This window comes from Leptosomus discolor, chromosome 3 (genome assembly GCF_034619465.1).
Source record: "Leptosomus discolor isolate bLepDis1 chromosome 3, bLepDis1.hap2, whole genome shotgun sequence".
Lineage (NCBI taxonomy): Eukaryota > Metazoa > Chordata > Aves > Leptosomiformes > Leptosomidae > Leptosomus > Leptosomus discolor.
In genome coordinates this window covers 36447186-36591364 of record NC_141393.1, presented here as the reverse complement: position 1 = coordinate 36591364, position 144179 = coordinate 36447186, and positions in this window count along the sequence as shown.

Here is a 144179-nt window from a genome sequence, read left to right as displayed (position 1 = left end):
AGTGATCCTGGTATTCTGAAGAAGTGTTGGTTGAACTGAAAACTGGTGTTCACACTTAAACTTGAAGCAGATGGTTTTTCTGCAATACTGTGCCCTTACGGACTTCAGAGTTGCAAGAAAAAACCACATCGAACCACTATGCCTTACTTCAAGACTTTCGAGTCATTGGGAGCCTGATTTTGGTTTTAGGAAAGGAAAAATTAAGCCTATTGTGGTTTCTAATATTTCTACTGAAATACCGAGTTAAGTAAGGGGGAATTGAAAAATTTCCAGTAAGATAGGGTAGGCTAATTAACCATCACTCCAAAACCAGGACATGAAAGCAACGCCAGAGAACTGTAGCTCTGAAGTACATACTATTTTCATGACTTGTCTTAGGATTCATGGCAGAAAATTCCTCCATGACAAGCATGACCAGCCATCACGTCTACAAACACGGTCGCTAGGCAATGAGCAACATCTCCTTGCTCAGAGGAAGCATCAGGACCAGAGGAAGTGAGTCATGACTCACTTTCCAAGGATCAGTATGAAACAAACAGGCCAGCAAGTGGGGATGACAGCTGCAGCTTTCAGTGTCAAGGCCCAGAAAAGTCATCTAGTTCCCACGATGTCATATTGCTTGCATTTTTCTTTCCTGATTTGACGTCTCCCATCTTTGTCTTCTGATGCTTACAGAGTATTTAGTAGAGCCTAGCCATGAAACAAATGTTTCAAAGAAGCTGGAAAAACGAAGACATGCCACAGGTTTGATGTTCCTGGTACTTACAATTACTTGGTCAGGAAAGCAGAGTTAGCCAAAGATACACTGAATCATCAGTCACAGAAGAAACTCCTGTCCTCTAGCAAAACTACGGCATACTGAAGAGTAAACAACCCTCCTGATAGCCTGCTTGCTGCACAGTGCCGTATCCTGTTAGACCTGTGACTTCAGTACAATAAGCAGTTGTAATTTTTCAATATTTTCTTTCCTCACAAATAAGTATGAAGGAATGAATTTGAGCTTTTTCTGTGTTAAGCAAATTGTTCCAAAATACTTAGTTTCAGTTCTGTCGAGATGATTTTTTTTTTTACCTTGTCATTTTAGCCTGTACATTTTAATCTTTTGAAGGGAAGAAATTGTAAAGATGACATGTCTGATCCTGTACAAATGAATGTTATACTTTCATCAAAACAATATATTTTCACCTTGGATATAGTTATTACACTAATTTCCCATAAAATGTGAACAAAATTGATCCAGTTCACAGTATGGTTGGATATGCCATCAGTATCAATGTTCAGTGTTGCCATTGGCTTGACACCTAGCAAGCAGAGGACTTCCCTGCCTCCACAGGACAGAAGAGGGAAGAAAAGCCTGTGTTGGAGGGAGGCAAAGTAGCAGAGCCATGGAGACTCTTTCAGTTGAGCTGTTTGATAAGAAAAGATTTGATAATAGGCAAAATGGAGCCTGGGCATGGAGGCTGTGGAGTCTAGGCAGAGATGCAGCTTCTACTGGCAGTACAAAGGGCTGAAGCTGCTTGGTTGTGCTGATAGGGCTGACCCTAGAGACCCTCTCAAAACTCACACCTGTCTTAATTTCTAATCAAGAATCGTCTTAGTAAGAAGCTCTATTATTTGAAGACTGTGGACCCTTCAGGAGCCTCACCAGTGGCTTTGGTGGCAATATCTCTTTCTGTTGAGACCGACAAGCCCAGCCCACTGACAGCCCTCAAAGGGGACTGAGGTCCTGCAGTGTTTGCAGATACACCCCACAGCAGAGCTGGTGAGGTGGGAGAGTGAGTGGAGAGTGCTGCCAGACACTTTTTTTAGAAATTTCCATTGAATTGTTGTTTTTTTTTTTTCACGGATTACTTCTATTAACTTTATCTGACATTAGGTGGTTATTTTAGGAATGAAGGCTTCAGCAAAAAAACAAACAAAAAAACCTCCAACAAAACTCCAGAAAACCCTGATACAGCTTTAAACCCTTACATTTGTAAAGAAAAGCATTAAAGAATATGAAGTGGCTGTAACTTATAACAGCATTGCTATCCCAAGTTTGTCATCTCATGCAGTTCTTGGTATATGTGCCAATGGATATTCTTTCATCCATTTAGTTTTGACCTAATATTCCCATAACTTTGTTAACATTCTTAGAGTTTTTAAGCAGCATTTCCAAATATGGTTATTTGGCAAATGCACACTCTCCACAGCAATATTAAAAACACTGAATCTAGATGATTTCTCTAACTTACTTTTTGCCTCGTCAGATAGGTAGTTTGTCGATGGCAGCAGGCAGTTCTAAGAAACAGGGTTCATTCTGTAAATAAAGTTTTAATTAAAATTTCCAAGTGCTTCCAACAACCATGTATCTCAGGAAATATTCGGGCTTCAAACATCTGGGATGTTTGATTTGGATTTTTTTTCAAATGAATGAATCCATTCATTTGGGATTAATTTTCAAGTCTTCATATTTCCTTTGATTACAATGGCCCAGTAACAACCTATAATGATGGCTTTAGTTACAGACATGCAAAACTAACATCTTGATAACAGTAAAGCACAGAAAAATTTAGGATTTTTTGGAAAGGTTTTCTTTTCTGAATGTGCTGGACATCCCGATTTAGTCCTACAGCTGAGGAGGGCACAAGGTTCCGAGAGAGTTTTAACTGGATTGTCAGTTGTTTTCATGTCTGCTATTGGCTGCTTCAAAAGACACTTCTATCTATCCTGTTGATATTAAGCAATGACAGACGATTTTTTTGGTCCCTACTAATTCTTTTTTCCAGCCTCATTGGAAATGTTAGAATATCCCAGCTGGGCAGGGAAGCAGTGGGGCAGGGCATGTCCCACCATTTCCAGCAAGGGAGCAGGGCAGACCCAGAGGTGGCAGCCAGCTTCAGCCCAGAGCCTAGGTTGTCAGGCAAGCATGTGGTGATGGGGCAGGTCCAAAGCCTGGAAGTCAGGAAGTCAAGCAGCAGGTCAGGGTCAGAATCAGGGCTGGTGATCACCAAGTGGATCCACGGTGATGAGGTGGGTCTGAGGTCAAGCTGCATGTCAGTCTATGGATCAGAGTCCAGATCAGTGGGGCCTGTGGCTGGGCAGGACAGGGCTGTGGGGAGCTGAAGCCCAGCACTGCTGGGGTGTCCCTTGAGCAGGGACTGACAGCCCTAGGGGTCTGAAATGGGGTCCTAGGGAGGGGGCAGCCCCAGGGGTCTGGAGTAAGGCGTATTGATGTCCTCCGGACCCTGAAGTCACATGCCTTAGCAGAATACGTTAGAAAGAGGAATGAGAAGTCTAAAGAGTCAGAAAGCTCTTAAAGTGTTGTATAAATGCAAGAAAGAAAACCTGGGTTTGGACTTAGTGACCAAGCACCTCTTGCTCACCATGCTTGGAAAAGAAGCACAGTTTAGGGATATAGCGGGGTTTTTCAAAACCTTTTCCTTTCCCAGGACGTTTCAGACACGCTTATGTCTTTGCCACCCAAGTTGCCATCAGGTTTTCTCAATGCCCAGTGTTTAATAACAGATCAAGTGAAGTGAGGAGAGACTAGAAAGTCTGTGACTCTTCAGTTTGGAGAAGAGATAGGTGAGAGGATCAGCTGAAAAACTGTCACAGAATTATGAATATGTTGAAGATGTGACAGTGTTGGTCACTGCTATATATGAATGAGAGGACTCTCAAAGGAACCATCAGGACACCGGTTTAAAATAAGTAAAAGGACAAAAATACTTCTTTACACTTTAGGTAGTAAACTGCTGACCGCTGCTGCCAAAGGTAGTTGTAGACACAGAAAGTGTTTGCACAGATTAAATAAATCCGTGGATGACCAAACCATATAGAGAATACAAGGAGGAGTGCCGGAGGGTTCATCCCTGCATTATTCGCTCTGGATGTTGGGAGTGTGCAAGGGAAGTGCAGCTCACGAAATGGCAGGGTTATACCCTTTCCCTGTGTACCTTCTCCTTTGGCCACTGCTGGTGAGAGACTTCTGTGCTTTGCCCAACAGGGCACTTCTTATGGGCTGATTATTTTGACTCCTGTCCTTAACACTTTTCCATTACAATTAACTTGAAAGGTTCAGGTCCATTCTCTGGATTTAAACTCATCAGGGAAGTCAGACAGAGTACGCCCACATCTATCATTGGCAGATTACGTGACCAACTGTCCACACTGAAACACTGGATTGTGACCAACTGTCACTGCTCTTACATCTGCTCTAGCTGCATACCATGCCTGCTAAAGTGTCACTTACAATGACCTGCTGGAGCTCTGTTCTTGGTAGGTACTTCAAATTAACTCTATTCAGATATCTATAATTGTATGAGTCAAATATTCAAGACAGAGTGCAGATAACAGGGGATGGAGGGAGGAAAAGGAAAAAAAAAAAAAAAAGAGACCAAAGGAGGACTTGAAAACTTCAGCAAAAGAGGCAAAAGGACAGAGCTCATGAAAAGCACAGTCAGGCAAAATAAAGAGGATCATGAAGCAGGGAATATTCTCTCCACTTCTACCTGAAGCCATGGAGAGCTTTTCTTCCTAATAAGCATCACTTTCCTACATGTTCTGGCTCTGCATAGTGAGAGCTTTAATCTTTTATGTCTTTTAACCATGAATCTGCGGGATGTAAGATTAGACAGTGGTCATCATGTATGGGCTAAGCAGTCCCGAGACAGGGACAGGACCTATGTCCAATCTTTGTTCTTCTCATTATAACGTGGCAAGTTAAAAAAGTACACCTTCTTACAGTTATTTTACAATAAATTCAGTTAAAGTGGAATGAAACCTGATGAAACAGATATTATCTTCTTAAATAAAGGAGAATTGTTTTTATGAGTTTCAGGTAAGAACAATAACTCAACCTAATAATTTTACACATAGAAAGTGCAGAACCCTTTATTTGGGGGAAAAAAACCCCCCAAACCCAACCCAAAAAACCCCCCCAAAATCCCAAAGAGACAGAAAAAAGGAAAGCCTTTCAAAGAAGTGTTCTATTTAATACGGACATAGCTTTTATCCTATTTAAAACTATTTGACTACCTTGCCTACCTATTGATTAGACAAAGGAAAATTTGATGGGTTTATTTTCTTAACTTACCCAGATGAATGAGTGAATGAGTGAACAAGTAATGTGGCTGCTTGCTCCCTCGATCTGTGTTCAATAATACCAGAATGGGCTTACTTTTGGCTGAGGGAAAATATTTGCACAACAAATGAGCGAGCAGCCACTGTGTCCAGTACCAGGAGTCAGCCATCTGGATTTAGCATCGGGTGCCCAAAGAAAGAACAGAAAAGCTCTTTGTCCTACATAAATCTCCAGAGAAGCTTTTGATCCAGATCTTTAGTTGGATGCTGCTTTGGATACCACTGAAAGCTTACCTTCAGTTGTTTATTAGTGGTGTCTGCTTCTGGATTTGCAATGATCCTGCCACTCTCTTCCTATGGTTGGGGTGTTTATTTTCTCTTCATTTGTCAAATCAATAATGCCAGAGGAAATACCAGCCTTCACTGACCTACAAGTATCTTTTATATCTTCCCTGTCAAGCTATACAGAAACTCAGGGAACAAAGAACCCTCTTTTCAGTCCCATTCCTTTGCCAGAATATTTCTATGTTTTCTGGGAGGGACAAGCAAAATATTCAAGGAGAAACTGCCAGATAAGACAAGCTGTCACTTAACACAGATCTTACTGATTCAATCAGGAGGGAGGATTTCTCTTGTGTAGCAGAGAACTTTCTCCGAACTGCTACTTTCGGACCAAAAGTCTCAGTTTACATATCACCAAGAGCTACTGTCCATGAAGTGTACACCGGGAGATTAAACACCAGATGGGGAGAGTCCACTAAATCATTAAGTCTGCTGGACTGTCTGGCCATCATTTGACAGACACTGCTGGGCCACATGGTGTAATAAAGTTCAAGCATTATAACAGAGATTCCTTTATTGGGACCACAATGTAGAAGTATTTTCTTCTAATACTATATTGCCAGAAATATCTGAGCTGTTATTTTTACCATTTTTTTAAAGCCTCTAAAATTATGCTAAAACCATATGACTTGCAGAGATGTGCCTTAAAGTCTATTTGCTGTCTTTTTCCAAATACAGTTCAGTGAAATTACCAGTATAACGAAGGAACGCATACAGCGCCAGTTCCTCAAGAGGGTGTGAATACATTTTTTAAATTATTAATGTCTTTATTCCTTTTCGGATAGACAATGCAACATAAGGCAGATAAATAGTGATTAGGAGCCAAGTTTTATGCAAGAATTTATATTGCTTAAGCAGAGAACAGACATCCATACGTGCTTTGCATATCTGTGTGCAAATCTAGTTTCAGACTTTAAGATCAAGCTATACCTCAAGATGTTACATGCAAGGCTCAGACTGGAGCTTTTGTATAGATATATGTGCTTACATTTTATTATTCTTGTTTTGCCTTCCAAACTGAGGATTTCCCTTGAATGTTAATTGATGACAGTCTTGGTACTGCAGCCCCAAGATGATCTCGAAATTTAATGGATTTTGTATTGTTCTCATGTATAACCAGCCACAGAATGCAAGAGAGATATGACTGTGCTTTCTAAGCCCTGTAGTAAAAGTATCACATCTTAGAATAATAATAACCATAAAGTTAATGATTTGGATTGTCATGTATAGCTTGAAATCTGGCTACATTTCAGGAGCAGGTATAGAGCTATACAAGAGAAAACATCATTTTTCGAGGATTAGGGTAAAAAATTCTGCTTTGTGTACATGTGATAATTATTTTCACATTATGTAATACATCTAACTCCTTGGCACAGTGCCAACAAATATGCCTCCCTTAAAAAGGCCATCAGTCTGAAGATCTGTTAGAAGTCTCTTTCCTGAACTATTTACATTGCTGAGCAGTTAATTTTCTTCCTTTAGATAGGTAGCTGCATTTTCAGGGTACATAAACATAATTCAGTGCTGGCACGACTTGAGTTTTCCATAACTAGCTACTCAGCAGTAGAGCAAAAAGCATGTAGTTCATGTAATGACAATATTTTGTAAATGAATCTGCCTACGTTTAGCCTGTGACTGGGGCTAAACTATAAGAGTTTCTCTATCACCCAACAACCTCTCACCAGACAGAAAGGGGAATTGGGAAAAGGAGAGGAGACCCGTGGGTTGAAGTGAAAACAGATTTAATAAAACAGCACTAATACCAACAAAGGTATACTCGGGCAAATGAATATGCAGCAGTCACAATCAACAGGAGAGCAGCCTCAGGAACAGGGAGAACCCCTACAGGAACCCCACAGGAGCTCCCCTTCCTCACCCAACCTTCCCCCTTTATAAATGACCATGACATTATGGGATGGGCTACACCTGTAGCTAACTCAGGTCAGCTGCCCTGGCTGACTTGAGACTGCTAATGGCCTGCCTGGCATGGCTGGGCTGTGATTCTGTCCCAGCCAAACCAGGACTGAATCCTGAAATAGAAACTGCAATCAGTCTTTAGAAGGGCATCGTATGCTGCCATTGAAGTAAGATAAAATGGTTTTCATGCCAGCTTTCTACTGTAAATCTATTTTATCTTAGTTAACTGACATTTCTTTACCATTCTGTTTCCATCTATGAATTGCAGATCAATCCAATTTTCATAGGGGAATAACAGAGTTAGATTGATTTAATGATCCAATTCTATATATATAAAATATCATTTGATCCCTCATCAAAATGTTCTGTTTTCAAGAGAGCCCAGTAGCAGGTAGTTAGTGAAAGATACAACATAGATATGTTGTCTAGTGTATTGCTTCATGTGATGATTTATCAGAAAGATCAAACATGCCAGATGTTAAACAAATATCCATTGAACTATTTTCCTTTTGAGAATGCTTAAAAGATTACACTGCAGAAATGTTTTACGTTTCCTGTAATATAATTTGCAATGCATAAAGTAATGTTAGAAACTTAATTCAAGATGAACACCCAGAAGCAAAACTTTATAGCAGTAGGTTTTCAGGTTAACCAAGGGTGAAAGGTTAAGGAAAACATGGTTCTAGAAATACTGTTCAATACTGGGCAGATGCCATCTTGTAGCCTTCTTCCCTCAACCTTACTTAGAAACAGTTGAGGCAAATGAGAGAGCAGATTGCCGGTGTTTGTTCCTTGAAATTACTGCAGTGTGTTTTGCTACTCTGAGACAAAGATGTACAGTCCTTCCTGACCTTCTCCTTTTCTTATAGCTCGGATATTTTGTGGAAGGATGGGCTTTCTGCCTTGAGCATTGAGTTGTGAAAACATGACAACACAACATATGACTCATTAATTTTGGAAATTACTGTCTATAATAAATAAATATAATTTCTTATTCTACGTGCATCATCTTGTTCTGTATGCATGATAGTGAAGTAGACGATGGCAGCCACTGCAGGTGCAGTGCTGCCCTGGAATTACCGATGCCCAGCTACAGACATTTTCTCAGGTATGTATTTCCCTGAACTCTGTCACTATGTGTCTCATTTGGAGGTGGACTGTAGGGTTGCTTGACAATAATTACTATTGAAGACTATAGGCACGGAAACACAGACTTTGCAGGTCAGAATGCCTGGAATTTCTTCTCTGTGACATAGCTATTTCAGAAAAATTGCAGCATGAATTGTAGCATTTATTTTCTGTTTGTTTCTGGCTCCCATTCACTTGCATGCTCACAATGATTAAAATACTTGTTCTGGGAAGATGCTAACACACCCTTCTCCTCCCAAATCCAAAATATACATGAAGAAGCTGAAAAAAAGTCTTCAAAGCCACAGAAAAAGGAATTTCAGGCTGCTGAAAATTAAACAGTTTAAAACGATTACCAAAAAATGCTCACAATGTCTCCAAATACTTGTAAGGAAATATTTGGCCAAGAGAACTCAGAGGATGTCTCTTTTTACGCCTTATGTCTGCTCTCAGTTGGGCACAGACACCATGGAGAAGGAAGATGTGTGTTATAAAAACCAGAGAGGCAGCTAACCTGGGAAGTGAACAAATAAGGGACAAATGGCAAGCAGAGGCTGGTAATGTTTTAGCAGGAAACTTATGCCTGGGTAGTAGCTGGCCAAGGAATCTCAACCTATGAATTACTGGATGAAATGTAGGAATGGACTGATATGGGTCCTGGAACCTGGAACTGCTTGGGCAAATCACCGAGGTAAGGCAAAGGAAGTGGGAGAATAAGAGGACAAAACAAATGAAGCTCAGAACTCAGTCACAGGGGAAGAAATGTCATTGATGGGGTTGACAAACCAGGCACATATTGGTTATAAATCTCCATTTGTTTTATAATCTAATGGTAGACTGTCTTTCTCTCCTGAGAAATTGTTATATGAATTTGAGTTGTGCTATGCTGAGAAAAGCCTCAGAAATATAGCTTCCAGTTTTTGGGTAAGCATCCTAGTCATCATAGCGTCTTAGAGAATATGAGCTCTACCCTGTAGATTAGGTGTCTGTTGAGTGGGAGAAGTCAAGCAGTCAAACAGGGTTCTGGGCTATGAATCCCAGTCTTGGGGAGCTGCCTCATCCAGAAAGGAAAGGAGTGCAGACCGACCCCTCTATTCAGTGCTTCCTAACGATTTATTGCCACTCTGCGTCTCTGGTGTCGTGACAGCTGCTCCCGGCTGCTTCACGCTTCCCGTTTCACAGGGACTGGAGGGAAAATGGGGACTTAACTCAGATTTTCTCTCCTGAAGCCACATGCCTAACTTATAGTCTTTTCAGTGTCAGCAATAACATCTAAATCTCCCTTGAGCCTTTGGCAGAAGCAAGGATAGAAACCCATTCTCCTGGGGAATACATAACTCCCTCAGTCACAGGACCTTCCTTTGCTAATCAAAACCCTTCTGGCTTCATTCCCTGTGCATCTTCTTGTTAATGAAAAATGATGCAGAGGGCTCTGCATATGAGATGCCTTCACCTGTGACACTTTAATTCAACCGCCCCTGCAAAAAGAAAGCAGGATTCTTCTCCAGGCAAAAGATACAGGAGGAAAAAATTGTGTGATCTTGTAAGTGAAATCTGAATCTTAACACATGGGATCAGATTTAAATTGTACAGGCAGATTTTAAATTTTTTATTCTTTTTAAAATACAATTTCATAACATGAATTATGTTATCCTAACCTATTTTATGTGTGTTATGTATAATGCTTGTAAATATTTACATCAGTTTTTATTTTGGACTAACTTTCTACCACCTCCCTTTCTCCCCATTCACTTGTAAACTTTATGACAAACGAGCATATGGTATAAGTGCTTTTGGGGTAATTTCTTTCAAGATAAATTCCACGTGCATTTAAGTAATTCATTCTATACCAAAATGACCAGAGAAAAATCACTCATACAGATTACAGCCCTTTAATTTTTTGTCGTGTCTTCAAAAAGCTGTCAGTGTAACAGCTTCATTTGCTTATTTCATTTGAAAAACACTGAAAATGCTGTCCAATGAAGACAGGAGGTCATGTGATTTTTAGGCATATTTTTTTCTGGTTTTACTTGTAAAATTTTTGTATCACTGGGATTTTAGCAGAAGTAATTAAAAAGTGACTCTAGCTTGGCCAGACTACATGCTGCTTGTGTCACAATTTTATGATGTCAGTGTGTGTTTCACCTACATAGAAGTAAGTGATTTATCAGCCTTGCGAGCTGTGGGTCTGAGAAAAAAATGACCTAAAACTGACACCTTCTCACTGGTACTGATGGAACAATTGGTCTTGTATACTTTTAGAGATGCATTTATCTTGTAAAGGAGCTACACACTAAAGAGAAATAATCCAGCTAGCAGTTGTCAGATTTGCATGCCATGTGTGAGTTTTTCTAAATTATGCTCTTCCTAGGAAGCTCACCGCATTTGCCACAGTTTCCTTGGAATGAGACCGCATGTGCTTGAAATTGATGCAAGGACATTAGTTGAGAAGGTTGATTGTAGATGTCACAGGGAACCAAAAATAAGTTCTTCAAACAGAAAGCCTGTTCCTTTCAAGACATTTTGCTAAGCAGATGTGGCTTTGACCACAGTTTGAATTTATATCTCACCTTCAAAGTTCAGGAATGTTTCAAACCAGTTTTGCCATACACTCCTCTCCAGTTATGTCTCATGGTTGCCGTTCAAAAGATAATCAGTCTCTGTTGGTATTTTAATGGCATTCATCAGAGGAGGGAAGGACTGAGGACCCTGCTAAATCTCACTAATTGCTCTACTGTGAAGGCAAAGCTGTAGGCAGCAGAGCCACCATGACACAGTTGGCAGAGCCCAGGCCTGGAGACTGTTCCTAACTCAGGTCTACCAGTCCTCTGGCTGGTCCTTGGCAGCTGGTTTCCACAGCCCTGGGCTTCTGGTCTTGCACCTGGAAAAAGATAGTAAAAATCCTGACTTCCATTATGCATATTGTTATTTCTAATATTGTTATCTGTTATTGTATGCATGCGTGGCTATTGGTGTCTATTCCTACATGTGGAACCTTTTGTGTGCTCTTAAATGTTGCAACCGAGGTCTTTGGGATGTTATACATATGGTAACAACACCATGCATAAGATAATGAGATCTGGCATGTGTTTGGTGTCCTTGCATGGGTGGATACCTGTTGATCATGTCCTAACTCATAGGGCAGTCTTGCTGTGTAAGAGCTACAGGAGAAGACACTATCACAAGATGCCATTTTCTTTGTTGAGGAGATTATGGGGAAAAGACAATAGAAAACACTAGTGTTTTTAAAAATTTTGTTCTATGCACTCGTGTTTGGTGAAAAGGCTAAGATTTGCAGAGAAGCTACAAAAGGCTGACACAAACCCTACTACAGAGTTAATATTGAATTTAAATACTTGTATCCATTTATAAGAAAACTGTGCCTCTGTTGTTAGAATGAGCATAAAAAACCTCAAAACTGAGCAACAACCTTGACTATGTAAAAGTTACTAGTCACTCAAAATTTTCTTCAGCATTTTACTGTAGACTGTTACATCCCTAATCCTACAAACCAATCCTCCTCTGGTGAAGCTCATCTGGTGTTGAGAGTGAAAAACGGCAAAATGCAAAGTGTTAAAAGATATGGATTGCACCTATCAATGCACAGTTCAGATCTATATGCAAACAAGTAACTGTTCATGGAAAAGTGGCTCATGAACAGTGAATTTTTAATTCTATGATTTTTTTTTTATGGCATCCTTTTGATGTTATTTACATTCATTTAAAAATATTTTTATTATCCAGAATTGTTTCTTTATAATATAGTATCTTTTCCACTAAAAAAACATTAACCAAACTTCATCTCTCGTCATCTAGTTTGTAGTGCAAGTTGGAAAACACAGGAAGGATTGTACTGTTTTCACATGTGCCCCTTTCTCATTTTCCTGCAGCATATTGGAAATCCATGACACAGTCTGTCTGTTTGGCTGACCTTCAGGAAAACTCCATTAATATGTTCTGGTAAGAAAAGATGAAATATATCTGTGAGATGAATGAAACGGTAGTGAGGCGAAAACCTGAATATTTAGAGAGAAGGGAAGTGAAAGAGACTTGTTCTTTCTGAGTCTGTAAGATATTCTCAAAAAGTATTGATGCTTGAATTGTACAAAACCATAATAGAGAGTTGCAGATATTCTGATTACTTTCATTATTTGAATTTAAGTGCTGTACACACCAGTGAGCACCCATGTTCCACAGTGCAGACTATATTAACATCTCAAATGCATCTTCTATTTGCAAAGGTTCTGAATGCATAGTGTGTTCTTAAGAGTTCAATTAAAGAGCTTGCCTGTAAATCAAGAACAAAACCAACACAAAAAGCACAACTCAACTTCTGTGGAGGTATTATGTTGCCAGCAATAAATGTGGAAAAAGCCTTTAAAATGGTTACGGAGCCAAATAAAGGCTCAGGATTATTGGACTGTTTGCCCTGGCTGTACATACAGTTTCAGCAAAATCAACACCTAGATCAAACATACAACAATTAAGGTTCAAAGAGTGTTTGATTACAAAATAGGTGAAAAACCTGTAAATTTCAGTGCACTGCTTTTAGCATGCATTTTCAATTTCTTTGCTTAGAAAGGTGAAGTTTTTGTAGTCTCTGACTGAATTATGGCTGAATTATTTTAATTCTTAAAAATCACATTTTATTTCTCAATCCACTTTTACATGTTCAGAGGCTATTTTCTGTAAGCACTTTTTCAAATAGACTTACACTGCTTGTTTTTCCTGCCAATAAAAAACTTAGTTGTAACACTGTGCAAAGGCAATCATGATTAGGATGCACAGAAAATGAGCACAGTCTGGAATTAAATTCCTAATGAACATTCATGTAAGAGTGTACTAGTGTGACGTGACCTGCGGTACACTCCTAGTGATATACTAGAGTCAGGGAACAGCTGATGTGAAGATTGTGCCTCAATTTTGTTCAAGAAATATACTATCAACGGAAGAGCAGTCGATTAGAGCCACAAACCCCCAGGGCTCTCTCACAACACCTTGCTTGTCTGTGGAAAGGTGAGTATTCCACTTCTTGCCCATGGTTTTCACATCCCAGCCACTACTCATGCTCGTGCTGGAGCACCTGGCTTTAATTAGCAGCCTTCATCGCATCCTTTTTGTGTGCATTATTGTACAGGACTTTTAGTGCTCATGGATCATTGCTGCTGCATTTCATGCCATCCCAAATGTAGAATATTATACTGGTGGATAAAGGCAGGGAAAGCAATACAAGGAAACAAGACAATATAAGAGGGATTCAGTTGCCTAAACAAAGGCGTCCAGCGTCGTTCAGGATGCTTTCCACCACCCAAGAGATCTGCAAAGGGCTGACATAGGACTTAGGAGGGATCTGGATTCCCTCTGGAGCAGCAGCAGAAAGTAGCAGCAATGCCTAAAATGACGCTTTTGGCTAAGCAAATCTCACGCTGTCAGTCCTATCAGTGTGTAGTCCTTAGTGCTGACACCTTAAAACTTGTCATGTTTTTCATAGGCTTCATGCTAGTCAAGAACTGAGGCACTCAAGGACACTAGTAACACAGCTTTGCAGGCTAGTACAGGACAGTCCTCAAAGCAGATTGGAAGAAAACAGGATGCTTGATTCAAATGCTAGACTATAATATAAACGATCATCTGGAATGGCTGCCTCCTTCTTTTCAATACTGAATGAGAGATGGTAGATGGGCCATGGTACTTAATGACTGATGAAATTCAAAGTATGATATGACCGAAAGAGCAGATTAGGGAACTTCTTTGTGTAGGAGCATTCAGCAGAGGCTTAATGAGGAAAAGACTGCATTTACAAAGGACAAAGAATAGGATGCTTTTGTCCTCCAGACCGAAAATTAGGAGAACCTGAATGATGAAAATGTCAAAGGCTTTGAGAAGTTGTGCAAGATCAAGTGTAATATTTAGACACTGACTGAACGTAGGGTCTTGACTGAGATCCGAGTCAAAGGCGCTGCCCAGAGCTCTGGGCCGGCATAGGCAGACTGGCAGCTTTCCCCTCCAGGAATGAGGGGATAGGGAAGTATGCCAAACACTGCTTAGCAAATCCCTGAACAGTCCGCTCTGACAAATTCCTGAAGATTAAATGCATTGACATTGCTAGCCCTTTCATTTTGCAACAATTTTATTGGTCTGTTAGACGTTTGTGACTACCTTCAGCAGGGTTTTATGTGGCAGCCATGCCTAAAGTATAATCCTAAGTCTCTACTCAATTCTGTGAGACCTTTTCTAGCTTCAATAGCACAATGAGCTTGGGTTTCTAGCAGACGTAACAAGGGGGGGGGGGGGGGGGGGGGGGAAAGGTTATTTGAGACAAACCCCAGTTGATTTACCTCAAAAGGTTTTCTCTTCTCCAGGAGATAGCACATCTAAGATAGAATGACACGAGTGCTGAGTCAACATGATGGTTTTCTAGTTTGGCACAGGGTCTTATTGATGTTGTAACACTGCTGCTGTGTAGAATGATCTTTTGGATACCTCAAGAATTTGACACTTGTCAGCTGCATTTTGCAGATCCTATTTGTAACACAGGACTCTTCGGATTCAAAAAGCTTTATGCATTAGCTTTTTGGCTTCAGACAGAAGCTCACTATTGCATTCTTTTGCACTGAATAGAGTCTTTTATAGTGTAAATGTGCCCTTATCTAATTCATAGGGTTACTTCCAGCCAGCCAACACAACTGCAAGTAACTGTGCAGTTTTTAAGAAGTTATTCTACTTCATCTTGAATAGACTGGGGTTTTTTTCTTCATTTTTGTCTCCCATCGGGGTAAGATGAAGGAAGGCTGGAGGCATGGGGTATGTACAAACTCACTTTATTTAGGTCTTTCTTTGATATGAACCCCTACATCACTGAAGTTATTGCATTAGATCTTCCCACAACAACTTTGTTGCTGATTCTAGCCTGACTTTTCTGTTGATGATTGATTATACCTTTCCATTATGTTATAACTTTCATTCAGAAAGATTGCAATGCACTATTCAATGCACTATTTTATGTAAAAACTCTCAATTTAAGCACCTAGGTGAATGCAGCCTTTTCCTAAATGCTGTGGTTATACCAAAGCACCAAATTCCCCATTCCCTTTGCTCCACTGCTCCTTCGTCTGCTCCCAGCCACATAAGACACCTTCTGACAGCTCTGCCTTTCTCTGGATACTCAGTGAAAAACTAATTCAGCTTCTGAAGTGACACAAAACTCATCCAGGAAAAGAATGACCCTTTTTCAGTTGGTTTGGTGAGCTGAACTGGCTCACCAATAAGTCAGAGCTAGCACAAGGAATAGGGCAGGACACTGCACCTACAAACAGGTCCTAACCTGATGGAGCCAGAGCAGGGAGATGAAGTTGAACCACCCCTCTGGGAGGTATTTTGACTGCATGGGTGTTTTAGATGAGCTCAGCTGTCTACAGACAGAGGTTAATTGATGGCAATTGGCTGAGCTGGACTGGTCTTGGACCAGAGTTCAAACAGAGAGATGTGCCCTTTAATGCAAGCAGCCACGTGTGCAGCTTCTGTTGTCCTTGAAATTAAGGTGGGTTCGCTAACACTGCTTCTTGTTAAGGTCTCCAGGCTAGTTTAACACCTTGGCTCAAATTAGAAGCTCTCAACAGCATCCCCTCCTGCAGCAGTCTATTAAAAAAATATAAATAATCTTCTTTGTTGTTACTGACAAATCTGTCATTAAGATGTGCTGAGAAAGTAGCTTGATGTGATATAGCTATAAGTAGTATACTATATTGCTTGTTTTTTTCGGACTCCATCTGAACTGAAAGATCCATGAGAATGTCACCTGGACAGGGTAGTGAATCACTCTGATAATGAGCTCTGCCTCTTCTGTTGAGGTTGTGTAGAGAGCAATGTAAACAGAGGGAAAGAAAACACTAAGAGGAGAGTATTTCTGTAGGCTAGTGATTAGGCTACTTGTCTAAGAGAGAGCCCTGGGCTCTGGTTCCTGCTCACTGGTCTGCTGACGCAAATGAATATAGAGTATCAGCTGCAGATGAAGTCTCAGGCACTGAGGCTAGGGCACTGAATTCTCTGGCCTTGTCAGTGGCTGGACTGGATTGTAGATTCTATATTCTTGTCTATCTACAAGCACAAGTTCATTAGAGTCCTCACTTTCCTCAGCCCAGCCTACTGTCTGGTGATGAGCGCACTATCCAGGCAGCGTAGGCTCCGATGCCCTTGGGCAAAATATTCCAACGTTTGCCACCTGGGTTGTTGCAAGTCAGTGAATGGTATTTGGGACAAAGTGGATTCTGTGCAAAGTGTCTCTGACAAGGATGGTGCAGCAATCTGCTTCTTCCTGGTGCCACTGTCTTCTCATCTGTCCATGATTCCCTAGTTGTCCTCTTTTGCTGGTCTGAGACTTTTCTGACAATCATTGTCAGAGTGTATTGCCTAAAACATGTTTACAACAAACATGCTGTTATGATTGTCCTTATATCTATGTGTGCTGTCCATATGATGGTAAATGGTGGGATAAGGATAGTGGAACATCTTGGGGTGAGGGGGATCAGTGTGGGACAACCTCCTCATGGGTAGGGAGGAATTGAAAATGATAGGCCAAGACAGCAAGGAGCCCCCAGAACTTCTAGGAGTGCTGGTAAATTGGCACAGGGGCTCATTTTGGGTCCTGAGCAGTGGGTGTGAGACAGCATGAAACAATTGAGTGCTGCTGGGCCAGATCTGGGCAGAGAAAAGAACAAATCCACACAGGGAGGCCAGCAACACAGCTGAGTCAAATGCCCTTCATCCTACCTAAAACATGGGGTTGTTTCCTTCTCTGGGTGATGAATTTAACAGCACCCCTTCTACCTCATCTTTTTACAGTTGGTATAGCTACACACTGATATACCTACAACCTATATAGCTCAGTGGTTACAGACCTTCTTATGGGAGGTCTAGAGACAGAAATTTAGCGCTCTTAGCTGAGACAGTTTATCTCCAGAGGAGAAAGGGGGAAGAGAAAGGAAGACTCAGAGGCACAATAAAGTCACTGTGGCATAAGCAGTTAGTGCACACTAAATTTGGGTCTGTAGCTGTTGGTATCTGTCTCTGTGAATGCTCTCAGCCAGCCCTCACATGCCAGACCCTACATGACAAAGGCTTAAACTGTGGTGCATTCTGCTACAGCCAAGCTTGGCTAAGTTTTTGAACGTGGATAATTGTTCTGCCTTGCCTCACAGATGGCAACTTGATAATCTACAGTCTAGGCCCTGACCCAGGAACTCTTGCAGCACTCTGCAAGACCTACCTTTTTGATAAATCTCTAGGCTTTGAAAGGCTGTGTGTTCATAACACTTTGTGACCAGCTTGTCTTAGAAGTTAAGGAGCATTTTTCTTCTGAACATAAACATGAATGTAGTGTAATTCAATGAACTTCATTGAAGTACTTCTGGGTTTACTTTGGTATGGTTGACAGCAGAATTTGGCTCTATATGTGTTGGCATGCACTCTATGGGATATTGTGAGAAAAAACAACAAAATTATCCTTTTTAAGCCATGTTTCAGCTTGCCGGTGGATCTGAGCTTTAAATACTACTCTCTAGTCTAATGCCAGAAATTTTACGTACTTTCAGATCACTCCATTGTAAACTGTCTGCCAAGGCTTGAAGACTGTAGGTGTAAAATACAGTTAAGGAGTTTCAGGCTCTGAGACTTGCCAAGCAAAGTAAAGTCCGTGTCTCTCCTGTATTAATGACTTACATTGTAGCAAGTCCGGAAAACTAAGACTGTAATTAGCAAAAAAGTAGAAAATGCTTTAAAACATAGCCAATTTTGGTACATTAGTGCTGCTACTTAGAAAATGAGTTTGAAAAGGTTTTCATTCACTCTTACCAAAGGAAAAAATCATAAATGTAGGATCATACTGAAAGTTTTGATTCCTTCTGGTTAGCCAGAGATCAGGTATATGCACAAGCAAGATTTCACATGATATAACTGTGCACATAAGTACCTTACCTACATTTAGCCTCTGTGAGCAAGAAGTTTGTCCTGTTTATCAGCTGCCCTGTATCAACAGGAGCATAGCCATAAGAATCGATTATACTCCTTTAGTCAATACTCATTAGCTCACATCTGAAACAGCACATCCAGTTATGGGCCTCCAATACAAGAAAGACATTGATAAACTGCAGCAAGTTCAGCAGGGAGGCACCAAGGTGGCTGGAGCATTTAGAAGAAGCTAAGGGAACTAGGCTGGTTCAGCCTGCACATGAGAGAGCTTTTAATAACAGCCTTCCAATACCTACAAGGAGGTTACTGTGAAGACAGAGCAAGGCTGAGCTGCACAGTGAGAGAATGAGAAACAATAAGTTGAAACAGGGAGATTCCAACTAGATATAAGGAAAAATTGTCTCCTTGAGGATAATCTTTCATTGGAACTGGTAAACTGGCTGTGGAGCTGAACAACCTGATTTGAATCCAGTGTTGACCCTGCTTTGAGCAGGAGGCTGCCCTAGAGACCTCTCTGATGTCCCACCAAACCTGAATAAATCTGTGATGATGTGATCTTACAGAGACATTTGCATCAGTGAAAGTGTATGTAGCAAGCTACCAAAACAACATGGAAGTTTAATTTTTCTGGATGAAGATTCTGATACACTGTGCAATTTAAAGCAATAACAAATAACTAGGCATCATCTTGACTTAGCTTTCTCTGCTCTGTACCTATTGAGTTTGTCATGAAGTCATTGATGCCAAGCCAAATTAAACGAGAGTTGACTTAGTCCATTAAGTTACTTCTGATTTACTAAGCAAAGTAAACAGGTGTATGAGCTTAAACTGCAAACTGAAGGAAAAGCATAAAAAAACCACAAATGCACAGGAATGAAGAGAGCAAATAAAACCACCAAAGAATAAAGGACCAAGCTGTCTTTATTATTTTCCATGGTGTTTCAATACATATTTGGACATTTAAATTAATGGTTTACGCCTCTATTCTTTGGGTCAATTTGAACTTCACAATTCACTTGCGTTTACCCTATAACTGAAGTATGAATTTCAGGATGCTTGGTAGACTTATAACCTGGTGTCTGGGACACCAGTCTGCATTTAGCCTCATCTCGGGTTGTCTAAAATTTAGGTAATGCCAGACTTTAGAATGGACTCCCAAGTATCCTGCAGGGCAAAATCATCCTTAGCTCTTCTGCTTGAGCTTATCATTGCAAAGGCTGATGGGATAGCTGGAAGCCTTGATTTGTAGGGCTGCAATTTAGTGTGAGTTTGGGGTTTTCCTACATTCTCTCTGGAATATAAGCGTGGCTTACCTTAAGCAAGGCAAGTATCATACACAGACATTTATCTCAGCCTCTGGTCCACCCCTTAGGACAATTTACAAAGCCATGCAGATGCAGTAGTTTAAATGGCAGTCATCAGTCAATGTTCTTGTGATAAAGTCTTCCATCTTGTGGTTATGTGATGGGCCGGTTTTATATGAAGATGAACATTCGATTCACAGTTGCATTCACATTTAAATGCCAAACCCAGTCTTATATACTTTTAAAGTTTGCTTCTTATGTATTCAGATGACATTATTCTTATTGGCCTGACTGTAAAGCACTACAGAGAAACCTGACCAAGAATTAAAAACTGTCCCTGATATGTCCAGTTATGTGCAAGTGTTGTACATGGATACCATCGCTAATTTTGAGGTGGGAAAATAGCTATGACTCACTGTTGATCTTGTTAAGAACAGCAATGGATAAATGGTTGGGTTAAGATTTCTAAGAGGGAACCTTCATTTTACTTGGCTTACACTGCAATTATTTTAAAAACAGCTAGATAAAAAGACCCATTACTCTACTTTCCTTCAATGTTTTCAAACATGCTGCAACATAAAATGCCTGATAAAATTATTAAGATTATTTATTTCACAGTCTCAGTGCCTTTACATGTCTGAATGGCAACCAGCCAGCAGACTACTCAGAGTAGTGTTTAGTGTGCACAGGCAAAAAAAAACCAGCAAAAAACCCTCGACAAAAAAACCAAAAAGCTATTTTTTAAAGTAACTTGCTAGAGTATTCTGGTTTGTACGTTAAGCATTCTCACAAAAGATAAATTCACTCATGTTTCCAGGAATTAAATGAGCAAGAAGCACAAAATACTTAAAAAAAAATCCAAGACTGTTTTCTAATTCTGTAAAGTCTTGATAGGTAATCTTTCTCTTTAGGTACTCCCTGCTATCGTCTTGTAATCTAAAGATGCAGAAAAGAAGCAGGGGAAACTGACTTGAAAGTGTAGGTATTTTGGTGAAAGGTAGCAGTCCTGGATCAAAACACAAACAAAGTGCTTATGTTGCCCAAAAAACGATCTGCTATACCCTACAACTGACTGACTCACATAGTGTAAAGTTGATTAGCCAAGATTTTACTTCTTTCACTTAGTAGGTGTTTATGAGTCTTATTTTGACACTCTGGCTTAAACTGATCTGTACCTTACTCCTCCTCAAGGCATGCTTTAATTCTAGTTCCTCTATCTAGACTCTACTTAGGATGACTAAAACTTCCAGAATCTGGTTGCCAAGACTTTGTAGCAAGTAAATTCTGTAACCAAAAAAACAAGATAAACCACAGATACAACCATAACAATTTCTTAATTAACAGAAACCACCCTCAAGTCGTGTTTTTAAACTGAAAGGCATTCTCTTTCTTCCCATTTTCACCATTGTGGCTGCTTTAAATCTCCATGCTCTGGTTACCATAGGGTATATGGCCATAAACACAAAGATCAGTCTCAGCATTGGTGCTAGTGATTAAATCATGGTACAGGGTGTGATTCTACAGCCCTTGTGTTGTGAATCCATGTACCCAGGCTATAATACAGTAGGATTGGTTTAATTACTTTGGTTTAGGATACCAGGGGCTATGGTACATTCTATATAATTTCTCAGAGACCTTCAATATTATGAAACTTAGAGGTCTGATTCTAAAGAGGCCTGATAATATAAAACTTAGAGGTCTACATTGCTATGTATTTCTACATATTACGTGAGCTATTTCACATCCTCCAAATAGGAGTCATAGGAACCAGCAAATTGGGTAGGTGTGGCTCATAATAATAGATAGGAGATGCTGAAGAGAAGAATATATCTTAACTCTTTGAATCATATAGTAACTTACATTGGAATTTTCCTCTGAAAGTCAACTAGTCCAACCTGCTTCTCAAAGCAACTAAAATCTTGTTAGGGCAGATTGTCCAGTGCCCTATACAGTTGAACTCTGAATGTGTCCAAGCATGGAGATTCCACAACCTCTCTGAGCAACCTGTTTCGGTAGTTTATCATCTTCATTGTGAAGACTGTTTTCTCTTGTATCTATACAGAATTTCCTGTGCTGCAACTTGTGTTCATTGCATCTCATTTTTCCACTGTATACACCTCTGGGAAAAATATGGCTCAATCTCTTTAACCCTTCCCATTCCCCTGCAAATTGAAGACAGCAATTAGATTGCCCTTTAATCTGCTCTTCAGGCTGAAGAGAAGTTGTCTCTGCATCTCGCTTTACTGCTGTCCTAATTTGGCTGGGACAGAATCACAGCCCAGCCATGCTAGGCAGGCCATTAGCAGTTTCAAGCCAGCCAGGGCAGCTGACTTGGTTTTCATTTTAAAGGGGGAAGGTTTGCTGAGGAGAGAGAGCTCCTGTGGAGTTCCTGCTGAGGTTTCTCCTCTGGCTTCTCCTGAGGATTGCTTGCCTGTTGGTTGTAATGACTGGATATTCATTTGGCTGAGTATAACTCTGTATTATCTCTGTCAGTATCGATGGTGTTTCATTAAATCTGTTTCATTTCTACCCATGGGTCTGCTTTCCTTTCTACTGATTCCCCTCCCTGGCTGGGGAGGGGTTGTTGGGTGACAGAGCGACTGTTATAGTTTAGTCCTGGGTACAGGCTAAATGTAGACAACCTCCCAGATCCTATGACAATCTTGATGGTCTTCCCCTGGACTTTAGTATATACAAGGGCAATCACAACTGGTTGTAGCAATCCAAACACAATTTCACAATGTCCAAATAGAGGGGAATAATCACTTTTCCTGAATGTTACACACTCTTGCTAATTTAGCCCAGGATGGTGTTGGTCTGCTGCTGGCTCCTGTTCAGCTTGTCTAAGAGCATTTTTCTGCTTTGAGTATCCAACTTAAGATCTTTCTTCTGTGAATCAATACTAGTGCTAATGGTGACAAATGTAAGACACTTGAGGTGACTGGTCTGCCATCCTATTGCTTTTAGTAATTGTGCCTTAAACTCAAACATGGACTAACAAGAAAGGAACTCTCATTTAATTCAGTTCTCTGTGTTAACTCTGCAGTGCTAATAGAAACTAAATGTAGTCAGATACTATTTTTGTCTGGGAACTAAGCAGCTCAGATGGTGAATGCAGACAGAGAACTGCTGCTGACTAAGAAGCTGCCTTTTATATACAGTCATAGATGAGATACACGTAAAGCAGTAGTTTTGTATCAATGGCTGACACTGAATTAGCAGAAAATTCAGTATGTCTCAGATCATGTGTGGTGACAAGACAGTCATGCAGCTATTTTTGTCAGTGTTGTGGTCTTGCATTTTTGGACATGACTCACCCACGTAACCCCCTTTTTGGAATGAAGGTGCTAGCTTGCTTTGTAATTTTCATTATAACTGGAGATGCAACATATGATTGTGTGAAATCATGAGTTATTTTTTCATCACAGCAGTGTATTTTTTGTTTGATATGTTGTGTTTAGGAGATCTAACAGTAATTTCCGACAGGTTCTTGTATTTGCACTATTGTATCTACTATAGGCCAAGGATTTGAGGAAGACAAGATTTGTAGGTAGTGATAATATATCTTATTAGAGAAACTGATATAGGTAGAAGGATTAGACACAGAAGCCACACTTCTGGTCTAAACAGAAGTAGCAGTTGTCAAAGCTAAATGTAAGCTGAGCACAAGGTTTAACTAAGTATGTGTCAATGAGACAATTGTGGAGAGAGACAGGCAGTTTTATCCTCCAGATAGTAACTGCCTACCTCTTTTTTTTTTTTTTTTTTTTTTTTTTCCCTCCACATAACCATGACCTTATTCTCCAAGATAACGTTCTGGAGAAAGGAAAATACACATTTTTCTCACTAAAGGTTGATTAATTTTGATTGTTTCATATTACAGACCTAAGTTGAACATCCCTGAGGAGAAAGCCACACTGTAGATAAACATAGTGAACATAGAGCAAGTCAAAGATATTCCAGCAATAGCCAGAAATCAGAAATTCTCTTTCAAAGGACAAAAGATATCAGAGACTTAGAGCACAACATTCTTATACTTTCTTGACAAAATAAACCCATCTAGAGAACATGCTGTATACACTACCTGTCTTCCCTGTTTGTGTATAGCAACCCTGGGGTCAGATGTGCAGGGCACATTTTAGCTAGAAATGTGACTGTCTGAGGCGATCTTTTTACAATGGATACCAAATTGCTATTGCATGGATGAAACTGTCTTCTGTTGACTGGGAGCATTTTGAAGACAGCTTAATAATCTTACTGGTTTTCTTAACTAAAAGAAAGGTTAAGACACACAGATTGTTGATGAAGAAGTCAACATCTCTTCCATTACCTAATGACAGCCATTTGGCAGCCATTTGAAAGAGAAAAATGGGTAAAGAAATGGTGAGTACTACACTTGTCATTAATTTGTCAAGTCAACATACTAACATGATTTGGGTCAAGTTAGTTGTTGCTCTGCCAAGCATTCATGGCTTCACTAAACCCTGGGAGTAGTAGGAAAAATTGGGGAAGCCTGTAAGAAAGTTTAGCTTGGCAAAGAAGTGAAGAGCCAAATAAGGAGAACTCCAAGGGGAGACCTTCTACATCAGCTTATATGACAGGGAGAGCGAGCAGGGGAGTTTGGTTATGGCAAGTCAGGAAATAGGCAAGGGGTGATAGCTGGCCTCAGTAGGAGAGCTCTGAGGCAAGAAACAGGAAAGACTGTGAGCCTGTTGACCTCCTGTTTTCAGAGTTCTTCTTTCATGAGCTCATAGGCCAATATCCTCATAGGTCTGCTAATGGCAAAAGACCAGAAATATTTGTTTCTCAGGTTAGGGGCTCTAGTTTCTTTCATGTGGGTTCAACATTTTTATCAGCCTTAATGAAAATTTCATTCATATGAGATGAAGAGAGCTGGCTCACCCTCAAGTTTCCCGTGTAATCAGAAAGATATAACTCTGTGTTTGTGTTAAGGACAGGGGGACAGAGCGCTACGTGTTGTGTCTTACTGCCTGCTCTGTCTATTACTTTTCCAGTAATTTGAAGGGATTAAACATAAACAAGTAAAGGAATGACTACAAAAGGCAGTGAGTATACTGCAGCACTGATACCAGTCAGTTCAGTAATGACCATTGGTCTTCTCTAGATGCATTTCAGAAGTACGTAAAATTTCAACCCTTCATGAGTAATAGGGATTAGCTGGTGATGGAATAAACATGGGTTCTGCTAGCATGTTGTTGGGTATTTCTACTAATCCTCTTCCTTTTAGGACGTCAGAAAGAGTGTTCTAGGCACTGAGATCCCACATCCTGCCCTCAAACTTCTCTCCTACAACAACAGTGAAAAAGCAAGTCTTCAGCTTGCTGAAAGCAGCATCCTGACATGTGACATAGCTTCAACATTGTTTAATGTTATTTGATCAATTAATTTCATCAGAACAGTGTTATTTACTGTACTTCCACCTTCCTGCTTGCCTTCAGGGACACTGAGGTCATTAAAGAGCTAATTTATATAGGAGCTTCCCAAAACATGATCTACTTGCATAGACATAGGTAGAACTTTCACAGGCGACTGAATGCATGCATATATTTTACAGGTGAAATTTAAAGCTCTCTGTTTAATGTCAACTGTAACATATATATGCAGTAAGCATCTATTCCTAGTTCTTTTCAGCTATGGCAAAACTAAAAACAAAATATATGTGTCCAAAATGTGCAATACGGTGCTGAAGAGCTTGTGCCAGTCGCACTGAGATAGAATAGTAATGTCATGGATTCAACTCTAAACTGAAAAGATTTTTCTCCCCCCCCCCCCCCCCCCCCTTTTTTTTTCTTTTCTTTCAAACTAACATTCAAAGCTTATATAGTGGTGGTGCACCAGGTTTCATTAATGGGTAATTTAGCATGTGTTACTATTTGTCTATATGGAAAATACAGGTCGTAAGCATCTTTTTTGGTTTGGTGTCCCCCCCCCCCCCGCCCCCTCACTTAAAAATTCTTTTTCTCTTATATGTCCTTAGCCACTTGAGCTACTACAAGTGTCTTCCAAGGAATGGGAAAACAGTCAAAGAAACAGGTCTGGTTTATTTTCCAAATATTTTTTTCTTCCTGTTCAACCTGAAGTTGACAGAAGTGAAGCCTTTACTTCAATGGAAAATGTCAACAGTGCAAAACCTTAGACAGTGTAGGCTTTGTGGTTCTGGTTTTGTGCAGAATGCAGAGTGGATGGACAGCTAACCATCTAGACTGAAATCTTTCTCTCTGATGCTCTGTTGCAGCAGTAAGCATCTATTGTCTCACTGTGGCTGACAAGGCACATGTATCTCAAAACTGGAGGGTGTCTTTTTCATAAATATACCTGTAGGCAGTTAGATAAGGGAAAATGCTGTTCTTTTTTCAGAACAACAAAGAAACAAGCTTCAAAAGGCATGCCCAAGCCTGTCCCTTCTAATTAGACATTGGCTCTCAGGATTTCCACAGCAGAAGAAATCTTTGCCTTTATATATGCCAGTCTTTATGGAGCCAGCTATCTATTTTTATTGTGGCTGGTAACAAAGTCATTATGAAGTGTTTTTTCCATAAAAGAGAAATTGTCCATCCATACAGAAGGTGTTTCATTAAGGTGGGGAACTGGAGATTGCGAATTGTGGAGGATATTATTACATGTCTTTGCCTACAAAAGCAGCAAACACCTTGCCAACTGTACTACTGTCTTCTCATTAGCTTTTATGACTTGTATTACACTACTTCCTAGCCACATTGTGCCAGCTGATGCAGAAGCAAAGAAGAAAATCCAGCCCCTTTGTAGCTGAATCCCCTTAATATTTCTTGGAGGGGCAGTCTCAAACTTGTGAGAAACATTTGCACGAACAGCAAGGTTCCTATATTCCTTTGACAACAACCTGAGCTGCAAAGAAAAGTTATTTTAGGATGAGCTAGGAGTGGTTTTGCCTTAGACAACCTCAACATCCAATAGTCTGAGTCAGCAAGAAAACTGCTTCTGAGTTCTCCAGCATATTAGAACAATGAATGCAGATTAGTCTCCAAAGAAATATAGTAATAAGGCAGTTCCTCTGTATGAACCCTCATAGCTTCTGGCAGAAATTCTGTTCCTACTGAAGTCTAGTAGACTTCTTGGAATCAATATTTCACTATCAATTCTCAGAGCTATTCCTGCCCTGCTATTTCCTTCCCTAGAGTGAATGGAGAACACCTGTGCAAATATTGCTGTTTAGAATAGATTTGTTTAATAAAATATGCAAGAGATTTTAATTCTATTCTAGTAACAAGTTTTGATGGCAGCTTTTGTAGTTGTTGGGTTTTTTTTTTTAATGTTGACTGCAGCATAGTAGACATGGCTAGTTTTTCAGTAACTTAGTATTACTGCTACTTTTACTAATTTTTATTTCTTTTATTCTATCTGTTACTATTGCTACTATCATAGCGGATAAGCTAGAGGTGAGGGAAAAGCCAAAGAGCATTCTGATTTTCAAGGTACAGTACCCAGCTATTTTGACTTCAGGTCAGCTAAAATTGCATGCTCAATGCTTGTCAAAATGCCCTGTCAATACTAGAAAGGGTAGATCTGACACTTGAGCTGTTGTAGATAACAGCTTTCCTTGGAGTCACCACCAAAAAAAAAAGTTTTCCTCAAAGGGAGGGAGAAGAATGAGAGAAACGAATGAGAGGCAGAGAGGCAGACAGAGAGAGAGAGAGGGAGCTGGATGACCCCCTTCCTACCTGAGGAAAATGATACCATATCTGTCTTCTTCAGAACCACCAGGTTAACATCAGAGCGAAGAGAACCGAGAAATATCGTTATTACAAGCATACAATTGCCACTCTCTGTAGTTAAAATCTGTAGATTCATTAATATTTCCCAACTTTATTTTGATAGCAACCTTATTGGATATTACACGTCTTCACATTGCTTCAAAAATTCGGTCAACTGTACTAATAATAGATACTCCACAAGAAGTAACAAAATGACATTCAAGAAATACCAGAAAAAAACCCCTCTGTGTGCATGCCTGCACATATACATGCACATGCACACACAAGAGTCACAAATTCAGGCTAATTGTCTCCCTGAGACTGTTTAGGAATAGATAGCCTATTTATGTTGGTGACATGCATGAGTTCTGATTAATGCCAGTACTGGTATTCCAGGCTTTAAAATAAATATGAAAACAGTCCTTTGGGGAAGATGTCAGCTTCTTTTTACTTCCCTTTAATCTCCACTGCCCCAAGAAACTCCAGCTTTTCTCTCCTTAGTGTATAGGAAGTTTTTTATGGCAATGACTGGATTAAGAAAGAAAAGTCAGTTAGGCCTTACAATCATAACTCTTAGGTCTTTTTGAAATGTCAGAAAAAGAACCTGTATATCAACTTGTAACCTGAAACGTTTAAGTAATAACAGAGTATTGCGTAGCTTCAGATCCTGAAGCCCTTCTCCCCTTGAGTCCTCAGAAGTATAGAATGTTTTCAGCTGCCCTGGAAAAAGTGATTCAGTTTTATCCAGGAATAATGTAGCTTGAGAAAAGACTGCATTGAGCAAACATCAGCAACTCAATGTTTATGAGAATTCCACTGTTCAGGAACAAAACCTGGGGATATGGGTTTCTGGTGTTTCTTTGTTAGAAAAATAAAGATGTGGCAGTATACTAATCAGTAGGTAGACAGAGGAAGTGCAATTTCTGGGATACTGACCCTTCTGAGAATTTGTGGTTTTACCCAGCTGAGTGTCTGGCCTAAACTTGGCTACATGTTTTAAAAAAGCAGATCTAATTTTTTGGCCTACAGTATCTAAGAAAATGTTCAGCAGAAACATGAAAGCCTGCATGAGCTGAACTGGAAAGCAAGAGGACATTGTGTAATAAATAGGAGTCAAGAAGGTGATGGGGGAATAACATTTTCCATTACACCAATCCAAAGCAGAAAACTCTACTGCAAGTTTCTTTTTTCCTCCCTGTATTCTCCTTCTCAGTTTCTCAGAAAGGCACTCACTATATTCAGATGTAGATTCATTTTTCATTTCTTATGCAAATATTAGCAAACTGAACCACGAGGCTAAGTTCATCATGTTCAGCACTTTCAAAAGAACATAAAGCTGCCAAGAGTTCATGGTGGTTCAGGGACTTTGCTTTTACAGACTTCTGCAGAGATCAAAAGTTAGCTCCAATACAAACAGCCCTTTCATTAGGCTCTCGCTTATTGTGACAATGATACCAATTTTTCAGAAGGCACGCCATTAGTGAGTAAACTTTCCTTGTTCCTAAGAGGGCTATCTATGTTAAATAGGATGGATGCTAATTTTAGATACTAAAAAAGAGAAATCATTGAGGAATAATCTTTTTAGTAGGCAAGGCGGAAGACAGTTTGCTTTCTTCTACTGATGACTCAGAGGACGTGTTGCTGCATAGCAACCTGTTCTCAGAGAAAAGGAATATTTCTGTTTGATGCTAGTCTTTGGAAACTGCCTCTTTTTTTCTATTTCTATGCCCCTACAGTAATTACACGAGCCAGCCTCTGATATCTGATGTATAGCCCTGGACATAGATTAGCTTTTGAGATCTACACAAAAAAGATTATAACTAGCTATTCTCACGAGCCTCAGAAGTGGACTTCAATACAGAGTGCCTACAAGAATGTTAGTCAGTGGGAATTTTGTGTGCAAGATGTGAATTTAACAGTTAGCAGCAGAACTGAGAGCACAAAGCTATTGATAATAAACTGAAAAAAATATATTCTACTCCCAAAATAACTAAGCTTCCAAGTCACAGGTGCAGCTACTGCTTTTTTGGAAATGCAATTCTACTTACCTCAGGCCAAGACATACTCTTTCAATACAACAGTATTCTTCTCCTTGCATGGAGGAGCCTTTAAAGCTTACTCATTTAGCTCCTGATCCCTTTCTAGCTGGAATTTCCTTGTCTTGCATTGTCTTCATTGTTTTTTTATAAATTATAAATACCTTGTCAAAATCAATTTACCTTAGTTTTTTAATGTAACTTTTGCAAATTCATTCATTATCAAATTAATGGTGAGAGAACAGATTTTTTTTTTTTTTTTTAAAATACAAAAGCAGTTTTACAAGGGCACTAAAAGGCAGATTTCGTTATGACAAGATATACTACTGCTGTGAGAGTCCCTGGCCTAGATAGGATCTTCTAGACCAAGAATCAGAGTCTGTATGACCACAAAGCTGCCATGCTTTGAGGGCAGGATCTAGCAGTGCACAGTGCAGGGTGCTTGTAGATAATCTGGATATCTCAAACATGGCATCGCTTTATGTAGTGCAGACATACCCTAATCCCCACTTTCAATAATCTAGGCACTTGGGGTTTTCAGTCTTCTTGAAAGTGGAGTAAAGCTTTTGTGACAGTGAATCTTAGTGCACCAAATCATCTACAGGATTGCAGAACTGTCATTGTGAAGGTTTGTCTTGGAAAGAGCAGGAAATGTTCAGTCCTGTAACTCTTTTGAGGGTCTAGTTTTGCCCACTCTGCAGGACTAAACCTGTTGATTTACAGACTAAAATACAATGGGAGCTTGACCCAGCTGCAGCTGTCTCCCACACTTACAATGCTCTTTCAGTACATGCCCTGCTCTCTGCTGGAAGATTGTTGTGTGAGTGTGTGATATGAGAGAGTCACTGGTACCTCTCTATCAACATTCAGTACCATTTACTCTTGCTTATGTATTTAGGCCAGCAAACTGAGTCTTGTGAGTGGATGAGAAGTAAGATCATGCATTGTTAATTCTTCTTCACCTACCTCAGGTTCTGGTCCTTTGTCCAGACTCTGTTTCTCATCTGCTGAAACAGATGGCAAAATATCCCCTGGGTGACATTCATAAGACCACTCTTCACTGTTTTGTCCATGAAAAAGTCAGTTTAACTTCAGAGCATACTGCTTTTTTCCTGGTCCTCTTTGACCTCATATGGGTACCTCAGCATTTTCTTTCAAATTAAAAAGGTTATGGCATGTTGTTTCTGTGGAGTAAAGGACCAAACTCTAATCTTTTTAACAAACCCAAGCTCATTCCCAGTGGCACTGCTAGGTTAAAGATCCATTTCTCTTCTAAACAGTAACATTGACTGCCTTTGCAGTGGCAATCTGGGTGAGGTGCTGCCAGTGTGGGTACGCATGCTTCTGCTGGGCATTCGTCAAGTATTGCTCTGTCTCTTGAGGCCATGAGAACGGTTTCCAGCTGGGAGGCATGAGCAGTGAATGGGTTAAAGTTGTTCTACAACAGGAAAGGAGATGTGAGAATGGAAACTGAATTGTTTCAGTTTTTCACAGTTCTGGAAACAGTATAAAACCATGCCCAGGTCTGCTGCCTATTTATCTTATTTAACAACTAATGTTTTGAAACACTTGAAATCCTTCCCTGTAGACTCTTCATAATTTTAGCTATTTTTAAGTGGTTTATTTAAGAAAATAATGTGTTATATTTAAGAAAATAATGCATAAAATAACTTTTTATTTATTACTGGCTGGCTTCAGGAACCACTAGTGAACACACTGAATAAATTCAGCCAAACTGATACTACATGTGCTCAGTAAGTGAAAGCTTTCTATGTCTCAGGGCCACCTGACCTGTGCAAACCAAACTGAGTTTCTCAGTTCAGTCACTGTTGGGGAGGGGACTGTGGCATCAGAGGACCTGATGCCATGGCAGAGGAGACAAGAAGTTTCTGGACAGGGTGAGAAAACTTCTCATCAATATAGCTTGCTCTTTTTGATCAAAGTAGAAGTTCACAAGTGGAATAATCAGTATGTGAACGTTGCCTTTAGTCACAAACTATGGATTTCCTTCTCCAGGAATTAAAAATTATTCAGGTTAACTTCTCTGCATTGACTTTATATTGCACAATTTCAAGATGTCTGAAAGTCTCTGACAGTTGAAGTGTTAGTCAGTTTGCTGACAAGTGCTGAAAATATGTACAGGGTCTAGTGCTCATAGTAAATTAAGCACTAATGTAACAAGTTAATGAACTGAACTCCATTTCAACAACATCATAAGGAAAAAGGGCTACATTATGCCTGAATAAACTCTGGTTTTTGAAGAGCTGAATGATCTTATAAAAAAGTATTCTTGAATTTACCATCCAAAATGGTACATGAGTATAAAAGCACTGTTTAGTGGGTGTATGTACATATACAAGTATGCATGCAAAAAAAATTGTAATTTCAGAACTAATGCAAATAATACTAAAATGCTACTTATGCAAATATATCTTGAAGGAGTATGAAACTTCATGCTTACATCTTCATATGAATACAAATAATGTTCAGTGCTATCTCTAGTCCAGCTGTCTCTGGCAGTAATTTAAAAACCTAAAACATTTACTACTTCTGGAATTGCATCAAAAGTAATTTCTTCTTTTACGGAAATTTTTGTCACAGTGCAAAGGGTGTGAATATGTGTATTTGCACGTGCTCGGTCCCTCACCTCCTCATTCCTGTGAGACATCCTTGTCCTTCTTCCTTGATGTAACTCATGCTTCCAGTGATGTATTTAGTTGTGTTCAGCAGTCACCTCAAGTATTCATGAATACAGCAAATCCAGAAAACTTGCACCAAGCTATTTCTAGCAGATATAGTGATTTCCAGAAAAGTCATAAAATTTTAAGTACCTTTTGTATGTGTTGTAGATTGGACTGGTGGCACCATCGATTAAAATTGCCCAGAAGTTCCATTACAAAATCATTTTTCTGTTGCTTATAACTTTGCCAAACTTTAACTATTTGGCCTGAAATTTCGCGTACTGGGTATCTGCCTTAGGCTGAATCTTTCTGGAAAATTTCAGTCAAAATTTCTATTTCCAAGAACAAAATTGGGGGAAAATACATCATTCTGTCCATATCAAAATATTCTGGTTATCTCTTTTGTGTGAAATTTTAATGATTTGAAACAGAAAAATAAAATTTGGCAGGGGTGACTGTGGTGGCCAGCCTGTGCTCTTTGTTGTTGATATGGAACTTGAATAAATTAAGACTCTTTCAAGAGAAAAAAATATTAAAAAAAAATCCTAGTCTGAAAATGCTGCATAGAGGATTACTAAGCTTCTGAAGTCACAGCTCTGAAAGACTCCTGTGTGTACTGATCAAAATATCTGCTTGTAGTGAGCTGGGCTTTTTTTTTTGCGGTAGATCAAATCAGGAACCTGTACCAGAAATGCATGCAGTGAAATCTCAGCACTCTCCATCCCCAGTCTCCTTGCTCAGGCAGTGTGAAGGACAAAGCTTTCTGTTTCCACTACAAAGCTGGCCAGAGGTGACTGTAGAAGGAGTGTGGTAGGTCAAGGATCTTGGTGGACAAGACTGAGACTTGAAGCATCTGCCTGTAAGGAGGGAAATGGAGATCACAGAAACTGGGATATAGGAAAATAGGGCTGTGTGTGGGGTGACTGGACTGGTGCTGAGTCCTGGGGAGGTCTAATTTTTTGGACTGAAGGTTGAACACCAAAGGACCATGAAGGGAACTTGAAGGTAGGTCTCCTGTGGAAATAGTACTGTGCAGTCTTCTAAATAAATATTGTCATAATGCACATACTCAGCAGTGCTGCATTATGAATACAATTTTGACATTTACTAATGTGTGAATGCTTAATACTGGAACTGGTTTTATACTTTTAAGGCTGTATTTTAGTGTGCAATATAAATGAATGCTGTGGTTTCAAGTGTTACTCTCATGACCTTCTAGGGTTGGAAAACTGAACTTTATAACTCACTGGAAAACTGGTAGGCTTTCCTTCTGATTTATATAACGTTCACATCATAACCCGATGGTGTGGCAATGTATCAAGCTCTATCTTCTCACTCATACAGAAAGTGCCATCCTGGGCTTGAAACTCCAGATTAATCTTGTTTCCCAAGACAAAAGCTAATGAAACATTTTTAATTCTCTTTTCCTTAAAGTGAAGGACATTTATCTAGGCTGTGGTGTCTTGCTATCTAGGCAAGTGGTGTCTTGCTTCGGTGAAGGAAGCACTTCACTAATAAGGGAAGGAGTCATGTTGGATGCATGGAGATAGAAGTGCTGAGATACGTGACTTATAAACTGCTCCTGTGTGCAGCAGGTTAGAATGGGACTGAGAAACTAAGTCAGGGCTAGTGTGATTCAGCTGCTGAAACTCTTTCCTTCACAGCCTATGGTGTACTGAGCAGAAAAGTCTAAACCAACTTTTACTTCAACAACTGAAGACACTTATGGAAGAGTTTAGGTTAGAATTGAGCTTGGAGGTCGTCTGGTCCAAACCTCTGCTCAAAACAGGTTAGTAGAAACTCAAGAAAACAAATTAGACCCTTATGCAGAAAACAAAACAAAACTTTTTTAAACTAAATACTAGTTTTCTTGTAAGAAATTATTCCCTTTGCAAGAAAAACACATTTTTGAGGTCAGTAGATCTGTTTATATCTTATGTCATATGAGAACAAACAATGAGGGAGGAATTAGTAAAATTCTTAATATAAGAAACACAAAGTGTGAGATTCTTGACAACAGCTGTTCTGCTATTATCATTCCTCAGACACTGAACAATTTTCAAAGTGGCTTTAGACCTTGCCAAGCTAATTGCTATTGTAGCTGGGTTGTTTAGGGTAAAGACTGTTGGAAATGGGGTCTTATTATTCTTCACATGGGTCAAATGAGGGCAAGTCTTAGCTGATCTCTGAACCGTGAGGTTAAATGTTTGACCTGATGATTGTCAGGAAGGCAAAGAGGGCAATAAAGACAGAAAGAGCAGCTGCGTTAAGCAGCAGCAGTTCAACCATACTGTTTTCCACACAGTTGCACAAATATAAACAATATAAAGAAGAGAACTTGCTTCTAAGGTATCATAAAATAACATCTGAGGAAAAGTTATTTAACACACACAGGCCCTGTCTCTGAGAAGCTGGTCATATCACCCGTATGCTCTATATGTGGCGATGCCTTTGTGCAACTCAAAAATCCTTCACTAGTATTTGCTTCTGGTTTGTGTTTAATGAGAATGTTTGCAGCAGTATGTAAAGCATCTAATAGTGTAATATAAATATTATAGCGTATGAGCTTTCAAAAACATTTCACTGTTCATGATGCTTAATAAACAAATTTCTGATATGACTGGTATCAGCTGGTCTACTTAGTAAAAAAGATGGAATAGCTGAAAACCATGCTACCTTTATGCAAACTGTACTTTTTATAAAACATGCAGATACATTATGCTTGAAAACAGAAATAAACATGAAATTTTGTGCTTGGGATTTTCCTAGCTACTTTCATATTGATCAGATACAAATAAAACCATGTGGCCCATGTTTTTGACCATGGCAGATTTTTGGACAATAATGGACCTGAATGTGTCTGGTTCTGCTGCAGAGACTTGGCAGTTTATAAAGCGGGAATCTGGGGCTGTGTTGCCAGTGGGCTCTCTGAACAGTGGATGTTGGACTGCTTATGATCAGATTAATCTCACTTAATTTTAGCTGTTCGAGATGTATCCACTGAGCCTAGAATAACCCTTTTAGTATTCTATACAGTCATGCAAGAGACATATGCAACCCCAAAGAGCAAGTCCTTCAAAGAATCTCTGACGGTTTCTGGTGGTCCCCACTGAGTTCAAATGAGTAGCTGAGACTGTGGCCCTTGGACTTTTAAAGCCATGTGAAATGAAACTAATTCTGAATCTATAAGAATTTTTTTTTTTTCGTTTGCATACACAGAGACTTACAGAACAGTGCCCCAAACCTGAAAATCTGTTTTGCTTCTACAAAAGAATGTAATCTTACATATAAATACAGTCTGCTAAAAGATCCTAGGGTCTGTAGCCTGGATCGAAAACCTGGGCCATAAAAGCCATTGGCCTTGGTCAAAATGTTGTCTGTAGAAAGAAGATGAAGAATGAATGTGATTGGAAGGATCAGTAAAAGGTTGAGAAGAGGCAGAAATTCTGTACAGATTAAATCTTTCAGGGTGGAAAAATGTAATGATCTCCCTGTTAGCCATGAAATGTTACTTGTTCTGTTTCTGTTGAAATTGATAATAATTGAAATTATTGATTGCCTACTTGATATCACGACTTCAGGATAGTTTGAAATTTTTGCTTGTACTCTAAAATTATTACCATAATACAGATTTTTAACAGTGTTTCATCCTTTCACAGCTACTTTCATGAAAGAAATAGACTGTTAATTTATGTTCATACTTAGGAGCTCCGTTGCACAGGAGACAACAATAAAATAAAACTCAGGAGCTAAATATTTTGTTAGTCTGTTAACCCTCAGTGCAACATTACAGAAAACTGTATTGCAATGGTATCTTGAGCAGTTTTATTCTCAAACAGTCTACCTAGTACAGACACCTGAAAGGTATGATTAAATTACACGGTGAGAATAACAAATGTTCAGATTCTTGGTTCTTTTGGATTTGTTTGGTGCATATTTGACATTTTAATTTATTTCAACTTCATATTGGTCCATACATACCAGTGGTTTTCATTAATTGCCTTCGTACCCAGGACAGGTCTTAGTTAACCATTTCTAAGAAAAAAGCTAATTTTTCATTATAATCAAATCATCAGCCTAATGAGAGCTGCAAATATATGTTGATCGGTGAAAGACAGGCAGTGATTTTATTTAATAAGATATAGTCTGTATCGTAAACTGACAGCCCCTCAGGTAAAAAGGTGTAAGCACTTTGTTCAACCAACGCTTGTCTAATAATGCACTTTTCTGTCTTGTTACAAACATCACATTACTGACAATCTGAGACCAACAGGCATTTTGTTCTGCTTTGACTTCCAGAGAGCTTTTTAAAAACAGCTCCAGCTTATTGATGCCTTAGGACAAGACCCTCAAAAAACCCATTTGTTATCAAGGAAATTTCTGCTGATCACGTAGCCATATGACTATATTATTAATTCCTCATCTTCTTTCTTGATTTCTTTTTCTGTTTACCAGTCTGAACTCATGTGCAAAACTGTCATTTTTGGAGCTTGTATCAGTCTAAAGCATTTCAACCAATAATCAAACACACAAACTAAAATAATATTGTTCCATCAACAGGAAAATAGTTACTATTACTAAGGAAAATATTATTCACCCTGATTAACTTCAAGATGAGCCTTAGATGGCTTCAGTTTGACCTGTTTTCTCTTTTATTGGATTTATTGCTCAGACATCAATGTTTTGTGAATTTCTGTGTTTTTAATTGTCATTTAAAAGCACACATTAAGCCAGCATTGGTTTTATTTGTCTATTTCCTTGATCTGTGAGTAAAATCCAAGGGCACATTTTTAGATCAAAAATATTCATTCAAGCATTATGAAGTAAGGGAAAGCAGATATCTGCTGCCAGTTATTAATGTAAAGCAGAAGACTGAAGTATTTCATATTTTTCCCTATATAAATCAAGGTACAGAAATGAACTTAATTTCTAGAGTAAGGTATTTTTTTCCAAATAAGTGCTTTTAATCTGAGCTAGCTGGGAATAATTTTCTTGTCCTGCAGCATTTTCAGGTGTTCAGAAATGTGCCTGGTTCCATACCCAAGTAAAAATGAAAAAGGAAATAGGAAGGAAAAGAAAAAAAAAGGATGTTTCACCCAGTCAACCACACAACCAACACTATCCAAGCCACTGACTTACTCCCTAAGAGGATAAAACCCACTAAATTTCAAGTTTCTGATCCAAAAGACTCTACTGGGACTGTGCAACCTGGGCAGGCCCTGCTTGCTGTGGGTCCAGCCTGGGGAACAGAGCGGAGTGCACCACGGCTCCTTTTGAGTCGGTACGTCCAGGTCTCGCCCAGGGAACATGCCTGAAGTGCTGCTAAGGGCTGGAAGGCATCCCTAGCTCTGTTCCTCTGGCTGGGTTTGCCCCAGGGAGGCCTCCCTTGGTGTGGCCAGATGAAGCAGTTTCATTTTGTAAGACTGATTAAACACTCTTGGAGGCAGGGCCTTGACCCTTAGGTGCCCAACCAGCAAAATCATCTGTTTCGGCTTGCAGAAATAGTGACATTTTCCAGGGTGGGAATAAACAACAACTCTAGCAAATCTCAAACAAACTGCTGCCAAGAGTATTGGATGAAAGTTCATTTTGTATATTCCTTTGTTGGACTTGGTTCACTCGGCTGCTTGACAACTGCACATCTATTCATCATCTTAGCTTGCTTGGAAAACAACGGAGCATGTGGTGCTGAGTGGAGATGAAGTGCACTGCTCTCCACGGGAAGCAGGTTCCTTGGGTGGGATATGTTTTTGTCTACTATGGGACGTGCTAGCCTAAACTTAAGACTTCTAGTCCCACTGCAGACTGACAGCCTGAATGACCATTTTCATCCTGAAAAGGAAATGCATTTTCACACCTACCTCACACGCTTGTGTGAGCAGCCAGCCTGTTTCTGAAGGACAGGCTGCATTCTCAGAGTTGTGTGAATTACTGTTTTCTGCATCCCAGGGTAATCTAAATATCACTATCCAATTTCTGTACTGATCCATTCGTTCTGAATGAAATAGTCACAAATATTCTGTTTACACGATCTACTTGCTACATGTTGTTCTCTATATACAAAGGCCTAGTCATGAAGGTATCATACTGAATACTACCTAAGTGTGAAAGAAAAGAGGAAAACATACACCTCAGTTTTGAATCTAATTGTGAGTCATAAAACAACAAACCTGTAGAAAGGGGAGCGGAATGTAAACTATAGATCAATAGCACAAGCGAGGGGCTAAGCACATAAGTAGCCAGGAAATGCCAAACTTTCCTCTGAGTATGGTGGCCCAGAAGAGCCTTAGAAGCAGCCTGGAGGAAAATAATGTGAGATAATTGAAAGTACAAAGGGTAACCTTGAGAAAAACCATGCATGTGCTTCTTTGGAAATGTGGCAGCATTCAATCATGAACAGAGATTAACAACCAGGACCCGAAAAATATAGTAAATGAGGAGTCTGGCAGTTTAATGTGATGTAGAAGGAAGGAATTGCAGAGGGATCCAAAGAGATGGGTGATACAGGTAACAGGTGGGTGAGAGAATAACCTCTGCAGTAAGGAAACTGCTGTATTTTCAAGTCCCAAGAGAAAGATGACAAATTCACCACACGGAATGAGTCTGGGTGAAAGCTGCAGTTGTGCAAATGTAGAAGAAGGATTATCTTCATTGTAGCACATGGAAAGAAACTTAGTCACAGTCTGGATGTGAGAGCTCAGAGTGAGCTTAGAAGGGTGAGATTTTGTGTTATGTGTGAACCTGTGATAATTTTTCGAAGGGTAATTGCTGGCCAGAAATTTGTCAGGTTTTGTTTACTGTTACTACCAGGGCAGCCTATTTGTGGTGCATTTCAAAGCAGAAAAATGCTGTGTTGGGAAATAATATAGAAGAACATTAAGGCCCATGCGTAACTGTATGACAGAATGTTTTCAAGCCATGACAAGACAATTTTCTTCGCAAATAGATAGCAACAAGTAAAAGGTGTGGACTATATTTCTGGTCACATATTCGTTCATGGCTAAAGTCTTGGAAATTTCAATAATTTTAAAGCCTGGTAGCAACAGGTCTGCCTGTGTCACCTTCTGTAGACCTGCTCAGATTCGGACATAAATCCACTAACAAAATTTTCTGGAATCATATTATCTCTGCTGTCAGAACGGATGTAAAGTAGCACCTAAATTTCCCCACCTGGAAAGCCAGTAGGCTTTCTCAGCTGGAGGGCAAGTAAAAGCCAACTCGCACGCAGATCTGACGATTAAGGAATTTGGGCTCAAGTGTAAGTTCAAACCTAGGCTAAGAAGACAGCACAGAGGCAGCCAGAGCTAGCAGCTGATCTCAGAACTCTTAACTTGCCACATGCTGGGTGTTTTATTTGCTTAGTCCTCTCTAGCATTTGTTCTACCGCTGCATTACCATGTTTGCAAAATCAGGGGACTTAATGAAATAAAGTCGGAATAACACAGCAAGGAGCAGGATGCTTTTATCTGTGGATGTTGCCAGTTACTAATTTTTCATTTGTCTGTTTACTGATAATAAAAAATATGTCAATACAAAATGAACTCCAAGGCTGGGGAACTCCCTGAAGTGCCCGTGACATGCAAAAGACATGAAAGCAATAGGATGCTCCATAGCAGAGATACTGCAATGGTATTCTCAATCTTTTGAAAGTGTCAGGGATATTAACTGGTCTGCAAATGTGCACTTCCATACTCTTAGTGAAGGTGGGCTTTAATTATGTTTCTCAGCTTCTAACCTATAACTACTACATGGCATTGACTCTCAGTACTGCTTTGAATTTTTAACAGCAATCTGGTTTCTCTGGGAGAAGTTGTCTGTCTGCATACCAATAGCAAGAAAATAGAATTCTTTGCTGTCAATTCATTTCCCCCCAAAACCCTCTTCTCATATGCCTCCCAAAGATAAGGTTAATTTTTATGGAGTAAGAAAAAGATAGTGATGTATTCGACATAGGTAGGGTTCAACTCAGTTCAATTTTAAATCATAAACAAAATTCCAACTTTTTAATCATATGTACAGTCCCTTTTATTTTAATATTAGCACTTCAAAGTAAACTGTAACACTCTTTGGAAAAAGATCACACAGCTGAAGATATACATTTTATTTGAATAAGCTCTAAATCATGACAGTCATCTGCAATGATATATTGGTTATAGCAGCATTTTACTTTTTTCATTAACTATTAACCCAATTATTAATTATTAACCCTATTATCTATTATTGTTTTTCTAAACAAGAGGCAGACTAAAGAATGTTAATGTTACAGACACTATTTTGACTGCTATTATAATCCACAATTTCCCAGTGCAAATTCTCGAGGGATCAACTGATGTAGTGCTCAACTTTTTCTGCTGCTCAAAATGAGGAAGAACTGGTGACAAATGCAGTCAGAGGAGGCAGCTTGGGCAGCAGCAACAGGGTCTGGATGAAGGCTGGGAAGGGAAGCAGCAGACTCAGAGAGCAGAATTTGTCTTATTCAGGGAATTGCTAGGCAGAATAGTGCCATGAGGGGAAAAGGTGTCCAAGATGTTTACAGAAAACTCTTTGAGAGCTCAGGAACTAAATACCCTGTCATGCAGGAAGATGGGGAATTTCAGCAGAAGACCTGCTTGGGTAAGCAAGGGCTTCTTAGCTCCTCAGCGAAAGGGATCTAAACACAGTTTCCCAAGGAAAGTTGGGAAAATGTTGGTTTCCCCATAGTGGTAGTCAGTGTAAGAAGAGGAAGTTGGCACAAACTGCAGCCTGAGAGGCTGAGACCAGCTAGAAAGAGAAACTTTTTAACCAAGTGGGTAGCATGGTCCTGGAAGAGGTGCCTGGAGAAGAGGTGGCAACCTCCAACCCTGGAGATTTTTCAGGATTTGACTAAACAAAGCCGCAGCTGACCTGAGCTACGTCTGCTGTGAGGAGGAGGTTGGAATAGTCAGCATTTCTATGACTTTAGAAATATCCTTGGACAAGTGAAGAACTTGTTTCTCCGCCTATCTTGGTTGAGTATTGAACCTAGTGAAGCTAGCAACCGAGCTGTTGAAGGGGGAATGGGAACATCCTTCTTCCTCCTTGGTTCTGAATGAGCCTCAGCATGGTGTGTGAGACTTAGAGAGCAGCTCCCTATTGACTTACTGCCCAAGCGGAGGCTGGGCTGAGCATGAAAAGAAGCAGACAATCAGGCACCATGGGGAACTTCATTGGTGGATTCTTTTTTGTAGAATAGTGGCATAGTGATTTGGGGCTCTGTTTTGTCAAAATCCCCATAGATGCTTAAGTGTTTTGGTGTATTGAGGCCAAAGCTCCTGCAAGGGACAGTGGATGACTGCAGTTCTGTATCTCACTCATTGGAGCTAGAAGTCTGAAGCCTCTGAGAAATAAACATGCAGTGAAACAACCAACAGAAACAGCTATGTATTTACTTATTACCAAAAGTTTTAAAGGTTAAATCTTTCATGAAAATTTAACATTAAAAATAGTCTGTATGTTGCATTTTGAAAACTCCGTTGTAATTAGAGCTTCTCTCACCTGACAGCTCAAGCTTTTTCTCCATTCGGTCTCTGATTTCTGACCGTACATTCCTTCATTATTTGCAGTACTTGCTAATTAAGTGCTATCTGCAAACTTGGAAGTCTTTGCTTTCCACATCGCTGTCTATGTTATAGTTGTGTAAATATTTCAAATCTGGACCTCTAACACTGACTCCTGTCATCTTCTACTACTGACATTTTAGTCTGAATACTTTCCATTTATGACTACAGTAGATTTCCTACTAATGCAGCCAAATTTGTGTTTGAGTATGCCAGTTTTCTTCCTCTCCTATGACTAGAGCAGAGGAGCTTAGTAGCAAGAATCAACTAGATTTCATGCATTTTTAAAAATTAATCAGAATGGGTTTTTGAAGAAAGCTATGTGCTCCTTTACCTCTGCTAAAGGTACTGATTGCTTCCAAAAGATTTAAAACTGAATTTGTCTCACATGAAATGCATTGGCTTTTATAATTTTTCTCATCTAGTTCACTATTCTAAAAACTTTTTGTGATACTTCTTCATGTTTAAGATCATATTTCCTTTTACACCTAGACATGCATAACTGTATATGTCTCTGACTGTATAAGCATATACACAAGCACATATTCAGGATTTAATAATATTATTTGGAGGAAATAAAACTTTTTTTTTTTTTCTTGGAAGTTCCCTATGCTTTAAATGTATATTCTGAAAATTTCAAATTATGAAAATAATCTTATTTCCTCTAAAACTCCCTACAGTGCAGATGTGCTTGTGTATACGTCAACTAATCCTTCAGTCTTCCTTTCAAACCACTTCAGGAATCCAAACTTCCCTAAGGACCTGTGGTATCCCAGAAAAGGTGCAGTTTTACAGAAGGAGTTTCTTCATGGCCTTGTTTCGTGTTAAATATCCTTGTCTTGTTTATGCTCCTTCTTCAATGTTTGCCTCTAAATACACTTTTCTTGGCTACACTTTAACAGTGTGTTTCTATATTTACATCACTGATGATTTATACTAAATGCAGAAGTTAATTTTCATATTTGGAGCAAGTATATCTGTTTTTTCACCAGATTTTTTTTAGGGAACTAAACTTAATTCTTCAGAAGTACAGAGCAGTTTGTAATTTGCCACAAAGAAAAATAGAAATCACTACTCTCGTGAAGAAAAAATTATTTTTTATGAAGGATTGCCAAATACAGCACTTCACATGCCAGGCTGAAGAGTGCATGAAACTTAACACTAAAAAATGTCTAAGGTGTAACTATATATTCATGTTTGACGGAACTACTTTGGCACATAAAAGACAAAGGATAGCAGGATATTTTTACACAGCATTTAGAAAGAAGTTTTGGAGACAAAGCATTTAAAGCATTTAACAAGTGCAATCCATGTTAAACATGAAAGATTCTGGAAGGCAAAAGTGACAAATTAAACAATTATTTTCCTTAAAATATTATTTAACAAACCAAAATCATTTTCCTAGGACTGCCTTGATATATAGTAATGATATACTATACAAAGATAATAGATTTAATTGGTCCTTCTTGTTGTGTTTCATAACATAATCATTTAGACATAATTCAAAAGCCAGTGTCTTGTAGGACTCTCATTAACTCACGTCAGCCAAATTTATATTTGATGAAGAAAAGAGGATTTTGTTTGTGATGGTTTGATTGCCAAGTATAGCCATTTCATCACCTAGCTGCCAGGTTATCTCAAAAGTTAAAAGGTGATTCTTCAGATAAAGAAGTTGTAAGCCCTGGAAGATAGGGGAACTTCACTGTGCACCTCATAGTACCTGAATTGATTAGTAGCTGTATGAAATATGCTTGCTGCATGAATATCCTTTTGTATTTGTACTTTAGGAGAGCAATACAGTACAGCAGTACTTCACACTTCAGATGTCTCCATTGACTACATGGACTATATGATGACACTAGGGATCTGCTTACATGCAATTCTTGTTTTCAGGTATTTTTTACATTAAAAATAAATCCCATATGCTAGACTTAAACATTTCAAAGAAGAGTCAGTTTTTAGACAAATCAGTGAGCTTTTCTGACCCCCACAGCAATATGCAGAAGGGCTCTGTCAGGGGAGTTAAAAGATGAGGTGGGCACATGGAAACAACATGATAGCCTCTTCAGTAACAGCACATAACTGCAAATTGACTCTGAAGCCTCAATTTGAATGTCTAATCATGACTTACATCTAGATAAGTCTTTTGACTGTAGTCCAAATCTGTTCTGTCAGTGAAGCATGCATGGGTCTTGTGTGTTTCAGCCACTTCCAGCTAATATGAGGAGGGTGTCTTCTGCTACCTAGGTGTTAGCTGCAGAAATATCCTACAAAAATGTGTGTGTGGGATAGCACACCTTACCCTATTGTTCTCCAGTCTGCTTATCTGGTTTATACAGCTGTACACAGTGGCTTTGACAGGCAGAATTCCCATGGCTGTTATCTATCAATAAGCAACAGCACTTGTGGCAATTACAGGAGAACCTGCTGTCATGTAGAGTTGTGGGACAGCTGTCCCCTAAGGCTATGCCCTAAGGCTATAGAGAGGTTACATCTCTATACATCTCTCACATGATTAATTTAATAATGTATTACATGCCATTCTTCTTGGACGTTCCATTGTGCTCTCATTTTTCCTATCAAAGAGCTATACAAAGTAAACAGTGACCTCATCAATACTGTCTGAAACTTACAGTAAATGGAAATCTTCCAAAACCATAACACAAACCGTATTTCAACAGATGTAAAAAGCAAGATGAGAAATGAGAATTAATTTGGATGAGAAAATTACAATACTTCATACCTGATTTGGCTTTGCTCAACCTCATCTTTTTGCTAAGTACAGTATGCTTTTTTCATGTGAGAATCTAGGTAAAAGAAAGAACAAGAAAAAGACCAATGCAGGTTTTGCTGCAACATTCATGGCTTGGTGTAGAAAATACAAATAATTTTACCCACAGAAGACTAAAAACAAAGCAGAAAAAAGTTGGCCTGCAGGAACACGAGTAATGTCATGACTAAGATTTTCAAATCTGCATAGGTGTTTAAACAAACAGAATTTTTTATAAAGGTATTCATTAACCTATTCATCCATGACCTTTAAAACGCCAACCTTTCAAAAAGCATGCAAGCATTGCTAGAACAGGAACAGAGCTGCTATTCAGGCATTTTTAGATTGATCACAGCCCACAAGCCAAGTAAAATAAAAGTTCGTATCAGAACATCTTTGTATTTCAGAGAGCATTAAGCTGCAGGTGCTTGATTTCCATACAACTCAGAGAAACACTTGTCTTTGCCTTGTTGATATATCTGGATTCTCTTCACCCCTGAAACTCCTAGGAAATTGTCCAATCTACAACCATTTTTCTTCTCCAGATAAAGAGAGAAATATTGACTTGATTTAAAGGAAAAACAGCAGAAGGTTACATTTTGATTCAGGATCTGCACATTCAGCATGTGTTTAAAAAGCAGCACTTGCTTAAATAGTAAGCCTTTAGTGGCTCAGATTCCTACTGAATGTCCTGAATGTCTTTTTTTTTTTTTTTTTACCGGTAGGTTAGCATCTCATATAATAAATTCTAAGGCTATCTGTATTTTCTCTTGCAGTATTAATGCGTTCACATTAATGATCCCATTAATGTGATTTCGATCACATTAGTAGAAATCTCCTATTAGAGTGGTTCCTCATTGGTGTAATTTCCTGTCAGGGAATCCTACATAGTGTAACAGTGCTCAAACTCATTAGGAAAAAAAGTATCAATAAAAAAGTCAAATAAAATATACTAATGATGTGGTGCACTCACAGTGAAGCCCTTATTTCCAGCATTTTGGCTAACACCCTGATTTTCCTTATTGTCCTGGTTTGTGCTAAAACAGAACCAATTCTCTGTTCAGTGATTTTACTTTTCAGCTATGTCTTTTCTAAGTAACCGCACTTTCTGAAGTTAACAGCATATTTTTTCAAGTAGTGTCTGCTTCTAGTAGTGAAGTGATGGCACTTGATGTTTATAGTTACTACCAAGGAATGGTATGCAGAAAGGCTCTTGCTTATACTTGCTCCTATAGAAACCAAGGTCACTGCTAAATCTTGCGCCCCATGTTGAAGTGACAAAAGTGAAAGGGTCATAAGTAAGTAAAAAGTTCACACCTGCTGGTAGGAACAGACAGGACAGGTGACCCACACCTGACCAACAAAGTATTCCATCCCATATATGTCATACTCAGTATAAAGCTCAGGGATCACAAAGGTCAAGCCCTCTTCTTCCATGGCTGGCATCTGAGGAGGATTTTGTCTGTTCTTCTGCCTTCGATCCCAATCCGTGCATTCCCGAATCTAGTTCCTTTCTCCTGATGAGTCCAGTCTGGGACTTTCCCAGTGCCTGCGATGCAGCATCAGTGGTGATGTAGTTGTCATCAGGGGAGTCTGGTATTTTTTGTGTATATCTGTATATATTTAATTATTTTCTTATTAATAGTATTATATTTTCTTTTTATGGTTATTATTTCATTAAAGCTGTTTTAGTTGGTTGGTTTTTTTCCAACCTGTAAGTCTGTCTCCCTTATTCTCCTTCTTTTCCCCTTCTGGGGAGGGAGAGGGGTTAATAGAGAGCATCTGTCATTCATTTAGTGGCCAGCCCAGCCCTAACCTGTGACACATTTAATTTTGAAATCCAGAAGCTATAAACAATTAAGCTGAAGAAAACCATCTATAAACTTTATAAAGACACACTGTAATATACAATCAAAAGTGTATTTATAATATTTATGTGTATTATTATATTCATATTTCAATCTTACACTTTATATCTAGAAGCTGCAGACATTCTAGGCAGGTGAGATTTATCCCTCAGAGTGTGAAGGATGTCTAGTAAGTATGCAACAGGTTTATCGTATTTCTGGAAAACATGTGACACCTTAAAAAAAATTGTGGTCATTTATAGCATTAGAAGAGTAGTATTTTGTTTGGTTTTGTTTTAAATAGTCATTAAAAATCGAACATGTGTTTTAGGGTCAACTCATGGTCTGCTTGCTGATGTTTTCATCACATCTACAAGCCATAATCTTTTGTGGACACTCTCACTCCTAGACTCTGTACCCTTGAAGAAGATGCTAGTTCTGGTCCAAGTGACCTTTTAATTTTAGAAGAGGATAAGAAACAGGAGTTTAGATGGGGAGAGAAGGGTGTACAAGAAAGTAAGATTGGACAGCGTGATAAATTATAGGGTCTGCACAGTTGGCAACCATCCTGGCAAAGAAGCCTATCAGTGCTTGTGTGTAAATGTGTGTGTGTGTGGCTGTCTGTTGGCATTATTCACCAGAATCAATAGTATATATTCTTCTAAACATTAATTTTCTTGGTAGACTGAAAAATACTAATATCCTAAGTAGCAAGATCCTGATTCAATGGAAGTGCAGTTGTTTTAAAGCTGTGTAAGTTCACATAGAATCATAGAACAGTTTCATAACTGTCTTCAAACTACATTTTTTGGAGGATGGGGAGAATTTCTTTACTTTATACGGGTCTCAGAGCATGAGGCCAAAAAGCTTTTTCTTGGAACAAATCCAAAATGGTTTAAGTATGTGGTACTTTATGCCCCTATTCCATGTTCTTCTGTATTTTTCTCCCCCCACCCCCATCTATATATCACAGGATAAGTTCTCTTCTCGTGCGTATAGAGGGTCAAGGGAGACAGATAACTGGAATTCAACTTGACAGTTTTTGGTAAATAAACTTTCTTACTTTTCCATTTTAGCGTCTGCATTGGTTTATCCTCTGGGGTGGTTTTTCCTCCCACTCTACATTGCTAAGAAATTGTATAGCAAGTTTCCCTTTCTTCAATCCTCTCATCATTGCTTTCTTTCAACAGAATGACTCACTGTTGCTCTGGATTCCCTGTGCATGCTATCACAGTTCTGCGAACAAACTTGCTCTCATGTTAGCCTGACATCATCTTTATTACATTTTTATTGTCACTGATATTAAACAGGATGAGCCAAAGGAGACTACCCGTGTCTCATCATTTCAGCAGCAGTTAGACATTATACTTAGCACAATTTCTACTATGTTTCTCCTTTGACAGCATTCCTCTTCCGGCAAAACAATATAGTAAGTCAAGCACTTCATAGGTATCAGGTTTTTTCAGCTAGCTCCTGTTAGGATTTATATCCATCACATTTCAGCTCAGATGATCTCAGGGCACAGAAGCAATGTACTTGCATCTCCATTGACTTCTGTGGAAGAAAACATCTTGTCTAAGTAATGCGATTCACAGTTAAACATCTCTTATCTAACAAGGACTGCTTTTACTAGCTTCTGTCATCCCTGAGCTCCATCATCCCTGATGGTCTGGAGCCCCATGAGGTACTATCTCATGTGCAGAAACCAGCAGCTTCTCCCATGTATTTTACTGTAGGGCAAGGAGCCTCCCTTATCTTCATCAGGGCTGCACTGGGATTCAAAATGCCTTTCACAAAACCTCCTCAATGGTTCTTTACTGTGAACCTCTACAGTGTAGTGTGTTAGTCCTGTAATGTCCTGTGTTGGACACAGCCACTAAGTCCTATGGTGACTGTCACTCTTGAGGTTACAGACCATTTCAAGCAGCTGACAGGAAAGTTAATGAAAAACAGCAAGGTATGTACATAAAAGAACTATAAACCCATAAAGAATCTAAAGAACAACTGGCTATGAAAGGTGTAGCAAAGCAGTAAAAATACCAGTTTGGATGTATGGCAGAGAGTGGGATTTACTGTCCTTCCAGCAAAACCCAAACTCACACCATCACCACCTTCACCCTCCACCACCTCTAGAGAGACCTCAGTGCTTTGTGAGGTGGTTTGACATGATGTGGAAGAGGAGCTGAACTGTTGTTAGCCATATTCTCTTTATCCATCTCAGATATGTAATAAGGGCTTGCTTAGGATGTGAGTGTCTGAACTGCATGGAAAGTGCTCAGAGCCTTCTCCAAAGTCTTATGGCATTTTTCTCTTAATATCTTGAACGCAGCTCCATAAGGGATTGGCAGACTTAGTCACAGTCCTATAGGTCAGTGGAAGCACTTTCTTTGGTAAGAGGACATAGCTGCTATGTGAAAAGCAGTGGATAGAACAGACCGCTCTTCTTCACCGGGCAAGCGTGGGAGGGATCACACCATATGCGCCCACAAAAGAGAAATAAAGCTGCCATTTTGTGGGTACCTGGGGAAAAGATGTCTAAACTGGTAAAACTTTGTCTTCAGTACAACTTCAGTAATGCACTCCTTTCAAATCTAGGTCCTTACTTGAAAGCCACAGTCTGCTCCGGCTGTCTGTTGACACTACTCTGGCAAACAGCTCTAACTACTCTGCTCTCAGTTTGTTTTTCTGGGTGGGGTGCTGTTCCCTCCTCACCTCCACTCTTCGATCACTGCATTAGAAAGAGACGTGTGGCCTAGGGGGACAAATATGTATGTGCGTGTGAGGAACACTGAGTTCTGATCATGGCCAAGCAGGTTCTGATCAAGCATGTGTGAGCAATTGCAAGCTAATGGGGCACTATTTTTGTTAGTCTGTCTCAGACTCTTACAACTCTGACCAATATCCCATACTCAGAAGTCTGAATTACAAGCAGAAATGTGTTTCCGCTGTGATCTTACATGTATTGGCCAACTCAGTAAGGGATGATCTGTAACCTGTCGTAGACAATAAACTAGTGCAATGCGCATTTCGGGAGAGCAGGTCCTGCACCATCCTGCATGGATTGTACCTTTGATATACAGTATCTTCTAGTGTTCCCTGTTTTGACTGGCTGTTTTGCTCCCAATATAGACCTTTTTATACACCATCCCTTAGCTTGGATAAAGGCTATGCACTAAAAACCTTTTTCTTTTTTTTTTTTTCCTATTAAAATATACGAATTTTCATTCAGAAAAAAAAAAGACCCTAAACTAAAAAGAAAAACTGTATTCCTGGAAAAAGACAAGATTTCAAGAGAAGGAAAAACTTTTTACATTTATTTGATCAAAAATCTAATCTATTTTTAAAAGTTTCATCTCAATATTTTTCAATTTTTAACAGAAAACAAAAAAAAATAAAAGCATTCCATTAGGCAGTCCATGAGGAATTTTGCTGAGTATCCCAAAGATCTGTGTTCTTTCTCTATGCAGTGTATCACCAGCAATGTAACAAAAGTTTAAAAAGAACATGGAAGGAACCGCATGGCTTTAAAGGCCATGTCTGGCTTGCATATTTTCAGACTGCATGCAGCTGGGCTGTGCCAATTTTCTAGTTTGCAAGGAGGAAAAACATATTCAAGTGTTCATAACCATCACTCTTAAATAACAATAAAGATAAACTGGCATTAAGAGTTTGTAAAGATATGAGAATTAGTTTCTCAAAAGCTGTATTGAATTATTTTTGGTGCACTGAAACAGTTCTCCTTCACTACGACAAGAGAGAAATTTCTATCATATATTACACAAACTGCTCCGCATGACTCAGCTGCTGCCTGTCTGCCTGACCTGGTCCAGGCCATTCTCGTTACTGCTCCTGCTGCAGACTGATGCCATTTCTTAGGCGATTTCTTCTCAGAATCCCTTACCAGTGTGGAAGAGGTTATAAGCAATTTTAACCTTCATGTAAGTTATGGAAAAGAATTCTAAAGCAAGATAAAATTTGTCTGGATCTTTATATGGTTAAAAGTTGGGATGGAGAGGAATAGGACCACCCACCCCCCACCCCCCACCCCGCCATGTTTTTAATACCCAAGTGACAGAACTGTTGCTGTTACCCAGGAACATGCTACATGCAGTAGTCTCCTTTGCAGTAATACACAAGCCTTTAATTACAAATGGAACAGACTGGAAAAGTTCTAACGAAACATTTTCTGGTAGGCATTTGCTGGTTCAGACTGATTTAAATATTTTGTGGGACACTGGCATTTTCCTATGGTTCCCTCTGGCTGCTCTGGGGCTGGGGCTCCAGCAGCTGAAGGGTGCAGCTCTGGAGCAGGTCTGTCAGGAGCAGCCTTCCAGGGCAACCCCTTTCCTACCCTGGCTCAAGAACGCTCAGTGCTCACAGGACCAATGCTTTGGGGAAGCCTCAGGGATGACCTGCTCCCACACTGAAGCTTTATTGCCTTTCACAGATAATTATGAAATGTTTGGCTTTTGTTCCAAACTGGAACAAACACAGATTTCGAAATATCAAGATCCTGTGTGAAAGTCAATTAGTTCTTTCTGCAAAGCTGAAACTATGACAACATACTTCCCACGTGTAGCACCTGCATGAAGATGTCAGTGCTGAAAAACTGTCAGTGCTGATGAGGTTGTATACAACATTTTGGGAGACCAACTTCTTGAATATAGTGTGTTTCTTTACCTATTAGAGGTCCCGTAGAGCTCCCTGATGCTAGAAAGAATAAACAAGGATGGCACTAGATACTGGATGACAATTAATATTATAACTTGGAATTTTCTTGCATTTAAGTTTTCAGACGTAGCTATGTCACGAACATAATAGTCTCAATGCCTTGAGAAAAGATGATCATGTGTGGAACACAGAAACTATTTTTTGACATTTTCAATGTATAAACTTCTAACAAGAGATTATTATCTCTCCTTATAAGAAATGACTCATAAGTATCCTGTGTCAAAAGGATTATTAATTTTCATATATATATATATATATATATATATATATTTGGTTTACACTCCAATAGGCAGTATAAAGTCAATTACTAGTGAATATTTTAATGAATATTCTTATTCCTCAGTGTTCAGGTCAGTTTATGACATGTATTCTCAATGTGCTGTTCCCATGAGACTGAACAAAGCTATGTCATTTATCTACTCTTTTGTTTTATCCTACAGATGGCTGTGTTATAACACAGAAAGCTCCTAATAATCTTCTTCCAAGCCTAGTATTTAATGTAGGAGATGGAGGCAAGCAGAAATACTGCAATTCTCTGCAACAAAATAGTAAACTTTGCACTTCTGTAGCCTTATATGTGCAAATCCATCTGAGTCAAATAAATTTGTGAATAAACAGTGTTGCAGTTTTAAGAAAGAAGCCACATCTCATACCTTTTTAGTTACTCTCACTCTGAAGCTGGGAGAGAGCAGCTGCAGATATGGCACTGATAGCCTTGGTTGGTGGGTGCTGTGTGGTGATGGTGGTGTCCATACTTAGGCTGGTTATGAACAAGCTGTTTTCAACAGCTTGCACATCAGCTGATGCATCTGCAAATGCCCTAAATTGATACATGGAGTTTTGTAGCACATAAAGGAACATGACTTCATATAAAATTTTTCTTTAAATTGCTCTATCAAATGTAGGAGAAATGCCATACATTTTAATTTATTAAAATTTAATTTGGTGAAAAAATTCATTGAAAACTATAGGAGGAAGGTCACTCTGCACTAAACACTTGTACCTAATAGTTTAAAACTCAGTGAGCTGGGCTTCAGTTTCTAAATGAGAGTCTTTGTTCCTGAATGTGTCTGGTCTGAGTTTGAAGAGCATCACACCTTAGAGTAGTTCCTGTTCATTAATAGGACTTCTGTTTTGTTACTTAGAGCTGCATCTTTGTACATCTGTGAAGCCTCCGGCTAAATGCCCTGTGCGGCACATGTCTTTGCATATGAAAGAATTTACAAGAGCTTCTTACCTATAAAGCCCATGGGAATATGATAAAGCAAGCAAATATATTTTCTTGCTAATTCAACAAAGCTGCTGTACACTCATACTGAGAAGTATCAGTTTTTACAGCATTCTCCGGATGGAGAGATGTTTTGTTATACGTAACTAAAACATATGTGTCTAAATGATACAACGTTGTAACAGCAGCTCTTTTGTCCTTTCACTTTTTGAGATACTCAGAAACTTTCTGGTTCCCAGAATTGTTTACTTCCATGGTCACATTAATAATTTCTGTCCTGGACTTCCCAATTACTGACAATTACGTTTCTATTTTAAATTAAATGTGTATGATACAGTTAAAAATAGGAGTTGGTGGAATACTCCAGGTAAATATATTCTCCTTTATTCTGTGTCGCTTCTCTTCAAAAGATTTTTGTGGTATAGATTTAATTTTTTTTTTTTTAAGATAACTTTGGTCTGAAATACATGTTCTCTCATTAGATTTCAAAATAGCTAAGGAAGACATTACTACAGAAGTTGTCTTTATACGTCTGAGAAGCAGCTTTATACAGTGATTAACCTCATTACTCAATCCGTGACCCCTTGTATTGAGCCTAGAGAGCAGAATTAAGAGTTCACACAGCACTGTAACACTTCTGAAATATATGAAAAGCTCTAATTCCAGCCAGTAAGGAAGATGGAATACTATATTATACTGTGTAGGAATATGAAGCTGTATTTTGTTATAGAAAGATCAGAATCCTGGATGCAACTTAATCCACTAAATTTTGATATGCTATTTGAACCCCAGCCTCATAAAGCTACGAGCTGGAAAAAGTGAACCTTAGGGGAAGTATAATGAACACACATGAAATTTGTTTTTCTAGCGTGAATAAACAGCAGCATTGTTACAAGGTTATTTTCATGTTTCCTTCTTATATGACTAAGTTTAACGATTTTTTATTATTATTATTGAATGGGGCTTTCATATTTCTCAAGCTATTCAAGAACCTCCCACTCTCACAGTCCTCAGAGATTTGCAGCCAGCCTTACTCAGAGGACATTCCAGGCTTGTCACTGCACAGCTGCTCTTGGCAGCCAGCCCTCCGTGCAAGGGCTTTGCCAAAGCATCGCTTGGACCCCCCAACCACTCTGCTGAAACAATAGTTAATAGTATGACATTTGCACAGCTCCTAAATATTTTTTTGTTTGGCCTTAGAATTAATTTGTTTACTTCAGTTCTGAAATGTGCTGTACATTTGACGTCACTGGATTTACTCCTGCAGCCTACTGTGGAAACTGTCATTGATATCTTCCATTCCACACACAACGTGGTATGTAGCATATGTTTAAAAGTCTGAGTTGGTGATAAGATTCATTACATTTCTCTAGTTGTGTGCTTGTTCTTTGCTCAGGGAGTTACCTACTTGGGAGAGTCTTCACTTTCTAAATCTTTGAAGCGCTTGATTCAAATATCAATGATTTAAAGAAACAAAATAATAAATCTTACCTGGAAGAGATTTCTTTCCTTTTCCTTCCATATTGAATTTCACTCTGGTGATTTCATGTGCCTGGTCCTGAAGTATTTGATTCCAGACAGTGAAAGGCAGGAGGATGTCTATTTCTTTTGTCCTATTCTAGACTTCATAGAATCATAAAAATATAGAAGTTTGAGTTGGAAAGGACCTTTGAAGATCATCAAGTCCAACCCCCCTATCTTGGGCAGGGATGCTTTCCGCTAAATTAGGTTGCTCAAAACCCCATCCAACCTGATCTTGAACCCTTAAACTTAAAAGCTCTCCATTCTGTGTGAATGTCAGGAAGTTTGATGCAGATTCTTATAAATAATTTAAAAATTATCTTTGAAAAAGCTACATTAGATCTTGGAAGATTTGAGCATTTCCCATCTATTCTTTGTGATTTTTACCATCCTTTAAAGCTGGAGCATTTGGAACCAAAGCACTAGGGATTCTTTCTCTACAAAGAAAAAATGTACTGTAAAAAAAGTGGCAATTAAACATTAAAAAATGCTTAGAAAAATTTCAACATAGTTTAATGATAAGATTTATGATAGATCCTGCCTTTTTTAATACAGGACAAACTAACTTTCTGTTTTAATATCTTTATTTTGTTTCAAAGTGAATGTGATGCTGTTGTAACATGCCAGAAAGATCTCATAAATCCCTTCTGAGAAATTCTAACAAGAAGAGCAAAAGGCAATAGTGGTGAAAACTTGCTCCCTACCAGTATGGTGTTGAGGGATCATATTTGGCCCCAACTGAGCAACATCCCTCAATGTGCATTTTAACTATGAGGATATGCTTAGATGTTGAGAGGAAATCTGTCTCTGCCCCTTTGTACCTTGTTTCAGCTGTATATTTTTCCACCATGGGTTTCATCTATGTTCTGTGTTGTGGAACAGGAGTATGATTTTTAAGGCCAAAGCCAACTTAACTTTTTTAGGAAGAGAGCAATTTTTATTGTGTGAGGATTTTTTATCAATACTGATTTAAACAGTTGTCTTAGGGATGTCTTAGACAGTGTTGGCTAGTGTGCAGATTGCTTTGATTAGGTACATGATTTTAATGGCAAGTACTGAAATGTATGTGAGCCTCTGAAGATGGAAACTAAAGTTCAGAATCTTCATCACTGCTAAAAGCTTGCATTAGACTTTTTTCTCAGTCAAGGTGGTACCATCTTCTTTGTTTAATCTTTGCACCTTTGCATCTTGCATACAGTTTTTTTAATTGCATGAACTATGAAATACAATCAGATTCTAAATCTGGTGAATTATTCAAGCATAAATATATTATTTAATATAATTTTTAATTTTAGGCATGAACCTCATAAGATTTACCTTCCAGTAATACTCTGCCTGTGTCATTTGGATCTTAACTAATCAGCTTTTGAACTTTCATGTTGTAGTAGTAGGATCAGAAACCTGGCATAAAGAGTGATTAATTTTATTTCCTTTCCTCAGCGCTCTAAGTTTATTCCCTAACTATCTCCAAATTGCCAGCTCTAGTGCCAATCCAAATGGAAAACCATGACATGAAAAATGAAAAGACAAACAATTACAAGGCACAAATTTCTCCAAAACAAAGTTTTGTTCACTTATAATAGGATGACTCAACCTTCCCTGCTAAGAAGTTAGTGATTCTTTCACTGGGGAATCAGAAAACTCTCAGAATGTACTTTTATACAGCTCCTGTAATGCAGGATTTTTGTTTCCTTATTCAACTGGTCCTGTTTGTCACTCACAACTTCTCAACCTGTGATTTAACATGCAATCATTACCTATTTATTGACTCAGCTAGAAAGGAATCCCTGGGCCTGCTGCTTAAGTGACATTCTACAGCTGTGCTGATGTCTTTGTTGTTCTGAATTCAAGTCCAAAATGCAACAGATGTTTACTAGGATTCGTCTTGTGACGTGGGTTTTTTTTTTTCTTTTATATCTATGAAGATACTGAACAAAATGGCACTCTAAGTCTCAGCAGACTGGACAGTTATCTGAAGTGTTGCAAGCTATTATTCATTCTTTATGGAAACGAACACAGGCTAAGGTTATTTTCTCTATGTTCCAAACCTTAAGAGACTCCTTTAACCTTTCAAGTATGTGCAGTTGGTTTCTCTTTTATATGTTAAAAATCCATAAAATTCCATGCATCATTGACAGATTAGTTCTTAGAAGTTTTGTTAGAGAAAAAACGGAATTTTTACCATGTTTTGGCTAGACTGAGTTCATAGGGACTGTTGAAGGAACCCTATTAGTTACTTTGCTATCAGCAGAATATAGCTGCAGTTAAAAAACAAGTGTTCAACTACTAACAGGCAGAATTAGTAGTTCAGCTGCTGACAGACAAGAAGCGGTGAGAAGAATTAGTGATTTAATACTGTGAGTGATTTTGGTTTTTTATGGCAACAACAAACAATTTATTAATAAAATCCACAGGGGGCTCATGACTCACAGAAAGTAACCAGCCCTCAACTTTCCCATACAAGGCTTACTACTTAAAAATAAATATATGTGAGCTGAACTCCTGTGGCCTGCATCGAAAGACCTAATTAAGTGGACTGTGATGAAGTTCAAGCAAATAAAAGATGAAAAACTAATTTGCATTAATTAATCACAGAATGACTAAATCTCCAGGAAAAAAAGTCAAATGTCTAGGCAATCTTAGGATGTACTAGGAGAATCATTTTCAAGAGAATGTATTAATGTTTCTGCACACAGCATTGAGATAGCAAATCCAAAATGGAAAATGTGTACTATTCTGCTCCTTCCATGTTTGAGGAAACTTCAGGGACTGGAACAAAATTACACAACTTATCAAATCTAGTGAAACAAAAGTAGAGAAGATGTACAGGTTTTTTTCTTGAAGCATAGCCACAATAAGCATCAGTGAGGAAGAAAGAGACATACAATATGAAGAATAAAGCATGAATTTAGATTGGAAGCTAAAAAGTTTCTGACTCTCAAAGGAGTGAGTTTCTGAAACAACCAATGGGAACACAAGGAGAATAAATATGATGCAGTTACCTGTACCTCAGTTATATAGATTTCTGAGCTTTTAAACTTTGTTTTAACTTTTTAACATAAACAGAAAGCAAGGAAGAAGTTAAAGATGAAAATTTAAATGAACGTGCCTCAGCATTTTTCTAAACAGGCATGCTTTATTTCTTAGGAGTGAGGAGTAAATGGAAAAGCTTTAAGTAAATATGAGGAGTTAAACACTAAGCCAGTAGCTGTCCCTTTGCTGGAAATCTGAAAAATGACAAAATTAAGAGAACTATTATCAGTAAGCAAAGTTTATTATTCTACATATATATTTATATAGCACCTTTTTTCTCAATGGATCTTTAAAGGTTCTTTAGACCTCATCAAACTAATAGCCTGTGTGAAGACCTAGCTATCCAAACTGAACTACACTCATATTTAGGAAAGGTTCTGGTGAGGATATTGGTTTCTGTCCCCATATAGCAACCAATCTGGATCTGCACAGTCTATAAACCTTAAAGATCAGTTTATCTACTGTTGTCTTCTTTATTAGACTTGCTATAATCCTGCAATGTCCTTTTTTTGAGATGGGATATGCAGAATTAATCACAATATTTAAGGTGAAGCTGTACCTTTACTTTAGACTGTAGACTTGTATATTTTTCCACATTCATTCCTGCCTCATACCTTATAAAGTCTGATATAGTATTTGCTTTTTTGTCAGCAGCTAAACATGAGCACAAGTTTTCACTGGCCATGCAGTTAAAGCTTTGCATGTGACTGCACAGACTTGCAGACTAGTGGTTTTCATTGCAATTTTACTTTCTCCCTTTCCTTTTCATTCCTTGAATGTATATGGTACAAAATCAATTCCTGTTTGTCTTGGTATTCAGATAACCTACAAAACCTGAGAGGATTCCAGCACAGACCAATGTCACTTATCTCTGTAAAATGCTCAATACAAAATGCTTCTTAATTTCTCATGCTTCCTGTGTGCTCTAAATTCTAATTTATATCTAAGTTATAGGCATTTGAGGCTTTTGAGAAAAACATTTTAAAATGGCAGCTAATTGTTGCCTCATAATGAAATAAAATGTATGCTATTTATTTATTTATTCATGTGTTTACCTGTGTTGTAGTGGCCCTGGGAATACCGGTCAGATGCTAGCCAGTGTATGGGAGTAGAAAATGAGGACCCAAACACCTCAGAAGATAACGGGTGGGAAAATAGAGGCTCTTGAAGAGAGAGATTGCTGGAGAACTGGAAGGACTCAATCAGCCAGTATCAGGACAATGGCTGTTGGCTTTATATACCAGTACCTAAGCAAGTAAGATCTGATCCATGGCCGAGGACGTGAGGTGAGAAGCACTCCTAGGCCAGACAGGGTAGCTGAAAAAGCAATACCATAAACAAAGAAGGAAAGAAATGGCTTTCATCTCTCTGAGAGCCAGGCACTTTAAAGAATAAGCTATGAAGAAAATCTGGATAACTAAAATTTCATTAGTCATGGAGCAAACGACTAAGATACAGTCAGAGAAGGGTGATAAGAGAAATGGATCAGTATATAGTAAGGAAAGGTGATAACATGGAAGTAGAAGCAGGAATGGTGGAGAACAGAAGATTTGGAAAGAAAATCATGGGAGAGTTGGATCAAAAGATCTCCAGAGGTCCCTTCCAACTCCTACCATTCTGTGACTCTGTGATTCTGAAAAGGGTGAGGATAAACAATGTGAGAAGAAGATAATTAAAGAAGGTTATGGAAACGGGATCTGAAATTTTGCTCCTGGGAGAAAGCAGGGTGATTAAGATAAAAAGCAAGAAACCATCAAGCTTAAATGACACAAAGTATAGCAAGGAGAGGGTAACAAAAAAGAGCAAATAGGATACGGGATCCGTATGTGGAAGGAAAACAGAGGAGGTCTGTAAAAGACTGTCCAAGTGTCAACTGGGAAGTGTCGAAGGAATACGAGCATACTATGAAAGTTTTAAAAACTGGGCAGTGCAGTAAAGGTGCGCCTGTGCAGACCTGCTAGGTAGCTGTTTTGTCAAGCATGATTTTCTTCTCCATGACTGAATCATATTTTTCCAAGTTGAAGAAAAAAAGAACCTGGGATGTTTTCTTGAGAATCTAGCTGATGACAACGTATTTACTGAACTTCTCACAAAAATCATCACATAAATATTTGACTCTGATTGTGATTTCAGCAAGTTTATTTCCAAGAGTTTGATTTATAGATAAAATTCCATGTACCATGTCTCCAAGCAAAACAACAAAGAATGAGAATATAAGAGAGAAAAAGTTATTGGGTTTTGTTGTAACATATTATTTTCAGCTACCCTTTTTTATTTTTAGGATATAAATCACAGAAACTAACTGAAGCTGGGGAACATCCTTTCAGTTATAATCATTTGCATTTCAATATTAAATCCTTCTGCCCCCCCCCCCCGACAAATTCCTTGCTGCAGTTTTTATATATAAAGTCCTGCAAAGCACATTCTGAATACTGCTGAATTAAAGAATTGAAGTAATATAATTTTTTAAAATTAATAAAAAATTAAAGTAGTATTCATAGTAACGAATATAGAGTACCAGTTATAGTCTCATTTAAGTGATTGCATAATGCTGAGACTTTGTTTATATCAGTGGAATAAATTCCTGATTTACAAGGGAGACCTGAATCAATCGAAACATTTCTAACTTTTTCCACAGTCATATTTTTAGAGAATGAACTGTTGGCCATAAAGAGACATGCAAGCAAATGCACAGGTTCCACCTTCTATCATTTCAGAGCTGAGCTGCTGTCTGCTTGACAGCTGAGCTGAGAATTTACTTGACACTGAGCTTGATGAAAATAAGTGGAAAATCTATTAACTCTTTAGCTTTTTGCTTCTTTCGGATCAAAGTCTCATTAATTTAAAGTAGTGTTTCTGAAACATTTTTAAATCATATCCCTGAAATAAGCATCATTGTTACTTGAATTCAGTTCTAATTCTAGTAGTAGCTGAAAGAAATGTAGTTTCAGGAGTGTGAACTGGGCAGCTGAGGTTATAAACCAGCACTGTACATATTCCCACTAGTGCATGAAAGCTAATGGAAGTTTTCTCTGGCTAAGGACGTAGTACCTAACATGTCAGGGCCTCATCCTGGCTTTGCTTTTGTTTGTATGTTTTGCACATTCTTTTTATGAGTTACCATAGAGCATGTATGAGGACTCTATTCTTTCCTGAGGACTGATAAAACCTTTCAAACACTGTTAGAAGGCTATAAGTTTTCCTACTTCTTCATGGCCTCTGGTTTCAATATCCCAAAAAATTATGTAGTAACTCGTATGAAGTAAAGGCTGATGAGCCATAGGTTCCTCAGCCCTGCCGTAAAGGAAGCAGTCAGCTAATATGGGTGATGAGAAGCTTTTGGTCTTTTGCTAGATCCTAAAAGAAAAACAAGGTCAGGGAAATGACACTGGACTGTACAATATTCGGGAATTGAGCTCTGTACAACGTAAATTTGATATACTAGTGTACAAGCTTGGTAAAGGAATCCTAACTGTGTATATAAAATGTTTCCCTGATGAATAGTCAACGGCTCTGCTTTGTGTTTAAATTCCTCCCTCTACACTCATGCATCTAGGAAACCAGATTGGAAAATAGTTGTTTCTGTCACTACCAGATTTATTGGAACAAACAGGAACACATTTACTGTGGAGAAAATCTTCCTGAAGAGGCACTGAAGTTGTCATGTCAGGTGGGGAAGACATCGTTAGTCTGTGTCATAGTCTCCATAGAAAGGCTGGCTGAAAAGGTCAGGATGCACTGAAGAAGCATGACGTTTTGTTTTCCCAGAACATACCACCTGCTTAACATGATAAATTACACCAACTTTGAATATCAGATTCGCACAAATGGCAACGCTTTATCATTTGAGGCTAGGTCTTCACCCATAAACAGCTGATCCATTTGGCCTAGAAGAGTCTGTAAGAATTATTCCTGCCTTGATGAACCCTGAGGACCACTGCTCTCTAGCAGAGAAAATAAGAGCACAGCATGGCCTTGACTGTGGCCTAACTGCAGCACCGTGGCATGTCTGTCTCATTTTACCAGCCTATTTTTAAAAATGAGCAGTACATCGTCTGAAGAAACTGTTTTCAGCTTCTGTTGCTGGGATGTATTTGAGAGTCTCTTTTCTCCTTACTAACCAAACAAAGGAGGTGAAGTTTTTAAGAAAGGTAAATAAATAGATCCATGAAATGATGAATATGCTAACTTTGCTGCCTGCAAGACAGTAGAAAACTTCTGATCATCAAATAAACGCTATAGTAAGTGGAGAGTTTAGCTATAAATTGTTTTTGTGGGAAGCTGTAGTTGTGGTTGTGGCATAAAACAAATTCTTTGAATACGTAGAAAACATTAATCATTGGCATCTAAAGAGGAAAAAAATGTTAGTGATGTTTATTGAAGGCATCATTAAGTGCCACAGCTTATTATAAAACATGAAAGAAAACAAGCTTCAACAAACCACAGTAAAAGGGAAAGAATTTTTTTCTTACATTACAAACTTTTGGAATGGCTCACTTTCTGGTTTTTGGGAGTAAATATTTCCTACTCCATGTTTAACCTTCCAGTGCGACGAAGGTACTGCAAAAATAAGTTAGATAGGCAGCACTAAACCAGTGCATCATTCCCTGACAAAACATAGAAGAAAGAGGGGTAAACTTGGAGGCAGAGGACGTGCCACGTCAGTGTAACCTGCAGTACAGTCACTAAGAATAGCAGATCTTTTTTACTGTGCATGCCTTCTCATAAAATAAAATGATACAAAATAAGATAGACTAAACTAAAAGCATCAAGCGTTTTTGGATTTCCATACAACATCAAATTTGAGAAACGCTTCCGAGTTGTGGTGAACAAAGGAGTGCAGCATGCATTTCAGTCCTTCACTATGAAGCAAATATTAGTAATGAATAGGATCAGCAGCTCTTCCAGATTTACTCAGAATAGAGGACCCATTTTTAAAAACATATATCTGTTTATTAATCCTCAAAAATAGCATTTTAATATGCCATATTTCATTACTATAATTATCCTATATTGAGTAATAAAGTCACTGTATGTTATGTAAATATCATTTTAATTTTGAAACCAGATGGATGTATGTAGATGTTTTTATTAGATGCTGTTTACCATACATTTATAGCAGAATCACCTGCATTTCCAAGAAATAAAGGACAAATATATGGAAAATTCCAGACAAAACTTTCTTGGCTTCCCTTTATCCTTGCGATTCTATTCATATTTTGTAGCTCTTGAGCAGGTCGAAGGAAATTGACTAAACTTCAGCTCTGGGTAACTCTGGCAATTTCTGGAGTAAGATCTCATATAAGAGCAGATGTTTTATAGATTTTATTATCTTCTTGTAATGTTGTATCCAACCAACAGTTAAAGGCAATAGCCATTTTACAGATCTGAGTTCCAGACCTTTTTGTTTTTGTCTTTTACTACATGAAGAGAAGCAGCCAAATCTATAAAAGACCTATAACAAACTACTATTCCATGCCACTGTCTAAGCTCTTCTGGCTTTCTCTCATTATTAGCGTATCCCAAACATTCCTAAACAATGAAAAAGGTTACTGTCCTATCCAAAGTCAGCATAGATTATTGTAATTCTGTCAGCTGGTATGAAAACCATCTATACTGTAGAATGGATAGATATTTTTATGCATCTGAGGTATCCCTTGTTTTGTTGAGCTAGTCATAACCTGAGTCATACCTGCCTTTAAAAAACCCAGGCGCTGGAACTACTTGGACCACTTGGTGTGTTGGGAATTGCCTGGATGGTTGCACTCAGTGTCATGGTCAACAGCTCAATGGCTGAGTGGAGACCAGTGACCAGTGGCGTTCCTCAAGGGTCAGTATTGGGACTGGTGTTATTTTGCATCATTGTTGGCGACATGGGCAGTGGGATTGAGTTCACCCTCAGCAAGTTTGCCGGCAACACCAATCTGTGTGGTGCGGTCGACACGCTGGAGAGAAGGGATGCCATCCAAAGGGACCTTGGCAGGCTGTCAAGGTGGGCCCATGGAAACCTCATGAAGTTCAGCAAGGCCAAGTGCAAGGTCCTGCACCTGGGTTAGGGCAACTCCCAGCAGCAGTACAGGCTGGGGGGATCAAGAGCAGCTCTGTGGAGAAGGACTTGGGGGTGTTGGCGGTTGAAAAACTGAATATGAGCCAGCAATGTGCACTCGCAGCCCAGAAAGCCAATCGCATCCTGGGCCGTGTCAAAAAAAGTGTCTCCAGCAGGTCAATGGGAGGTGATTCTACCCCTCTACTCCACTCTGGTGAGACCCCACCTGGAGTACTGCATTCAGCTCTGGGGCCCCCAGCATGAGAAAGACATGGACCTGCTCAAGTAGGTCCAGAGGAGGACCACAAAGATGATAATGGGGCTGGAGTACCTCCCCTATGAGGACAGGCTGAGAGAGTTGGGGTTGTTCAGCCTGGAGAAGGCTCTGGGGAGATCTTACAGAGGCCTTCCAGTACTTAAAGGGGGCCTGCAGGAAAAGTGGGGAGGGATTCTATCAGGGACAGCAGTGATAGGATGAGGGGTAATGGTTTCAAACTGAAGGAGGGGAGATTGAGATTAAATATTAGGAAGAAATTCTTTCCTGTGAGGGTGGTGAGACAGTGGCACAGGTTGCCCAGAGAAGCTGTGGCTGCCCCCTCCCTGGCAGTGTTCAAGGCCAGGCTGGATGGGGCTTGGAGCAACCTGGTCTGGTGGAAGGTGTCCCTGCCCATGGCAGGGGGTTGGAACTGGATGATCTTTAAGGTCTTTTCCAACCCAAACCATTCTGTGATTCTATGATACTTTCAAACCTAGAACATTTTCCAGTTTTATTGTTCCTGTAATGATGCTTTTTTTTTCTGTCCCAGTTATACTAAGAATCCTACAATCCTAAAGCTGCACCTTTGGAGCGGCTGGACTCTGTTGTTTCCTCTTTGCTCTATTTTCAGTACAACAGAGCCAGCATGTTGGGAGAGTGAAAACTGGATGAACGTGCAGCCAAAGCAGCCGAACAAAGGCTCTGGCATCTTGTGCAATCATGCAGTTAGCATATGGGTGAACGCAACAGTGTTCCCTCTTTTCCTTCGGCCTGCTTATCAGTGTCTTTGTGTATATAACAAAGCAGATAACATTCCTTACCAGTATACAGAATTGATATTCATCCTATATCCATCAGTAGCCAGGAGCAGCTGATTGAGGAAAAGAGTACGAGAAAAATAAGGTACTCGATACATGTGTGTGTCAGTGTAGACACATACAAGAAGAACAAAACAGCTCTTTCTCTTCCCAAATTATAAGGAGATGGTTAGATTTGCAACAGCAAACTCTGGTAGATATAAAACCTTGCAACTTGCTCTCACAAGAAAATGCAAAATGAAATAGCAAGTCTGATGCCTATTTCACTTTATTCAACAAAAAGAATATGTCTGGTGAGAGCTTTGCAATATTCCTTCCATATTTATCAAGAGATAACAGAGGAAGTGATGACACAATTTATTGCTCAGTTACTTTGGTTTCCTGCAGAGTTAACATGTTCCCATAGAGTTAACATACAGTTCCTGCAAAATAGCATGTGGTATTTTATCTTTTCAAATCACTATCTTGCATTCTTTTTTTCTACTCTAAAAGTGAAGCTTCTTAAAAGAAAATTCATGAAAAGTGTTTAATCAGGATTTGTACTCTCTTTTGGTAAAAGATGATGACAGAGGCTGCACTCCACTTCAAAGACATATCAATCTTTTCAATAACATGCCAGCAGTAACCTTTCTTAGAGTTTCCAATCCAGAAAATGAAAAACATGTGAGGCTATTCTGCTAGAAATGATTGTGTGTTAACCCTTCACCATTCTATTAAGAAACAATAAGCCATGAATTTCTAACAATGAAAAGAGAGACAACAAAGATGATGTAATCTGGCCTCTACTCTCATAACTGAGTAAATAAAAATATCAGTTCCCTAATGCCTTTTTTTCATACATCAAACTAAACAAAAATTAACAGTAAAGGAGCATTTGATTATTTCAGTGGTCCAGTTAGTGAAGTGTCAATCATTCATGGCCTACTGTCCTACTGTCTCAGAAGAAATGCAGCATAGTCATAAATTTTTGGTAACAAGTAATTCTGTTGAAGATGAGATGTAAAATACATACTTTCATCCCAGGAGCAAGAATCAGTATCCTCAAACCACTGTCCATACAGAAAGATGAATCCATGTAGAGATGGTGGTGGAGAACTACGCTTTTTTATGCAGAATCTTGTCTTTTCAAGCTTCAGAGTCTACTTACCAGACAACGAAAACTGTGTAGACTGAATATAAGCCTCCCAGCATGGTACGAAGTGATGTGCTAGAAGTACATGCCACATACTGAGATGAGAAAGGACCACTGTATATGTGCCTCACTAACCACTAACTTTGAATATGGTCTTAATACATAAAATCTCTCTGTGGATAATGCCAACTCAGAAAAGGACAGAAAAACTGGTTTTGGCCAATTATCCAGTTGTCTCGGAGTCCTGGGCTGTACACATACGCTACATTTTGCATCATACCTGATGCAAATGCTTGAACTTGCAAGATGGCAAATCTACAGAGAATTTTGGGACTTATTTAGACACATAATTACAGGACAACTGCCCTTTGCCTTTAGGCTGGAGTAACAAGCCCTGAGCAAGCAAGAGGAACGCGCTTTTGTAAGACATTGAAAATTTATTTGGATTTCTTTGAGTGCTTTCCTAATGCAGGTGTTTATGGGCAGCCTCGAAGTTTTGAATCTCTTGGTGACAATCTTCCCATTCACTAACATAAAAATTTCTTCAACTAAAATAAAGTTAAAGATTTTTGTTTCTTTTTTTCACTATCAAATCTTATTCACATTCTGAATGGATCATGACTTGGTCTCAGAAGCAAATTTGTAGTCTTTCCTCACTATTGACTGTCCAGCACTGGGCACACACGTGAATCTCTCATTATCTTGGTTATTTTTAACAGCAAGCCAGTAAAAAAATTGGTCTTTAGATTTATCAAATCTTATAATTCTGGTCTGCTATTCCCCCAAGATGACTCTAAGAAGAAATAATTAGTCATTATGACTATTGTTAGATTCAAATACATTAAAACTATTTCAGAAATAGATATCTGCTACAGTGGGGCCAAAAGACAAGATTAGTTTGTAAACAAGAAGCAAACAATAAAAATAGATATAGAAAAGCTGATCCTTTATTTAAAGGATTTAATAGCATTGAAAACAAATCATCATTTACCCACATAACTAAGAAGTACATCTCTGTTTTGAAGAGACCCAAATTTCTTTGTTAAAGGAACACATGCAATTGCTGGTGTGCCTTTAGCCAATAGCTTCCTCCTGAATAAATGCTGAGGGCATTCCTGACATTCCTGGAGGCAGGCTCCTGGCCAAGCAAGCTGTGGTGGCTCTGTCTGTCCCAGTTATGTTCTGAGGGCTGAGCTGCACCAGTGCAGCGGCCAGTCGAGAGTCTGTGTATGCTGGGATTTTTAGTCATATATGGACAACACTCATATGTGAACATGGTGTTTGTCTCCCCCAAGCACAAACTGGAACTGGAATGCACTGAGGTCTCACATTATAGACTCCCGATGATGTAATCACATGAATGCAGTGCCTAAATTCGGTAGCTACATCACCAGGGCAGAGTGGATGGTTTTTTCCTTCCTTTGCTGTTTTGGTTTGGTTTGGTTGGGTTTTTCAATTAAATAAAGTGGAAATTATTTAAATAACATGGAATTTATTCCAAAAATTTCAGCATTTTATTATTTTTTTCTAAGCTTTTCACAGAAACATCGTGGATCTGTAATAGAGTTTATTTTTCTCAGCAAACTGACTAAAATAATCATGTCATTTAGCAACTTGAATCTTCCTCCAAATGCTAGTGACTAAATGACTAATATTTACATTCGGTCCAGCCTATATATATATATATATATATATACATATATATATATATATATATATAAATTGCCACTCCTTGTCTACGTCGTCATGAGATCCGCAGGACCTTGACATATGTTGTGTATGTGGAGTACGCAGCACTGGTATGAAAGACCCTAAGTATGGACTAACATTGAGGGTTACTAGAATGGTTTGCTGCTTCAGGTGATCCCAGTCAAAATGTCAAGCAAAGAAAATAAAGTATTCCAGCATGGACTGAGCCTTCTCAAATCAGAAGACATGCTATGAATACTAATTCCACTCAAAGGCATGTTCAGGCACTATTTGCCTCAAGCCATCATTTATATGGAGAAGCATCCATCTGCATTTACATGTTAGCTAAATGAGAATAAGGGTGTTTACACAGCATAAAAACTTTTGTAAAATACCTATAAAAATGCATCATTAATATGATCCATTTCCTTCTCTGTGATGCTTATGCATGGCTCATAAAGAGTTTATTAGTTTTGACAAGGAGCACAGCAGAAACATAGTGATGAGGCGGATTTAAAAGATGTTATGAAAATTAGATACAAGTTTCACAGTGAAATTGCCCAGAAATAATTAAAAAGCCTTTGATGAAATTTAGTTTTGTAACACTGAGCTTTTTGTTCCAGCACAAAGTATTTAGGAACTGCAATTTAAATTAAAATATCAAACAACTAAAATATATAACAGTGTAAGAATAGATTAATCCATCTCATTATTCTATTAAATAAATCCTGATTTTTTGACTTTCTGTGCACTTGCCCTCAACCCTAGATTCTGAGGCAGAGATTGTCTTCTTACTCTATGTTTGTTTAGTGCTTCATGTAGTGGGCACATGGGCTAAGTCCCTAGGAACGCCAGCAGTACAATATTTTAACTAAATAGGGAGAAGAGAGGCAAATGACATAATGCTTTATTTCCTTATACTTTATTCTCTTTATGAGCAAGCAGTATTTATGTATGAATTACTGTAATGTCCACCACAAACGTATAAACAAAACATATACCAAGCTACAACAAAAGAAAGGCCATTTCACTGAAGTGCTCACTTGTCTAAGCTGGGACAATGTGTATATCTAAGAAAGAGAGAGTGAAAACAGGATAAAAATAAAACCCTTGGATTAACATGGTAATCATAGCACATCCTTTGCTTATTTTTGGTCTGTATGTATTTCTACTAAATGGAGATGAACAAGTCCAACCAGAGATTAATTGAAACCCAGAGAACATCCAACAACTGCTTTTGAATTACATAGTGTTCTAAAAACTTGAGGCTTACTTATCAGAAAGTGTTAGGAATTATTCCAAATCAGCGAATGTCCTGGTTACTGTATTTTTCATTAAAGTATCTCAGGTGACATTTAAAACTAAAAATGTTAGTTTGCTCTGTCAAATGTTCTCTGAAGCCAGAAACTTTAACTTGTTATTTAAGCATTTCAAAGTACTGTCAATTAAGTAAAATTTCATCAAAATATCCTATTTCATCAAATCCAAGCTTTTTTAGGACATCAACAGCTTCCACATCAATCAGGTTTGGCATGAGGAAGGCAGCCATCAGTGCTGCCTCTCATTCCATTATGTCCAATATAACTGCTACGCTGGTTTGAATCTGTTACCGTGTCCTGCATGTTTCTACATTGCTGTTTAGCTAGCATATATATTTCCTGTATATATTTTCTGCTTCAGCCAGAGGAGTTTCTTTGAATCTCTAACACATTTTCATTTGGCTATACCCTCCGGGCACCTTTGGTTGTTGGGCATTCCTGTGGATATTCCACAGCTACAGAGAAGGCACAGTCTTACATTAGTGTTTGTATTTCAACAAACTTTCATCAGCAAGGCTTCTTAGGTCAATTTATTCAAGAACACTTCTGACCTGAAAGAGATCACCATAACACTATATCTAGGGAATGAAGAACTGTAAAAGTGAAAAGAAATCTCTCAAGTGAGTATTTACCAGGTGTCACTAAGAGGCAAAGGATACACATTATCCTCCTAGTTTGGAACACAGAATCACATTGAGCAAATGCCTCTCCAAGACAGAACAGAGGATACAGTTGTTTATTGTCGGGCTGGGAAAGAAGCTGTCAGCATGTTCTTCAAGAATAATAATAATAAAAAAGATCTGCCATCTTTCACACAAACCTTGTGCATATGAGGGTAAAAATAGGCAATGGGAAAATGAAGGTTCCTCCTATACACAGAATAAAAAACAAAATAGACGACAAAGCACTGCTAGAACAGAGGACAATCCCCTTATGCAGTGGACTGGAGCTTTCAGACTAATAAGCGAATAAGTAGTAGAAAGAATCAATGACTGGTAGGCAAGCAGTTAACACTGTAAACAAACATGGTAATACTTCGTCTCTATTTGTGGCCATAATCAATAAAGGGTCAATAAATTGGGCATGCAAAAGTGGTTATTGTGCTTTTCCTGTGTGTCTTTTTCTGCAGCAACTCTGCCAAAGCATTAAGGAAGACAAGCAATGAGCTTATAGGTCAAGGCTCTCCAGCAATCTGAAAATTTAAAACAGTCCTGGAAGAAGATGACACAAGAGAGATTTTAAGTGAATAAAAAACTGATGTGAAATATTTTCTGATGTCCTCCTTAAGAGCAATTTGCCCCCAGTTCAGTATGATGTTACTGGTGCAGAACATGGGCAGATTACCTTTGGCAGCTTGTGGCTTTCTCCCCATCCCCCATTGCACCCTATGGGAAAAGTGACAATAGGTAACATGCTGATGGGAAGATCTTGCAGTGGGTACTGAGGGGTGAATAATGAAAAGTTCCTGCAGGAGGCACCTTCCAATAATGAAATCCATAGAGCGGAAATCCTCTTTAGCGATGAGGAGAAACTTCAAAGATACCTCTCCTTAAAGAGTGTGAATCATTTCACAGAATCTGATTCATAGATCCAGATAATGCTGGCTATCAGTGCTGAAGATGATCAAAAAAACCCTTACACATATGTGATGCTGCCTGTTCTTCTTAAGGTACTATTTTTAATTTTTATCTCTATCTATCTGCAGGAATTCATCACTATACTTTTTTCAGACTTGTCTGTGGCTGTGTACAAATTTGTCAGGAAACATGGCTGCATGTCATTAGGCATCTGTCCAGGCTGCAGTGTCTGCAGTGCCTGAGCCAGGCACGCTGATAAACTCATGGTAATTATTTTATACTAACAGCACACATTTCTACAGAGCGAGATGAAAATACTCCTGTCAGATGTAAGCTGTCTTCCTAGTAGGATTCTCGGGAAAAAAAAGGCACACTTCTTTTCCAAGAATTGCAATACAGGCAGGAGAGCTATAGTGTTCTTTCAGAGAAGAAAATCTGCAGTAGCAAAACTTTGATATGTATGGCTAAAATTAGAGTTGTATCTTACAATTAGATTTATTCCCAAGATTGATGCAATTTTCATTAAAAAAAAACCCCTTAGATCATATGACGTTATATTCAGTTTTGGAAAGGTAAAAACAGGAAACTTGTATTTAAAAAAACAGAAAAATTATTTCAAATGAGCATGATTCAATCTTAAATGTCTGTGCTGCAATTTGACAGATCATAGGCTAACTTATGGTTTGTGTAAAATAAGTTTGATTCCAAACCCGTGCCAAATGCAGAGTTACCACTGAATTTTTACACAAGTCTGAACACAAGATGTTCAGACCTGGACAAATATTTCCTTCTCACTGATCTTTAAGAGTTGGTTTTTAATGATATGCATGTAGGTAGTTGCATAGTATAACTTGTCAAAGAAATAAAATCCCCTCGCTGATTTTAAATAGTTAAAATTATTGATTTTAAATAATCATGATCAGCTATGTTTCATATAAAGTAATTATATAGGGAAAGTCTTTCTTGTTCCAGAAACATCATTAATTCTCATGGGGGTCACATTTAAGTAGAGAAAACATTTCTATGCACACAGTCCTATTCCTCAAACCATCACCTTCAGCAGCTCACCTTCTGTCTGTTGAACCAGATATTGCAGAGTCCCAAACAGTGGACAACATCTGTGTGAAAAGAGGTTTCTTCTCCCCTAACTTACTCTGCACTGGCATTTACATTCTGTGGATGGAATGTGGAGAGCCAGGGATAATACATCAAAAAGACAGGTCAATAGTGGAGACTAAAGAGCTCTTAAATCAAGTAGTCAAAGGCATATGAAGGCCCAATGGCTGGCAGCTGAAACAAGGTTCATCTCAGAAATAGGGTGGAAGTTTTTAACAGCAAACACAACTGGCCACAGCTCTGCTAACCATCAGATGGAGTCCTGCCCTTGTGAAAGATAGGCTCTAATTCAACGTGTGTTTTTGTTTTGATGCAGAAGTGACCGGGTGAAACTGTATGGCTGAGTTATGCAGGAGGTCAGACATGCTGTCCAGAACAGACTCTTCTGGAAAGGAAATTTATAAATATAGTAACATAAATATATAAACCAGTGAGTGTATCAAGCATTTATTTAGGACTTGGGTTCAACACCTCGAATGTAATGTACTCTTCCCCTTCAGATTCCTAAAGCCATTTATATCAGGCCAGCTTCTCATGACTACTCATATTTATAGTTTGTCTGCCTGGTTGTCACTGGTCACAGTTTTAGGTTTGCATTGCATTTTAAATCCCCTGAGTCATTTCATGTTCATGTTTACCGCTCTTTTCCTTCTTTTACGAGATTTTTCCATGAACCTGAAATGAAAAACATCCTTTCCTCCTCTCCACTGAAAAGTCACAACCACAAGTCATCCATCACAGCTCAAATTTGTCCCTTAAAATTTTCTCTGATCCGTCACAGAAGAGGCATTTCCAAACAAGAAGTTCAAGCTCCATTTCTTCCTATTTCTCAGGAGAGCTGAAAAGAACTTGCCTTTCTTCCAGATATTTCATTTCCATTTTTTTCTTCAAATTCTGTGTAGAAAATAAATTCAATGAAAAATTGGTCTTTTCACTCCCTGGTACCTCAAGAACTTGCAGTTCCTTTTCATTCTTTTGAGCAGTTTTTAGGCTGGAGGGGAGAGAGCTGAGAGCAAACAGGCTATGCTATGGTTGTGTGTATCATCTCATCTCTCTTCCTCATGCATAGTTCACCTGCTTCAAGCTTCGAAAACTCATCATTTATTTCCCTCTGTTGCTTGAAAATAAAGAAATAACTCATGCACAGAGTGGAAGAAAAGAGTATCAAACAGTATATCCAGGAGCACTGCGTAGCAGCCTTTTCTTTAAAGAGCTTAGCATGTTCAGCTCTATGTTGTACTACAGGCTCAATGTGCTGGTGCCAGGGATACAGCTATTATCATCCTGCATTTTATTTGGAATTGTGAAAAATCTCAGATCTGACTGAGATTTGTCACCTAAAGCATCACTATTCCCACATGTAATAAACCCTCCTCCTACAGCTTTCCACAGTTAGGAATAGGCTACCAGTGCCAGACTGTTACAGGCATATATGATACCTGGACAGCCATAGGGTCCTGTACCATGGACATGAGTGAGGCATGTGTGCCTCCAGCTTCCTGGCACTTTGGCAGTGCTGTGGCCCTCACATCCAGGCTGGTGAATACATGAGTAAGGTTTGCAGTTGACTCTGCTGGTTTCTACTTCTTCACATTTAGTTATTGGTTTAAGAGATGACACAATACAGAGGGAAAAATAATGTGATGTGGGGGAGATAGCAGTAGGGATTTTTCCCAAATGTTTGGGAGGATCCCATTTCTCACAGGTGGTGCTGCCAAGAAACAGCCTACTTTTCCTTCAGAAAGTAAGGATTGTTAGCAATAATCTTCTGCCAAACGCTAAACCTACTGTAGAACAAGAAAGCCTTATTCAAAGATAGCTATTATTCCAAGTGGGAGAAGAAAGCAAAGAGGCTCAACAAGTGGAGGTGAAAGGATTAGTTTAACAGCAACAGAGGTAACTACAAAATTACCTTGCAAAAGACCTTGAAGGAGTGGAAGGGAGGAGAGAGAGCAGGCTTCTTCCGAAGCACAAGGTCCATTGCCTGTCACCCTCAGCTGCAATGTTGAAAAATTTTAAAGCTCTGTGTGTCCAAGATCAAAGCCTGACCCTTTGGAAAGGAGACAATATAATATTAGCACAATTACTTTACAGACCTACACATGGTTGTGTCATGCCTACTCCTGTTTGTTGTTCTTTCATATTCTCTCTCTTTTTACTTGATAGGCAGAAAAAGCGTTTCCTTACCTTAAGGAAAGATCGGGCAGGATGGTGAGTCATATACTTTATTCTCCTGGTTGCTATTCAGTGCATTAATAAACAAGGAATATAAATATCTGTACATGGCTGGGGGTAAAGTCCTCTGCTGCAACTACTGAACAGAGCTGCTGACAGTGAAACACATGCAGGGCCCGGGCAGGGAGGGAGACACTCAGCAGAGTCTGCTACCACTGGGCTGAAAGGACAAAGCAGGTTTCCTCCTGATTGAACAACTGTCAGTGATCAGTCCTAGTGAAGGAAAGTCAGAAATCAGAGCAACATGACCTGTTGGGCTTAACTACAAAAGCTAATTCAGAAGCCTCAGATGCTGCCAAAATTATGAGGACAAAGAATTTGCCTTAAAGACATACTTTCTCTCTTTCTTTGTAACTGAATGACTCCAAGGTGGTGTAGGACATACACCTGCTAGTGAAATATGGAAGCCTGCAAATTGTTTGTCATAACCCTATCTGATATAATTACTGGTAGCAGAGATGAACTTGAGTTAGAAACTATGAATCCTCAGTCAAACCTCCTGAAAATTTAGCATGTGTTTGGGAGAGAAGGTTTGGGTTGGGCTTCTCTCTCCTGGGCAGACAGAATGTACTAATGCTGAGTCCAATTCCATGTTTTTCTTTGTTTTGGTTGTTATAATAGTCATGGCTACTGCTGCAAAATTAGGCCATTAAAAAAAGGCAAGCAGCCCAATCCAAATGGTTCCCATTTGACCTAACTCCTTGGGCTCAGCAATAGACAGAGAGGTACCTATTTAGGACATGTGTTTTCTACTTATTTCTGCCCTTGACTAGTTTTGGATGGTAGAGCTAGTTGACAGATGAAATTTCCTTCCTAGGGAAAAAGACTGATATTTTAAAAACTGTTTTCATCCCAAATTGGCATTTTCAGAGACCAATATGTTTAGAAAAAAAAATAGTTCAGAAATGTAAAAATATTTTTTTAAAATCAAACACAAATATTCAACATTTCCTAACCTGTTTTAAGCTTGCTCCCACATTAGCTGGTGTGTGCTTTTAGGCTCAAGTCATGTTGCTTTCCTAGCGAGTGGCAAGTGCATTATTCTTACATTTACACCTATAGACTACAGTCAATATCTCATCTGATCTTGAGCTGGTGGAAAGCTGCACAGAAACTAGAGTCAGTATGGGAGACTTACACTGGTGCAATGTGACATATTGCTAAATATACTAAGGATGTGCCAAGTTGAATACCCTAGTCAAGCACCAATAGATCTTCATAATGTGAAGACAGTAATTGGATCCAAAAAAGCAACCTTACCATATCATCATGGCACAGAACCGACAAATGCTTCACTCCACTTCTCAGCCAACAGCGTAAAAATTCCTTGTGTTTTTCATCTGTTGCTGCAAAGGTTCTATGGTGCACAAGACAAAATCATGATCAAAAAGTTAGCAGCTTGTCAACCTTGCCATAGATCTACTAATACGAGTTGTTACAGCACTTGCAGAACTGAAGAGTGAGCACACAGTCGTCTCTCAGGATCTGCAGAAATGAGGAATGGTATTATTTGGAGGGGAAAAAGGCAAAAATATTCAGAACCTGCCTCCAGAAGAATTAGTGGCATTTTCTACACATTTCACGCTTGTTTTCATGCTTATTCTTTAGCCTGAGCTGTGCTTTGTGGTACATTAACTCTTGTATCTTGAGTAAAACATGAAAAACTTTCCTTTCTTGCTGATTTTCCCACCTTTTAAAAGATATTGTGAAAGTACAGTATTCTCATAAGACCGTTTTAATGAGAGAAGTGTAGCTATGTTGTCTTACGGACTTTATTAAATTGTGCTTAGAACTCATTCACTTTGTTGACTCAAATTATGGAAGCAATTTTTGTAGGATTGTTTATATGTCCCAGAGCATTCATAACTCACTGAGTTCAGCCATCTCCAAGTGTTTAATTACAGACTGTCTCATGTAAAAAAATGTTTGCCAGCAGTCTTTTGGCAGAATAAGGAACGAACTTTGTAGAGTAAAACCAAGCTGCTCATGAGCAGTGGCAGCAGAAATGGGGAAAAGAAATTCCCGAGTTGCTGGACCCTGGCATGATTTGGTCTCTTATATAAACCTTGCTGGAATTGTGCTAAATTTTTCATTGAAATGATTTTTTTTATCCATTTCTACAGCTGTAAACATATGTACATTTAAGAACAGCATGTGAAAATTAAACTCACATGACACCATTACACAAGATGTGAGCTCAGACTTTGTCCAGAAAGGGAGAAAGCGTCTAGTCTTTGAAAATAGTATTTCTTAATGCTTTTTGAAAATATAAACACAATCATCAATATACTACTAAAGTGAGATCGCGTCTCACATTTCACAGGCTCAAAAAATCAAAATGTCCTGTATTACTCAATCCCTGAACTGACTATTTTGAATATTTGATCTGACTAGAGAATGGAGGTTTCTTTACATCCATATTTCTAAACTGTTTTTTATATCGTAGATTTCTATGAAAATTCTTATTTTACTATGAAATGCTGAATTTATCTAATGGAGTGCTTTTAAAGCTAAATCTGAAGATTCAGGTTGAAAAAGGCAGATTTTTTGATTTTTTTTTTTTTTTTTTTTAATTTGGAAATGTCATTATCTTGAATCCTGGGAGGTTTCACGTGAATACCTTAGCTCCCCTCTCTCTCTGCCTTTGGTTTGAGTATCATGGCTGCAGCTTCTCTGCAAAGCAGTTTCCACTGAATGTCCATTTCTGAAGGAAAATTTCTGCTATTCTTAACTGCTGAAGTTCCAGATCCAGTATCAGGCCAGCACACCATATCGCAGCCTCAGCCTCTTTTACCTGAGATGCTGCTGCCTCACCTCAGGAAAGGAACATGTGTAATTCTTTGTCAGCAGGCGTTAGACACATCAAAATATGTTAGGGCTTATTTGGAGGCTGGTGTTGTCTCACCTTTGTCCAGAAGACGGAACACAAAATTGAAACAGGCAGGACTTAAACAAAAAACAACAGGTTATATCAGTGTTTAGTATCTGAGGACTAGTTGAGCAAGTTTGTCATACTGCAAGTGGAAGTTTCATTGGAAAGGTGAGGAAAAGGGTTTCCCAAAGCTACAAAGGCAAGTGCAGTGAGTCTGAACGTAGGAGAAGGTGCCATTTCCACCACCTCTCCATTTCAGCATATGCAACATGGAATCAGTGTGGCCTTCCCATCTGTATTTTGGGCTCCTGAATCCTGCCCCTCACTGACCCCGCAAGGGGCCATGTTGTGCCTGCGAGATGTGCTGGCAGGGAAGCCAAATGCCCAGGAGGCCCAGAGTCGGCAGCAGCTCTGGGGAAATGGCTCTGCTTCGCTGCTGTGTGGGGCGCCACGAGGGGAAGGGGCGCCCCTGGGGCTCCTGGCCTTCCCCTCCACCCTCCTCTGACAGCCAGGTGCCCACAATGTGCTGAGCTGGACCGAACCCTCAGCAGCGATCAGCCGCAGGGCTGTGGGTGGCGTGTGCCAGGGGAGAACCCAGGCCGAGGGAGACAGCTTCCCTTCCACAGCCCCTGCCAGAAATGCAGGAAAGTCCTCCTTATAAAGCAGTGAGTGACACAGTTTTGCACCTGAGTCCTCAGCTGAGAGGGTAGAAATGGCAGCCAACGAGCCAGAAGGCCGTGGGTCAGTTACAAGAGAGGAGGAGGGTGAGGTTTTTCCCCTCTGATGGCTCCCATTGCGGGCTCAGTCCGCTTCCCTCTGGGACCTGGCTGTGCTCCGAGGTACCTTGAGGTTCTCAAGTCCTTACAGCGTGAGCTAATTTGTTGTCATTTCCGCTTCTGGGAAAAAAATGGTTCATAAGAAGAGATCAGTAAATGTGCAGTATTCATAAAGCATGGCCTCTAAGAAAACAGACATGTTGCAGTGTTATCATATCCAGGAAAACAGCAGCAGACAGCATAACTTTAAAATACCACCCAGAAACTCATGTTTGGAAAGGACAACTCAGCATCAAAGCCTGAATTTATTTGCCAAACCATACTTTAACTTACTGCCAAGACACCAAAGCTATCCCCTTAATAGCAATGATCCACTAGGCAACATGGTGACTGCTACAACAAACTGGACATGGGTTTATTTCGTAGATGTCAGGTAAAGAGCCCTACATGTATTAATGATTAGTGAGACAGGTAGGGGCGGTTTTCCACATGAAATTAGCCTGGGGCTAGTTTGTTAAAAAATAAGCCTCATAGGAAGACTACAATGGAATCAATATAACAGCTAGCTATCAAGTCTAAGGAAAAATATTTATGAAAATTTCAAATGTTTAGATGAATAGTTTCAGACCAAAAATAAATGAGAAATAAATGTCTAACAGAAATCAGATTTAGGAAGGGTAAAATTACAAGGTACTTTTTTTTTATATATATATATATATATAATTTTTTTTTTTACAAGATATATAACCATACACAAAAAAAGTGAAGGGAATGCCTGTTTTCTACCTTGCTTTTTCAAACTGTCCTCATATGCAGTTATTTTTATGGCGGCACATGTGGAACAACTTCCTCCTGTATCCGCAGAGATGGAAAGGGAGGGAAGAGTTGTGATTCCCTCTTCCCTTACCATTCCCCTCAGCACACTAAGCCAGCCAGAAAGCAGTCATTGCCTTATCTGATGTAGCCTGATTGACATCCAAAGCCCTGCAACAGTGTGCTCCGTATACTGAAACACAACTCTCCAAGCCACAGCCTGGCCTGTCAGACTTCTGAGACAGACTGCATCCTGGTCAGTGCTTGTGATAACTGTAATCACAGTATCAACAGACATTCTGACTATGTGCATAAGTATGTGTATGCACAGCTCCAGAGCAAAGATTCTGAAAACTCTGATATGCCTGACATTGTGTTATGGCATCTGTGTATGACAAACGTGTGTGTTGTGGTATGTTTCTCACTCTGATAACCAGGAACTCTTTGGAGGAGACAGCAGACAAGTAGTGGAGACAGTTTGCTTCTATAATGTTAGGGGTTTTTCTTTTCTTTTTCCCTGAAATGCATTTTGAACTCTGGATGTACCTCCCAAAGCTAGTCTTGGTCAGAGAGGGAGTAGATTGGTTTTGCTGTTTAATATTTTACCATCTGAGCTCAGGGAATAATAGCAAGCATATGTAATGTTGAAATGGAGGTTAGTCATCTAAGATTTTCCTGCAAGCGCTTTGTCTCTTGGTATCTTTTGGGGACTGTATGTAAATGTACATGTATACTTCTAGGAACTAAATACATATGAGCTCAGGGAATCAGTTTCTTCTAGGTATAATGTTGACACTGATCAGCAGGACTGAAAGCAGAGCTTACTGAGGTTTTTTTGCTCTGATACAAGGTCTTAAGTACCATGTTTAGATTCCAACAGTCTGAAAGGGCATTTCTTAGCATACAGGTGAAATCAGGTGTTTTGGTTTTTGATGGCTATTATTGACTGTAATATGTGAGCAAAATATTCTGTGTAGAGAACTTGTGAGATTCATGTCCCCATTATTTATACAATCCGCACATGCTCACTCACAAGACATACGATTCAGATTTATGAGGAGCAGTAAGGAGAGGGTGGCAGTTGTTACTCCTATTGCAGCCAGAAGTGACAGTGTTTTCAGATTTAATGGTGCTAACCAACAAAATAATAATTTTTTGCTTTCTAGTATGTCTATATCTGTGCTCAAAAAGAGATAGTTACGTTTTAAATCTTTTTCAGCTCATAAACACACAGATTTTAAGGAGACATCTCAACCACACTACAATTTTCTGAGCCTGGCAAGACTTACAAATCCCTAATCACAGTTCCATGTATTCAATAATGCAGAAAAATCCAAATTTAAGGAGTAACAGTTGAAACACATGTATATGGGGCTATTTGATTTCAGCAGTTATATGGCATAGAAATAATAAGGTGCTGGGCTGGTTGCAATGACACCTGCCACCTCCTTCTAGCTCAGCCATAACTTGCCATGTTAGTGATGATGGTCCTTCACCGCTCTTTGTCCATGCTTTCCTTGTCTTGTTTCGGATGCCCATCAGACTGTAAGCATTTGAAAACAGGCACCTCACTGCCTGTTCAGGATGTGGATATGCGGGTGCAGGGTGGTGTGTTTCTGAGTGGCTGTTCCATTCTTATGATGCTCATGCTAACAATTATGACAGCTTATACCTGTCTTCAGGGAAGTAATCTGATGGAAAAGTAGGAACTTTGCCCAAACTCTTCTTTGGAAGGGAGATAACGATGAGTTTATTTTAACAAAACACTGGTTGAACCCCAGTTTAGAGGTCCTAAGACATAAAGTCTGATTGATGCATTTATACACCTTTGGATGCAAATGAATCTTGCCTTATCAAAATTCTTTTGCTGATGAGGTAAGTTTGTGGTATATGAGCTACAACGTGTTTTTGGCTGACCATGTCTTTAATTTGGAGCAATTCCACTTGCATCATTATACTTATGTGTGCAGTCACTGACAGAGGCCCTTAAACACAAATGGACAAGTTCCACCAGCATGGAATAATAGCCGCCCTTAGTGCAGCATGTAAAATTACTTGATAAAATATGGCATGGTATTGAACAACTCCCTCTAAAACTTAACAACGCAAAGGTTTGAAAGAAATGGAATGGCCTGCAATTCATAAACAACATAGGCTGAATAAGCTGCTTCTAACTGCATCAGAAACTTTTGCTCATAGATTTATCCTTTATTTCTAAACCTAAAAGTGCTAAAAAGTGGCATGACTAAAAAGGCAATGCAGCTATAAAAATTCCAGTTTGACTCTAGGGATAGCTTCAGAGACATTGTGGTCAGAATTTTCTCCATTATTTGCAAGTTGCCAAGGAAGAATGTTCTTTATTCTGGATTGGCTTTGGGAAATTTATTAAGATCTTTTAATTGCATTGAAAAATATTCTTATGTTTTGAAAGCTAGTCTGCAGGAAGTTTAACCAGTCCTTCATTAAAGTCTCTGAGTGTGGCTGAGGCTCATGTATTAGCAAGGTGCCTTGCTTGTCTCTGCCCAATAAAAATACAAGGAATAATGCCAGTTTGGGGAATGAATAGAGCAGAAGGGAAGGAGGCGGAGGGACAAGTTATGAGCTGCTTTGGTCTTCATACTCAGGAAGTACTTACCAACTTCCATTGCCTCATCCCATCTCTTCCATTAGAAGGCCTTTATAAATTACAGGAATGAGTGGCTCTTAGCAAATAACTTCACAACAGAGAGCAACCAAATGGGACTGAAGCAGAATAGAAAATTCCTTTCTGCTACTGCAGATAGTTCTGACTTGCTAGTGTTTTTTCCTCTCAGAACAGGATGAAAGGCAAAAAATCTCAATAATTTCCACCAATTGAAAAACTGAAAAATGTGTGAGCTGAGTGCAGATGAAGCATTTAATTTCAGTAATTTTGTAATATCTTGTTACAATGCTGATCTGTCTTAAATCATTTTTATGTCTAAATTTACTAAGATTTCAAAGATTTTACTTTTGTAAAATGTTCTAGCTTGAAGGAAACAAAAGCTTTCTAGTTCAAGCAGTTGAAACAGGACTATTTTTAATGTCTCTTTTAAAAAATAATAATTAAGGAGCAATGGGAAATGCAGTCTTGTCTTAGCCATGAGTCTGAGTCATAACCAAGATCAGTAACAAACGTTATGTGTTTCAGTGTGATGGTTCTTTGCTGACTAACACTTTTTTCCTATCTGGTTGAGTGCAGCACCATTTGGATCAGGCCTAGTAAGATGGTCCTCTTAACTGTGCCAATACCGAAGGAAGGCTTTGCTCATATGCTGATAAGTCAATGGAACATCAAGGAGAAATATTTGGGGTTTTAGCCAAGAACAGTGGAGCTGATCACAAATGGCATGTGTCCTTTGGCAATAAAAATTTTCCTTTACAGTCAATTCCACAATTAAGCCAAAGCCACTGCTTTGTGCCTCCACCTGTCTCTCTGACTCAGCAATGGTTTCCTCTTGCTTTTCCTCCAAGCAGGATGCCAATGCCTCGCCTGGTCTGCACAGGCACAGGTGTTGTGCCCACATTTGTGAATTATTTAGCTTTTGCAATCTTGGCAGCCTGTCTGACCTCTGGCAAGCTTTTTACTAAATGAGGCAGAGAATGGAGGGGACAATCCACTTTTCATGCTGCTCATGGGGGTTTTTTTTCTCTAAAAATCAGGAGTTTGAAAAAATCTCATCAGAATCATCTGTAATTTGTTCAGAACTGTGACTAACAAAAATGCTTTTATTCATTAAAGAAGTACTGAAATGTTTTGGAGTTTAATTCCATGGGATTCTAAAAGTCAGAGATGAGATATAAACATCTGAGCCAAATTTTCACATTCAGTTTGTACTGTATATGCAGTTCCAATGACTTCATAAGCATATCCAATAGGTAGGTTTTTACCTGTGGGTTATGCTGCTGTAGCAGACACTTTTCTCAGTTACTGTATACATTTTAGCTTACCTCATAGCTGCATTTTCCTCCAGTTCTCTCTACTAAGAGATGCATTTGATGGCTTTCAGCAAACGCTTTTCTAGACCAAATATGAGTATGAACAATGTGAAGTAAGAGGTAACACCTGTACAAGTGTCATGGCAGCCCAGGGAGTGTGCTTCCAGCCCAATCACAGTGGGAAAGAATCTGTGTGACTCAGAGGCAAGGAAAGGAAAAGTGTCAGATCTCTGAACTGAGTGGTCAGTTTACCAGGGAGGAAGGCTACAAGAGCCAGTGAACTCTCCACTGCCTTAGTCAATGAACTGTAGATCTGTGATTTCTGTCCCTATGGCATCCATCTCCCCCATAGAATCAGAATTCTGTACCTGCTTGTCGTTGGTTCGATGATAGCAACCAATGCAGACACTTTGAGGCATGGCGTTGCTAAGGTAGCCAGTAAGCATGTCGGTAAACAGGTCGACCCTGAAAAACAGAAGAGAATGCATGTGTCCAGTGTGCGTGCACAAAATTTAGACTGACTCCTTTCATGCCATACTGATGAGCAACATATTCTGGCCGCTCCTTTCCCATACAGGCTTAGCACGGCTGATTTGTGCACTCAGCACTGAGACCTACACTTTTCCCAGGACCCATCAGGTCAGCTTGCCCATAACCTCTTGCTCCTTTGATGGCTCTCATCCTGCTTTCAATTGATGTGGCAGCGCATGAATACATGCGACCAAAAGCTTGATATAAAATGCATTTGTCTAAACACTGGCTATTTATGTTTGATGGCCTGAACAATCATTAATCCTGATTGGAAATATAAGTCATTGTGTCTACAGTGTCCTGTCACAGCATCCCTGTTAGCTCCCCTGAGGCCAAATTCTCTGACAATGCACACAGTGTCCAGTTCTTTCTACACACAGTACCATGCCCTAGCTGAGATCCCAGGGAGGAAACCTTTTTTTTCTGTATGCTCACTAGTGTGGATGATCTCCAGGAATTTTCCTGGTCTGCCAGTGTATAGCCAAGAGGACAGGAGACAGACTCGGTACTACTGTGTGCAGTAATTTCCATGCCCTCACATACTGTTCAAAAATGCCACAGCACATTCACGCCTCATCCTCAGTGGGCACAACATGCATCCTTCCTGCCAGGGCACGAGCTTCCACACCAACCCTGTGTCTGGGGAGAGTTCTGAAGGAACTGAAGCCTCCCTTAACCTACAAAGAGAGTGGAAAGCTCCAGAGGAGCAGCAGGCCTGCTCATTGTGCTAAAAATCAGTATATCCTTCCTTGATTCTCTCTAATCTCTGAATTCTCACCCTTACTTGAAGACTCTGCTCCACCACTGCCAATGAAATACCAAGTTCAAGGCTGTCAGATGACCTACCACTGCCTAGCAAACAGTCGCATACAAAACCCACTACAGCAGGCACCAATCACCCTATGTCTTGCTGGCAAGCACCTAGTACACACATTCACCCAGTGCTATTTTGTCAGTAGTTACTCTATGCAGCCACCATGGGCCAGCCTGTGCACAGCCCAGTGCAATACAGAGGCTGGCCTGGGCAATGGTACACGTTACTGCTGTGGCAGGACTAGTTCCTATCAGGTAAAAAGGATTCCCACAGCTCCCCTCTCTCCCTGCAGCACCAAGTCACAATGCTGCGGCGTGGTAGGGGAGCCCCACGGCAAATATCCCCACACAAACCCACAGATATATCTCTCTCCCAGGCCAGGAAATGGCTAAAAAAGCCAGGGAAAGCAGTTCAGACACACATAGCTCAGCTGCTGTGGAATGGCATGGTTTGGTTTCTGTCCCCAGATATCCCAGGGCTATTGAGCATTTCCTTGGTCTAATGTAATGGGAGGCTTCTGGGCAGCCATGGGAAATGTGGACTCACAAATGTTGGTCTTTGGGGTCTGGCACTAAGGATTCGCTCTGCACACACATGAAGGAAGTAAAGGTACTTACTTCACCTGTCACAGCATTTTTTTTCTAATTCTTACAAGAAATATGTGTCTGTTCTTGACTTGTGTTTTGTCTCTCAGCACAGTGCCCTGGGGAAGGTCTCAGCTCCCACATTCTCACACATGCGTGCACACCACAGGGCTTGCTCTTCCCAGGTTTCCAGCAGGCTGAACTCTGCCACACTACATTGCCTGATCTCCAGGATCTCTGCAACAAGTCCCTGGCTCCCTCCAGGGAGAGAGCATGATGCCTGGCAAGGCACGAATGACAGTCAAGTCAGGCAAGGCTGTTACTAGGAATGTCTTGCTGGTTGAATGAGAGGGGGAAAGATAGAAGAGAAACGTGGAGCAGATACCGTCCAGAGGCACACCAGGCAAAATGCAGCATAGACAACCCTGGAAAACTGCAGAGACAGCTTAGAGATCTGTAGGGTAGATTGAAACAGGGTGTTTCTCCATCCTCTGTTGTGCTTCCTGGGACAATTATCAGGAACACTGTAGCAGGGGATTGCAGTAACGGAATTGCAGTAATAGAAATAGTGATTTTGAATGTTCAATCTTGTCAAAGAATCTTCAGCTTGGCTACATCATTGTAACTTCATTTTGACTTCATGGGTTATTCCATTTTCCATCAGGTGACAACATTGCCCTACATACAGAAATTCCAAGGATGGTTTTGTTTTGGGTTTGTTTTTTTTTTTTTTTAATGCTGAATTAATTGGAAACCCATTCTACGACTATAAATAATATTTTAGTGCTAGTAGCTAAAATTCCTGGATCTTAATCCAAAAGGGACTATAATAATCATTTAGTCAGACCTCCTGCCTGAAAATGGGCACAGACTGAATGAAGGAGCATTGTACCTCTGGGTATATATTTCTATATTTCCTATTTCAGTGACACAGAATTGAGAATATGGGAGGTTAGTTGCACAGCAAAAGCCAAATGTGCCGTCAGTTGATACTCTTGCATTTCATATACGTTCTATTGCAATGTCACATTTCCTTTGCTTACAGTGAATCAATACAAGGATAGAATCCGCTATAAAGAACATAGTTCTGGAGAATACAGAAGGCACTTAAGCCAAAGTGTAAGTTAAGTTAGAGTCTGAATAAAAATGCATACAGACTTTTTTTTGGTTTTTTTTCCGTATGCATCATACACTCACTTGCTTATTTTACTTACGCTTTCTCCAAACAAAATGAAAATCATTTAGTCAATTCCTAAAAGGAAATAATGATCATTTGGAAATACTAGAATTTTCTTTTTTATTTTTCCAGTTGTTATTTTTTTAGATAAGCATGAAAAGAAGTGTTAAAATAATCTATCGAGAAGCCTACATTCTGTAAATGATAATTATCAGCTAAAACTGCACAATAAATAAAATCAGATAATTTTAAGCTGAATTTATAGTGAGGTAGAAGGTTGGTTTGATTTGCAGGGGGGTGTGTATTGTTTTTGTGGTTTTGTTTGTTGGGGGTTTTTTTGGGGAGGGTGGTGGGTTTTTCATTTATGAAATGGAATATTCTGCTTGGTGAACTGATTCAGTGATGGAGTTGCTCCCGGAAGTCATTTATCACTGAAAGCGGTAATGAGAACATAATAACTAATCCCTCAAAAGTTCAGATGGATAAAGAGCAATTTGAATTCTTTTTTGGAACAAAAATTAAAGCTTTTGCAGATGGTCTTCATTAGAAATTTTGGTGGCAAGAATTATTTCACAGCTCTAACAGTGTGTCTAGCCAATATCCCTTAGGCCTTAATATTTTCAGTATCAGAGATGAACATACTCTTTGTAGACATCTGCTTGCATCAAAGAAATACACTTATCATATGCACATATAGATATGATATACATATATATATACACGCAAACACACACAAAATTTCTTTAATACAAGCTAAACCATATATATTAAAAGATTTTCATATATTTATATTGCAAGAAAAAGAGCGAGATACACTTGATGCTGAGAAACATACTGGTTCAGACTTATTTTTCTTTTTTTGAATCTGCAACTCAGAAGGTTAACAACTTATTTTATACTATATTGTAATGTAAATTATACATGACTATTGCAAAAACAGTTTCCTGCTATGGAGAAAATGGATGTACCCTGGAGAACACATCAGCCTCCATGTCACCCCAGTGCCTACACTTAGCTACAGTACCACACACAGGTAGGTAGTTAGATATACAGGTATCCAACCTGCATATATTATCTGATTGGCATGTTCACTTGCTCTCTGACTGCCATAAATGAGTGGCTGTGCAGGTGCCATTAGCACATGCATCTTTTTCTGAATGCACCATTGTAGGAGTAGCTGAAAAGCTGTTTGTACTACACAGTCAGAAAGTTGGCAGCAGTGCTGGGTGAAAAATGGCAAGTATGTTTCAAGAAAAATTGAAAAACTTTATGTTTACTCTACATTTTTTAACATCTCAATGAGAAATTCTAAAAAACTGAAGGTATTGAAACTAAATACTTTTCAGGTTTTGATTTAACAATTACTGCATTTTCTTCTTCTTGCCTTTCTTCCTTCCTCCTCCCATTTTCTTTTGCTATTTTCATTTCTTGCCCTTTGTTTTTAATGATCAAGTAGAAGCAAATGGAGATAAAGGAACAGAAGGAATGAGAGGGCGGAAGAATCAATACCTGGGAATCTGTAACACTTTTAGCAAGACAGTTTAATAGAGAGGCTTTTGTATACCTGTGCTAAGGTAACTAAATGTGCCAGTAGATGCAGCTCAACAATACACAAGATAGTTTACATCTGCCCAATTTGATAGAAAACTATTTAGCTTCCTCAGGATGTGTCCTTTCAGCTGATTGTAGATTTTTCCCTCATCCTTTTGCTCTCTTAAAAATGGAGTAGTGCTTTCTTAGGCAACACCGTTAAAGTTACTGCCTCCTTTTGCTTCATGGCTTGGGTTGTTTACAATTTGTGAGCTGAATCAGCAGATACATATATTTCATGCATATGTACAACACTTTTGAAAAGTTGGCAAGATACATCTTTGAGTTAGCAAGGAAAAGAAACAAAACTTTAATGGTTACAAATTTGGGCTTAAGCTATTCCTCCATTTCAAACTTCATTTGTTTGCTTTCCATTTCAGCAGCTGCTGGAAGCACTCTTCAATAGCAACCAAATAAACCCATACCACCTGTCCCACTCTGAAGGCCAAATCTTTCTGTTAGCTATCTCAACATTTAAGAATTAAAAGAGCATCTCAACCTCAATTTCCATGCCATGAAAAAAAACCCAAAAAAACAGAACAGGGGTAATAAGAGCTTTGTTAGGCAATTTGTAATCAAGTGACTTGCAATTACAGTAAAATCTGCACCATTCCCCCCCCCCCAAATTGTTTGCAATTTGAAGTGCAGTGTCTTCTTCTCCAAATTTTGTAAATGCCAATATGTTTTGGCTGCAATTTAATTCTGATATATATCTATTTTATTACAGCTTAAATTTTTGGGTCTTTTGATATTTAGTGTCGTTCCCCCCCCCCAATAAGTCTCATGGCAAGGAAGCTGTGAAGCAGCATAGGGATTTGTGGGTATGGAAAGAGTTATCTGAGAAAACTATCAGGATTCTCCCAGAACCACATGGCACGTTTATCCCTATAGACTTGAAAGTTATTTTGCTCTAAGCTCTGCAGGTCTCCCACACAACATTCATAAATAAAAGCAGATTTTGAATCCGTGCCTTTAGTCCTAAACCCCAAGGTAAGGATTGACTGGAATATATTGGAACAGATCTTTAGGTTTGGACTAAATGCTAGTCTTAGGTCATCGCCATGCCTTTCAAGCACTCAAAAAAACTACTGTAATAAGTTTTTTTGGTACTGGGCCATGAAAATCTTGCCCAAATTTTGAGTGCGCTAGCAGTCAGCAAAGAGCTGTATAGTTGTAAGCAGGAGGCAGTTCAAAGGAATTCAAGTGAAACTTGTCCCCTCATTTCACTTCGAATCAGCTGATTAGAAAAAAAATGGCTTATTGTGCCGAGATAAAAACAGAGAAGCCAAACTACTCGTTTCTTTTTCCAGGGAGAGTTTCATACAGTTTATTAAATAGACAATCCAGAGCAGTAATCAGTGCATTCACTGGGATGTTAATGGAGATATGGTAAAGGAGTGTATGACAGCCAAGGGACAGAGAGCACTTCTTATTCATTCTCTCCAGCCATGAAATCAGTAAGTAAGATCATTTGTCTAAAAGTCATCTACTATTACTTTGGAGCGAATCAGCGCACGGAGGTTTAAGGACATCCCAAGTAGATTTGTTCATTTAATAGGGAAAAAAATAAAACAAAAATAACAACTGTTTTATCTGAAAGCCAAGACCAAGGGAGATTTAGTTTGGCTAAAGTAAGGTTTGACTCCAGTTCAAGTTGGGCAAGAGTTCAGCCAGAATTTATCATATGATTGGGTTTTGGGGATTCTATCTTTTTGGAAGTCTGTGTGAAATGATCTAGTAGTGGTCTCAGTCCAAATTGCAATCCATGACTGCCTCTGTTTCTTGCGAACCCCCACAATTTGCACCATTGTTGAGTCTCAGAATAGAAGGCAAGAGCTAGAACCCATAGTCTGCCCAGAGTCTGCCCTGCACATCTGAAATAAGGAAGGGCGGGCGGTGTATGTGAAATTACACCATTACTTTTGCTGTTTTGACTCTTCTCCATTAAGGAGAAAAAAACATTGCTGAGAAAAAAAGAAGTACCAACTACGCCAGCTACTCCATTCATATTTTTGTCCTTGTCTTGACTCTTTTCCTACACTTTAGCATAAGATAAAGATGACAGTAGGATCTCAGCAAACAGTTCTTGGCATTGTCACACTGTTACTGAGACTGGTTAAGAGTCAGCAGGATCTACACAATGAACATGAAAAAATTTGCTTTGACTTATATTTGAGCTATTTGTAGAGCATGTGCTCCAAAGTTTGTTCAAAGTTAAATTTTCAGTCATTTGCCTTCTAGGAGACGTAAAATAAAAATACAAAAAAAACCCCACACAAAACAGAGATTAAGTAGACAATATGAAACACACTGGTGTATTTCAAATATATAAAGTTATCCAGATTTAAGGAATATTTTTTATGTCTTACACACTCTAGACTTCACTGTGACCAATGAAACATATTTAGTCTGTATTTAAATAAGTATCCCATGGAATACACATGTTCAAAGTACAGGAAAAGCTTTCAGTAATCTCTCACCTACAATGCAGCCTTGAGCTACATCATTTGCCCACTCCTTGTGGAGTTTTTTAGACAGTGTGTCTCAGAGCACTGTAACTAAGAATGACATTTTCTCAGTCCTATTGCTGCTGGCCTCCTCAAAAATTAAATTATATCCCTAAGATCATATCAGGACAATTTAGCACTTAAGAACACTTGCAAACCCAACTCCAGTAGGCTAGATAGTAATGGAAAATGCATGAAGTCATTGGATGTTTTCTTTGCCAACACCAGCCACAACATGCCAATAATGATTCTGTACCATTTCCCCGTTTGTTCGTTGAATTGTTTCATGTCTCTTCCTCCACCTCTTTCTACAACTTCCCTCCACATTTCCAAATGAAATTATGCTCTTAAAAATTATGCTTTTCACTCAGGATTTCAGCTGAAAATGAAATTTCAAATGGCAGAACATACCCTCAACTTCAGATAAATGGATAATATACCATTAAAACAGATGTTGAAATCATCAGTATTTATATAGTTACATATGATCAAACTTTGGAGTAGTTAAGAATGTCTTCTCTCCTGAATAAGCTTTACCAAATCACACACAACCAGATATGAAAAAGAACTGAAAGTTATTTCTTCTCTGCAGTTTCAGTTTTCTCTTTCTCATCCTTGTACCATACCAAAACCAACAGATTGTATCGCAAAGATTTTAGTCTTATTTTATGTCTGTTCTTTCGAAATATGCCATGCAGACCATGTGGCTGCAGGCTATTTCTGATTCATGTTGCTTAAACAGCTGTAGAATCGGGCCCATGTAATCCTACAAGGACTGCAAAGATATATGGTTTCCTTGGTATGAATCAGAACTGTTGGATAATGGCTCCCCTCAGAGGTAGTATAGAAGCATGCACCAGTCCAGTATGTCTCATTGCTACAAGATGTCAGAGGGAATGAGATTACGCATTACGTGTGATGAAGATGCACTGCAAACTCCATCCTACAATGCGTTAGAGATTGCCAGTTTAGTTCTTTTCTTTCATGGGAAATGACTGTAGCTAATGAATACAATCCGATATAATGAATGATGGAAAAACATATAGAAGTTTAAAAATGTAACACTGATATGAAGGATTAAGTTTCATTTTACAAAATATAGCCAGTTTTGAGGTTATATTAAAAGCATGCAAAAGAGAAACTTACCTGACTGTGTTCTAATACTCCAGCTTCACAAAACTAAAATGAAGGCAAAATAGTGACAAATTATTTGTTTAAAAGTCAATTACATGCAAGGTAGAAGTTTTAACATCTGTCCAATCAGATATTTAAAATGACTCTGTGCCAGGCTTAGCTATTTTGGGGAGAATCCTCTCTCTCAGTAATGTCCCATTCAGTGCTTTAAAGCTTACAAGCAAATTCTCTTGCCTCGAAGCTGTTAATTTAGGATAACACATCAGCATGTAGTCTACCTTGTACTTGTTTGAGGGAGTTTATTAAGGAGTATGGAGATGACTTCTTCCAGTATTATCTACTGCCACTTTTATGAGATGCATAAAAATGTTCTTGAACTGACTTTTAACAGATATTCTAAAATATCTCTAAAAATTACTCATAGTTTGACCATCAGATCATTGTGGAATGTATTAGTTTGACTTGTTTCTTAAACAAAACAATACAGAAAAAGGATCATTTAATAAATAGAGCATATTTTTGAGGTCTACTGATCCTTCGGATTTCTCCAATACAAGAAACAGAGGGTATCAGATGAAATTAGCGTGTGACAGATTCAAAATAGTCAAGAGTAGGCATTTCTTTATACATGAGGGTTTCTGAGACAACCACAGGAAAAGTCTGGAAGTTACAACAGGTGTAGGAACTAGGAATATCAGCTCACTGCTCAGTAGCAGTTGAAGTAGCAAATAAAATTATAGGGATTATTAGGTAGGGAGCAAAGATTAGGAAAAGCACAGAGCTTTGCCACAGTGCAAACCCATCCTGCATCTTGAATCCTACATGCAGGTCTCAAGAATGGACACAATTGGGAGAGGTATGGAGAGAGGCAGCAGTAACGATAATGTGTGCGCCAGCTGCCATACACAGAGCAGCCAAGCAGTTAGGGTTCTCGTGCCTGGAAAAGACTCAGCTGGGCAGAAGTATGACAGAGCTTTATAAAATCGGTAGAAGCAAATAAAAGGTAGGTTAGGACTGATTGCTCATCACCTCTTCAAGTATAAGAAGTATAGCCTGTGATTTGAACCTAATGGTTGGCAGGTTCAAAGCAAGCAGCAGCAGGCACATCTTCACTGAATACGCCGATAAGGTGTGGAAATGCACGCATACATGAAGCCTAAGTGAGATAGAGGAGAATGGAGAATTTCAGGGAATAAATGACTGTTAAATGTGTAGATTCCATGTTTAGCTCCGAAAATCCTTTTGTGACAAATGGCTGGAGTCAGAGAGAATTTTATTTCAAAGGCTTATTATTCTGTAGGCAAAACAAAGGTCCAAGTACATTTTTGGTATCTAAAGGAATTTCAGGTTTAAACATAACCCTTAATGGACAAAACCACACACAAGGAAATTTTATATTCTATTAGAGATTATTAAATGGCAAGCATTACCTGGAAAATAGCAAACTAAGATTAAAAATAATTTCCCTTCTGTCAATCTTTGCATTGAGAGTTCTAACGCACTTTTGCCCACATACAGTATTTCTCACACTGCTACAAGGTGGGCTGGTAGCATTTTGCTTTTGTTTTTAAAATGGCTAAATAAGATAAGGAATGTGTGATACTCCCTGGTTTTCAAAGGTTTGGTCCATCCCTATCTTTCACTGAAAGGGACAGCTGTCGCTCTAGTTATCAGGTTGTAATGGATGGCAAGGGAGGAGTAAGAGTCTTACTCAGTACATACATCTGAACATAAACCAATTAAAAATGTGTGCAGAGTACCAGAAAAAAAAAAATAAATCCTGTTTTATTCCAAACAAGCAAATATAAGTGATAAGATGCATATGAATTGCTTTGTGCATCTTCCTTCATTCAAACAACACACTAATTAATTTCCTGGCCATAGAAGCTGGAAAAGAATAACACTAGTTATTTTATTAATTAGTGTGTTATAAATTTTAAGACCCTAATATACTGCAACAGGACAGCATTTCACATTTCTTCATTTATTCATGTCCCATTGCTGAACAGAGAAAGATGGAGCAAGTCCAGAGGTTGTCCTCTTTAATGTCATATATAATGCTAATTAAGATTAAACATCAGATCTGAGATACTAGAAGAATAATTCCTCAAGCACTTCCCACAAAGAAAACAAAACTGGTGTTTTCATAACTCAGTGAATTTCTTTTTTTAAAAAAAGGAAACCTCCAAATCTCAGTATACTCTTAGGACAGCCATTTAACTAAGAGTATTACTGCTAGAATATATGTAACAGAACTACTAAACTGATTGGATGCTCTAGATGTCAGGATACTGACATAGGATTATCTGAAATAATCAAGATATCATTGTGGATTCTGAGTTCAAGAAGGATGCTTAGTAATTCCTGAAAATCAGGATCCTCTACGTATTTCAAACAACAAGCTATTAACCAAGCTCTGAGAATCACCTGTCCTTTTCAAAAGCCTTAATCTATCTTTTGAGTAAGTTAAAAATTCACAAAGGTTGCCATTACAATCCAGACAATGCACCTCAATGACAGTGATAGAATCTCACTCTCCAGAAGTGAAACAACAGTTTCATCCTGATATCGCTCAGGTGAGTGAATAAACTAGTGCCATATGATCTTCTGGCACTTAGAGATCTATCCAGTATAAAGAGAATTAAGACAATCATCCAGCGAGTATTGTTACAGCATCAACTGTTCATCACTTTCTGTGAGCTCTCAGTTCATACCTAGTTTAGCCTCTATTTTTGTATAATCCAGAACATAGAATCTGTAGTGGAAACAAAATCTACCTGAGCAATTTTGCTTTACAGTTAACTGTAAAAAAACTGTACTTGCATTTAGCATCATGTTTCAGTGTCCCACAGCTAAGAAAACAGCATATACCAAGGAGCAAGGGCAGAACCTGGAATGCAGGTTAAGGCCATGCTCTTTCAAAGGCATGGCCATGGTACTAATAGCTGTGAATGTGGTGGTGCGATGCAGTGCTTGGCTATGCAATGTATGTCCCTTGGTGAAAGCAGTGCTGAAGCAAGCCTCAGAGATATTTTGCCTCAGTGAGGAAGAATGTCTCTTGCTGCTACCAGTGTGTTACAGCTAAGAGTGTTCTTTTGAATAACATATGGAAGCAGTACGGGGCTGTCTTTGGCCAGATTTTTCCTGCCTGCTCTGGATATGCTGTGAGGTGCCCTCTCTTTCCAGAAGCCTAGGGATGGAGCAGTCCAGTAGTGCTTCATCTTGCTGTTAAATGTTCTCACATGGCTCTTGCTGAATATGGCCATTACTGGCTTCAGAAATAATGGCTTCATGTACCACATTATAAAAATAGAAATTAGTCAGTTTTCCAATTCAGCTGGCAGTTTTTGTTTTTAATATTTTTATGACTGCAGACATCATCGTCCAGCCATCTGCTTAAGATGAGACAGACAATAACTGAGCAGAACTGGAACGGATTTTGCTGCATCTGCAGCTGGGCATTTCATTACTGTACTCTGATGGGGGATTGACGGGGGAGGGAGGTATTTTGTTCTTTTTATAGAGACAAACATAATGTGATGCACAGCAACCCTTCACTGTGAAAAAGGTTGCTGCTGTTTACAGGAAGACCGAATGACCCACACTGACCTTTGCTTGCCACTGTCCTATCACTGTTATGAGGGGAGAAGCAGCAAGTCTGTCTCACTTCCTCCTTCTGTCATTCCTGAGGCTCTTCTGATCACTGAATTATTGAGATTTTTGCAAATTTGAGAAAAGGCAGGATAACCCACTCCAGATGCCATAACTTTCCTGTATCTTGCTATAGTTCCCCATGCTGCTTCCTTTCCCTTACCTCCCCTTTTTTAGTTCTGCAGATTAGTTATCCTCCAAAGGAACAACCCAACTATGCTCCCCTTCAGAAACTGGCAGTCTCCAGCCTTTTCCTTGCTTAAATCCAAAATCACTCTAGAACAGACAATCAGGATGAGTAGTTTTGGCCAGCTGTAGGCCATTTTGATTTTAAAAAGAACAGAACACTCACACTGAGATAAGCGTGCTTTTCTATGAAATGAAAATCTCTAAGAAAAACACATAGTTTTCCTTTTTTTTTGGTTTTAGTTTGGCAAAAATCAAATAAAACAGTGCCTACTAGGGTTAATACTAAGTCCAAGTTTAGCAAAGGGGTGTGCTCTGAAGATATGTAAGGCTACTCAGCAGTCTTTTGCACACTGAAGTTGAAACTGAAACTTTGAAGTCCCATGGGAGCTTTTACATTAGAAGTTTCTGGGTTTTGGTGGGCTTTAGCCAAAGCTGCTCCTACACAGTTGCCCTGTCCATCTATGTCCTCTCAGCATAACTACAGTTCTTTCTGTTTGTTCTTTCTATGGGATCTTTAAACAACCAGTAAAACTTACTGGACTAAAAGATGCTTACAAACCCAAAATTTGCCATTTCTGTAGAATTAAAAAAAAAAAAGCAAGACTTGTCTCTATCAACTTCAACAAATCCCAGCATGAAAACACTGCAGAATTAAAGAATGGAGAAAACACAGCTAGAAGGAGCACATAAATGAGCCCTGATCCACTGCCCATTGATGTCAGTGGAAAGACTTGCACTGACTTCACCAGACCAGGCCTGCTGTGAAGGTCTGAAAAATGCTAACGGTGTCTTTATACAGGGTATTTTCAAATCCAAATGGGATTTTTTTTTAAATTAATTGCTTATATACTACAGTATTGCTGCACAGAATGTCCCGGTCCATAAGAAACTGTAGCAAGCAAACGTGGAAGATGAAAAATCCTTTTAATTAATCTTCAATTAGTCAGGAAAGTTTCTATGCCAAGAAGTAGTATAATTGAAGACAATATGCTGTAATATATTACAGTTGTTCATTTTAGAAGACTCAAATAAAATGATTTCATTGTTGCTTTTTTTCGTTTTTACTTCCCCTCCATACCCCATTTCTTTTTAAGAAATCCCTTAGCACAGTTAAACTGGAAGGCTATACGGGAATTCATATGCCTTTTCATTATTTTACCAGATGAGGGTTCAGGCATGTTGTCAGGTCATTTGACCTCCTTAAATGCATTGGCAGAGTTCTGATATTCATGGCCAAGAAATTGTCCTTATTTCCTTTTCTCAAAGTTGTTTAAGTAATGAATTGTGTTAATTACAGAAAGTACATCCTTAATTAACTGAGGGAAGACTTGGTTTTTTCCCCAGCTGCCTCTCACATTTTAGCTGATGAATCCAATGATTAGAGAGATGGAAGCTGATTTGTGAATCTGTTATTTTGCCTCTTGGTAAAAGGGATGGTAGTGATGAAGGAAAAGGTGATCAATACCCAGAGAAAAGATCACATACGCGTTTGCTATTTGAGTCCAAAATTGCCCATGTTAGTCGGAGAAGCTGTAAGTGCAAGCTTCAAAAGAAAGCCCAGATTTTACGGTGCAAAGTGATATACAGCATCTTGATTCAGAAAGGATTCTGCATACTGCAATGAGTAAAAATAAAAGCTAAGATTGACAGGGATGACTGTCCTAAACCAAAGTGCATACAAACATATCTGAGAGTGCGCATTGCCTATAATATCTATTCACACCAAAGGATGGTTGTACCAAATTGATGCATTTAAACATAAACGGAGGTGCCCTTTGTTATAGAAGTACACTTTCAGGAAGAATGTTATTAAGTGTAAATGAGTCTCGGTCAACTATTCAGATAATTATTCAAGCTTATATGCCTTTTCCGAGAACATATTTTTTTAAAAATTTTAGTGAAGGAAGGCAAGCACAAAAGACATTATGGCAAATACAAAATAAAAGAGCCTGGTTTTTAGGAATGCTATCAAGATCCAACATTTATCTGAAGCCAGTGTTAAAGCATTTACTACCACTGAAGTGGTCAACCATTTCTTTTGGCTGTAAGCTAAAGATTTCTGAGCTTAAATTTTTGCTCACAGATATTACATTTTTATTCTTGGAACTTTTGGGTACATTTTCAAAAATGCTGATGCTATATACATGGTTTTCAGCATCTAAACATCTATTTTATGGTAGAAAGCTAAGAGGATTGGAAGTGGAGGAGCTGTCAATATTCACATTCTACAGCTCCATCAGGTTAGCCTAACTCAACAAAGAACCATGCTGACAAAGCACATAAGCATGCGTCTAATTTCTGTTTCATCCATGATCTTGCCTACTTCAGCAAGGCATTTATACGCTTTAAGTCAAATGCTAGTTTTGGCACTTTGCTGAAACAGAGATGAAACGTTGAGTTACCCATTCAAAGTGCCAGAGCCATTCAGGTTCTCACCCCCTCTCCAAAAGTCCTGAGCACTTTACAGCCCCTGTTACCTGTTCTAACAAGAGCTCTTCTTACATACTGCTCCAGCCTCCTTGAATGTACCATACACAGACAGTATGTAACAACACTCCTCAGAGTGCCCTAACACTTTAAGAGAATAGTCATTTTCCAAATCCAATATATATTTCACACTCAACTCATGAAAATGAATTAACTAAATGATTGAAAGAGTCTGCACATGGCATTAAAATGCATGAATCCTTTAGTTCAGTACTACTATTTCGTAATTTTCTAATTACATTCAGACTATAAGAAAAATAATATAAATAAACAAAATGCAGAGGTGCTGGAGTGCTCATTCTAAGACACTCATTTACCTTATTAATGAACATACACTAGTTTAGCACTGTTGTGGATCTGTATTAGGATGGTTTTAGAGGGCTTGATTTCAGATGGCTTCCTGTAAACATATCACCAGAATAATCACAGGAAGGTATGGAAAAGAGTGGTCTCTTCCTTGAGAACAGGTTGCCACCACAATAAAACAAGTGTTGGATGAGTAGGAAATGCAACCTCTCTGTTTTGGTATGCAGGAATGTATAGCCAAAAGATCCCCAGCAGTGCAGGTGGACAGAAGCAGCTAACTTCACACATGGGATGAAATATGAGAAAATACGAATGGACTAGTGACAAACTGACACTCTTTAGTGCAAACAAGTCCAAGACAATGGGAAAGAGAGACAACTAATAAAAGCAGGCTTCAATAACACCTTTAGTTTTCTCCTCTGAGGATTTGGGCTAGCTTTTTTCTTTCTAAACAGTAACTAAATTACTTGATAAAGTGTATTATGGATCACTTAACATTTCTTCACATCAAATTCTTCAGAAATGCGTAGGAATCCTTAGACGTTATAAACTGTGTTTGAGGACACTAGAACAGTGACAATTCAGATTTCTCCCACTGAAAGAATGAGGTGAAAAGATCAATGCAAAGTCAATGCCTGACTTTAGAACAGGTATGCAACTTTGTTAGTAAGGCAAATGTATTAGCCAGATAGTGGGGAAAACTCATGGGGGAAGGAGACTATTTGTCCAACACAGACAGGAACATTGCCCTGTTCCAGTGGTGAACACGTGTAGGCACAGTCTCAAAAATGACCAGCTAACTTTCACAAATGTCTTTACATTCTCATATCCAGATCAGATCTCATCTCCAAAGTAAGGTTTCCCTTTTAAATCCCTCAATACTTCACCTTTTCAGTTACCATCAGTGGGTTATCACAAGCTTTGTTTACTACATATGACTATGGATCTTATTTAAGTAACATCAGCTTCATTGAAAGTTGAATCTAGACCACAGGAATCTTTGAAACCATTAAAAAGGAATGTATTCACATTGCTAAGTATGTACCTAAGTACAGATCTTGCATACTCAGTTCCTGAGAAACAAACAGTCTGTAACTGCTGTAAGACTCTCAGGGTTACCAGCTACTATTTTTGTTATTAGTGGTTTAATTCATTTCCAGTTGCAGAACTTTCCTCAGTAAATTTTAAAGTTTTTAGTACAGATACTTATGCAATATCACATATATATGGGAGACTGCAAAAATTCAGCTCTACAATTTTTTTTAAATGTAGTTGAAGCATTTTTATCACAATCCTTTCACATGTGAGATGTATCATTATACATGACTGACTGGAGCTAAAACTCTTAATAAGTGTCCTTCTATCACATTCAAAATCACGCTAGATAAATTATATGCAAGCAAAAGTTTAAGTGAGGACAGGTGTCAGAAGAGAGTATCTGAAGTAGGTACTTTTTACCTTTCTGAAAAACTTGTTTCATACTTACAAACTTATTTACTAAATAAGTTCATGTTCTCCAGAAATTACTTCCTAGGCTAGACCCTATCTAGGATTTCTTTCAAATAATTGACCATTTTCTTTCTGATTATTCAAAGATGGCCTTGTCAAATGTCCTGTCTGCCCAGGAAGGAATCACACAATGTCATTAGAAAATATGCTGAGGAATCAACTCTGTTTTACAAAATACTATGCTAAAACTTTTGATGCTTTTTTTTTAGATTATATACAGCACCTGTTATGCTCTGCGAGAGCATGTACTACACTGGTCTTCTCCTTTTGGAGGCCATTGCTGTTTCATCCTGGGAGCAAGAGCCTCAGACATTGAGGGCTAAGAGTATGTAGTGAGACAGTGCATAGATCAAGCCCTCAATGTCTCCTGTGAGCCAGACACACATGCACTTGCAGGGAAGTTGCCCTTTGGAATTCATGAGAAAATAGAAAACAATTCTAAAAACTAAGCAGGAAACCACAAGTTAAGTAGGGAGAATGAATTAGGCACAAGCTTGCAATATACACACCATAAGCAATGGAAGAGGAATGAACTGCTTCATTATTAAATATATCAGCATATAAAATCATCTGCACAACAGGTGGATTTTTAATCCTTTTCTCTGACTGGAGCAGCAACACCAGGATGAAAGGATCACATTAGAGGGACCCCCTTCTCTCATCTTGACCTTATTGTAGCCCATTACTAGTAATATTTGCAAGGCTTATACCCATAAAAACCAGTAATATTCAATTTCATGTTGAGTAATACCATTTGTAACAGAAGGTACTGACAAATATCCAGAAATATAAAAGGTATGCATAAACACTGCCAAGGATGGGAAAGCTGGATAGATACAGAAAACTTGAGCATTAACCTGCCAGAAATTATGAGTGGTATTCCACAAGGAGAAAATGCACTGCAAGCTACTATTTGTGGCACCTGAACCACTTAATCTGGCTTATCACTGAGGTTAAGAATCACTGTGCTTCCCTGGAAAAAGCTGAAGAACAACCCAGGCAGTGAAAGATAAAGCCCAGAGGTTGACAACAACTACTCCCATGAGAAAATAATGGCAACAATCCAGAAGCTCTCTAGACTGGAACCACGTGCCTTGTCAGACAAAGATAAGGCCTGGGAAAAGGAAGCAGATTAAAAATACAAGCATCCTGAAGAATTGTCCCTGTATTTCTTCTCTGGAGAACTAATATTTCCAGATCAAACCACAGTTCCTTAGCTTAGTGGAGACCGGGAAGGGACTGTATACACTAGTCACCCTAGAAAGGCTGAACACAAAGAGAAAAATCATTGAAAGTGCAAGGGGAAATCAGAGGGTGCTATGTCACATAAGAGTTATAAACATTCAAGTGTCCTCCATTTGCACTGGGAGTCTCCAGAAGACAAGCTGAAGACAGGGTTCCTAGTACAGTCCCCAATATAGCACATGTGCTTCTTCTGATATGACTTAAGGTGCCTGAGTATTTATGGAAAACAGTCTTTTCCCTGAACCCAAATCTTCAGTTATAACAAATGTGCTCCTTCTAGTTAGATCTTTAAAAAACACATATTGGCCAAAATGATTATATATCTGCTCAGGGATGTGCACATTTAAAATTACTTATGACTATCTGCACCTAATTTTTTTTTAAAAAAAAAAGAGAATTCTCAGAGAGCTGCAGCAAGTGAATAGATTATAGACACAAATACAACAAATCAAAGAAGATATTATTACCACTTCTTAGCTCATTAAAATTATTACCTTACGAAATAAAGAAATAAAGAAATTGACAAACCCTCTTTGTTTTATTTTTCAGAACTTTCCCTGTGTGTCTGAAAGTTGAATATTGCAAGCAGATTTACGTCTGAGTTTCAGAAAGAAGCTGAAATGGAAAATACCTAGAGGTAGAAAAGTACAATGTAGTTTCTAATGGTTACAGGAAAAAAAATCTGTGAACTAGAATTCTTGTATTTGATTCCTGATTTTATCAGAGACTGGCTTACGATACATCCAGCTTAGACATTTCAACAACTAAAAGATGCTTGGTCACAGTAAGATGATTCAGAGTGCCAGCTAGGAACCTGTCTCCTTAGTCATTCAGCAAAGAGATTTTTTGGGAGGAGGGATATGTGTATTGCCAGGCTCCCAAAATAGTCAATGGAGACTGATAGGCTGCATTTAAGAATGAGTCAGAGCAAAAGCATCAGAGAGTTATTCCTGAAATCGCACTCTGGAGGAGCCCATCTTTCACTATTCGTTAGAGAAAAAGTGCTTAAGAAGCATCACTGAGTTATTTGGCCTCAGCTCAGTCCCAGGGGAGCCAATCCCTCTGTGTCTCACACAGAAGCTCGGCCAGCTGAGGACACTGTCATGTCAGCCACAGGACTGAGCTCCTGCTTGAGCCCCAGTTGCCCTGATCGCTCAGGTGGCCTCTCTGCTGGCTGAGCACGGGAAGAGCCAGCTGTTTCCACAGACAGGGCCACCAGGGAAAGAAATGTGATACCATTCTCATTCTGGATCTCAGTTACATCTCCGTGACAGATAGGAGTGGGCCTGACCTGAAACAACTGACCCGGAGAGTCACATTCGAGCCAGGGTGCCCAGAACTGTGCAGGCAGGAATCATGGGGACATAAAGAACAAGCCAGAGGAAACACAACTCTCCAGCTCAGTTAGTATGGCACTCACTGGTAACAGGGAAGAACAGAGGTTCACTGAAGCAAGTTTCTGACATGAATATGATTTTAGAAAACTGTTCCAAGGAACAGAAGCAAGTATTTCAAGACTAGATCATGACTTGTTACAACTAAACTGTCCTGGGAGTTACCTGGAGATGTACTGGGATCGGTCTCCCTTTGGTACTGATATTCATATCTCCAGGTTGTCACCAGTTTTTGAAAAAAAATCACCAAATACACAGCAGGACCTAATGTAAAAGAACACTTAAACACCAGAATTAACAGACATTATTATATTCTGCAGAGATAAAGCTACCTCTTCAGCAGGTCCCATGCTTTTAAACTGTAGTCTAGATTCCTTCTGATTCAGAATCACTTTTCTAAGCAATGATACTTCTTCCTCTCCTTGGAGATTATCTCCAGAAGTTGTAAATATTCCAGAATAAGGATTTCAAACTCATATCTCTTGTCTAAAGTATGCATTTCAGTTTCTCAACTACTACCCTATGAGGGAGCTTCAAAAGCAGAATCATTACAGCTGCATCCACATGGACCAAGTAGCACTCACCTGTGCTGCTCCGTGAGCCATGCTGCCTGAGCTGCACCACGCCTAGTGGATGCCAGCTGAAGGGCCTCCACTACTGCACTGTCTTGCTTTCTATGCAAACACTCTATGGCTGAATATAAAGAATTGTTTTGTGTTGCCATGTTGTTAATTTTCAAAGGCTACGCTGATTTGCAAACAACATATTTTCAGTGCTCTGAATGTATCAGAGGGGCTTAATTCACATATTTTGGTTTCTAGAGAACACTTTTGCAATCCTATAGATCTCAACATTTAAGAATCTTTGGGTTTCCATTTATCAGTAATCTTTTCTTGTTTTCAAATTTTTATGCACCATAGATGCAGAGGTGATTTTTTTCACTAATTGTCACATTTTGCTGCTAACAGAGTTACAAAAACAAAACTTCTGAGTAGTTAGTCCTTCCAGACTGTGAAAAACAGTCGACACCAATACAGTAGCACTGATGTTAATACGTATATACTGTAACTTCTGTGCAGTTAGACTACAGTCTGGAAAGCTCTCAATGCAGTCTCTTTCAAAGGCATATACAAAAAAAAAAACAAACAAACCAAACCCCAACCTTTCATTATAATTAAGAAAAATAGCTAGAATCCAATATATTGTGAATATATTCACAATATTTTTCAATAAATTAGGAAGAAAAAAAAAAAAAAAACAAAACCAAACAGAAACAGTTAAAAATACGGAGGGATAAGTTAGTCTAGAACTGCTTGAACTCTTGAATCTACAAACGAATGATGGAAAATCTGACAGCTAAACCTAGGTAAAATGACATAATTTCATTTCTGTTTCTGAGGGGAGAAGAGGAAAGGGGGAAACTATTGTGGTTTTGAAATCACAACAGAATGAACTCACTCTCATTCTCTGACCTATTCATTTCTCAATACTTATTTTTATAGCTCATGTTACAAAGTTGTGTAATGATAATTTATAGGTCAGCTTGACAGAATCAGGCAGACAATACTTGACATGATCGTTACTGTTTGGATCTATAAATCCAACAGCCTATAACGCCTCTCCTCTCCCCCAGACTATTTGAACTTTTCTCACAGAGACGTGTGATGAAAGGAAACTCATGAAAAAAAAAAATGGAACAAAGGGGAGAAAGGACAGATTTTTACATAATTCATTCAAAAACATTTCTAAAAGCCCCAACAGGCAGCCGTCAGCAGGGATGCTGCATTCCAAATGCAATTCAGAGAATGCCCACAGAACTGGTGCCGCTAACACAAATAGATTTTTTCTGAGTTTATGTCTAAGACTCTGGGTTCAGCATTTCAGCAGCTCATCGTTAAGCTTCCAAAGCCATGCAAGTGTGACTTGCCATGAGTGCAGAACTGATAAATCGTCCATCACCCGTAGTCACATCCAAGCCTGCCCAGACAGAAACACCCACAGCAGAGGCAAAATGTGGTTCCTATGTATAGGAAATTCTATTTTCAGCTACTGAGTTACCTAAAAATAAAATCCTACTCAAATGCAAGAGTTTCCTTTGGTCCATTTTATTAGTACTATGAAAATACGAAGTACTATTTTGATTTGCAAGAGCTATTCCTACGCTACAGTGTCAGGTGGCTAGGTTCCAGTATCCTGTGAATACACTTTACGTTCTTCTAAAGAACTGGGCATTTTCAAAAGGACAGTACTTTATATTTTGAAAAATATCCCTCAGTGATTTTCTGCCAGCTGAAGCATCCAAAGTGTCTGTCCTCAAAAAAGATTCAGTGCTTTTGGCAGCATTTGCAAGCTAGACTGTTTTTTCCAATCCAGAAACATTTTCTTTGCCAGACAGTCATCTGAAATAATGTTCTTACACAGAAAATACATGTTCAGTATGTTTTGCATTTACACACTGTAAAGAGGCCAGTACACAAGAAGTTCTGAGGTCCTAGGGGCTGGCACTGGATTACAAGGGCAGTTACTTCCCTTTCAGATTGAAAGTGAAGACACTAGAAGATAGCAAAGGTGACAAAAAGGCACTGGGGTTTCCAGGACCATGACTAGGACAACATCACTCCCAGGGCTGCAGGGTCATGGGACAGTGATGCTAAAGAGTGATATAGGGTTGCCTTGTAGGGAAGACTGTGATAAAAAGTCAGCCCTTCACTGTGAGGAGGGGAAGAGGCCAGCAGCGGGTTCATGATATGCAGCCCTGGGACAGTGGTACCCTGCCTATGGAACTGGCATACCCACCCAAGGTATTTCCAAGTTGAAAATGCTGAGGGATTGTGAACAGGCCAGCAATTCTGATGATGTGATAGAAGCCTCCAAATTCTAAATTAAAAACGTTTTCTTCCCTATTCTGTGGGACTTTCAAGAGTGGGGTTTTTTTTATTTGAACAATGAGCTAGCCTTACAATTCACATTATAGATTACGTTGTTCATTTTATGAACAGAAGTTTCCAAATGAAACAGGATTTGGAATCTACCATGATTTCAGATTTTGAGTGATGTGTGGACCTCTCACAAACCATAGTCTGCATTCCATTATAAAAAGGAACAAATTCAAAGAATTTAAGTATGTGAAAAGATTTTCAGATGTGAAAGCAGTGCACAGCCCTCTAAAGGTGTGGTCAGACATAGTTGGATATCAGACTATGTCTGACAAATCTAGCTGCTCCCCCAGCTGCCTGTTCTATTCTGCTGACAGAGGTTATCACCCTCTCAGCAGAGCAGGACTGGTAAACATTCCTTATCTGCTTCTCTGTGAACATAGATAGCTCTGCTTAGGCTGCTCTTTGACAGGGTTAGCTCAGATTCTGTATTTTGCATTGAAGTGGTTAAAGAACGTGTATTCACTAAACAGTCAGACACCTCTTCTGCCCTTCATTCCAGAGGAGGTTTAAACGCAGGGCCCAACAACTTGCAGAACAATCTGTCTATGTTCTAAAACTTCATCACATTCAAATTTAATAAGAATGTTACAGCACTGTGACAACTCCAATATATTTCAGAACTAATATTTTTTCTGGGGCAGACTTTCCTTTTAAGTTTCACTATGACCTTGGTTTTTTCCCTCCCTCTCTGTTTTGGGTAAAAGAAATACAGTTTTCTGGGGACATGCAAACAAACATTACTGAAATTAAATACACATACTTCCCACTGACAGTCTTCTTGAGTTGGGTGGGTTTTATGTTTTCTTTTCTGTTTTTTTTTTTTTTTTTGGTGCTGGGTTTTTTTTGCATTTAAATGTGATCTCAGAATTTAAAGAGCTCATTAATCATGCTCCAAATCCTCACAGGGAGACTGTTTTTTTTTAAAAAAACAGCCTATCTTTTCTCAAGATGTAGTATAAAATGTGACATAAACTGTCAGTGTGTGTGCTTCAAGAAGATCACCTACCCACAGTTATTATGAAAAATATTTTTTAAAAAAATCACTTTCTCTGTGTATCTTTTAGAAGAACATAAGCCTTTTGCTTTTCTTCTGTGAAAATACATACGTGAAATGCCATGGTGTATATTTCATATAAAAGCAGATGAGATAGATAGTCAAATGGTACTAAACATGGACGCAAAAAGGTTTCTCCACAAGACTGTTCATAGAAAGGAGGTGTTTTTCACATATATTCACAAGAAATGTTCAATGTCTTCTAAGCTGAGTCAACCTGTCATTCCCACAGCCAAGGAGCAGATACAGTGCCTGTGTGAATATAGTTCCAACACTCACAGTTACAAATAGCAGTCTCTGAAGCTACAATGAAGCATCAGCAAGCCATCCCTGAGCCGCTCAAACATGTTTTTAAAGTCACACAGTTGACAAAAGACGACCAGCCTGCACTCAGCCTGCCTAGGCTTCATATGAAGGCCAAGGACAGCAAAGGGGGCTGCTGGGGCCTTCAGCTGGAGCTGACCTGCACCTTCAGAGCAGTCTTCAGAGCACAACCCTTGCTGTCAGTGCACTGACACACAAAGTGCACAAAGTGCAAAAAGACACACAGAAGACCTGTGGAGCATGTCCTGCGGAAGAGCTTTTTAGGCTCTTGCGGCTCAACACCCATTTGTGCTTTTATTCCAGTTTCCCATTTTACATGTCATCCACTGAAAAAAATTGACTATCATCTTTTCAGTTCCTTAGATTTCACCTACTTATCACACTTTTAGCAAGTTTTCATAGAATCATAGAATCACAGAACGGTTTAGGTTGGAAGGGACCTTAAAGATCATCTAGTTCCAACCTCCCTGTCATGGGCAGGGACACCTTCCACTAGACTAGATTACTCAAAGCCACATGCAGCCTGGCCTTGAACACTGCCAGGGAGGGGGCAGCCACAGGTTCTCCGGGCAGCCCGTGCCAGTGCCTCACCAACCTCACAGGAAAGAATTTCTTCCTAATACCTGATCTCAGTCTCTCCTCTTTCTCTTTGAAACCGTTGCCCCTCGTCCTATCACCACACTCTGATCAAGAGCCCCTCCCCACCTTTCCTGCAGGCCCCCTTTAAGTACTGGAAGGCCGCTGTAAGGTCTCCCCAGAGCCTTCTCTTCTCCACACTGAACAACCCCAACTCTCTCAGCCTGTCCTCACAGGGGAGGTGCTCCAGCCCCCTGATCATCTTCATGGCTCTCCTCTGGACCCGCTAAAGCAGGTCCCTGTCTTTATTATGCTGGGGGCCCCAGAGCTGAACATAGCACTGCAGGTGGGGTCTCACCAGAGTGGAGTAGAGGGGTAGAATCACCTCCCTCGACCCGCTGGCCACGCTGCTTTTGATGCAGCACAGGCTATGGTTGGCTTTCTGGGCTGCAAGCACACATTGCGGGGTCATGCTTAGCTTCTCATCAACCAACCCCAAGTTCTTCGCCCCAGGACAGCTCTCAATCCACTCATCGCCCAGCCTGTATCTGTGCTTGGGATTGCCCCAATCCCAGTGCAGGACCTTGCTCTTGGCCTTGCTGAACTTCATAAGGTTTACATGAGCCCACGCCTCCATCCTGTCAATGTCCCTCTGGATGGTGTCCCTTCCCTCCAGCTCATCATCCACACCACAGAGCTTTGTGTCATTGGCAAACTTGCCGAAGGTGCACTCAATCCCACTGTCCATGTAGTCAACAATGATATAAAATAACACCAGCCCCAACACTGATCCCTGAGGAACTCCACTCGTCACTGATCCCCACTTGGATATCAAGCTGTTGACTGTGACTGTTTGAGTGTGACCATCCAGCCAATTCCTTGTCCACCGGGTGGTCCCTCTGTCAAATCCACGTCTCTCCAATTTAGAGACAAGGATGTCGTGTGGGACAGTGTCAAATGCTTTGCACAAGCCAGGTAGATGCCTTCCTTTCATAACACCTTTCTCTATCCTAGAGGTCCTTTGCAATGCTTTTTCATCAATTTCTTTGTTCTTTCTCTCAGATTGCCCTGACTAGGCTCTAAAATAGCCCTTTTCAATTCTTTCTCTTCTAATGATCACTAGATCTGAAAGAGTATTTCTGGGAGTTCCAGACATTTTCTATCATCTCCTTAGTCCTCCTTCCCTTTCTGAGATCCTGCCAAAGGCAGCAGAATGGTCACTGGAGTTAAAGGGTCACTCACACTGTACAAAGGTTTTCTTAAATAGGTTTTCCTTAAAAATAGCCTGCCCAGCTCTATTTGTGACCGTGGCCTGATATTTTTAGGCTCTTGATTTAATAATAAGAAAAACAAAGCCCAGCTAAATTCTCCATCTGATTGTTAAACCAGCAATCTGAAAGAGCATTTCCTCCTCTGGTGACAGCTGAATTGGGCTCTGACTTTTGTTTAATTTCTCCTTTGGCTTCAATACTTGGATAATGATTTGTTTGCGTTTTAAACCTCCTTACCAGGCAGTTTCTCCAACCACTCATCACTATATTCTTTCTTTCAGCAGTGAATGCTTGAGATGTCAGATTTACTGACTAATAAGAATATTTAACATCAGCAAAAAGTACCCAGTGGGTCTTTTTAACCAAAGAAAGAAGCACAGGAAATAACCTAATGTGATATTAGTTACCGAAGAATTAATGGTAAAAAATCATTTAGTGATTGGTTCATCATATCTCTAGCTGTATGCTTCTGCATAGAAGTCTTCCCTTTGGCTTCCTTTACAGTAAAATAATAATGCTTCTTCAACACACCACACAGCTGACAGTCTTTAAAAAACATAGTTTTATTATAGAACTAATTTTCATAATGCAATGGAGCTTAGTTGCTTAGTTCTCTAATGCACTGTCACATAGAAGCCCCAGCTGGTCAGATTTAATCACATCTCCATTGTGACTAGCCCTTGGGAGACCACGGCTAAGATTTTCTTCAATCCATGTAACCAAGTTTTGTATGACTTTATTCATAAGTGTTGTTTGAAATTAGACAATCTGTCTTTCTCCACATGCTGGAACATTTTAGCAGTAATTCTAAACTGCCTCAAATACATGTTGTAAAATGTTCTGCATCTGTGTGGTTTCTATATTCCAAATATGTGTGTGTGTTTCCATATTACAAATGTGCATGGCAGAATCTAATAAATCTAATGGTTACTGCAGTGTTGCACATTAATATTGTGACTGTAAGTCTAGGCAACAGCCTGTATATTACTAATTTTAACTCTCACATTATATGCAACTGTCATAACTGTGGGAAGAAAAGTAGTGTAGCAGACCAGTAAATTAACTACTGGATACTGTGATATCCAGGTGCAAGACTATGAACAATCTAGACAGAGGGCTATGGACTGGCAAAAGGTAGTTGCAAGATGTGGGGAAAGACTCCATGCTATTTCTTCCATCATACCCCCATTTTAACAGACTACAGCACTAAAAGCAGTTGTACTGAAGTATCTCATGGTAATGAGGAAAGAGGATATCTGAACAGGTCATGGCAGACAACGCCATGTTAGCAGTGAATGCTGAAACAATTGTCGTGATAAATTACTACAGAATGCCAGAGTCAGTGAGAGCTTTAACAGCACAAGCATTTAGGAATAAAGGCACCCAAAGAGTCAGATTCATTAACAATACTTAAATTATACACCCACCAGTAAAGGAAGGACAGAAGAGAGAGAGAAAGAGAGAGGATGGAAGGACAGAAGGCAGGAGGGAGGGAGGGAGGGAAGGAAGGAAGGAAGGAAGTGAGGGAGGGAGGGAGGGAGCCACACTGGAAATAGTTTTGAATTTACAGACAAGAAAACACTAAAGAAGAAAAAAACAAAAAATATCAAAATAAGAAGAGAAGCTTAAAAATCTAAGACATCACTTCAGCATACCATGATACATTGTTTCCTGAAAGTTCAGGCTCAGATACCTAATTCACACATATGAAACTTATCTCTGACAAGTCCTCACGTGATACAGCACAGTCATTTGACTGAGTAGATTAATGTTTCATGGGAAACTTCATCTAGGAAAAAAAACACCTCAGAGGGTAGAATGGGAATGCTCCCATTGTTAAGAGGTAATCTGCATACCCAGGAGAATTTACAACTCTAGAAAAGCACAGTTCAGTGTGAAAATGAAAAGAAATATTTCTGGTCAGTTCAACAAACCAAAACATTTTCATTCTTCAATACTGAAATATGTCATTTCAATTTAAAAATAAAAGACATGACAAGATGTGGTTATTTCTGCGTACCCATTTTGGAATGTTTCATCGCAAGCAAAAAGAAAAATTGTATTTCAGTTACTTGATCTCATAGGGATTGAAATCAAGCAATGAAATGCTGAAATTTCCTACTGAGTGGACATTCCAATTTGTATGAAGTCTAGAAAACAAGTATTTATTTTTCAAGGGAATGTCTCATCCAAGTAAGCAAAGGTTGTTGAGGCTATCATCTCTGACATGGAGATACTTAATGGCAACTTAGTTTGTGAAAGAAGGAAAAAATGCTAAGTAAGCTTACATGAATCAATGAAGTCCAAATGCCAGCAACTTTGTTGTGCAATTATTCTTCTGAACTATTCAAAAATGAAAAGTTATTGGCCAGAATTTTGGAAGACTTGTTATCTCAGTGCTTTGAAACACAAATAAGTTACCCTGGAGCTGATAAAGCATGGTAACACTCTCCATACTAATTCCCCCTGTGACTCTGAAGCGTAAACATGCAGTTACTTATTTCTCTTCTACTAAAGGGCAAAGTCTTTCACATTTACTGTGGAATAAGACTGTGCAAACAAGCAGAACAGCTACCAACAGTAACATGTCCCAGCAATGAATTGTTCATATATCAAACCTCTCAATAAGCAGTAACTACACAAATAACATTGTGTTTTTTTCAGATGCCACTACCTCAAAGATCACAGCTAACATGCTTTGAATGACTGTTGAACAATTCCAAGCACAGGCAGAACATAATTTTGTTATTGTTTTGCACTGAGAAGAGTATGATGAGGGAAATATTTGGAGACAAGCAAGAGTGCATGATGATACAAAGGAGCTTCTAGGAGGTTTTATTTAACTTGTTTATTAAGACTGGAATTCAGCTCAGCACAAAACTTTCTGTGACTTTCTGGAAAAAGTTTTCAGTGAAATGCAGAACAGCTGTGCTTCCCTGCAATTGCACTAAACAACAATATCTGTCACAGCGTTCTAGCAAAAAGGGTCTATTTGGTTGAACGTCGTTTTGGGGGATAGGAGGAAACTGCAGAATGTATGTTAAAAAGATGCCTTTTTAGCATATTGTCAGCAAGTCAAGAAGGAGCTTGTATCTCATTCCTCCCATGGGTTCAGAAGACCCTTTTGCAGTCAAGGTGATGCTGCCCAGCTGTAGAAACTGAGAAATAAGCCAGTCAGTTTCCTTAAGCCATGAAGAAGGTGTGCTCGCACTTGCATGGTACAAAGCACTGAGGAGTAGAACAGACACGGTTAAGAGAAACACTAACAGAAGCTTTAGGCTGAGCCCCAACTCCATGCAACATCAGACTTAGAAGAACATATTTCAGAATTGTTTGAATGATAAGAAATTGAGCTACCTAATGTACTCCTTTCCACAAAAAGACAGAAGTTCTGTCCTTACTGGGAAAACAAGAATTCTGATAAGGCATGAGGGGACTGGCATCACTTGACTTTCACAAGTCAGCTCCTGTGCTGTAAAGTGGTCATGATAGCAAGTGATGAATATTCATTACAACAACTCTAGTGAAGTCAAGATCTGAATCAGTTCAAAACTGCTTTGAATTAAGCATTCACTTCTAGCAATCTGATGAAATAGGTGCCATGATCAGCACCATTACTTCTGCTTTTCTGCCAGATCCTATCAGCATCCAACTGAAACAAGAAATGTTTATATGAAACTGTACATTCCTCCTCATTCCTCCTTACTATGTTCATCACTGGGTACCAGAGTTTTATAGACCAGACATAAGGTATTTTATACTTTATTTTATAGTCTGCATGTGAGAAATTTACAGATAGAAATTATTATCAATCTAATTCATGTCCTTAAATAGATTTATTAATACCCTTAAAATATCAATATGTAATTAGCTAACCACAAATCCTTAACCTCCCAAAAAGGCACTTGCCTGATCCCAGTCTGAGATATTAAAAACCTACTCAGCTATTATTTAATGTGGCATTACTCTCACCCCTGTCACCCAGATAAATAGCTCAGAGTTTAGCCTGTTCATCTGGAATTTAGAAATGCACACTTCACCCTCTCTTTGGTATGAGCAAAGTCAGCTCCTTGAGCCTATTTCTCCTCCCTCTCTGTGCATCTTTTAAACAGGATAAGCAGGTGAGCTTTTTGGTTATAGCCATTACATCTTATTATGAAGTTGTCTGAAGTAGAGAAAAGACTGAGAATAACTGCAGTGTGTCTTACTGCCCTGCAAGTCCTAGATGATTTCCTTAGCCCTAATGGGACAGGGAGGCCCTGACAATGTAACATAATGATCATAAATATCTTCTGCTCCTGGATTTGGTACAGTTTTTTATGCTGGCTATTTGAGGGGAAGTTACAGAGTGTTCAGTTTTACATTTTTCTATTTAAAAATTTCAAAGAATACCTAAAACAAGGCTGTATGGATTGCTGCAGTATATATATGCATGAATCTAGAGAAATTACTAAGTTGTGTGCCCCCACCCCATTAAAAAAAGTTACCATGAAATTAAAGGGTAGGGGAAAAATTAATAAATGCCAGAAAAAAAACAGAGAGAGACTCAGAGAAATAGTGTGATATGCTGTCAAAGAGGTACTTGGACATAGAGTGTGATTATCTGTATTTGAGTAAAATTGTTATTGGAAGTTCTTTAGGACTTCCATGTATAAATATGTACAATAAAGATGGAAAAGCTATCCATTTACTTGAAACAGTGTCACGGTTTGAGGCTGGGCCGGCCACTAACGAATGACAGACGCTCTCTACTAACCCCTCTCCCCTCCCAAAAGGGAAAAGGAGAGAGAACAAGGGAGAGAGACTTTACAGTTTGGAAAAGAAAACTAAAACAGCTTTAATGGAACAATAACAATAAAAGAAAATATAATAATAAGAATAAGGAAAAAAAAATGAAATATATACAGTATGTACAAATATATACAAAACCAATACCGAACCCAACTTCCCCCCCCACCCTGATGGCAATACGTCACCACCACACCGCAGGGCTGGCACTGGGGCAGTCCCAGGCTGGACTCGGCAGCAGACAGGGACGGGATGCAGGAGCTGGACTCAGGCACTGGATTCAGGGATGCACGGATCAGTCCTCCTCAGATGTCGGCCATCAAAGAAGAGCGAAGGGCAGCGAAGGGGCGAGACCCTCGTGATCTCTCAGCTTTATACTGAATATGACGTATATGGGATGGAATACTCTGTTGGTCAGGTTTGGGTCACCTGTCCAGTTCGCTCCTCCCTGTAGGTGCGACCCTTTTCACTCCTGGCACCCCAACACGGAGTACAAGATTTAGCAGTGACCTTGGTCGCCATAAGAACAAGTATAAGCAAGGGCCTCTCTGCATCCCATTCCTTGGTACGAACTATAAACATCAGGCCTTATCACTGTTAGGAGCAGTCACTGTCTGGAAAAACATGCTGCTGTTTAAGAAAGTGCTGGTAGTTAGAGGAGACTTAACTGAAAAGTTAAAGCACTAAAACAGAATTAGTTCTGATTTAGCCCAAACCAGGACAAACAGACCTAGAAAATATAGATTAGAAATAAGATTCACTTCTTATTAAGCAATGAGAATAAATATCTAGCAGATTACCTAAAGTTCTAGCAGAATTAGTATCACTGTAAATGTCTGTTTGTTTGCTAGTTTCTAAAATAAATGCTGCAACTCAAATGAGGATTAGTCAGGGTAGTACTTTTGTTTCCTTTTTCACTGGAAAATTATATTCACAACAGTCCCCCTAGTTTCACAATCTGATCATAAGTTAGATATGGCAAGGGCATTTAATAACTCATGTTCAGTAAATTTATAAAGCAGTTGTTTCAGACATCAATCACAATGCTTAGTTTTATCACATCTTTAGTATTTGAAAGTATGACTACATTAAGCACTCAATATGGTAGCTATTATTCAGAAAATCCCAAGAAAAATTTTTTCAAACCCAAGGATTGTTGTGGAAATGCCAGCTGTTAACATAGTGCTGTTAGCAATTTGTAGTGTACTAGGTTGGATGTTGTCATTCAGGGACAAGTCGACATGGAAGAGATGTGACAGTAGTTTCCTACCATGTCTCCAGTGTCATTGTGCCCAAAGAAACATCCACTTTGCGTGACAAGCTTTATTTCCCCATAATATATGTTTGGGATCATACAAACTCTTTGGGCACCAGGCCAAAACATGGAATCAATCCCAACTCCTCTCTTCAAGCTGCCGTCTGACCTAGGCAAAACCATCATGGAACTAGCCTAAAAATCAGAAACTGCAGTTTTAGTTAGTATTTTGAAACAGAGGGGTTAGAGACAGAAAACTTACATTGTTTACTTTCTCAATCCAGGCAATGTTTTTTTAGGGATAGCTGCTTGATTTGTTCCCAAGGATAACCCTCCATTTTGGGTTTGTTTTTTTGTTTGTTTATTCTTCCTCCCCCCTCCTGATGTTTTGCTTAATCATATTCTTATGCATACATACTATGACCATAAGTACATTATAACATGGTCACTCTAAAAGCCCATATAACTTTTCAGTAACAGTACTGAAAGCAAGAAAACAGGGTAAATAAGGACACACCATTAAAAGCAAGATTCCTATAAAGCTCTGTCTTTCCCAGCTAGGTGTGATATTGTTTATGAAGCTGCAGAAGGATACTAATTTTCTGGCTTCCAACGTTCTGTCTGCCCTGGTAAATTTAATCTAACTAACAGTAGGCAAAAATATTATACTTTGACCAGGCTTCACATACCGTGAAGAGAAAAAGGGTTGGGACATATCTATTTTTAACCAAAAAGTTTCTAAAATTGAGTAACTTTTGTGTTCCAGCTCAGTAAAGAAAATAAAAAAGTATCACTTTTTGCGGTAATCCACACAAAAATAAAAATCTGTTGGACTTTGATTGGAAAGAAAAAAAAAAACACAGCAATAATACACCCAGTAGCAGATTCAAAACATATAAATCTTTTTTTCTCTTTTATTTTTCCTTTTTATTTTTGAACAGCAAGGAGTGTCAAATTCTAAGCTTTTCCCTGAAGAAGCTCAAAACGACTCATCGCCTTTCTCCCAAGTATGGACATGCTAAGAGAAAGGATTATGTAACCGAATAAGGGCGGTTCAGCTTTGCACAGCTTTACTCCATCAATTAAGAAACATGATAAAGGTGCCATTAGACCAGTAGGTTCTCTCTCCAGTTTTTCAGCAGGTTTGCATGTACGCCAGCAAGACACAGAATATGAGTTACAGTTCAGCTCATTCGGTGTATGGCTGTCACCACAGAAGGAACTTCCAAAATTTTACTGCTGATTTAGGATTAGATTTAGATGAATGACTTTATTTTATTAACATGTCCTTATTAGACAGGTTTGATATGATACCTGTCATGATGGCAGCTAAGTGCCTGTGTGGCATGCCTGCACATTGCATCATCTCTTGTCCCTCCTGAGAAACAGAAAGCAAGTATCTTATTTCTGTTCATACCTGAATGCCTTCACAGCATTTTCCTTGTATGATCAAACATTTAGAGGTAGTATACCCTAACAGACTTAAAGAACTGAAAAACAAGAACTCATTCTCAATTTATTACTAAAGGAATACTCAGCCCTTGGCAACACTAATAATTCTTTGTGAACATTTCCCAGCTGTGTCAGACAGAGCTGTATACAACAGTATTAAGATTACTTAATAGGCCTCATTTTCTTTTTCCTCAGTTACATGGATTATTCAGGTAAGATTACAGTGCAATCTATTAGCTCCTATCATCTCTATATATTATAGATTAAAGCTCAATAGGCTTGCATGACACTATGCAGATGTAAAGTGCTAGCTGAACTCCAAGTATTTTCACTGTCCTAAACAGGACTGTGTTTATCTGAAGCATGTGCAGAATTGGGCTTGAAGGTCAGAAATACAACAGATAATTTGGAAGCTTATTCCACAACAGAGCTTCCTTGGCAACATATTCTATAATTGTCACATACTCCAAAAAGATCGTGCAGCTTCTGTGCTAGATCCTACATGAAGTTATTCTTACTGTCATCAAGAAATTTGTTTTCAAAACTAGGTGTTACACCGTATTGTGGCATTTGTGCCAGCAACATGACAGGCATACCATTTGTTCTTCTGATGTGGTATGTTACCCTATTTGTTCTATAAATATGTACGTACAAAACCAAAGCCTTAACCATAACCTTTAAGACTTAAGTGACTGTATAACATTCAGCCGTGGAAAGCAACAAAAAAAGGCAAAGTCTTCAACAGGAAAAAAGTGCAGGTTTCTTGTTGTGACAGGCTACAGCAATTCTGTAGAGAAAGTGGCAGAGACTTTATGTCTAACCTTTCCAAGTTCTTACATTTACGTGAACTGCTGGTAGCGGACGACTTTCAAGAGCAGGATGTAGAAGGAAGAGTGAGTTTTGCATCACCCCAGAAATTTCAAAATCTGATTGCACGAATGTTATTTTTTTTAAATGCTAAAATTAATTCCTTAATTTGGGAATGTTACTTTTTCTACGTGTTCCACTTATTCTTGTGACAAAAATACCCTGCAATATTTAGATTTCAGATACATTTGAAACAGCGCTGGTATGGCATAGCTTTTCAAAATTACTTCAGATAAAAATTTATTTCTGCTTAATACTAACTGGACTATAAATGCCTCCCTAAGACAAGAGAAACACTGCCGTATTATACATTTAGAAAAAGATTCATTAATCCTTCTTTAGAAATCAGATTAGCACACCAACCATTAATTCCCTGGCAACACCAACCATTTTCTGGTCACTTCCAACCAAGTCTGAGAAATGCCTGGGATTTCCCAGTACATGCGAAATCAACATGTTTTGTTCAGCTGATCCTAAGGTAGAACAGTAATTATATATCAACAGAAGGGAAAAGACAAAAAAAAAAATCCTTAACCATACCCAGCTGGATGGTAAAAGTGTAGTGTAACACCTGGATAAAAAAGCAGAATTACTTGTTCAGATACTCGAATATTTTTTTAGTTGATAAAACACAGAATTCAGGAAAAGCATCATTTCATTATGAATACAGAGAGGCCTTCTGTTTTCTCCTTCAGTTGTACTGAAATATCACCCAAATACTACAACCACTTTTACTGGTATGTGTTGGCTAATATATAGACAGATATGGCCTCTACTCAAAACCAGAAACTGCTCAAACTTCCACCCTACCCTATGCTTTGGATGTGACAGATATGATTAATAAAACTTTACAAAGTTACATACTTTACCATTCATTATTACTTAACCAAAATCAATCCAGCCACCGAGTTCCATTTTTATAATTAGATTTATTACCTACAAATAGATGTCCTTGTAACGGAAAACCTCAGAAGTTCCAAAAAGTTACAATTAAAAAAAACACCACCTCTATTTTTTTCCTTTCTTCTGGTCCAAACCAGACTTTCTCCATCCTTTAATTCTGTTCCCAAACAAGCCTCCTACTTTAGAGACACAAGCCCTAAAATGTAACTCTTAGTTATTTGTATGAGAGGGTTTCACATTCCTCTGTAGGGCCAGACAAATAGTTACAGTCAGACCCAGCAACGAATGGAACTGTTCCATGCCATAGAAATCCAGAGAGAGTCCAACCAATGTGCCTTTTACATGGGATGTGAGTCAATCTGCATCAGAATAGTTGGCAAAGTTTCAGTAACTATTGAAAAATACCATTTACTGAAACGCTACTGGAGGCTGAGAAAAATGAAGTTCAGTCTGGCTCAGCTCAGCAGACCAAGATGCATTACAGTTGGAGTCTAGATCCTTGCTAGATCATTCACTGAGTTATACAAAGCCTTTTACTCTGCCTGACTGCATGGAAAGTGGTAATGACAGCTGGTTTTCTGCCTGACTCTGGGGATCATTTTACATTCTAGGGCATTAAACAGTGGATGTAGACTTATATATGTCAGGTTTTCTTAGAGGTATAGAGGTCTAAAGCTGACCTCCCACACACTGTACCCTGCAGTGGATGCATCCCAGCTACTACCTGGCTCAGCCCACTGAGTCAGACCTAGGCTGGATCTAGAAAACCAGAATTTTTAAAGGGTGGAATCTCTTGATTCATTCAAGGAGAAAGGCTGTACATAATTTTGTTTGGAAGAAATGTATTTTTGGGTAAGGCTATATTCCATTCCCATTTTGCTTCACTAGTCCATGCAGTACAGTTATTGAACAGAAGCTAAATTCTCCCTTCAGTTATATTTGTGCATGCTTTATCAGCAAGCAGCCTCAGGTTGCCTTAGTTCATTGTAACTCAGCAGTGAATTTGGCCAAGCTGTTTTAATTCATACAGGTAATTGACAATTATTTTAAACTTGCCTGAGTTACTTTGTGAGTTTAGTTCAGGAATACCGCAGAAGTTTTGCCTTCTAGCTTGAAACAAATACACAAAAAGTCTTATAAATTATTTCAACAGGCCATTCAAACCACTCTGGCCAAGAAGCACAGCTGAATAAACTACATAATTCAGGAAAAGGCTGGTTTTAATGACACTGGAGCAAAAGAGAGGGCACCAGTCTTATCTTGTGAATTTTGAAACTGTCTATTTCATATCAATCCCTTTTACATTTCTGAAACGCAAACTGTAAAGATTTGCTCTTATCTTCCTTACTAAAGGGAAGTTTTACAATGTCTCAGTGGGGAAAAAAGAGAGTGATGTGATTCTGGGTCTGATCCTGATCTTTCTTAGTGCAAATCGGAAGTAATTCCACCAAATATAAACTGGCTTAACATAACAGAGGATTTTAAAAACAAGCTTAACAGGTTATTAATGAAAAATTACAATCACGATGAATAATTGGTAGTAAATTTCTGTAAAAACTCTCCTATTTTAAGTAACTTTCCCAGTGTATCTAAATGTTTTCATAATTATGTTCTGACTTTGTTAGAAAGCCAACTAACAGGTAACCTAGGAAGGGAATAGCCAATGTATGGACTTCTACCAGCCTAACCACAAGAGCTTAACAGAAAAATGCAACTCTAGGCCTGGATGACACACTGTGATGACACTCTGTCCATTCCCTGGCAGGATCAACACAAGTCAAACATGCTTCAGGCGTTGGCAACTGAATCTTGAAATAAAGCATGTAAATAAATTTGGACTTTTGAGAGAAATGTCATGGCTGATATGGGACTGTATAAAGTCCTTGTTTCACAAAGGTCTTCCCATTAATCATCTTGCACTTCGATTGAATGGGGTTTTGGCAATGTTTAATAGCATGATAGGTGGAAGTAAGCCTAAGAAAGTTCCAGAAAATAAAAGATGAGACTGACCCTTTCCAACACAAGCGTAAACTCCTGCGTTTTTCCAACAAGCCTGTTTCTAAATAGCAACAGTCTTCTGTTCAATGCACTCATGTAGAGACAAACGTCCTATGATAATGGGAAGTTAAAGAGAGCTTTCCCTACTACAAGAATAAAGTTCACCAAACATGATGTGGTTAGGCACAAAATCAGATTAGTTGCCTCTAGCAAAAAGACAACATATAAGAAAGTGAACATCAGGCAACATGAGCAACAAACAGAAAGTGACGATTCTGTTCAAGTGCAAATATGTCACTAACTGGGTCAGTTAGAGACCCACACGGACATCCATGGTAGAAAGTTCATAATAGAAAGAGACATTACTCAATCTCCTGTCTTTGAAATCTGCTTTACTGAGTCAGAGGATCATTAAAGCCTGTGGAGTTTGAAGAACATCCAGATACAGGACTCTGGCAGTGACTTCTGAACATACACTTGGAGAGCAGCTCCAGTTTTCAAGCCGTTCTGAGAAGGTTTACCAAACACACGTAATTTCCCAGAAATATCCTTAGTTTTCAATGAGAAATGGCATCAGTGATTTCAGACTGTCTCACAGCCCTAAAAAGTCACCCTTTTCTCATTCAAACAGAAGAGGGCTTCTGGATAATTCCAAACAAATATGGAATCCTTATTTTTGATCACCAAGGTCCCATCCTGCCCATGAATTTGGGCCACAAAGCTGAAATACACTTTCTCTTAGAGCTCCAGACACACAGTACTTCACCTTGGGATTTTAACTCTTTAAGACATGCAATGACATAGATAGAAATAGGCAAAGAAGACTCTTTACAGCAATATGAAAAGAGACAGAGAGAAAAAACTGACAAAAATAGATGTACACATTCATGTCCTTTCCTCTGCATCAGTTTTCCCACCAGTTCCAGAGATATATTTAAGCTCTAATCAAAGCTAAGATGCCTAGGATTCCTCTTACACCTGTGTTTTTAATTATGACATTTCCATTCACAGTTTACTAACTTTCATTTAACTTCCCTGAATCTATAGTTAAACTGTTTCCTTCCTCCTGCCATTATAATTAATCTCTTTCTGTGCCCAAGCTACCTTATATTCCAAGAGACTTGTGCACCCACGTATCCTCCTAGGGCTTTAAAGGCAAGGATCAACATACTACTCTTCTGCTGTTCGAAATTTTCCACCTGCAAAGAAACGATGGGTCTGTTCCTCACATCTTTAGTCATTGCATTGTCCCAATATATTTTTGTCAATTGTCCCAATATATTTTTGTCAAAGCAGTTGTCAATTAAGATTTTATCTATGACCTTTTCCTCCATCCAGCAGAGATGTGCAGCAGCCAAAGTTATTAACTGAATGACCGCACTTTCACTGAAGACACTAGCAGTATAACTGTATGATGGTAAGACAATCATAACTTGAAATAAGATTCATAAATAGTGGTTCCCAAAATCATCATATACTTGAACAAGACAATGTCAAAAATTAATAATATATGGAACTACCATTACAGTCATATTAGCCATCTGCTTCTTTCTAGAAAGCTTTTAGTGGGCCTAAATGACAAGATCATGAAGAGGAATATGAGCTTCCTTTTAGCGTGGGCTATTGTGAGGAGGAGAGAGATGTATGCATCTCAAGGTTACTTTATTTCCCTGTTTTGGGTTTGGCAAGGTTTTGGTAGCAGCAGGGCTACAAGGGTGGCTTCTGTGAGAAGCTGCTAGAAGCTTACCCTATGTCCGATAGAGCCAGTGCCAGACAGCTCCGAGATAGACCCATCGCTGGCCAAGGCCGAGCCCATCAGTGACGGTGGCAGCGTCTCTGTGACAACATATTTCAGAAGGGGAGGGGGGTGTGGTGTGGAAAACCTGCGCAACACCAAAAGCAATTGCAGCCAGAGAGAGGAGTGAGAACATGTGAAAGAAACAGCCCTGCAAACACCAAGGTCAGTGAAGAAGGAGGGGAAGGGGGAAGCAGGTGCTCCAGGCACCAGAGCAGCAGTTCCCCTGCAGCCCAGGTGAAGGCCATGGTGAGGCAGGCTGTCCCCCTGCAGCCCATGGAAGTTATGTTGGAGCAGATATCCACCTGCAGCCCATGGAGGACACCACGCCCAAGCAGGTAGATGCCAAAAAGAGGTTGTGAGCCTGTGGGAAGCCCATGCTGGAGCAGGCTTCTGGCAGGATCTGTGGCCCCGTGGAGAGAGAAGCCCACGCTGGAGCAGGTTTGCTGGCAGGACTTGTGATCCCACGGGGGACCCACACTGCAGCAGTCTGTTCCTGAAGGACTGCACCCCATGGGAAGGACCATGTTGGAGCAGTTTGTGGACGACTGTTTCCCATGGCAGAGACCCCACGCCGGAGTAAGGGAAGAGCATGAGGAGTCCTCCCCCTGAGGATGAAGGAGTGGCAGAGACAACATGTGATAAACTGACCCTAAATCCCATTCCCCGTCCCCCTGTGCTGCTGGGGGTAAGGAGATTGAGAAAATCAGGAGTAAAATCGAGCCCGGGAAGAAGGGAGGGGTGGGGGGAAGGTGTTTTAAAATTTACTTTTTATTTTCTTATTACCCTACTCTGGTTTTATTTGCAACAATTTAAATTAATTTTCCCTAAGTTAAGTCTGTTTTGCCCATGACAGTTATTGCTGAGTGATCTCCCTGTCCTTCTCTCAACCCACAAAATTTTCATTGCATTTTCTCTCCCCTGTCCAGCTGAGAAGGGGAGTTATAGAGCAGCTTTGGTGGGCACCTGGTGTCCAGCCAGGGTCAACCCACCATATTCCCTTTTGGGTTTTACTGAGATGAAGGGACAGGGCACATATAACCAAGCTTAAAAGAGTCAAAGATGGATTTCAAAGGGAAAATGAACATAGATAGTTTCTGCTATTTCTAGAAAGAGTCTTTTATTTAAGAGCAAGAAGGAAAAATTTGAAAAACCACTTACCTTTAATTAGCAATTACTTGGCAAGAAATCTAGAAATATCTTCAGGAATCAGCTGGAGAAAACAGTTTTAATATAATAGGAATGATAACAGCAAGGCCCCCAAGAAAGGACAGTGGGGAGAAAGGGTAGGAATTAATTTCCCATGAAGGGAAGGGACTGTACTTGCCTCGTGTGGCTTTGCCAACCAATGCTTAAGGAATCCAGAAAGGTCACAACACGGTGGAGCACAATTTGTACTTTTAAGGACAGGACTTTGTACAGTGTTCACTAGCACAGCATCCTTTCTCTGAGTATGATTCATTTAAAGAAATAGAATAAAATGGTTTTCTGTGTTGGATACTGATGCTGAACAAAATCCAGAGTAGCTACTAGTGCTGCCGAGAAACGGTTTTCAGGTTAAGACCTGCAAGAAATATATGTTAGACATTGCAGTGTAGGCTTCTAATTTTTCCTGATAGAAAATTTTTCTTGACGGTCTTGCTCCCAATGAAGTCAGAGAGCTCACTTCTGTCTCTGTTCCCATGGGATATCATTATACAACCTTTCAGGTGAGCTCTTGATTTTTAAGAGAGCAGTTGTGAATATATAATAATATAATATATATATATATAGTATAATATAAGAGAACATACGTGAATATCTGCATGTTCCTTGTTAATGAAAATACAGAGCAGGCTAACTTGTTGCTTTTAATTTTATTCTTAATGAATCCACAATGGCTAGAAATACTAGAGAATGAATACCTAAAAGGAAGTCATTTCCAGGCTGGGAATAAACACTGATATCCACTTGCAAACTTTTAAATCTTTTTATTTCTCTGAGTAAATGCTTCAAAAATGTTGGGCTAAAAATATAAATAGAAATCAGCAACATAAAATTCATGAATAAAATTATGATAGTAAACCAGTGCATGAGCAATACAACAGAACAAATACTTGGTCCTGAATGTATTGCTGTTCAAAGCATCCAGGAAGATTTTATAAAGAGCCAGGTTTAAAAGACTGTACAAATTATTAACATATTTTCTAAGTAGAATATGAACTGTCAAGGAATTGCTCATAATATTTCCAGTTACGCATTCCTAAGACAGAAATAAAAATTCTTCTGCATATCACTCAACTCATTATGAATGCTTCCCGTTGAAGGCAGAGTTAGTTTTGGCATTTTATGTGCAGTTAAAAGCTGCACCTGCTTTATTCTGTTTTATGTAACAAAAGCGCATTATCTTTTTTTTTTCCTGCAGTGTTTAACAGCCCATTTTTAAAGTCACATCCTGAATGACAACTAAAAAGCCAAGCCTATCTTCCATTTCTAGATTTGCTTTTTTTGGTATTTGTTTTACGAAGTAGCCTACTATTGTCAAGATACAGTGGGAAGTTTATGTCTGTTAATAGAAAAAAAAAAAAGGAAATAGCCTAAAGCAGTGATTCCTATCTAAATCCAGTTCATCTGAAAAAATGCTGCTGTTTTCACATCAGTTGTCCCAGTTCTTTGCTCATTTACATCAGCTATGCCATTCAAGCAACTTCTCTGGTGCAGTATTATTCCTGTGTAACGTACTCCTAACCAAGACTATCAAAATATAACTTGTCACATTCGATGAGGACAGAGAGGAGACTGAGACCAACAAAGTCAAGACTTTCGGGGATATTAAATTTTTGTTACCCAAATCACTGCACCAAAGTATGCTTCTACCACAGTAATCAACGGCACGCCTTGTAAGAAAAAGCAGCATTACAATATTTTCTAGAGGAAGGATTTTGGTCTTGGATAATAATATTAATAATAATACACTTTGATTTGGGGTTATACTGAGAATGACACTAAGTGCATAAGTCATCTGATTTACTCTTCAGTCCACAAAGTAGCATGGGTGTCAGCAAAGTCAGAAGGATACTTTCAGTAACCCAGTGAGTTCTGAATGTTGTTCTTTGTCCTCCGCTGCAGTTCAGACATCTGGCATACCTCAGGCAAAACTGCTCTGCTGCACAAACTAATCCCTTCCATTGCCTCTTCAGTTGCTCAGTGTTTGTGGAAGGCCATAATGCCCTCTCACACTGTTTTCATTAGCCTTTAACTTCAGCAGTCTCCTACATTTCCCTCTCACTGTTCACAACTCTCAGTCATTTAGACATAATGGGCCAGATTCTGGACACCATTAACCAAGTAAGAGTGCTTTTGAAAGCAGAGTGAATTCAGTCAACAGGGAAATTTCACAACTTGGGTGCATTACTTTGCAGGAAAGGTTTCCCAAAGAAATCAGATCTACAAGAGTGCTGGTCTACCACCTATGCCTAAAAGCACCAGCATGTGGATGTTTTTCTGGTTAAATCAGTTCATGGTACAACAGAACATCTCTTTGCATTTGTGGTCCTATAGCAGACTGCAACACACAACATACCTGATCCTACACAAAATCAGCTGTTGGAGCTGTATTCAGGTCTTGAAGCAGTCTGAGGCAGGTTGAGGTAAACCTTGGTGAGTCTGTGTCATTTTAAAACAGATATATGCCCTTCTGCCTAGAGAGTTATAAAACGTAACTGCGACCAACCTGTCCATGTATACTTCCCCTCAACAAGCGTTAGGACTATTCCTTTGGACTGATCAGCCAAAGGCCAAGAATTTTCTCCCTTCTTCACAGAAGATATGGTTGATCAGTCTACTAAAATTCAAGTCACCCTAATTCACAGGAAAGGGAGCTGTACAAGAGGACTTTCAAGGGAGAAGGATTCATGGGCTAGAGTAGAAAGGGAAGTATGGAGTCATGCTACCCAGGGATAAGAGAGAGAGGGAGGCTGGAAGCATTCATTTCCATCCTGCTGGTTCTACGACTGCAGTGAATCACCAGAGCACAAGTAATTCTCAGAAAATCTGAAGTTTCAGGCCTCGACCCCCTGGGTTTTTTTCCCAGCAGAGAAAAAACATATAATCTAATTTTCCTTATTCCCAAACATCATAAGTATGCTATAAGGTTATACTAGCAAACTATTTGAGACACTTTCTGTAAAAGGGAGTGAGGCAATTCTGAGTACGGTCAGCCAGTGTTCATGGGACTATATTGTTTCAAACAATTTTTGGAAAATGTGTTATAGCCAGCATTTCAAACATGTCTCATGCTCAGTGTAAAAGAGGCTTTCCTGTATTAATTCAAAGCACTTTGAAGCCCAGACACAACAGAACACTTAGCAGCTCATAAATTTGTCAATGGATGAATTCAGCTTAAGAAAAATAAGCTGCATGAATTATAGGTGTGGCAGGGAACACCACCTATATTCTTCAAGTTGCTTTGACCCTTTCCAGTTGGTTGTAACTTATTACAACTTTGCTAAATTTTAACTTCCAGTTCAAAATTTTTTTCTAATTTTAGCTAGAAACCTTCCATGCAGTTATCTCTTATTTGAGTTATTTGGGGAATTTTCAAGCAAAACAGCTCAGTAATTTCTGAGGGCAAGTGAGGGGCAAAAAAAGAAAAAGCTTTTTATGTCCAAGGTGATAAATTCCTTTGCTCTTTAAGATGGTGAAGGGGTCCCATGCTTTGGCACAGGATGTCTCATTTCTAACTCCGTGCAAAATCCACCATACCTTGTTCAAACAACAAATATTTCAGAATGCAAAATTTGCACATGAAACTGCAGATATTTATTTGCTGATTGCCAAATGTTTCCTAAAATCTTTGACAACAATGAACATGCAGTAGCCCTGAGCTGAGCAAGGCTTAGCCTTTCAAATGAAGTTCCCAGCTCCTATTGGGAGTATCAATGCTGCTGGGGCACAGTGGGGTCCAGCGGCTCTCTGCGACTGGGAGCCAAGAGTGCCAGGGTCTCCCCATGGCAGGACTCAGGGCAGAGCCTGGCAGCCAGGAGTGGGGCAGACTGGGGGCACCCAATCCTTGGGGCCAGGCCAGCCATGCCACAGACCTGTGGGTGGGCCTGGCTCAGGGCCCATGGCCAGGCAGAACAGAGTAGTGGGGACCTGGAGACCAGCCCTACTGTGGCATTGCTGTGGCAGCAGTTGATGGCCCCAGGGGCTGACACGGGGTCCCGGTCCATGAGCAGGGTGGGGGGAGCCCCAGGGGGTGGTCAGGGACAGTAAGGCTCATTAGTGACCTCAGGACCTGACAAACATAGCGAAAAGGAAGACCACCTCTTCTGTACACCCAGGCTACAAGTGGATTATATACGAGCTGACAAGGGAGAAAGAATTGGAATGGAAAGGAGGCATGGAAACTGTGAAGGCTAAGCATGAGAAAAAGAGTGGAGTCAAGAGTGACAAAAAAGAGGGAATGAAACAGCGAGCTGGAGAGAGAGATGAATGTGAGACACAACCTGGGGGACAGGCTAGGACATAAAATGAAGGCTCAGCTAGTTTATACTTCTTTGCAAAACATGGAAATTAATTAAAAGGTGCTGAATCTAAACACATTTCAGCTCAATAAAAAGCTGTAAAATTCACAGCTGAAGTGCCACTGCAAAAATACAATGATAGCCTACTACTTCAACCAGGCATTCCTTATTAACTTGAGTGGTGAATCTAAAGCCTCTATCCTGACAGTAGTCAATAGAGATCTCAGCATGATACATAAAGAGGGTTCTGGGTGTTTCAATGTCCACTTTCAAATACCTGGTGTTAGTGCAGGGTAGAAGACAATCACTTTGGGTGGTCCTGGATTCCTTCCAAACCATCTGCTCATCCCTAGCAGAATAAGCCTACCTTGAGATTTAAATAAGGCTTTTGTCTGTGCTACTAATAGACTTCATCAGTGTATACGTTTTCCAGATTACACATATCAATTTAAAAATGCCATTCTGTCAAAGTCATACTGAGAAGCTTAACATTAATACCTGAAGTGTGGCAACCATGGAAACAGCTAGAAATGTGACTCTGAAAATGAATGGCCAAAGGAAGGAAATAAAACCACAACAAAATTTTGAGGTATATGATCCAGAGGCAGTAACAGCAACAAACTTAATGAAAAAACCAACCAAATATTGGAATCAAATATATAATACGTTGCTCAGAAATTGCTAGATAATAAAAAGTCAGCTGAATCTGTGCCTGTTTTGAGCACTAAAAATGCAGTCAGCATTAGTTTTAAATGGGTCTATTTTTCTATTATTACTATATCTATATGGAGCTGTCATCCACAAAGATTCAAAAGTATTTTGAAGTGAAGCAATTAACTTTCACCTGAAATACTACCACTTTTGGTGCAAAACCCCTTCCAAATAGGCTTTCCACAATGAAGAAATTTTTAAATTAAATTAAGAGAAGTAAGTAAAAAAAATATTTTCTCCAATTGAAAACATGCAAGTAATTAGGTGAGCTGAATGCAATGACCAGAACTGGAACTTAAGGCAAACAAGGATTAAACACTGTGCTGTTACCAAACATTCCTTGGGTTCCTTTGCAGCCACGAGGGACAGATTGACTATCCTCTGTTTGACTGGGCTATGTCTACAAGGGGACTTGTTGCTTCCATGTCAGACTAGGAGGACCAAAAAGCCTATCCACTTTTGTCAGATAGAAAAGGAAGTGGCTTGGTTCTCACTTTATTTGCCAATATTTCTTCCTTCAGCACAAGCGTTTTTCTGGATGTCTCCTCTCTATTGCTGTCAATGACCCACTCTGTTAGCATGTCTTACACTTTCAAACTTATCATCAGTTTCCTGCTATTTATCCACTCTATTTGAAATACAAGGGTTTTTCATCTTGAGTCAGCTCTTGAGTTCTCATGAATAGTTAGACTAATTTACCAGAGAAGTAAGATTACTTTTGACGTCACCCATACCAACAAAAATGGAAGGATGTTTCCTGATTGTGGGCAATGCATCCGGACTAAACCCCCTCTTTTATATTTTACTTTGTTTTAAGTTTAAGAAAAGGCAAACATTTTTAGGCCAGAATATTACAGTTTCTAACAAAACTATTACATGAACATAATAATAAAGGGAATTCCATAATTTGTAACTGAAAATTATAAACATACTAAAATTTGCATCATAAGGCAGTGGACCAGTTATATGAATTGTGTAGCAACAGAAGGAAAACTGGCGAGGAGGAGGAAGTGCCCATCAACTGGTACGGTCAGATATGTTCTTCCATTAAGATATATCACAAATTACAATACTCTCTTCTTTGTTGCATTGCCTAATTGCTAAATGATGATCCTGTTAGCACCTTTCACTCCCTTGTCTTAAGGCTTTTGATCTGCTCTGTTCAAAGTAGCTCACCACTTGCAGTGGTTCATAGATGAAAAAGTCTATTTTCCGCATAGTTTGGTCCTACCCAAGCTGCTCATGTAGTTCTCAATTAGTTTTTGATACTAGCTCAATGTTTTAACCCTCATTATAAGATTAATGAGTAGAATAAGCCACAAAGACAAATGTGGGAATTCAGGTATGTTTTCATTTGTCCACACCTGGGACTAAACTATGGCAGTTAGTCTGCCACTCAACGATACCTCCCCAGTTGAGAGGGGAAATCAGGAAAAGGAGAGGAGACCCAAATGTTGACACAAAGACAGATTTAATGACACAGAAAAAGAAATAAGGTATAAAAATTTTCACTCAGCCTGGAACATCTGGCCCTCACAGTCTGCAGAAAGAAAAGGAAAGAGGAACTCAAGCAGAACACACAGCAGCCCCCTTCAGGCAGAACACCACAGGAGCTCCTGTTCCTCACCCAACCTTCCCCCTTTATAATGCCCATGACATTATGGGATGGGCTAAACCTGTAGCTAACTCAGGGCAGCTGCCCTGGCTGACTGAAATCTGCTAACGGCCGGCCCGGGCTGTGATTCTGTCCCAGCCGAACCAGTACAAGGTATAATTAATAGAAAAAGTGTCACATCAGTGACTTTCTCCTGACACTAGATGACCTTTAAATGTCCCTTCCAACCCAAACTACTCTATGATTTTCTGTATCTTAACCTCCAATAGAGGGTCGCATTGCCTCTGCTGGTACTGGCTCTTGACTATTCCTCATACCTTTCCTCTGAATCACGGAGCAAATTATGAAGAAACTCTTAATCAGAGTGCTACCATTCCTCCTTCTTCTTCCACAACTGAACAACTAAAATTTTCAGTTAGGGAAAATGAAAGGAACAAAGCCAGTATTTCATGGATGTTAGAAGAAAGAAGATTCTAATGCTCAGACCTCCTGACAATTATCACGCAGTTTTGTAACACTAAACTGATCCAAATCAGTAGACAGAATGAAATTTTCAAATAAGAAAAGGAATATTGTCCTTGAAAGCTCAACATATCGACATGTATATGTGGTGAAGATCTGTGTCAGATTCCTATATTCTGAATGTTCCATTGAGTACAAATGAAGTGAAACACGCATGAAGCATCTGAGAGGCCCACATTTTAGTATCTTAATAAAATTCTCCCACAGTGACTTTTTCATAAACAGAAAATCAAAACTGCACATATGCTTGCACACATGTATGCATTCATGCCTGTGAATTGGTCACAGAAATAGGATATGCCCTCACATATACACAAATGTGTGAATTATGTATAAATTGCAGGCATTCATTATATTTTTGGTTGGATGCTTTTATGTATGTGATAGCAAAAACATTCCTTAAGGCTGTACTGCTATGCTAGTAGGCACTGTGTCAAGACCAAACAAAGAGCCAGTTTAGTGGTTCTGCTCTACAAGCTGGAGTATACAGAAGCTTCCCCATTTTCCGCCACAGGTGAATTTTGTGGATCTACCCTCCCTCTGCGTTGTGTGGCTCCTTATTAGTTCCAGTATCAAGCACTCAAACACTGAAATGGTTGCCATTTTACCCTAGGAGATTATGGAAACCTGGCAGTGAGATGCTTGGCTAGCAGCACCACAGAAAAAACATACTGCTGTGTTTTAAAAACTCAGTGTTATAACACGGCAACCATACCATAGAGCTTTTTTCACGTATTTCCAAATCCTACACTGTTTATAACATTGGCATGACAAATACGTCTGAAAAGGTAAGGTTTGAAAAGTGCTTCCCTAGTGCAGCTAACTGTTAGAAGGAGGCACTGACCACTGTGGAAAGGGATTTAAACACTTAGTGTCCTCTCAGTCCACGTTCATTCAGCAAATGGATGTCTCTCTAATTAGTTATAGTTTAGAAACTCTTTTAGCTACATTCAGCCAACAATCCACTCAAAAATGTCTGTGGCCAGGATTAGTTCTAGCAGTAAGGTCATGCCTTCAGACATATGTTCCTCTAGAGACTACCCTTGGAATAACAACTTGTTTCCATCCTATGTTTCACAGAACAATTACAATGACATTTTATATCCTAAAGGAGACTTCAGAGATGGTTCTGCAATGCTGACTACCATACTTATGAACTACTTATTTTTCTGCCCTATCTAGCTGTATGCCCTTGTCATCTCTGATCTTCCTACTTGAGTGTAAAATCTTTTAATTTTGTAATAAGGCAGAGCAGGGACTAGACCTGTCTGGAGGAGCTTCTGGCTACAACACACAAATAATTGTCATTCTCCATATATTGCCCACTCAGTGAACAAATATCTAATACGTTGACTATTTTCATCTAACATTTAACTGACCAAAGTTCAGGTAAGATATTCGAAATTGCAAAGTAATTACTCCATCTGTCAGCCTACCTGATGATCTAGTAATAACATGTAAGAAATTGTCTGTCATCTGTCCCTTTTTGTGCCAGGTTCGGACTAGCTTTTGTTGCTTTTCCGAAGCCTCTTTGTTGTACATGTTGTTGGGTATTTTCCTTGTTTAGGCAAAAGTATACAGAGAAGAGGCTGTTCAGTAGTTGCTGCTTTTTTCAATATGGCCACTTCCTTTTCCACAGACACAAAGTAGCCCTGTTTGCAGTGGAGCATTTCTGGTGGACCAAATGATTGCTCTAACAGACTTAGCTTTTGGCAGTAAGTGCATACTATTCCTAACATCTGCTCTTCTTTCAAATACAAGTCATACATATAAATATGTATGTATTTTAAATATAATTTCTGTATGCAGACTAAGCTCTTGGGAGATTTATTTTAAATATCTAAATAAAACATATTTTTGAATGTAAATAGCTTGCTTTAAAATCTAAATTTCAGAGCGCTCCACAAAGCTGTCAAAGTACTTTAATTTCCATTTCAAAATCCAGTCCCTAAGCCATTGCTCCAAATTCAGATTATTCCTTTAATTCCTTTTGCAAGGACCATGAGGTATCAACATAAATAATGGTTGGATCTGAAGGCCTACTTCAGTAAAGTATTTAAGCGTTAATATTTAGAAGAACATGTAAAGACATGACTAATTTTAAGTGAGATTTAGTTAGCCAGGTGCTTATACCCCATGATTAAAGACATATGCTTTGGTCTTTGAGCAACATCTCAGAATGGTCGATTGAGATGGTATAGAATAAATTTATTGTCATTAATTCCCATTGGAATTGTAAATTGTTTGTGACGGAGGATCTTTTTCCTATATAAATCTATGAAGTACTTAAAATGTTGTTAGTGCTCTAAAAATAGAAATTATCATAATTATGAACAACCATAGTGCCAATTTCCATAAATATGCTATCAGAATACGTTCAGAGACCGCAACTGAGCAGGTATGTGCTTTCGGTTTTGATAAATAGGCTCTGAAAACTTCCCTAACAGCACTTACACTCACATATTCCAAATGCAGACTTTTTTTCTCCAGGGTTCAGAAATTTTAGGTTATCTTTTACCTTTCCTGTACTTAGGTTCCCTTTAGACCTGATTCTGATTGAAACCAAAAGAATAAAATTAACATTAACAAGGCTTTTCTTGAAAAATTCCTGCTGAGATCTGAAAGGGAGATGACAAACCACACACAACAAAAATTATTCTCATGCTGTTGAAATCCAGTTTTACTGCCTGGTGAACTTCCATGCTGTCTAATGCACATTTTCTTGGTCGCCTGTAATCCCATGGCAGGAACTTCCCCTCCCAAAACCAGAGGAGACTTGTGCATTACCGGTGCTAGCCACACACATCAACAGACAATTTTCAATATTTAAATAGAAAAAGGTTACATACTACTCTCAGTCTTTGATTATAGTCTTCCATATCAGGAGTGATGATTTATACATTTTTTTTAAATCTAGCATCACAGATTGAAAGCCAAGCTAATTTCTAATTCAGCTGCTGCTACTGCAAGACTAGCTGGAGTAACCCAGGATCTAGTCTCCATTCAGTAAAAGAGGCAGAGCTGATAACCACACTCTCCTAGATTAACTGATCACAGGAAAGCAATGCCTTATACGCATGCATGAGAAAGAATGAGGTTGGTTTTGTGAATTCATATACAACCATGTGGAAGCATGCAGTCATATTTTTTAAGGGCTGGTATTTGTTTTCTCATTATTAGGTAAGTTGTTGGACAGTAAAAAGAAGCCCAATAGCAAAGGGGAAATTAAAGAAATCTGCGGATAAAAGACAGCCCTGCCCAGGAAAGTTGCTGAAAGCATTTGTTTTTAATCTTATTCCAATAATGTTCTGTGTAGCTTTTCAAGTGTGCTCTCCGTAGTTGTGTATGTTCCTGTTGTCTGTTCAGAGATAGAGTTACCTTTTGTACTTTGTTTTCACTCATCTTTTTAATAGGTGTTACTCTTATGTGAGTGAATTGTGAATAGCAGAAATAGAATGGATGAGAAAGGAAGCAGTCTCTTCAGATTTCTGGAAATTTTGGTGTCTCTGTTAGTCAGGCAGTGTTAACAACACAAAGTGCATGTTGACACTTCTATTTTGAGATGGTGCTCATTCTTACCAAATGTAAATTAAAAATGAGGACCACAATAGAATTCTTGCTACAAAATTTTTCTTCTGTTTCCCCTAGACATTGTCTGCTTTCATGTGTTGACTTCATTATACTTGTTCATAGCAAAATATTCCATCTTTATAGCAAAGCGTAGCCATCGAATTAGTTTATTTTAATAAGCTTTTGTAACTTTAAATGTATCCTCTATTGCAGGTATTATTGCCAGTACTTAATGATAGACAGCTCAGAGCTTCAAAGTTAAAACAGCAAAGTTCAAAGGAATTGTGGAGAATAGTTAGTAATTTTAAAAATATTTTGTTTCTAAAACAGCCAATCTTTCAGAAAAATCTGAAAAAAGATGAGCTTAAACAACAACACAAGGTTTGTTTGCAAATTTATGGAGAAAATATCTTCTGTATTAAAAACAAAACATCTCCACAGATTTTATCCGGGCTTTTCTATAGTTTTAGCTAAGCAATAATGAAAAAAACCCATCAAAACATGGCTGCGTAATGCCTGTAGAGTTAAAAGGAAAGCATATTATGTACCAAATCTATCACAAGAAATGACAAACACATTTTTCTCATAATTTTCTTCTGTCCTATCCTTATTTTTCTGTTAACATTCCTTCAATTAATACCTTAAGTTAGACTGTAACCCTTTGGAAGAAGTCGTACTTTTAGGTCACTGCTGAAGTTTCCAGAATGCTTTATAATCCTGCAATAATAACAAAGTATTGGATAATTTTTATTTTCTAAAATTTTGTCTGGAAATTTGGTGGAAAGATTCCTTTCTGATATTTCTGAAATTCTCATTTCAGTCACATAACCAGTGACAGTTACCTTGTTCAAGTTTAGTTCTTTTTGCCACTGATATCGCCAGAAAAAAAAAAAAAAAAAAAGGCTGATGAACAAAACTGTTGTAGAGAGCAAAAGTAACCAAATTGCCAGGGCTTTTTATGAACTCTGCTTGAATTTCGCATTATGTTTCAGTTCTCTGATTTTTTTCTTACAACTGTATCTGTAATTAATGGTAAGAAGGAACCATAGTACTGTTTATATACAACTGTTGGGTGCATCTGAACAAACATAATACATTTTCTTTTCAAGACTTTTTGTGTATGTCCTAGTTTTGGTCCACCTATATTTTTATTCCCTTGGCTTGACTTTTAGCAAAATCAAAGGGTAAAAGCAGAATTCAGCCAGTATTGTCAAGTCAGGTTTTACTCAAGTTTTGCAAATTTTCACCTAAATTCATAAAACTCCAACATCACCCCCAACCCACTTTTGACTCATTCAGGTTCTTAAAATTTGCAAAATATACCTATACCAAGGAAACTGATCCATTTTTTCAAATTAAGACATAACCTTGGCTTTGGGCTTTCCTGTGAAAGGTGCACCCTGAGCCACTACTGGACTTCCCAATTTCTGAGTCCAGTTCTAAACTGGAATCAGACTGAGATCAAATATACAGGTCTTTGCAACTAACCTTCAGTATTAGAATCTGGCTCAAAATTATAAAAGCATAAGATGTTATAGAAAAGAGAGACATGTTAAGCAATATGCTCCATCTTCTGCCAAAATGTTACTGTTTCTACACTATATTTCCAGAGTTTTATGGAAGTTCTTTTTAAATGACTCAGACAAGAAGCTTCCTGTTTTCCCCTTGGGAAGCTATTCCATAGTCTAATGGATTGCTGCAATTAAGTGATGTTTTCCTTATAAGCAGTCTAAATTTGTTTTGCACTACTTCATCAAGTAGCACTGGTTACTTGCCCTGTGAATATACATACGAATAGATCACATACAAGGGTCATTATTAAATATCACCATTAACCCTGACTGTTTACCATGTTTTATGTCCACATACTACAAATAATGAACAGAACAATAGCTGATGTTCCCTACATGTAAGGCTATCCTGTATGTTCCCACATTATTCTCAAAATTTATCTTTAATTTTTTCCTAATGAAAGACAAGGGGTTTATTCTGCACCTCACTAATTTTGAAAACACAATAAAGCAAAACAAACAAACAAACACTAAGAGGCAATCTATTATGTGTTGGAGTGAGGAATTAGATCTGATACATCGCAGCATATTGCTCATGAGAAGTTTGGTTTGTTAAACACTTGATCCTGGGAATTTGCTGAAACTGCTATTAAGGCATCGCTCCCAAACACTATGTGGAGAAGAATCTTACCTTAGACAAGATCTCTGGTGGAATATTTTCACCCAGCCCTAAGAAGGAAGAATGGCACCTGCCAGTGGTAACTCAGACGACATGAGATGTTTCTTCAGGAAAGCGGCTTCAGCATTCTAGAAATGACAAGTGTTGGGCTGTTTTTCTTCACTAGAAAGGGGCAATACATTTCACAACTCTTTTCTTACACTTTAAATACAGTGGAAGGAATAAATAGGTACAAAGGCAATGCTTAAGAAGTTGGTTTTTACTCATTCTAGCATTGCCTGCTTTAGATACTTTTTGTCTGGTTCAGTTCAATGAATTTGAAGAGTTGGTGATAGCCGCAAAATTATATCAGACCAGCAAACAACCATGCTAAGTGTGATGCATTTCAGTTCAGTATGCAGACAATCGTATCCCAGATGTGAAAGTTCACCTGAGGCAGAGCTAAGCACAGACGGTAGGCCTTTTGTTACTCTTTCAGAAGGAACATGCTAAAAGCCATGTGCTTGACTTGGCTGACCGTATCCAAAAGCTTTGCTGCTCCTATAGCCAGCAATAGCACATGGGAACAGAGATGCTAAACTTCCTGCACTGTCACAGTTGTACAAGGCATAGACAGAGTTGTGTCACATTATAGTTATTGCTCAACAGAGGACTGACAATTTTTACTGACAATTTCAGCTTAATGAAGTCTGCAACTGCGAAGTTTTTGAGAGGCCTGTGTTCAAGGCTTCCTTTTGACCCTGGCATCAAACACAGCATGTGCTCATGCAGAGGAAGGAACACCACAAGTACATGCCCATGATCCATGAGAAAACCATGAAGCCAACCTGACTGCATGTATATGTATAAAGACGGAAATTAGCTCATTAAAATACCGTGCCAGAATTGTTCATACATATAGCTGCAAAATCTGGCAAGTATTGTCTCGGAAATCCTAGGTAGGAGAGTGAATGACCGAAGGAAGGAGGAAAGAAACAGAGAAGGGTAAATATTTCTCATGGCATAATAACAAAATATTCAGTTGCAGGCCTGAGCCATCGATTGGCCCGAACTTTAAACAAACATCCCTGCCAGCTGAATACTGGCCAAGTGGCAAGTGGCAACCTCTCTGCAGCCTGATATATACCCAAATGAAAAGGTTTTGGGTGCCAGATACCAGGAAGCCAGTGCTTTTAACACCACCACCCCATAATTTATAGCATCTTGGTTTGTGCTACTGCAGTTAAGGGTCTGTTAATGTTTGTCTTCTGAATTCTAATTCTCAAGGGTTTATAATTTGGCCATTAACATGCTCTCAGTATCAAAACCTCGGCACACACAATGGCTAGCCAAGAACAGTTTTTAGGTAAGTTTTTTTAGGAAGAATGTTAGTTGGTTTCCAAAATATGAGAAAGGAAGGAAAAAAGGCAGGAAGTAATGACTAGTTAAAATAGTTAAAGATTATAGTTTTCTTGTGTGCTTGATGACTTGAAATGGTTTGTATTTGAATTATTGCTATGAGGTGATATTATTTTTCTTGCTTTAAAATTCTTTTTAAGATGAAGCCCTTTGCAGGAACCTAACCTTTCAAGTGATTTTTGAATGGCAATTGTTTAAAAAAATCTCAGCCCCCTCAAAATGCCCATATATGGACATGGATGCAGAATGCACATTAGTGAATCCCACCACCATAATTTTTAAAATGCAATTAGTAAGAACAAGAAAGGAAAACAGATACTTCGGAATGTTTTCTATAAACTTACTACACGCACTGTTAAAGCACTTTAGGCCCTGAAGTCCATAGTTCCTCTGAGTTTTTTGTGGCTGGATTAAACAAAGGAGTTTTAGCATAGGTAGTACCTGTTCAGCTACAATGAAATCACATTCTTCTTCTTTTTAACCAAGCTACAGAACAAAGAACAATATCTGTGGATACCCAGGAGTTCCATGGTGGTCCATACAACCCACTTCAGGCCTTTGTGCCTCACTCTACTCCCAGGGATGCTGATGGGAAGTGAGAAATGGAAATCCTAAGCTAAAATAAATACAAAACCTAAAGTAACTTGACTTTTTATTTGAGCAAAAGTAAAAACTTCAGAAATAATTTCAGTTTCTTGCAACTGGCTTCAAGCTAGTAAGTGTTGATTAGCCATACATTTTAGCAAGATTTTTGGTTAGGATGATTCTCAGTATTTCTCAGAATGAAGTCTATACTCTGAAATCTGAAGCTATTATTGTCATTTGAAACAAGGATACACTGTTCAGTTCCTTTTTACTTCTACTATATTAACCTGCAACAGCGCCTGCCATAAGATGCATAGCATTCCCTAATAAAACTCTATTTACATAAATATGTACGAGTATTATGTTGTAAACACCAAGTATTTAAAGTTGCCCTATATAAGGTAACAGCTTATTAGTCACTAATTGAAGGTTTACACCACTGAACAGAACGAATGAACAGTGTGGTTTGCATTTTCTGGCATTGCTTCTTAAGCACCTCTCAAGGTACATGTCTGATTATGCTAGAAAATCTGTTTAAAATACAGGTATGTGAGAACAAAATTACAGATCAGCCTGACAAAAAAATCAAGTTTGACATTACCAAGTTTTAGGGAATTTCAAGCCAAGAGCTGGGTTTGGCTTTGCATTCAGAGTCATTAGATAGACGACCATGGAGACTGGGCAATGATTGGAAAACTGGAAGTAATTAACTGTTTACCCTCTATTGAATCATGCTGCCCTAGGGTTTGGTAAAGTGAAAAGGTATTTACAGCTGCAATACACAGAAAATATTCCCATTTCACATGCACTATATATAAATATTTTTATTAATCTAATAGGTTGAATGAATTAAATCCCCTTTCAGCATTACATTCAGTGAATTGCAAGTGGTGGAATCCTTGAAAATTGTGCACTGGTCCTTTACTGTACAGGTCCCTGCTGATCTCCTCTGCACAGATTGGCGGATGTGAGATCAAGAGTGCAAGAACAAAACAGTGGCCATGGAGATCAGACATTTCTATAAGATAACATCTTTTCTTTAACATTTACAAGTACCATGACCTGAGGGACAGAATATAATAAGTTGAGGATGTTCATTTGTCTAGCTAGTTTGTACATTCTGCTTTTGTTTGTTTGTTGGGTTTTGGTTTATGTTTTTTTCTTCCTTGACCACATTATGAAAGTCCCTTTTTGTTGGCTTTCATGTGTGGCCCACAGTCTGGACCAAAGAGGTCAGCCAGTCAGGATATTGTAGGAAATATATTGTCCTGAAGATGATGACTTGGCAACATAGCAAACTGATTGCGTTCCCTGCTATAGGAATGATATTATTATCTTTGGATAAGTTAATTCTAGAAGTAAATGGGGTTTTGGAGAAAAGAAGTATCAAGAAAAATTTTATACCTGACTAGATCCTTACCATGATTCAAAAATCAATAGCTGTAAAGTGTTCCACCAAAAGAGGGTCTCTGTTGAGATTGCCACTTGAAGAATTAAGTATGCCAAATGATGGCAGGTCTAATGCCTTAAAATAAAGACAGCGAAGGAGACACATCTTTAAAAATTAACTTAATGGAAGCAGGTTAAATATAGCTTTTCTTCTGTTTTTTTTTCCCCACCTTTTCTTTTGTAAAAATTGACAACTGCATTGTGTATTTTCTATATTATAAATGAATTCTTTTATTAACATTTTACTTGACTTGAGTTCACTGTGATTTAAGCTAGCTGGTAAAACAAAGTATTCCAAATATGGTGACTGTGAAATAAGCGCTCCACATCCAGATCACAGAAAATTTAAGTTAGAAATAATATCTTTTGACAGATAGCTAGAAAAGATGGTCAATCTTGTCTCTAGCCTGAAGATTTGAATGTTTGAAAGCCTGTTTGCTTTACCAAGCTATAACAGTTGGTCTAATAGAAGATTCTGCTTTTATTTGCAATCTTGGCTTGACCAGTATTCTTTGACCTTGAAGGCAAACAACTGATAGCAACATAACCACATGCTCCCCAGGAAGGCCCCAGAGGACCCAAAAGAAAGCACTGTGTGCCCCACAGAAGCTGTATGAGACAGATTCAGCACTTAGGGGTCAGAAGAATGGCTGATGATAACATGCAGGAAGGTAAAGAGAGCATGACTGAATCTAGAAATTTTCCTTGAACAGCAAAAGGTGGGACATAACTCCAACTACATTTGTCAGGTTATACCCAGTAGAATTGCAGAGTCCACAGGCAATGGACTGTAGTTTTAGCTTCACACCAACTGAACCATACTGATTTAAGATGTGTAAAGAAATATTCAGAATGTCAGGCAGAACACGTGAATAGAAAAAGACTCAAAATGTGGGTTTCAATTTAAGTAAGAAGGTAATGTATTCTTCATGAGACAAACCACAAGTTTTGACACAATATCTTTCTCAGACTGCCTTTCAAGGCAGCAGTCATTCTGGTTACACTAAATTGCTCATAAGTGAAGCCCCAGATGTATGTTTATCATCTTTGTATAAAACCAGACTTCCTTGAAAATAATAAGATAGTTTTCTGGTTAGCTATTTGTTCTGACCAAACATTGGTAGTAATGTTTTAAATAAGTTTTAAAGGAAAAAAAACAAATAAAACAATTTACTCAAAGTTTTGATTGTGGCACTTTGACTTTTGGAAGATATATTTGCATTGTCTTCAAACTACCATTTTATAAAGGCTTTGTAAAACATAATTGAAACATAATCAGATAGCAAAGCAACTGTGTTAGATGCCCACGAAACATTAAGAATACAGAACACAACCTGTCAGATGATTTCCATGCTCCAACACAAGTCTAGTGGGGACTCTGCTGGAGAGTAGATATCTGAAATGGCTAGCAAAACCAGATGCACATTATTCTGCTTTAGAGGGACTGCAGTGGAAACTTAGAATCTTAGTTTCTGTTTACAGCAACCGTACAGAGACTCCTGGCATACACATGAGTTTCTCTTCATAGTTCAGATCTCTGATGCACTGGGCTGCTCAGAGAGAGGGATCTCATCCTAGTGCAGACAATCATTATCAGGGCCCTGAAGTACTTTGAGTTCTGCAGCCCACTTTTCTGGGCTAAGTACCCATTCAAGAAGTTATTTGAAATCTTTTTTAAATAATAGCAAGAATAAGGACACTTTCACAAATCACTCCACATTTCTTTAATCGTTAGCTAGTTATCCAATACTGCATTGAAGTCTTAACTAGAAATATGTAAGCATGACTTACAAATTTAACCAAAAAACCTCCAACAATCCTCACCCAAATTGATCCATTGCTCAATTTCCAGTGGGTAGATACATTTAAGAAACATTTGTAATATTTGTAAGTCATGTCCACAGAAATTAAAAAATCCAATACAATATTGGGATGAGAAATAAGTGAAGCACTTTTTATTATCTTATAGTTTCGTTGTTTTGATTTACTTCTTGACAGGGATCACAGCTGCTACACTTCAAGAGTAAATCATGTATGTTCCACGGGTTATTCAGAGAGCAGACAAATTTTTATTCATTTATGTTTATTACTTTAAGGAGGAGGCCATCTTCTTTCTAATGTTTCTTGCACCTTGTTTGAAATTTCCAGAAGAAAACACTGAACAGACATGTCAAATGCAACAGAGGTGTTGCTACGGATTTTAAAGACAGAGAGGGTTCCATGAAATGTCTGGTATGTGGTTTTATACATCATATTGTTATGATGTCTTTCAACAATACTACCAAAGAGGTTAATTTCGTGCTATTTCCAATGTATTCAAAGGCCCAGTTAAACATATTTAGTCTGATGTAAGTGTAATGTGTGCAAGGAATCTGATCTTGAACATGGCCTGCTAACAATCACCAAAGGAAAGTTCAGCCGTATCCAGTTTGCCTCAGGGATGATGATTCTTACGTATATACTGAGAAAACACTGTATGCAAACTATTGAAACATGGATTCAGGTCATACAATGTTGGTTTTACAAGTAAGATTTTTAAGGTTAAAACAAGACTTTAAAAGCAAAGATTTTCCCTTTATATGGAATTTCCTAAAAGGAGTAAAAATCCTGAATAGCAGCATACATGGGTGGGACATCTATGCTTAATGTTATGTGAAATCAATAACAGCCATGTGGCTAATCTTCAGTAAAAGCAATGAACACTAAAATAATTCAGCAGACCTGTAAAGAGGCAGGGTGCCACTTTGTTGGACATATAGATTATATTCATTGGCACTAGAGTTAAGAGAGCGGTTATTTCATTCCTATGTATTTTATCCTGCTGGGACATAAATAGAAAACTTCATCATGCAAGAATAATAAATCTATTGGTGAAAATAAGTCTGATATTTTACAGCAGTTAGAGTTCTGTTATTGATTTGAACAAAAGCTGTCTGGAGGTCTTACACCCAGTGGAGATCTGCCAAATAATATGAATCATGAAACTTAACCCATATGGCTTCCAGGCTATTTTCATTTATGTTTATCTAATATTCTGCAACCATCTAGAATAAGAGACTCTGGTACAGATCTCCAGGATATGACAAAAAGAAATCACTAGGAGATTATCATAGTTGAGCATTAGTCCTTCCTCTATACAGTTTGCTCATCTGTTCTTATATGCCTACCGAAAGTGACTGAATTTTAGAAACAGCCAACATTTCACAACGTGAGCTAGTAGAATTGCCAGACTTCTTCTAAAGTTATTCCAGCCATAAAGCTTTCCTGGAGTGACAAGTATTTTTAAAATCCTTCTGTGAGATCTTAAAAATGTCTGACAGAACGGTGCAGTACAAGACAGCATTCCTAACCAAAGCAGTGCTGGAAGTGTGTACATACTTGGTACAACTTCAGCTCCCCATCTTGTTACGCCTCAGCAGAAGTGTGCAGGCTCTTCAGGACACATCTCATGGTAATAACAGCAGCATCTAGTGTGACTAGCATCACTTTATATACTTAATTGTGTCACTGTCTCAACAGGAGCAAAATTAGCACAGTAGCTGACTGAGTACAGAGGACCGTGTAGTAGCTGGGTTTTGAGTAAGGGAAGGAAATTTCTATATAAAAAAAGGAAAGACTCAGGACTATAATGCTGAATTCTGTGGTGATCAAGTCTGTGGGAGGACATTTATGAAATAAGGGACATGTGAACAATCCAGCCTCTCCAGAGAATCTGAGCTGGGACGTACCGGAACTGCTGAAAGCGTAAACAACTTCCGGTGCAGGGGGCATGAACATTTTGCAGGTGCAGGAGAAGAGACAGCCGCCATTAATGACGTAGTTTTAATTCTTGAAGAAGATGGGTGTGAACATCTGTGAACGTGACTTGAACATGACTCGCAATGTAGCCAATCGGGTTGGACTATGGGCTGTTATTTGCGATGAAGCCAATCAGTATTTATTGGGTGTGGTTGAGGGTTATAAATTGCACTGGACACACGGAAATAAAGGTTCACTTGTTAGATCACATTGATCGTGTCAGTGTCCTCACGCAGCTCCTGCACAAGTCCTTTAGGCCCAGAGTGGAATCTGGTAGCCATACATATTTTTTTCATTCTGCGAAAATTCAATACATTTTGCACAACAGATTTTTTATGCCATTTACATATGATGCAGTTAATTGCTTTTGAAGCAATTACATGCTTTGTTCTTTTTTTACATCTTTATTTGATATTTAGGTTCAATTCAGAGCAAAATTGCAAATGAAAACAATTTCTTGTAATCAGTATGACTTGTACTGAGAATTTGGTGCAGCTCATCTGTTAAGCTTGTACTGATGGGAAATAAAATCTTAGACTCATCTGAAACCACTGGGAAATCATGGGAGATAAGAAGAAAGGTTGAGGAACTGTTGAGTTGGTTGAGATTGAATGACTCACCCCTTGGACTAAACATTTTTTCCTGTTTTTTCATCTGTACCTACCTCTGAAGAGGCCGATTTCCTGATATTTCTGGGACATCAGAAGATGAAAACATCAGAAACCTGTTCTCATTACAACATGAGCTGTTTTTCATTTCCTTATGAGAGCATAACCTGGAAAGAGCAGCTCATCGCCTAAAGCAATATTTTGAGTCAAAGAAATGAATGCAGAGAGAAGAGCTGTTTCTCATGATAAATGCGGCCACTAAGAACAAAATTCTTTGCTGACAGCACATGAAAATCATGGTTACATGTGATGGGACACAGTCACTTCCCTGCTGGTGAAGTAGGGATGGACACAAGCTGCAGATACTGAGTATCTCTTTACTGGACCTACTTGATGCACTTTTCCTGATGAGGGGACTTATTATCACAGTTCGTATGACTCCTGGAAGCATCTCTTGGAGTTACAGAGTGTATAGCTTTTCCACTAGTGTCTTTCAAAATTTGCATTCTCATTTTGTGTTGCTTGCATATATCCATTTCTATTTTTGCAAAGCAAAAGTCAAATTGAATAGTTAAAGATAAAAAGTGTCTTCATCCCTGTATTTTTGTTAGTGATCTGCTAAATGTACAGGTTAGATTTTTGGGATGATTCTTATTCCAACCAAATCTTAGCATGGGTGCTGTTTTGTTTTGTTTCTTCCAATCTGTGTGTCCAAGTACTGTGGAAATCACACACAAAGAACATTCTCATTGGTTACCACAAAACTACCACAAATATATATCCTGTTCTAATTGCAGGGGAAACAGTTGTGATCTCAGATGTTTCATGTGGTAACTGTTGGCAAATGGGAACATTTAATGGTAACCATAGTATATTTATTTCAGGTCACTTCCCTAAGTATAATGTGCTCTGTACAGATAAGTTTTGAAGTGAAAACCCAGCTACAAGCTCTTTTAGTATATAATTTAAATGTATTTTCAGTAAAGACTATTTTTGCCTTGTAAGCAGAGGCAATGCTGATCTTCCCGCGTTACAATCTTACTTTGTTTGTTATGTACCTTATTACGGAGTTTTTGGCTAATGTTGCAAAATCTATCAGACAAGCAAAAGACATTTTCCATGTTTAAATAGCATACAAGAGTCAAATTCCTCAGAGAAACCCAGATCCTCCTTGAATTAATGTTCTTGGTTTTTAAAACATCTGGTATAATATTTAGCTCATATAAATTAATTGTTTAGGTTTTTGGGGGGGTTGTGGTAGATTGTTATTTAGACTATGCCCACTTATTCATTTGTAAAATTAGAAGTTATTCTCATCCTAATGAGTTCTATTGACTTGTCCTTTGTTTTCTGGTCTTTGAAAAGTTTGGGCAATTGCTCTCCATTTTTGCCTCCCTTGGAACACAGTAGTAATATAAAGTTTATGGATTCAATGAAAGTCTACTACAAAACATTTTTATGTTTTCCTCTACTATATACTGAATCTAAGGTCTTTAAAAGCAAGAAATTGACTACAGTCCTTAATACAGAAAAAAAAGAAGCATGATTACCTCCCCTCATTACCTCATTAAATTTCAAATCACGTCCCTAAAGCTTTGTTTATCTCAACTCAAAGTGTTGGTGCCCTCTTGGTGTTCCCATCCTGCTATCTAATAATACTGCATTTGTTAGAGATAGCAGTGGGCCTATTTGAGTCTTCTGTCAGAAAGGAGGTAACATCTACCTGCACTGTCAGTTTGGTATGCTGAAGGGATAAAGGAAGATACAAATCCTTTAATTCTTCAACATTCAATGAAAATCATCTCGTTTTCAAGCCAACTTTGTTGAAATATTCTAAGTTTAAATTATTTGCAGGGATGGTATTAGCAGGAATGTCAGGAACACCAGGATTTTGGCAGTGGACAGTTGGATAAATTCAAATTCATCATAAGTACACAACTCTATAATCTGCATATTTCATTGGAAGGGAAAACACTGCTGGTAATTCCTCTCATGTATGACAATTTATTTACTATTTTGATAATGGCATAATGCTAACCACTACCAAAAAATTGTTATAGACACACATTGAAATGTCTGACAGGCACAACAGATTGAGTGTCAATTATCTGAATGCAGAGTGCCTATAAAATACATTTTGTTGAATATTCATCCAAGTCATCTTATGGCAGTGCTCGAAACAGACTAAATGCACCACATAGACTTGGTGTTTTTCATTCACTCATAAAAAGAATCTGAGCCAATGTTAAGATGTTCAAAATGCTTAGAATAAAATCTGGACTGACTATATTTATACAGCAGAGCTTCCCCTGACTTCAGTGGAATGAAAAATTCCCCCAATGTCTAAACATAATCTTCAGGTAGCATCCTAACACCTGTTCCAAAATAA